At 43.5% G+C, this 117,655-nt stretch overlaps 1 protein-coding gene across 2 annotated transcripts; it reads right to left on the bottom strand.

Moving 5' to 3' along the window:
• Positions 1-39,308: 39,308 nt before the first annotated feature.
• Positions 39,309-89,901, bottom strand: LOC118388946 (protein CBFA2T2-like). 2 transcript variants are annotated; one of them, XM_035778574.2, is made up of 11 exons: positions 89,702-89,901; positions 51,899-52,051; positions 50,836-51,077; positions 49,742-49,831; positions 46,989-47,179; positions 46,335-46,588; positions 43,659-43,744; positions 42,746-42,953; positions 41,706-41,774; positions 41,280-41,470; positions 39,309-40,810 (listed from the first exon to the last, which is right to left on the bottom strand). In XM_035778574.2, exons 1-11 carry the CDS (start codon positions 89,727-89,729, stop codon positions 40,490-40,492), a joined length of 1,833 nt encoding a protein of 610 aa, XP_035634467.2. In that variant the 5' UTR covers positions 89,730-89,901; the 3' UTR covers positions 39,309-40,489. The 2 variants fall into 2 exon arrangements, with proteins under 2 accessions (XP_035634467.2, XP_052383220.1); XM_052527260.1 differs by lacking the exon at positions 89,702-89,901 and adding an exon at positions 73,002-73,471.
• Positions 89,902-117,655: the final 27,754 nt, after the last annotated feature.

Consider the following 117,655-nt stretch of genomic DNA (forward strand, 5'->3'; position numbering starts at 1 on the left):
TAAAAGATTTACGGAATGGAGCTAAGCACAGGCAAAACCCTAGAGGAAAACTTGGTTCAGTCTGCTTTCCACCATATACTGGGAGATTAATTCACCTTTCAGCAGGACAATAACCTAAAACACAAGGCCAAATCTACACTGGAGTTGCTTACCAAGAAGACATTGAATGTTCCTGAGTGGCCGAGTTACAGTTTTGACTTAAATCTACTGGAAAATCTATGGCAAGACCTGAAAATGATTGTCTAGCAATGATCAACATCCAATTTGACAGAGCTTGATGAATTTTGAAAATAATAATGGGTAAATGTTGCACAATTCAGGTGTGGAAAGCTCTTAGAGACTTACCCAGAAAGGCTCACAGCTGTTATTGCTGCCATGGGTAATTCTACAAAGTATTGACTCAGTGGTATGAATACTTATGGAAACAAGATATTTATGTATTTAATTTTCAATAAAATAATAAATGCAAACATTTCTAAAAACATATTTTCACTCTGTCATTATAGGGTATTGTGTATAAATGAGGTGAGAAAAATATATACAGTACCAGTAAAAAGTTTGGACACACCTACTCATTCAAAGGTTTTGCTTTATAGTGAAGACATCAAAACTATGAAATAGCACACATGGAATCATGTAGTAACCAAAAATGCGATTTTCCTTCACTCTGCGTTCCAACTCATCCCAAACCATCTCAAAAGTTGTGTGATTGTGGAGGCCAGATCATCTGATGCAGCACTCCATCACTCTCCTTCTTGGTCAAACAGCCCTTACACAGCTTGGAAATGTGTTTTGGGTCATTGTCCAGGGGCCTCATTTATAAAAATGTTCTTAGTTTTATACTTGAACCTAGTCTTTTGATAATTTCTGACAGTGTGCTTACGTTCGATTCATAAAATATACTGAGCATAAAAAACCTAGCTTACTCTGGTTCTGAGAAGCCCATTTGTAACTTGCGCACCTGTGATCGAAACATCTCAGATTAACTTAATATTGACGGCACCTGAACGTGCCTTACAATCAGCAATTTCCCCTTATAGAATGCTAGCACAAGTGAGGGTTTAGTCAGGAATAGCCCTGGCTCAAAAGAGAAAAGCAAACTTTTTGGAAGACGAGATCACGGCAATGGTAGGTGAGATTGAAGACAGGCAATGTAATAACATATTAACACATGTAATAAAGCATTCACTGACTATTGTCTGCATGTGGCCTAACCTTGCAATTATAAGCTTGCACTCTGTTTTGTAAACTCCCCTCTCCCTGTTCCACAGCAGATACTAACCGCACTGGTACCCCCACACAGGTGGCTGGCTACGATAACAACCACACACACCAGCACAGAGAACAAAGAACTCAGTTCTGCACCAATGAAGAAGGGACAGCGGGACCAGGCCCCTCTACCTACGTCATTCTATGTACAAATTCTGATGCACACTTTGTTTTCGGGGCGATTTTCACCTGTCTTTCTCTGGGTCAAGTGAATGAGCCCGTACACGCCTGAGCAATACTTTTCACTGTTAATAAACAGCCTTACTTATACTTTAATCCACCGTGTCCTGGTTCATGACCAAGTCCAGTTCCTCCATTCTTATCATCAACAGCAACAAGTATTATTCGGTGGACTAAATAGTAGGTTGACCAACAAAGCCAAACAGGTAGCTTGGGAATGTATCGCTACTGCAGTGAATGAGGTGGGGCAGCAAGACAGAACTGTGGCTTATGTGAAAAATAAATAGTATGACCTTTTATTCCACCTTTATTTTACCAGGTAGGCCAGTTGAGAACAAGTTCTCATTTACAACTGCGACCTGGCCAAGATAAAGCAAAGCATTATGACATGAACAGCAACACAGTTACACATGGCATAAACAAACGTACAGTCAATAGTAAAATATGTATAGTGTGTGCAAATTAAGGAGGTAAGGCAATAAATGGGCCAATAGTGGCGAAGTAATTACAATTTAGCGATTTACACTGGAGTGATATATGTGCAGATGAGGATGTGCAAGTAGAAATACTGGTGTACAAAAGAACAGAAAAACATAAACAAATATGGGGATGAGGTAGGTATTTGGTTGGATGGGCTATTTACAGATGGGCTGTGTACAGCTGCAGCGATTGGTGTATGCCAGCGCATACACTGACACATGCTCAGACGTCACAGTGAATGTTTTTCTTGAGTTTCTTCTATTTTGCTTTTTTTTTCATATTGTTTGATCCCAACTTTTACATCGTTTAGCAGTAACATCGGAAACGGTGAAGTCGGCAGGCGAAACCCCCACGGTTGCATCACTGGATCACGGTAAGTAATTAAGAGAATGTGAAACTTGGTTATCAGTAACTTAATATACAAGATATGTACTGATTTATTGTATTATTTTATTCACATAGAAACAGGGGAAGCTGTGTTGCAGCCCGTGTGCCAGGTGAGGGTGCCCCCTCCACCAAGGGATAAAGTGTGTGAGGCTCCCAAATCAGCAGGTGCCAGGAGTAAGGGGGAAGGTTTGGCCACAGGTGTCGAGGGTCCGTCTGCGTCTGTGCACCGGGATGAAGTCCGTGAGGCCCCGGTTCCCAAGCGTCGCAGACCCTGCAGGTGCCAGGAGTGAGGGGGAATGTTTGACCACAGGTGTCGAGGGTCCATCCACGTCTGCGTCCACAGTTCGCGTGTTGACCGCCTCAGTCCTGAAAACCCAGAACAACCAGAACGAGTTGAACACATTGGTTGGGCAGATTGTGACTGAACTCTGAAGAATACGCAGGGTTTTGATTAATTTGCAGAATGCAATTGGTGAACGTTTTCCACAACATGAATAAAAAAACCTATGCTTTGTATATTGTCTGGCATTCTGTTTCTTACCACCAATCTCTCTATGAGTTGCCAGCTCCTTCTCAATGCATCAGCTGGGGCAGGTGCTCCATTGGGTGGTGGGTTAGGAGGCTCTTGGGGGTCCATTCTATTCTCTGCATCCATTTCAATACCATGCCTCAGGTCTATGTTGTGGAGCACCCCACATGTCACATTTGATTAGGGAGGGAAACCATTCATTCTTAAAACTGGCCAACATTTTCTATATGGATTTGAAATTGCACACCCCAATGTTCTTGTCAAACAAACTTGCACTACTAATGGGCACTACAGTTACTGAGATGTCCCCTTGAAATCTGTTCGCATTTTGTTGCAATGCTAGTAGAAAGTGGGCCGCCCCATTATAGCTGATTATAAATCCAATATAATACATATATTATCACCTAATGTTGTGTTAAATACATAAATATAAAAAATATCTATGTGAACATTACAAGTTTTGAATTTATATTTGCTATTTATTGCTTGTAGGCCTCATTGACCTGAGCTCATACAACTAGTTTTTTGAGTTTAAAAAAGCATAATGTATGGATTATTTTGACTATAACAAATACTCAGATGAAACATATTGTGATATTTATAACAGACTACTTTGTGTCAACGTTTAACAAGGATATTTTTTTTGAAAACATTTCAAATCGTTAAATAGTGGCACAAAATAATATCTGTTATGTTCCTGGTTGTAACGGTCTGAGTGTAGTGGGTGAGGAGTCAGGCGCAGGAAGCAGAGAGTTCAGGGGAGTGCTATTCTTATGCACTGAGAAACGCTGAACATAAGCCAACCCTCACAAAAACACAGGGCGTACTGAACGAACAAATGCCACAAACAGGGGGCTAAACTGTCCAGGAAAAACCCACAAAATGGGAAAACACAAAACCTATAGACGTGCACACAAGTACACCAAACAGACGATCACAATAATTAATCCCGCACAAGGAACCCTGCGGGCCGGCTGACTAATAAAGCCTTACTACTTAACTCAAAACAGGTGCACTCAATTAACACATAAGGAGGGGGAGGAAATAATCAGTAGCAGCTAGTAGGCCGGTGACGACGACCGCCGAGCGCCACCCGAACAGGAAGGGGAGTGTCCTTCGGTCGGAGTCGTGACACTGGTCAAAACTGACCGGTATGATATAATTAGTAAAGAAAGGACATGGTCCCAAATCTACACATGAACACTTTACCATATTGCAAAATGTATGTCTGAACACATTAAAGAACAACAGTGACAATAATAGTATTACTAACAATAACAAAAACATTCAAGTGTTCACAATCTGTCAAACAATGGTGGTTCCATTTTGTGTGTTCTCATGCACATGTTGGATAATCCCTGGTGGTTGTTGCATGCGCCTTGCAAATATATGCTCTGCATTTTTGGCACATAATGCTCGTTTTGACATGTCTTGGTGCACACAGATTGCACCTCTTCCTTTTGTCTCTTCTGTCTCTGGCAGACATAAATCTAGCTTCTGGCCCTTGTATATCTCTCACCAATCCAGCCGAGGATGGTGTTCGAGGAAGGTGTTGGCGCCTTTGAATGAGAGGTGCCACCATGGCTTTCCCCAACTCTTCTAGGGGTAGTCTCCTCTTGAAGAATTTCCCCTGCTTCCAGCCTGGATTCACCTCCATCCACACCACAAAAGCGTTGTAGGCCGACACGTCTAGGATGTTGAAGAACACCACCATGGGCCAACGTGCCGTCATTCTCTTACAAGAGTATGTGCCAGTAACCCGCAAAAGTGCAACAATCAGTAAATAAAATAATGAGTACATACTAGTGATACTTCATGTCTTGCATAGTGTCATGACGTTGGCCTGGGGGTAGGTTTATGACAGTCATAAATACCCCCCCTTTCCCTCTCTCTACCCTACTGATGTTACATTGAAAACCCCTTGGTTAACATAGAGATTCTGGGAGCATCAGAAGGTGGGGGGAAATGAACTATATTCTGGTAATCCGACCAATTGAACATATGCAGTGGTACTTAATGAATATGATGTCAGTTCGGTTGTCATCTGAGACATTCTCATCAATGATAAGATGACATAAACTCAACAGTGTAAAGTCTACACATCAGAGTTATCGGATTCACATGGAATTGTTGTTCAATTTAAATGTTTGAATATGAAATTATTCGTGATGGGATGAAATGTGATTTTAGCTTCTAAAATGTGAGAATTGGGTTTTCATTAGTGAATTAGGCCCGACTCAGTGGCCCGCCCACGTGAAGAGACATAGGTTGTAAACTATGAAACACACCCCTTTTCTCCCTCCACTATATAAGCACTTGACGAAAATGTAACTTCCTGTTCCGAGGATGTGAGGACGACGGTCCGATGTCAGAATGGTTCAGATAATAACTACAAAACGAAGCCAACATCAGCGTGTGCTTTGGTTGTGAATGGTATGAACTTTGAACTCTTATTGACTACAGAAGTGATACCTCCTAGCCATTGAGTTAGCAATAGCAGCTGCAAACGAGGGTTAGGAAGGAACAGACAGAGTATCCCGTCTATCACACAACGGCGTTACTATAACGTATCCATTTAACCACCAGAGACATTCTTCAAAGGACAAAGGACAAAGGACTCGGTTTGGCAACACAGCCTTCCATCTACCACCAACCTACCGAAGCGCAGCTCAGAGTAAATATTTATTGCTTTTTCCTTTTCCAAATGGGCAGTAATTTAGAATGCATAAGATACTGTATTTACGATAGCACAGCTTCTTCCTTTGTTACTCAGTCTTCCCGCTCTTTCACTCAAACCCAGCCCCTTTTCTTTTGTGTAACAAGCTGTCATATCTGTTCCGCCTGCTAGGGACGTTTTCCTTTATGACGTAATTTGTAATCAAGTTATGATTAATTATGTGTATGTGTAATTCTGTGTGATTAGTTAGGTATTTAGTAAATAAATAATTAAACCCAATTTTGTATTGCTGATTCAACTTGTTAGCCAGGTTCGTGAAGATAACCAAGAATTTACAACTTTCAGACGAGACTGAATTAATATTGACTGCTATTGATGTAAAATATTGCTTGGTCTTTAAGAGTTTATTCGGAAGATAACAGCTCTATAAATATTATTTTGTGGTGCCCTGAGTCTCTAGTTAATTACATTTACATGATTAACTCAATCAGGTAATATTAATTACGGATAAATTATTTTATAGAATAGCATGTCATATCACTTAATCCGGCATAGCCAAATACCATACAATAGTAATGTTAAAAAAATTGCATCAAAGCGTTGTTTTAATTTATCACATCTAAAGTTAATATTTACATATTCAAATGAATAGAATTGACTCCATATTGTTCACAAGTTCAATGAGCATTTCACCGAACAACAACATGTTTTATTTTTATGGTGCAGCTAAAACAATCTGGTAATAGAAAATGATTTTATGGCATCAATTCGGGATATGGCGTATCTCGTTTGCCCTGGGGTCATCCTGATAACATTTTCAGCCGACAGCCGACCTCTCCTCTCAGGTAGGGATGAAGACCAGAAAAAATGTCACATTCTTTGACCAGAATGTAACAACCTCAGCAGGGCCCTCTTCCTCATCACTGGATTGTTCCAAATCGGTTGTCTTTTGATCTGGATCATATTCTGTGTTGTCTTCAACTTCTGACACTTCCTCCTCTAATGCATCTTCACTGTCAGTTACCTGGCCTCTCTCCTCCTCACCAGTGTCATGATCAGAGATATGATGAAGAGCCTAACATAGAGTATATAGTTTGGTCATTGTACTGCCACAGAATGAATTTTGAGCAAGGCCTCAAAGAAGCTTTATATACCAGAGCTGCGAGAAAAGTTCTATAAAGTTCTATAATGTTGTGAATGTTTGTGAGAATGCCAACTGGTGGTTCCCGTGGGGGTTGCCATGGAAGCCTAGAAGGGGAGTGAGGTGTGTGTGTGTATGCTCAAACACACATGCATGTGTGGGTCTGGGAGAGGAAGTGTATTCATCGGATGAATGGTCATGTGCCTGAACTTAATTTTATGCAATAATTGTAGTCTCACCCATTCATTTCTAATGACCAGTCATTTTTGACTGGGAACACCACAGGTGTACAAAAGTTAAATAATACACCCAAAATGTAATGAAAATGATCAAAATGTATTTTGTGTGTTCAGATGCCCTGTGTGGACAAAGTCATGGAACCGTATGACAATCAGATTAAATGAACTACACTTTTCAGAGAGAAAACTTGTAAATGGTTCCAATTCGACGGGAACACAACAGGAGGGTTAAGATCAAAATTGATCTTAAGTCCAATTTATAAATGAGGCCCCTGTTGAAAAACAAAAAGATAGTCCCACTAATGGCAAACCAGATGGGATGGTGTATCGCTGCAGAATGCTGTGGTAGCCATACTGGTTAACTGTACTTTTTGCTCCATCAGAACAGATACCAACACATCTTGACCACCAAAGTCCACTCGATAGCACACCATATAAGATACTTCTAGCCCCTTCTTATTATTGGTAACTGTTGCTTTTATACATGTCTTACTACTCGAAAGTCGTCTTTATTCTCGCTCAAAAAACTCCCGTGGCTTATTTTTCAAATTGTCATGTTTGGTTTCTAATTGTCTGTGCAAGAGTGAAGGTTTCCCACGAAAGAGTAACGGTTAATGTGATTGGATGTTAATTATTTGACTAGGCTACCTCTATTTGACATTGTGTTGTTATTTTGCTGAACACTAGATTGTTTAATTGCATTTTTGGCAGTGAAACGAGGCTACTCAGGCGAGAAAAAAACCTCACCCAAATGTATAGACCCGTTGGAAAATATAAATGTACTGTTTGAAAATGTGAAGAAAAAAAAATGTAAGCTAAATACATTGTGGGCGTATCCCCGACGGCATTGCGTGAGACAGCCTATAGGGAGGAGGTCAGGGACCTGACAGTGTGGTGCAAGGACAACAACCTCTCCCTCAATGTGATCAAGACTAAGGAGATGATTGTGGAATACAGGTGAAGGAGCACTGAGCACGTCCCCATTCTCATCAAGGGGGCTGTAGTGGAGCAGGTTGAGAGCTTCAAATTCCTTGGTGTCCACATCAACAACAAACTAGATTGGTCCAAACACACCAAGACAGTCGTGAAGAGGGCACAACAAACGCCTATTCCCCCTCAGGAAACTAAAAAGATGTGGCATGGGTCCTGAGATCCTCAAAAGGTTCTATAGCTGCAACATCGAGAGCATCCTGACCGGTTGCATCACTGCCTAGTATGGCAACTGCTCGGCCTCCGACTGCAAGGCACTTCAGAGGGTAGTGTGTACGGCCCAGTGCATCATTGGGGCAAAGCTGCCTGCCATCCAGGACCTCTACACCAGGCGGTGTCAGAGGAAGGCATATTACCTCAATTACCTCGACTAACCGGTGCCCCCGCACATTGACTGTACCGGTACCCTCTGTATATAGTCTCGCTATTGTTATTTTACTGCTGCTCTTGAATTATTTGTTACTTTAATTATATATATATTTTTAGATATTTTTCTTAACTTCTTTGGGGTAGGGGGCAGTATTGGGAATTTTGGATGAAAAGCGTGCCCAAATTAATCTGCCTGCTACTCAGCCATAAAAACTGGAATATGCATAAAATTAGTAGATTTGGATAGAAAACACTCTAAAAGTTGTCAAAGACCCCAGCCACCCCAGTCATAGACTGTTCTCTCTACTACCGCATGGCAAGCGGTACCGGAGTGCCAAGTCTAGGACAAAAAGGCTTCTCAACAATTTTTACCCCCGAGCCATAAGACTCCTGAACAGGTAACCAAATGGTTACCCGGACTATTTGCATTGTGTGCCACCGCAACTCATCAAGATGAATAAAACAAAGTATGTCATTGTTCTCTTTTAATACTTTTTTTTGCATGAGTTATCCCTTTTCTATGAATATTAAGCTACACATTTATTTGTTTTCAAATCTGGCAACATAATGGCACATCCACAGATGTAGCACACTAAAAACAGTTGCCTCGTGATTGAAATTTGGTTTGGAAATGAACCTACTCCAGAATCATACAGTATGCCACTTGAATGAATATGCAGTGGATAGCAAGGACATTAGATGTAGATGAGGGCCAGTCATGTGTTAGCACCTCCTGTTCCTCCCCGTCTGTGGCTGAGGCGCAGCATCCACCCACACACACACACACACACACACACACACACACACACACACACACACACACACACACACACACACACACACACACACACACACACACACACACACACACACACACACACACACACACACACGATGCGGCCACAATAATTAGGCGGCCTGTGAATAACACAACCGTCCTGAGGAAAGAGTGGTCTTAGTGTATGTGTCACACTGTTGCCACATTGACTCGGCTGTAAGAAATCTGGGACCATATTCCTAAAGTGTCTCAGAGTAGGAGTGCTGACTTAAGATCAGTTTTGTCTTTTAGAGCACAATTAACAACATTCCATGGACAGGGCGAAAAGTAGATGAGCTCTCATACATTTTTGTAAATGCAGGCCCCGAATCTCCGAAGTGGTTTTACTTCTAAATCGATTTCTTTACATTTAAATCCAGATACATACATTTGACATAGAATGGGAAGGGGTGCAAAGTTTGTTTTCAAGACAGAGGGAATACAACTTCAAAGGAATAGAAAATGAAGGACGAGAAGAACAAAGATAAAACAAATAAAGTGAAGTAGAAATAAAGACAGCTATAAAAAGTGACACGTGCAAACATAGGTGTGAACCACTAAAGGATATATGCCTCACCAGAATCAGAAAGAATCGTCTGAATAGGCCCTTCGTCTCTAGTATTCACTGTGTCCGTGTCCTACTAAATCATCTTGATTTATATCTCAACGATACACAGGGATTTATCGTATTCTCTCTTCTGCTCTACAGTTCTGCTCTACAGAAAGTGCTCGGTAACATAAATACCAATGCACCGTGGAATAATACATAATTAGGTTGTGAAAGATTCCAATATTCCAGTAGTCTACATATTGCTAGGTTCATTATTATTTTAAACCGTAGGCTTAATACATTGGGCTTGTGTTGCTTTAGTTAATAGGTTGTTATACAGTGTTCATTCTCTTGGGTATTGCAGATAAAACAGTGTTACAGATTAGAGTAACAATTTACTGCAATTCAACAGGTATAATGATGTATTACTAGTTACAATGGGGAGAACAAGTATTTGATACACTGCCGATTTTGCAAGTTTTCCTACTTACAAAGCATGTAGAGGTCTGTCATTTTTATCGTAGGTACACTTCAACTGTGGGAGGCCGAATCAAAAATCCAGAAAATCACATTGTATGATTTTTAAGTAATTAATTAGCATTTTATTGCATGACATAAGTATTTGATACATCATAAAAGCAGAACTTTATATTTGTTATAGAAACCTTTTTTTACAGAGATCATATGTTTCCTGTAGTTCTTGACCAGGTTTGCACACACTGCAGCATGCCTTTTGGCCCACTCCTCCATACAGACCTCCAGATCCTTCAGGTTTCGGGGCTGTCACTGGGCAATACGGACTTTCAGCTCCCTCCAAAGATTTTCTATTGGGTTCAGGTCTGGAGACTGGCTAGGCCACTCCAGGATCTTGAGATGCTTCTTACGGAGCCACTCCTTAGTTGCCCTGGCTGTGTGTTTCGGGTCGTTGTCATGCTAGAAGACCCAGCCAAAAACCCATCTTCAATGCTGAGGGAAGGAGGTTGTTGGCCAAGATCTCGCGATACATGGCCCCATCCATCCTCCCCTCAATACGGTGCTGTCGTCCTGTCCCCTTTGCAGAAAAGCACCCCCAAAGAATGATGTTTCCACCTCCATGCTTCACAGTTAGGATGGTGTTCTTGGAGTTGTACTCATCCTTCTTCTTCCTCCAAACACGGCTTGTGGAGTTTAGACCAAAAAGCTCTATTCTTGTCTCATCAGACCACATGACCTCCCATTCCTCCTCTGGATCATCCAGATAGTCATTGGCAAACTTCAGACGGGCCTGGACATGCGCTGGCTTGAGCAGGAAGACCTTGCGTGCGCTGCAGGATTTTAATCCATGACAGCGTAGTGTGTTACTAATGGTTTTCTTTGAGACTGTGGTCCCAGCTCTGTTCAGGTCATTGACCAGGTCCTGCCGTGTAGTTCTGGGCTGATCCCTCACCTTCCTCATGATCATTGATGCCCCACGAGGCGAGATCTTGCATGGAGCCCCAGACCGAGGGTGATTGACCGTCATCTTGAACTTCTTCCATTTTCTAATATTTGCGTCAACAGTTGTTGCCTTCTCACCAAGCTGCTTGCCTATTGTCCTGTAGCCCATCCCAGCCATGTGCAGGTCTACAATTTTATCCCTGATGTCCTTACACCCTCTCTGGTCTTGGCCATTGTGGAGAGGTTGGAGTCTGTTTGATTGAGTGTGTGGACAGGTGTCTTTTATACAGGTAACAAGTTCAAACAGGTGCAGTTAATACAGGTAATGAGTGGAGAACACTAAAGAAAAACTAACAGGTCTGTGAGAGCCGGAATTCTTACTGGTTGGTAGGTGATCAAATACTGCAATAAAATGCTAATGAATTACTTAAAAATCATACAATGTGATTTTCTGAATTTTTATTTTAGATTCCGTCTCTCACAGTTGAAGGGTACCTATGATAAAATTACAGACCTCTACATGCTTTGTAAGTAGGGAAACCTGCAAAATCGTCAGTGTGTCAAATACTTGTTCTCCCCACTGTATAAGCACATATGAGCCTTTTCAACTAACTCAACATGGCTGTTATAAAACAGAATAAAAATTATAACATACTTACAATGCGTTATAACTGCATTACAATGCATTATAAATGAAGTATTATGCAGATTGTTTAAAGTTAATGTACACAATAATTGGTTGTCTATAGAGGGGATTGTTGTCTGTAGAGCTATTGCCTATAGATGATTCAGTACAATAGGTACATCCATAGTGAGTCGTTTCTTAGAAAAGCATTGCATACTGTCCTTGCCGTTCGCTATCCGAAGTAGTAGGTGGGAGAAAAATACTGAACATTTATCATCAGACACACAGTGCTCCACTTGCTTTATTTTTCATTTGACTTCAAATTCCTTTCAGTTGTAAATTTAAAGCAAATGAACTCGTCAAGGCGTCACACTGTGAAAACCTATTTACACACACAACAGAGAGAGAGAGAGAGAGAGAGAGAGAGAGAGAGAGAGAGAGAGAGAGAGAGAGAGAGAGAGAGAGAGAGAGAGAGAGAGAGAGAGAGAGAGAGAGAGAGAGAAGCATTTCCTGTTGTGTGAATTGTTGTACATTGGATTTGTGGAGACATCCAGCATAGGATTCATAAACAAATCAAGGGACTTAACGTGTGCCAGGAAAACATCCCCACACCATTACACCACCGCCGCCAGCCTGTACTGTTGACACCAGGCAGGATGGGGCCATGGACTCATGCTGCTTCTGCCAAATCCTGACTCTTCCATCGAACCAGATTTTTTTTTCCCACTCCTCAATTATCCAGTGTTGGTGATCGCGTGCCCACTAGAGCCATTTCTACTTGTTTTTAGCTAATAGGAGTAGAACCCGGTGTGGTCGTCTGCTGCAATAGTCCATCTGTGACAAGGCCGGCAAGTTAAGCGTTCTGAGATGTCGTTCTTCACACCACTGTTTGCCTGTTTGTGGCCCGTCTGTTAGCTTGCACGATTTTTGCCATTGTCCTTCGACCTCTCTCATCAAAAAGCTGTTTTTGCCCACAGAACTGGATGTTTTTTGTTTATCGGCCCATTCTTGGTAGACACTGTTGTGCGTGAAAAGCTCAGGAGGCCGGCCATCTCTGAGATACTGGAAGCGGCGCGCCTGGCACTGGTTTGCCCATTCTAACGTTCAATCCAACAGTAACTAAATGCCTCAATCCCTGTCTGCCGGCTTTATATAGTAAGCCACGACCACGTGACTCACTGTCTGTTTTCGTGAACAAGGTGGTGTACCTAATAAACTGGCCACTGGGTGTAGGATACACATACTGTATATGTGTTCGGTATATGTATCTGCAGATGCATTTGTTAATAATTTACTTTTCAAATAGCCTGTCCTGCTGCAACGGTAAATCATTAATGTTACAATCTCTCTTACAGACTGACAAAAAGCACAAAGTTTGTTGGCAATTATCTACAGATGGTAGATGCTAGATGACTGTCACACCCTGACCTTAATATTCTTTGTTTTCTTTGTTATTTTGGTTAGGTCAGGGTGTGACATTAGTGATGTATATGTTTTTCTTGTCTAGGGGTTTTGTATGTTTATGGTGTCCCATCTAGATGTTTTTGTACGTCTATGGTTGCCTAGATTGGTTCTCAATTAGAGGCAGCTGTCTATCGTTGTCTCTGATTGGGAATCATATTTAGGCAGCCATATTCTGTGGGTATTTTGTGGGTGAATGTTCCTGTTTCCAGTGTTAGTGTTCACTTTACCAGGTGGCGAATCGCATCTCTGCATGTCTGGCAGACATATCAGTGTGGATGACGGATCACCACCTCAAGCTGAACCTCGGCAAGACGGAGCTGCTCTTCCTCCCGGGGAAGGACTGCCCGTTCCATGATCTCGCCATCACGGTTGACAACTCCATTGTGTCCTCCTCCCAGAGCGCTAAGAACCTTGGCGTGATCCTGGACAACACTCTGTCGTTCTCAACTAACATCAAGGCGGTGGCCCGTTCCTGTAGGTTCATGCTCTACAACATCCGCAGAGTACGACCCTGCCTCACACAGGAAGCGGCGCAGGTCCTAATCCAGGCACTTGTCATCTCCCGTCTGGATTACTGCAACTCGCTGTTGGCTGGGCTCCCTGCCTGTGCCATTAAACCCCTACAACTCATCCAGAACGCCGCAGCCCGTCTGGTGTTCAACCTTCCCAAGTTCTCTCACGTCACCCCGCTCCTCCGCTCTCTCCACTGGCTTCCAGTTGAAGCTCGCATCCGCTACAAGACCATGGTGCTTGCCTTGTGAGGGGAACGGCACCTCAATACCTCCAGGCTCTGATCAGGCCCTACACCCAAACAAGGGCACTGCGTTCATCCACCTCTGGCCTGCTCGCCTCCCTACCACTGAGGAAGTACAGTTCCCGCTCAGCCCAGTCAAAACTGTTCGCTGCTCTGGCCCCCCAATGGTGGAACAAACTCCCTCACGACGCCAGGGCAGCGGAGTCAATCACCACCTTCCGGAGACACCTGAAACCCCACCTCTTTAAGGAATACCTAGGATAGGATAAGTAATCCTTCTCACCCCCCCCCCCACCTAAAAGATTTAGATGCACTATTGTAAAGTTGCTGTTCCACTGGATGTCATAAGGTGAATGCACCCATTTGTAAGTCGCTCTGGATAAGAGCGTCTGCTAAATGACTTAAATGTAATGTAAATGTTTACGGGACTGTTTCGTCGTCGTTCATTTTTTGTGGGTTTGTTGTTTTTGTTCATTGTTTAAGTTTCCTATTAAATGTGGATAATCATCACGCTGCATTTTGGTCCTCCTCTCTTTCACACAAAGACAATCGTTACAATGACACAATAATGAATGGACTTATCCTGCTGGGTCACGCTCTGTTCATAACCGACATGTCCCAACTGTCAACATAAACGCCGCCGCTGCAGGAAGTGGAATCACCGCCTGCGTCTGCGAAAATGCCGCGAATTGAGCTAGAGCGGTGTTTGTCCAATCCTGAGACATCCTGAAAATCGGTCTTCTCAAATTGTCTGTAGCTTCCGAATGGTTTGACCCCTCTATGGAAAGATGAGTCTCTCACAAACACAATGGTGTTTTTGTTACGGTTTTCTTCCGTTGAAAGAGAGGAGGCCCAAAATGCAGCGTGGTTATCTTTATACACATCTTTAATAAAGATGATAACGAACAATACAAAAAACGTAAGGTGAAAAACCAAAACAGCCCTATCTGGTGCAAACAAACACAGAGACTGGAACAATCACCCACAAAACACTCAAAGATTATGGCTGCCTAAATATGGTTCCCAATCAGAGACAATGATAAACACCTGCCTCTGATTGAGAACCACTCTAGGCAACCATAGACTTACCTAGACTACTCTACTAAACACAACCCCATTAATCTACAAAAACCCCTAGACAAGACAAACACATAATCACCCATGTCACACCCTGGCCTGACCAAAATAATAAAGAAAACACAAAATACAGTTTTGCTCTATGACCCCCATAAGCGTCTTGGGACTCGTCTGAATTTGGTACCGCCGATCTGCCAACTTCTGTCTGTAGCATCCAAACCGTTTCGGCTACATGCTAAAAATGACCCGTCTGTGGAAATGTGAGACTTATTTTGCTATAGAATGCCCACAGGTCTCACAAGACTTGGCTGAAGGTCCCCAATACCATTTGAAAAAAATTATGGGGAGGTCTTGGAGCGGCAACATGTGAGGATGTACATTTCTGAGCTCCTCGCCAGAACGTTTTTGAACGTGTTTGTTCCAAAACATATGGGCAGATTGTCATTTTGATCAAAATACCACTCTAAAACGTGAGATTAAATTTTAAGGCTTACTGTCACGTTTTTGTCATTTTTGTTGACGATGTCAGGCACCAATCGCAGGAATCAGCCGAATGCTAACAGACCAACTAGCCTAGCCAAGGACCATGAGGCTACACCAACAGCTGGACAATGCACAGCCGAGGCGACTGGACAAGAAGCTGTTCTGCAGGCATTCATTGAAATGAAGCAGGAATTAATTGACAAACTGGACAATTAGCCAGAAATGCAGTCAGCAGAGCTACAAAACCAGGTTAGCCAGCTGAGAGAGGAGCTGAAAACTGCCACTGAACAAGCTAGATCCAACCATGAGACACTGGACATCCGCATGACCAGCCTGGAGACAGCAGCTAATGACTACTCTGACTCAATCACCATACTGGAAAAGAATGTTCTCCAAATTAAAAAGGAAATCAAGGAACTTAGATAGAAAAAAATCTACATTTGGATTCTACATTCCATCGTTTGAATTTATGCATGACGGGTGTGAGAGATAGACAGGAGGATGGCAAGTGCACTACAGAGTTAATCGCAGAGATGCTACAGCTGACACTCAGCCTGGACAAACCCCCGCTGCTAGACCGCGCACATCGCTCTCGTGATAAGAGGCCACTTCTACCAACAGAAAGAAGCAAGCCTCTGCACAGCAGCTGAGGCCAACCGGTGATATCCCGCTTAGAGACCAGACCTGAATCTACCCTGACTACACTCAGGCGGTTACCAAGCAGAGAGCTGCCTTCAGGGAGGCGAGGGCCATGCTCAGGGGCTGTGAGGGAATCCGTTATGGCCTGTGGTACCCTGCGGATTTGAAGATAACAACCCCAGATGGTGTTCTTTAAAAGCTTCTCAGAACTACCACTAAGGATTTAATTCTGAAGAATTTGACATGCAAGTGAAGATTGAAAATAACAGTAATTCCTTTCTCTCTTTCCAACTTTGGGTGAAATGCTAGCCTAACAAACCATGTGGCTATCTGGAGGCTAGTTTTGCTTGCCAGTTTAAGGACTGAACCGGTCCATCCAGCTGCATGGACCTTACTTTTGTTGATTTGTAAAACTCTTACGGATCTGCCCCTTTTTTTCTAAATGTTCGCCTAAAATGACATACCCAAATCTAACTGCCTGTAGCTCAGGCCCTGAAGCAAGGATATGCATATTCTTGGTACAATTTGAAAGGAAACACTTTGAAGTTTGTGGAAATGTGAACGGAATGTAGGAGAATATAACCCAATAGATCTGGTAAAAGATAATACAAAGAAGAAAAAAAACTTTTTTTTTGTACCACCATCTTTGAAATGCAAGAGAAAGGCCATAATGTATTATTCCAGCCCAGCTGCAATTTAGTTTTAGACAATCCAATGAACAATTGTATTTCTGTTAAAAATGTTGTATCAAGACTGCCCAAATGTGCCTAATTTGTTTTTAAATAACTTTTCATGTTCAAAACTGTGCACTCTCCTCAAACAATAACATGTTATTTATTTACTGTAATATATACTGTAAATTGGACAGTGCAGTTAGATTAACAAAAATGTAAGATTTCCAGCCAATATCAGATATGTCTATGTCGTGGGAAATGTTCTTGTTACTTACAACCTCATGCTAATCGTATTAGCCTATGTTAGCTCAACTGTCCCGTGGGTGGGACACCGATCCCGTAGTGGACTGGTTACCTGTGCTGCAAGGGACTATAACTCCACCTGGAGAAGATGGGTAACTAGCTGTAACGTTATGTGAATTTTTGCAGTAATCAGCATTTTTGTTTATGGCCCATGCTATTGTCAGGTTAGCTAGATAGCTAACATTTACGTTACAGATCGGAACTCTTTAGCTGACGTTACTTGTTGTCAATCTCAGCTAATTCTGACTAGAGAGGATCTGCACTATTCATGACGCTTAGACCAGAAGTGAAATAATACTTTCTTAATCTTGTTATTTTCCTTAGATGGCTACCTAGTAGAGTGTGTATTACACATTATGTACATCTAAGGATTTCACAATTTTGTTTAGCTCTCATTTTTTTGAGGCAACCATTAGTTTCCTTATAATTTAAAGCAAAGGATTTCCCAGTTTTGGTTTAATGCTAGTTTTTGCTTATGTTTGAGCTAGCCTTGTAGCTAACCCATGTTGTCAATCCATGGTAGAAGTGCAACGCAGCCATAGCTGTTATCTTTCTCCACCATAGTTTGTAGTTATACATCGAAGCTATCATTGGAGATCGTGGGATCTCTACTTTCATTGGTTTACTTCGCATTTGTAGTTCACCTCCGTTATCATGTAACTCAGTGTAGCCCGTAGACATCGGACATTTATAAAAGTCAGTACATGTCATACCAACTAAATCCACTACAGGGAATACAAGTTAATGGTATGATTATAGACCTGTATAGCCCTGCCATCTTAGCAATAAGGGGGGGTTTATCTAGGTGATTTGAAAGGGGCTATTGTGTATTGTGGCACATCACACTATGCACAAAAATCGGTTATTTTTAGTTTTGATTCATTTCCTTTTAATAGCATATCCTAAATTAATAAACACAATTGAAGTGTTACAAAACACCAAAGTAACAGGGTAACCACACTGAGATATTTACTCTCAGGTTGAGGTAATATAAGTTACATAAACATTTAAATTGAAAGGTTGTATATTATACTATATGGCAAGGAAGTTACTGATCACTGCATGTGTGATTTGTATATATACTGAAGAATATAAAATGAAGAATATAAAATTTTTGAAGAATATAAAATGTAACACTTTTTTGGTTGCTACATGATTCCATTTATGTTATTTCATAGTTTTGATGTCTTCAATGTTATTCTACAATGTAGAAAATAGTACAAATAAAGAAAAACCCTTGAATGAGTAGGTGTGTCCAATCTTCTTACTGGTACTGTATATATTTTGTGGTCCAACAGCTGTTATATGGAATAGTATCAATGTAGCTTGTTGCTTTATTTATGTTGTTACATTATGTTCTATCTGTATATCTTCTTTTAAAAACCAATAAAAACAATTGCAATAAAAAATTAATGGAAGTATAGTGCCTTTGGAAAGTATTCAGACCCCTTGACTTTTTCCACATTTTGTTACATTACAGCCTTATTCTAAAATGGATTACATTTTTCTTAATCCTCAGCAATCTACACACAACACCCCATTATCACAAAGCTAAAACATATTTTAAGAAATGTTTGTAAATGTATTAAAAACAAAAATACAGAAATACCTTATTTACATAAGTATTTAGACCCTTTGCTATGAGACTCAAAATTGAGCTCAGGTACATCCTGTTTCCATTGATCATCCTTGAGATGGTTCTACAACTTGATTGGATTCCAACTGTGGTAAATTCAATTGATTGGACTTTATTTGGAAAGGCACACACCTGTCTTTTTATGCATGTCAGAGCAAAAACCAAGCCATGAGGTCGAAGGAATTGTCCGTAGAACTCCGAGACAGGATTGTTTCGAGGCACAGATCTGGGGAAGGGTACAAAAAAACATTCTGCAGCATTGAAGGTCCCCAAGAACACAGTGGCCTCCATCATTCTTAAATGGAAGTTTTGCACCACCAAGTCTCTTCCTAGAGCTGGCCACCCAGCCAAACTGAGCAATCGGGGAAGAAGGGCATTGGTCAGGGAGACACAGAACCTGATAGTCACTCTGACAGAGCTCTAGAGTTCCTCTGTGGAGATGGGAGAACCTCCCTGAAGGACAACCATCTCTGCAGCACGCCACCAATCAAGCCTTTATGGTAGAGTGGCCAGACGGAAGCCATTCCTCAGTAAAATGCACATGACAGCCCGCTTGAAGTTTGCCCAAAGGCACCTAAAGACTCTCAGATCATGAGAAACAAGACTCTCTGGCCTGCTGAAACCAAGATTGAACTCTTTGGCCTGAATGCCAAGCGTCACGTCTGGAGGAAATCTGGCACCATCCCTACGGTGAAGTTTCGTGGTGGTAGCATCATGCTGTGGGGATATTTTTCAGCAGCAGAGACCGAGACTAGTCAGGATCGAGGCAAAGATGAACGGAGCAAAGTACAGAGAGATCCTTGATGAAAATCTGCTCCAGAGCACTCAGGACCTCAGACTGGGGTTAAGGTTCACCTTCCAACAGGACAATGACCCTAAGCACACAGCCAAGACAATGCAGGAGTGGCTTCGGGGATGTCTCTGAATGTCCTTGATTGGCCCAGCCAGATCCTGGACTTGAACTCAATCGAACATGTCTGGAGAGACTTGAAAATAGCTGTGCAGCAACGCTCTCCATCCAACCTGACAGAGCTTGAGAGGATCTGCAGAGAAGAATGGGAGAAACTCCCCAAATACAGGTGTGCCAAGCTTGTAGCAGCATACCCAAGAAGACTCACAAAGTACTGAGTAAAGGGTCTGAATACTTATGCAAATGTGATATTTCAATTTAAAAAATGTTTGACCTGTCTTTGCTTTGTCATTATGGGGATATTGTGTGTAGATTGATATATTTACTTTTCATACTTTAATGGGTCTTCAAATTCAAATAGCTAAATGTTCCTTGGTATGAACTTCTTAAAACAATTCCATATAGCTTAGTAGAACCCCCCAGTTATGGGTTCATAAACAACTGCAGTCATGTTGTGAACAGCATTGTGGCTATTGTTGCCTTTTGACTAGTAAAACAGGAATCTCTGAAGTAGTCCCAGGTGAAGCAGGCATGCGAGTGAGGGGCAACTGTGAATGTGCAATGAACTGTCTTAGCAAAGGAACACGGGTGCAATCTTTTTTTTCACGCGTCAGAGTACAGCACAGCATATCGCCCGGGAAAAAAATATTGTACTGCATTAAATTAGATTGAAATAGCATAGATACTTCGCCAGTGCAAAATATAATGTAAGCCCGCCTTTCTGTAAGACATTCCATTTGGAAAAAGCTCTGTCGGGTTGATTAGAAGCAAAAATGATGTTGAAAATGCTGAGTCACACTGGGTATGTTCCAAATGTCTCCCCTATTTCCTTCATAGTGTACCATTTTTGACCAGGGACAAATATATCTGGTAAAAAGGGCACAATGTAAGGGATAGGGTGCCTTTTGAGACTTTAACCACCGTGACCAATTCACCTGGAACCTGGTTGGACCAATGTGTGTTGTATTTTGCCGGGAAGGCTGATAACCCTTGAATTTTAGAATCCAAAAGTAAATCCCAATGTGATAGCTTATCCATATCCTGCCTTAGGCTACCATTAATTCCCTAGACTGGCTCCAAAAAGCTTTGGAGAACACACGCTGTCGAAATATGTCCCTTTGATCGTGTGTTGCACCAAAGCCTTATAATGTCAGGGGGGATTTAACATATTGAAATGATATGAAGCATAAATATAACATTAAAAGTTGGATAATGAATGTGTGGGGCTGGCTTTGTGTGCATTTACAAAACGTCCTTGGCCATAATCCACTGTTAAAGGGACTTGACTTTGATATAAGCACGACATACAGATGCCATAAGGGGTCATAATAGGTGACGTGTCAATACAACTGCATGACTTTCCTCATGATATGACGATGCTCATTTCAATCAGGATACCTCAGGTTATGATCGTTTCTTAAGATTAGCCTGACAACAAAAGCCAAAACATTGGTTTGTTCGTCCCATGTGACATGACGGTGTTAGATCATTTAACATACACAGTTTATTATGACAGCATTTGAATTGAGTAAGATCGTGACATTAAACATTTTCACAAAGGGCCGAATCCTTACTCTCACTCAAGTTAAATTTTCAATTGACATCAACATATGATTAAGTGAAAATTTGACTTACGTGGAAGTTGGGTGAATTTTTGTTGTTGTGTATAACTGGACTTTATTGTATGCATGGAGATTGTATGGAGCAGTGACCAAATCTAAAGTGACTGGTGTTGTGTGTTTCCCCACTCAGGATAACATCTTGCACAGATTCCCCCCTAAAATTCTGTAGGTTTAGTTTGTGCTGTTCTTTTGAATCTTTTTTTTTAGTTAGGCAAACAGATTTAAACAGATAAATTTGAACTTTTGTGTGTCAAATTTATATAACCTAAGGGTCGGTGATAAAATTACAGTTGAAGTATGTTATTTATTATGTAAAGATCCACCAATTCCAAGTATAATTCAGGCCAAAAAAGAGTATACCTTGGAATCTTTTTGGTGTCACTACCTACAGCAATTGCAGTCACTGATGTGGCCGGTATTTGCCGGTTTTCTGTGGACCTGTAGATTGGTTCGGTTGTTGTTGCACTACTGTCAGGCAACAAAACCCGTACAGATGCACACACAAACAATTAACGGTAAGTTAAGCAGTACATTTCAAACACAGATTCAACCACAAAGACCAAAGACCAATGCCTTGCAAAAAAAGGGGACCTATTGGTAGATGGGTAAACACAAAAGAAGCAGACATTGAATATCCCTTTGAGCATGGTGACGTTATTAATTACACTTTGGCGTCCTTCCTAACTCAGTTGCCGGAGAGGAAGGAAACCACTCAGGGATTTCACCATGAGGCCAAAGGTGAATTTAAAACAGTTATAGAGTTTAATTGCTTTGATAGGAGAAAACTGAGGATGGATCAACAACATTGTAGTTACTCACTATACTAACCTAAATGACAGAGTGGAAAGAAGGAAGCCTATACCGAATAAAAATATTCCAAAACAAGCATCCTGTTTGCAGCAAGGCACTAAAGTACAACTGAAACAATGTGGCAAAGAAATTAACTTGATGTTCTGACTACAAAGTCTGGGCAAATCCAACACAGGACATCACTGAGTACCACTCTTCATTTTTTCAAGCATTGGGGTGGCTGCATCATGTATTGGGTATGGTTGTCATCGGCAAGGACTAGGGAGTTTTTAGGATAAAAATAAATGGAATAGAGCTAAGCACAGGCAAAATCCTAGAGAAAACCTGGTTCAGTCTGCTTTCCAACAGACACTGGGAGACAAATTCACCTTTCAGTAGGACAATAACCAAAAACACAAGGCCAAATATACACTGGAGTTGCTTACCAAGATGACATTGAATATTCTTGAGTGGCCTAGTTAAAGTTTTGACTTAAACCGACTTGAAAATCTATAGAAAGATTTAAAAATGGCTGTCTAGCCACGATTAACAACCAACTTGACAGAGCTTGATGAATTTTTAAAAGAATAATGTACAAATATTGAACAATACAGGTGTTCAAACCTCTTAGATACTTACCCAGAAAGACTCACAGCTGTAATCACTGCCAAAGGTTATTCTAACATGTATTGACTCAGGGGTGTGAATACTTATATAAATGAGGTATTTCTGTATTTAATTTTCCACAAATGTATACGTTTTTTTTGTCATTATGGGGTATTGTGTGTAGAATCTTTTATATACTTAATCCATTTTGAATTCAGGCTGTAACACAACATAATGTGTCATAAGTCAAGGGGTATGAATACTTTCTGAAGGCACTGTAGCTAGCTAACTCCTTATACCCAATGTTGACGCCCTACATACTTATTTTTTATTATTACCTCAGACATATTTACAATTGAGGCAGATTAAGTAGAAATTGCAACCCGACCGACCGACCTACTGCAGCTAGCTAGCTACTGAAGCTAGCCAATGTAATCAAATCAATGCTTGTCTAAAGTTAAATAGATACAATAGCACAATGCCCGACAGTTTCAACAAACACAAGTAGGAACATTTTATAGGTAAGTCCATATTACCTTGATCGTTGGTATTAGCTACTCCTGGCCATATCTCCAATATTATTTGGACAGTTTCATCACAAAATCATACAGTCACGTGTCCCGCACTACCCAAGAGCAAGGGGTCAGAGCAGTGTGTGAATGAGACATGAGCTCCCCGAAATGCAACAAAATGCCAACCAGTGACAGTTGGTTCAGGTTCTTTCATTAATCTCTTGACTCTGCTTGTCAGCCTCTCTCTCTGTCTATATTGAGCTTTCACTAGCAAACCTAGCAACCATTCAACTGGGCAATCAGTTTCCCACACCAAATGTGTATTTTTGAACCTTTATTTAACTAGGCAAGTCAGTTAAGAACAAATTCTTATTTTCAATGACGGCCTACGAGCAGCAGTTTAACTGCCTTGTTCAGAGGCAGAACAACATATTTTTACCTTGTCAGCTCGGGGATTCGATCGAGCAACTTTTCAGTTACTGGTCCAGCACTCTAACCACTAGGCTACCTGCCACCCCACTTGACAGAGCCAATGAGCTCAGAACAGACGCAGCTTTATTTGCATCCCGTATTTCAGCCCCTTTTCAGACTTGATATGAACGTGCGCAGGTAGCCTACTTTTTGAAGGGATGTTTTTGACAATCAGATGCCATACTAAAAGGTAATACATTTTTACCTTTAAAATACGTCTTAACTTAGACCCATAAAAAAGTAGCCCCCCGAATGTCTCGAAATAATTCACACTGTGTAGGAGGTCACCTTGGACTAGGTGGAGATCCAGCTCTTCAGGCGACCTACCCTCCTGTTGGCTTTTGCTCCAACCTGATTCAGCTTATCAACCAGCTAATGATTAGTGATGGGTCGTTCGCAAATGAGTCGGCTCTAAGAGTCGGCTGTTGTAGGTGAACGTTGGGAGCCGGCTCGCATATCAGAAGAGCCAAATCTATTTATACAAATATTTTAAATGATTGCCACCGATTTCCAGCCATTTTCGATCGTGGTGGACAGAGGTTTTAGAAATTATAGCAATAATCTAAATTCAATGTACACAATTCCAAGCAGGAAAACCCTTTCAAAATCACTTATTCCACAACAGTACGAGAGCACACAGGCTTCAGTGCGGGAAATAGTCCAAAAAGCCACTGCAGTTTTCCTTACCACTGACTGCTGGACATCAAGGGTAACCACTTCTTACATGTCGGTTACATGTCACTTCATTGAATATTTTTCGATGTCTAGCTGTCTTCTGGACTGCTTTGAGTTCAGCGACAGACACACCTCAGAGAACTTGGCAGAGGAACTGTTGAGAGTGGCCAGAGAATGGCAAAGTAGATGGAAAAGTGGTCTTTTGTGTTAGCGACAATGCAGCTAACATAACCAAAGCCATGAAAATGTTCAAATGTACCCATCATCCATTTCTTGCCCACACAAACGACTTGATTGTAAGAGATGCTCTGAAGGTGATGAAGCCCACTGTGGACAAAGTGAAAGCAGCTGTGGAATACTTCTACAGAAGCACAGTAGGTGCTGAAAAACTTAAGTCTACACAACACCAGATGGGGATGCCTGAGCTGAGGCCTGAACAAGACTGCACTACAAGGTGAAATTCAACATTTTATATGTTGGAGCGGTTTCTTGAGTCAAAGGATACCATCATCTCTACCCTGGCCATTGTCAATGCACCTGTTGATGCTCTGACCCAAGAGGAAAGGGAGGTGGTGGAGGAGGTGGTGGAGGAGGTGTGTGCAGAGTCCTGGAACCCTTTGAGCAGGTCACTGTGGAGATCAGTGGAGAGAGGTACAGTAAGCAGTTATTACTACATCATTATTTAATACGGTATTATATATATGTATATGAGCAGTAGATGAGAATGTCGTATCAGTAGACAAAACATGAGGCCTGCTCGCCTCCCTACCACTGAGGAGTACTTCCGCTCAGCCCAGTCAAAACTTTCGCTGCTCTGGCTCCCCATTTAACACACCCCTCACGAAGACACCTGAAACCCCACCTCTTTAAGGAATACCTAGGATAGGATATAATCCTTCTCACCCCCCCTAAAAGATTTAGATGCTAATAAGTTACTGTTCTCTCTTTTCAGCTATGTGAAAAGCCTCAAAAATTATACTCATGTGTAAAGGTCTGCAGCGAATCACAGCCAGCCGCCAGAGAGAAGCAAATGTAACCACAGGACATGTGACAGAGTTGATGGACACCCTTTGTTCATCAATGGACAGAAAGTTCCACCGAATGGAATATAATCACGTGCTATCAGAAACCGCTACACTTGACCCCAGCTTTAAGAAGTGATGCCAGAGCGATTGATGAGGCTCTTCAAAGAATAACCTCAGCAGCAAAAGAGGGACAGCCCCAGCAGTCAGCTGGCTCAGGCACCAGGGCAACAGGAAGAAGAGGGAGCAGATGGAGCAGAAGCACCAGCAGTAGTGCCACAAACGTCTGCTGTTTGGATGCTGTTTGACGAGAGAGCAACTGGGGATGCAGCACGAAGGAATCCCTCAGCAGATGGCATACTGGAGGTCCGATCCTATTGGGAGGACTCATTCAGTGTTAAAGTGTTAAACAAATGTTTATATTTTATATTTGAGATTCTTCTTCTTTGCCTTGATGACAGCTTTGCACACTCTTGGCATTCTCTCAACCAGCTTCACCTGTATATGCGTGTGGTCAGCAAAGAAAGCAAATGGGTACAAGTGACAAATACTCATTGTAGTATGGCCAATATACTCACAGAGTTTGGATCATGTCTACAGAGGATAGCGGGGTGCGAATACTCTAGAAGCCTCAAACTCAACTCTGGACCTTGAAGGCAGTTCCCCTGCTTGTTTTACCGGTTACCCTCTAACCAGGGACTGATTTAGGTGGGTGCAATTCATTATCAGGTAGGACAGAAAACCTGCAGGCTCCGGACCTCATAGGGTAAGAGTTGAAGACCCCTGGTCTAGAGCATGTGGTGTAAATTTGAGTCTGTGCACATTTTCAATAGCACACACAGACACAGATGCAAGCCCTCGGCTACAGGGAGGAGAGAAAATGTATATGATTCTATGTGAAAGGTGCCAGTCAGTATAAATACAGGTATGTCAGCTGGGCATGAGGTGTTTTGTCGAGGTCAAAACGTCAACAAAGCTTTCTTAACACAGGATACGGAGCCGAAGGGATGATACACGTGCACACTTTGTATACATGGAGGCTGAAGACCTGACTCCATGTGTCTCATCGTTGAATGGCGGTCAGTGTGTGTATGTCAATTTCACCGTGTGTGTGTGTGTCTGTCACCAGGAAGGGGGCCCTCTCTGTTTGCCGTCTCCTATTTCCCACCTCCTACAGCACTGTGCTTCCTCCACAGTTCACCTCCAACGAGCTGATCGCTGTGTCTGTGAGGCTCGAATCTTTGTACAATGTTTGGACTCCTCAGTCCACGTTCGATTTTTCTCATAATACAGCTCACAGAGACAAGGGGAGAGAGAGAGAGAGCGAGAGAGAGAGAGCAAAAGAGAGAGAGCAAAAGAGAGAGAGAGAGAGAAAGTGGCAGAGAGATGAGAGGAAGTGTAAGTCACCCATACACCAACTACAATGAACAAACCAATCACTAATTAGGAATTGATGACTCATCATAGTGAGATGGGAAGTGAGTACTGAATGACTTCAACTACTTTGCATCACTGAGGTAGTTGTACAGTAGCATGAGGTGATAATAAAGACAGATGGAGACATTGGCCGCGTCCGAAATCTGTCTTGCCTTCCACCTACTTAAAATGCTTACTGTGTACGTACAGTATCATAGTACATACTATTTAGAATGTACTGTTTTGTAAAAAAAAAAGGAATGCAGTAAGCGAGAAATGTCATCATACTAAGCTCCTCCATATTCAGAATGCTTCATTTAATGCGCGATAGTGTTAACTCCCGCCATTCGTTCATTTTGGTACAGCGCGTCAATTTCTCATTATCAGCTGTTGTCCTAAAAGACGAGTCTCTTCCTCAATCATGTGCAGCAACTTCTACTAGATCAAATGCCAACATGTGTATGACATCCTGGCATTTAACTTAAAGCATACAACATTTTTCAAAATTTCCCATAGTATCATTTTTTTTCACGTTTTGAAAATGCCTACTATTTAGAATGCAAGTACGGGTATTTGGACATGGACATGTTCACCTCCTCCTCTCTATTGTACCTTGTTGTGCTTCTACCTCATTGTTCCCTTTTTTGCTTTGCTTTTCTGGCGCCCACTCCTGAAGGAGAGGTTTTATTGAAAGAACAAGGCAGGCCGGTCCAGTATATTACCATCCAGCAGTCTCTAATAATGGTCGCATTGTTGGACCATAGAAAGGGGAAGGAGAGAGAGGGTGAATAAGAGATCAGGGCATGACAGAAATGATAAGTGAGAGATGAGATAAAGACCACCCACATCCACACCCTCCTAGTAATAGTCTGACTGCAGGTGTCGCCTACTTCTCATTGCTGCTGACTTCTATTGTGGACCATTGCTGATCCTCTTCCTCTCCTCCTCCTGTGATTGGTCAAAGATAGACTCCATGGGGGCGTGCCCAGCCTGGTTCCTTTTGAAGTCCACAATCAGCTCTTTTATTTTCATGACGTTGAGGGAGAGGTGGTTTACCTGGCACCACACAGTCAAAGTGCCTACCTCCTCCCTGTAGGCCGTCTCATTGTTGTTGGTACCTACTACTGTCGTGTTGTCAGCGAACATGATGATGGAATAGGAACTGTGTGAGGCCATGTGTAACAGGGTTATATTGGTGATTCTCCTTAACACTTTATTGTTAAGCCAATGGGTTTTTGGTTTTAGTTTTGTCTTGCCTTCACCTACTCAACATGGCATCTTATTGGCTGGTTTGCGTAGCTTGCTTACGAGGGAGGATGTTTCAGTTAGAATCGTCCCAGTGAACAAGCACCAAACCAGCTGTAAGTTGTTGGTTGCAAAGCACTGTATGTCAAAAGTGATTTTTATACTCCCAAGTGATGATTTAAATGTACAATTGATATAAATTTGTTTGTAAATGTTATTTGAACATCACACATAAGATGCGTTTTCTGGTGCATATTTGTTATGCATTTTGTTGTAGAGAATTCCAGCTAATACTAGCAAGCAACTTACTGTGTCTGTTGGGGGGGTTTTGTACAGTGTGTCACGTGCAGAGTTGGATGGTGAGCTGCGCATTGCATGACGTGCAATTTTGTGCTGTTTCTATCAGGTACATTGTTCAAAATATTATATTTTATATTGTAATTGTTATATTATTTTGTTAACTACATTGCCCAGTGAACAAGCACCAAACCAGTGTGCATCACGTGCAGAGTTGGATGGTGAGCTGTGCATTGCATGACGTGCAAGTTTGTGCTGTTTCTATCAGAATAAAGCTCCATGATTGATTGTACACAACGTACTGTTACACATGCAGTCGTGGGTATACAGTGAGCACAGGAGGGGACTGAGGACGCACCCTTATGGGGCCCCCTTTCTTGGATCATTGTCGAGGATGTAATGTTGCCTACCTTCACCACCTGGCGGAGCCCCGTCAGGAAGTCCAGGACACAGTTGCATAAGGAGGAGTTCCTTCCCAGTGGCGTGATCTTTGTGGTGAGGCCAAGATTTAGGCCAAGATTTAGTTTATGAACAGCATCCTCACATATGCATTCCTTTTGTCCAGGTGGGTGAGGGCAGTGTGCAGTGCAATGGCAATTGTGTTGTCCGTGGATCTGTCAGGGCGGTAGGCGGATTGGAGAGGGTCGAGTGTGTCGGGGAGGAGGTAATGAGGTCTTTGACTAGCCTCTCGAAGCACTTCATGATGATGGAAGTGAGTGCTACAGGTCAGTAGTCATTCATGTGGTGATTATTAGTAAGGCTGTAGGGGTTGACACCAGAAATAGACCTGAATCTGCATATCAATTTATGTGGTGAGAAACCAATTTGTTTATAATTTATGAGGATTTATTTCACAAGCTGCATCCCTATAAACATTGATTGGTTTATAGTGGCCATCTTGTTTGAGCTACACTCCTGTAAGTGATAGACCATTTGAGTTTGAAATCCTTGTCCAAAGATGTTGTATACCAGGTTTTGTAAAGCATGTGGTTGTGGGAAAAGGGAAGTTTAACTGCTTTTCACAAAATAAAATAAAAATCTGAAAATCCATAATGGGGGAAGTTAGGTACTGTGGTAAATGTATTCCTTTCACATTTAAATCATTATATAGTTCATAAATTAGATGTTTTTACTGTTGTTCTAGCTAGTGTCTGTAGCTTAAACTGTTAAAGAGCTGTACCATTTTCAAAACCAACCACTAGGCTGCCATTGACAGCCATGTTGTTTTTGCCATCTCAAATAGTTATAATGCACAGTAATAATGTTTGGTGGCAGGACTTCTGTCATTATCAGACCTTCTGGGAAAACTATGTTTTTAAGTGAAATATTAGCTTTTGACAGGAAATTCAAAAGCGAACTTAAACTATGCACAAACAAGGCTTTTCAGCATAAGCAGCTTGACTACTGCTAGAGTACTGTAGTTTTATTGATCTACTGTACCTCAACAACAGATGTATTCATGTTTGATGGGTTCATTAGGATTGAAACCTTCTCTCAACCCATTAACCCCCTAGAGTCGATTGACCCACCATTGCATCAACCAAATGAACATAATAAAACAATTCCCCATCATAATCCTTCAGGTTAAGATATAAATAAATGTTATTTTCATTCCATTGGATGCGTCTCAATCCACCGCATCCGCTGATATCACACATCCGCATCAGCGGTAGAAGGTGGCAGAACTAGAGCGGTGTTTGTCAGACCATGAGACATCCCAAAACAATCAGTCCTCTAACGAAAACGTCTGTAGCGTCTGAACGGTTTAACAAACTATTATGACTACTCTGTGGAAAGGGGAGACTCTCACAAATACGCTGGTGGTCAATTGTCAGGGAACTCGTCTGAAGTTGGTGAAGTCGAAGTGCCAACTTCTGTTTGTAGGCTCCGAACCATTTGGGCGTCAAACTAATGTGACCCCACTGTGGAACAGGATGGTGTTCTACGTTTTGCACTATGACCCCCACAAGTGTCACAGGACATGTCTGAGAGGTAACCGGTACCGGTTTCAAAAATGTTATGGAAGTACGAAGGGAGTTTTGTGCCTACTCAAAAAGGGGTTAAATGTGTGTGCATTCAGAAAGTATTCAGACCCCTTGACCTTTTCCACATTCTGTTACATTACAGCCTTATTTTAAAATTGATTAAATGTTTGTTTTTCTCCTCAATCTAAACACAATACCCCATAATGACAAAGCGAAAACAGGTTTTTGGATAATAAAAAAACTGAAATACCTTATTTACGTAAGCATTCAGACCCTTTGCTATGGAGCTCAAAATTGAGCTCACGTGCATCCTGTCTCCATTGATCATCCTTGAGATGTTTCTACAACTTGATTGGAGTCCACCTGTAGTAAATTCAATTGATTGGACATGATTTGGAAAGGCACACACGCATCTATAGAAGGCCCCACAGTTGACTGTTGTCATGACGCTAGCCCTTTCAGTGAATTGGCTAGCAGAGATGTGAACAACACATCTCTGGGTGGGGCAGTTTTACGACTTTACAACCACATCGTAACTTCCTTGCAGAGACTCTTGTCTTCCTGACCATGTCGTATGGGAGAGAGAGGGTCACAGTAGAACAAAGGAACTCCCTCCAAGTTTTACTACATTCCAGAATTTGAGAATTGAACAATATTCCTATTTTGGAGAATGTGTAAACGGTCGGTGGAGAAGTCAGCTACGACCCGGTCCATTTTGCTTCATGTTTGTGACCTCATGAAAGACAATACAGCCACATTACCCAAACTCTTTTTATACAGGTTCCTCAGTTATGAGGCTTGCATCTAATTCTTGTATAAAATGAATAAGTAAAGATGAAACTTTTTGTGAATTTATGTAATGTGAATTTAACCTTTAAAATTAGAGAATTGGCAAACCATGTAAGGTTTAACTAAGTCAGTAGCCACGCCCAAGTGAATAGACATTGGTTGGAAATGATGAACCAACCCCATTTCCACTCTGTGATGAAAAGTCAACTCAGTTCCAAATAATGGGAGGACTTGTCCTCCACATTGAAAAGGGCTAATTTCAACTATACAGGCCAGGAAATGTGAGAGCTTGCTTCACACGTGAAATGGTATGAACTCTGAACTATTGGTCACCTAAAGAAGAAGTGCATACTAAACTAGCATATATCAGACTGCAGCTGAACATCTGTGCAAATCTAGTACGAGAACACTGACCGACACGGAATCATCTCCAGAGTGAGATGAACCTCTCACATGACTACCCGGAAGAATCTACAAAGGACAATGGTGACTGGGAAAACCAGAGCCTCACACCACCAGCTCAACTATCGAAGCCTAGTTGCTTCACGTAAATACAATGCATTACCTTTCTCCGAATGAGCGATCGTTAGTGGCATATGTATTTTTGTGAGAATAGCTTCCCATGTCCGATAGAGACCCATTCCTTAGTCTTCCTTCCAAACCACCCCCTCCCCTTTTCCTCTCTGACTCTATCGTGTTATAACCAAAAAGTTTTTGATTAGTCCACTAGGGATAGTATTTACTGTATAATGTTACTATCTTTTGTATATTCTGTAATTATTTAATTAGTTAAGTAAGTAATTGGGCCAATTGGTGTATGGAGGATTCATAGTAGAGGCTGGGTTCGTGCAGATAACCAAGACTTTTATGACGTTCAGATGAGACTGACGGGAGATAATAATAATAATGAATTAATAGAAGACTAATTGATCAGATATTAAAATATCTGAAGAGTTATACTCAGAAAATTATGGCTCTGTAAACCAACATTTTCCGTGGTGCCACTACATCCTAGTTAATTAATTTTACATGATTAGTTTAATCACGTAATAATAATTACAGAGAATTGATTTGATAAAATAACAGTCTTCACATTTAATGACAAGTTAGAGACACGACACAGTGCATGTCAGAGCAAAAACCAAGCCATGAGGTCAAAGGAATTGTCCGTAGAGCTCCGAGACAGGATTGTGTCAAGGCACGGATCTGGGGAAGGGTACCAAAAAATGTCTGCAGCATTGAAGGTTCCCAATGACACAGTGGACTCTATCATTCTTAAATGGAAGAAGTTTGGATCCACCAAGACTCCTAGATTCCTAGAGCTGGCCACCCAGCCAAACTGAGCAATCGGGGGAGAAAGGCCTTGGTCAGAGATGTGACCAAGAACCCGATGGTCACGCTGACACAAATCCAGAGTTCCTTAGTGGAGATGGGAGAACTAAGTGCAGTCAAATCTTGAAAAAGCTCAACATAATATACCTTCCAGAAGGACAACTATCTCTGCAGCACTCCACCAATCAGGCCTTTATGGTAGAGTGGCCAGACGGAAGCCACACCCCGCTTGGAGTTTACCAAAAGGCACCTAAAGGACTCTCAGACCATGAGGAACAAGATTCTCTGGTCTGATGAAACCAAGATTGAACTCTTTGGCCTGAATGCCAAGCCAAAGAGTTCAAGAGGAAACCTGGCACCATCCCTACGGTGAAGTATGGTGGTGGCAGCATCATGCTGTGAGGATGTTTTTCAGCGGCAGGGACTGGGAGGCTAGTCAGGATTGAGGGAAAGATGAACACAGCAAAGTACAGAGAGATCCTTGATGAAAACCTGCTCCAAAGCGCTCAGGACCTCATACTGGGGTTAAGGTTCACCTTCCAAAAGGATAATGACCCTAAGCACACAGCCAAGACAGGAGTGGCTTTGGGACAAGTCTCTGAATGTCCTTGAGTTGCCCAGCCAGAGCTCTGACTTGAACCCGATCGAACATCTCTGGAGAGACCTGAAAATAGCTGTGCAGCGACACTCCCCATCCAACCTGACAGAGCTTGAGAGGATCTGCAGAGAAGATAAGGTGTGCCAAGCTTGTAGCGTCATACCCAAGAAGACTTGATGCTATAATTGCTGACAAAGGTGCTTCAACAAAGTCTGAATACATAGGTAAATGTGATATAGCCAGTGAGAGCTAGGTGGGAGAGCAATTAAAACATTTTTATTCCATGTAGTATAGTTTCATTTTTTCCCCAATATTGAATATGGTCTTTAATCACCAGTGGTAAAGTAATTTGTGCAAAATAAGAATAAGATGTTTTATTGTCACGAACACTGGAAAGTTGCAGTGAAATGTGTTTGTTTTACAGGGTCAGCCGTAGTAGTATGGCGCCCCTGGAGGAAAGTAGGATTAATTGCCATGCTCAGGGGCACATCAACAAATTTTTCACCTTGTAACCAGTGAACTTTCGGTTACTGGCCCAACGCTCTAAACGCTAGACTACCTGCGTTCGTACAATAGTGTGCATTATAACAGAAATCTGTGTCCCTCCCCTATATTCACAGCGAGACCAAAGGTGGCATTCTCTGCTGGTTTAGGTAAAATAGTGGGACCCTTCAATACCACTGTGGTCTATACCCCAAAGTCATCACCAACACTATCCATGCCTACAGCCCAATTTCATGTACTGCTCACATACCAATCTACAAAATAAACCACACGTGTCCACAGAGGCCAGTGTAAGAATATGTCAAAGATAAATACACAGCGCAGAGACAGAGGACGAGAGGTCAAAAGGATGAGAAGTCAATGGAGTAATAACGATTAAGGGAAATAGTGTTTTTTATGTAACATGGAATTATTGATTAATGGTTCAGAAACCTGGAAGGGATATGTCTTCTGAAATAGGACACTTGTTATTTGGCCATTGGCTAGTTTTATTGCAAGGAATTCTAATTGGTCAACCACAGGCTAGGGCTGAGGCTAGGGCATAAAACTACTGGAGAGAACCACAAGAGAGAATCACTGAGGACAGGGGAGAATGACCATCTACCTCCCCGTATGATTTGTCCTCTTTGAATAAACCTATTTTCCTCCCCCTGATTTGCTTTGGAGTTTGTGTTATTGAAGAATAATGTAAATTGCCAACACCAGCTATAGGCAATGAGTCCAATATCACAAACAGGCTGCTCCAGTGTCTATGATAGACGTACAGTGCATCACTCTCTGTTTTTCATCTGATGCAGGTACATTATCGTCACAGCACCAGTGAGAGAAGTCTACCGGTTCAGATTCAGTGCCACGGACAACAGCTCATCGCAGTATGTGGTCGTACGCTTGTTCAAGAATGACCAGGGTATAATGAGGCCAGAACAGCACAATAATCACGGAAATGCTGAGATTGTATCCAATGGAATGACTAGAGCTGGAGGATGGAGACTTGGTCGACATGCACCTACCCTCTGAATATAACTGTGATAAATACAACATGTTCAGTGGTTTCCTGCTCTTCCCGATGCGATGGGGAACACCACAAACACTATGATATCTAAATCAGAATGATATCTGGACTCTGATAGTGTAACAATTCAAAAAACATGTATTTTGTATTATTTACCTTCAGTGTCGCATCTTATTGACGATATCCTTGATGCTAATCGTATTTCTGTCATTCTATCAATTAGATGGATGGTGAGTTTAGGAGGGGTTTTTGAGATGATCCGTTTCTCTTTTACTGTCCTATGTTCTTAGTTCCTGACAGGAAAGGCTGGTGTGCTCGTGACTGAGGTGGGAACCTGCCAGCGGGGCTTGTAACAGCCAACTTGTTTCCAGGGGGAGTGCACTTGTCCGAGCAGACGTCTTCAAACACTCACATAAAGGGAAGCTACAGTCTTAAAGGGATAGTTCACTTAAAAAACGTAAAAGGTACATGTGATAAAAGGACTTTGTACTTATCTTGGCTGTTGTTAATTGAAGAAATACAGTGGTGATCTCCAAACAGCAATATTATGAAGCTGGGCTGTAACATGCGCCACATGCGTTAAAGAGGAATTGCATCAATCAATCTCCAACTATCCCTCAGAGGTCAACGTTGTGCATTTTCATGCATGTGTTTACGCTATAGTACCGTACTATATTACTGTAAGTAATGAGGGATATCATTTTTCAACAAAAGCCAAATCATAATTGAAGACAATCGTCAGTATCTTCACACCATGATGTGAATTGCAGTTCATTACCTGAAACTGTGTTGAAATGGAATTGGCCCAAACCCTCTCGTGGGGATTTAATTATGTGGAAGTGTTGTACTACCACCTACTGGTGCATTATGGTATTACCATTAAGTTCCCCCACCACACCAGACAGCCATAGACTATGCTAGAAAACCCCACTAAGCCACAATCCCAATACCTACGAAAAACCCCAAGACAAAACACACCACATAAAAAAACCCATGTCACACCCTGGCCTGACCAAAATAATAAAGAAAACACAAAATACTAGACCAGGGCGTGACACAAACATGTCTTCAGCTAACATGTCTTCAGATTCTCATCACATAAGCATGGATCACCAAACCACATGAGTAACCTTTCTGGCTCTTGATGATTTGTGTAGCAGATGGGGGATCTGTTAAACTCACTCATCAGCCTGAAGTGTCTCTCCTTGCGTAGTTGCAGAAGCGGTGGGTTGCAATGCTTCAGTAGGGCAGTCTGCCTGTTTGCAAGGCAGAGGTCCTGAGTTCAAGTCTCAGGATGAACTGAATCAGGGGGAAGTGGTCCTTGTAAAACAAGCAGTGTGTTGTCCTTTACATGAACTTCCTGAACTTATCCCTACAGGTTTTTAGCTAAGTGAGCTAACACAGTTTTATGACACGCAGGAGGCCTGGTCCGAACCCAGTCAGTCACAAGACCAAGATTAACAGAGGGAGTGGAAATGCTATCCTCAGATGGGCTATGACAGGGTATTTCAACTAGATTCTTATGGGGGCCAAACTCCCTTCTAACGCAGCCTGTGATCATCATAGAGCACATCCATGCTCCAGAGTGTCTTAGCTTTCAGGAATGGGTTCATAATAGCTCATAGGGTTCATGGGTTCATAATAGCACATAGCCAAAAGGGTTCAAATGCTAGTGCCAAATTCATTGGAAGAAAATTAATTCAACATGCCACATTGGCTTCAGAAACCGGCCAGAAGTTTCTGTTTATCACAGTGAGCGTTTGATTCTATCTGTTCTCCTCTACCTTTCCTGGCTGGCAAAGTACCAGGATGTTGTCTCTGGTTTTGAATCGGAATTTAGAGAACTGAATTTGAAAGTTGAATATATGAAACTTTGGTCAACTTTAAATTATAGTTTGTAAACTTCCTACACAAACCATTAATGCAATATCTACCATATTGAAACTGAATATACAAATATTGAACTTGAATATTCAATTCGATTTTAAATATAATTTTCAATCTGAATTCAATGATGACATGTTTGCATTACAAATTCTAAAATATCAAATAAAAAATTCAATACACTATTATAAATGCTAAATTATAGATTTCAAATACAATTTATGTTGGTACTGAAATCTCTCAACACTATCCCTTCTCTCAGGGAATGCTCGAAACTACTTTTGGGGCTCGATTAAATCTGTATTGCGGAAGTTCTGTGTGTTAGCGCGATTTAAATGTAAAGATCATTTCCGATTGGACCGACATATGCAGTCAACGAGAACTTGGGAACATATGCCTTGAAATTTCAATCGCACTATAATGCGAGATCTTCAAAGCGCAATACGGTATGAATCGGGCCCTTGGTTTTTGCATTTGTCAACAAAACATAACCTTGGTAGTTATAGCTTGTTTCTTTTGAAAATAATAGTGCAAACTTTTAATATGAATACATGGTTAAGAATGGTGTGTGTGTGTGTGTGTGTGTGTGTGTGTGTGTGTGTGTGTGTGTGTGTGTGTGTGTGTGTGTGTTAGTTCTGCACTAAACTGTGACCGTGATCATATATACTGAATAAAAATATAAACGCAACATGCAATCATTTCACCGACATATTGAGTATTAGAGAGTTACAATTCATATAAGGAAATCTGTCAATTTAAATGAAATTCATTTGGCCCTAATCTATGGATTTCACATAATTTCACATAGCTGGGCAGGGGCGCATGCATAGGTCCACCCACTTGGAAGATTTTACCAAGTAGGGCTATATTCTGTATATCACCCCTACCTTGTCACAACACAACTGATTGGCTCAAATTAATTAAGGGAAGAAATTCCACAAATTAACAAGGCACACCTGTTAATTGAAATGCATTCCAGGTGACTACCGCATGAAGCTGGTTGAGAGAATGCCAAGAGTGTGCAAAGCTGTCAAGGCAAAGGGTGGCTATTTGAAGAATATCAAATACAAAATATATTTTGATTTGTTTAACACTTTTTCAGTTACTACATGATTCCATACAGTGGGGCAAAAAAGTATTTAGTCAGCCACCAATTGTGGAAGTTCTCCCGCTTAAAAAGATGAGAGGTCTGTAATATTCATCATAGGTACTCCTCAACTATGACAAACAAAATGAGAAAAAAATCCAGAAAAGTCACATTGTAGGATTTTTTATGAATGTATTTGCAAATTATGGTGGAAAATAAGTATTTGGTCAATAACAAAAGGTTCTCTCAATACTTTGTTATATACCCTTTGTTGGCAATGACAGAGGTCAAACGTTTTCTGTAAGTCTTCACAAGGTTTTCACACACTTGCTGGTATTTTGGCCCATTCCTCCATGCAGATCTCCTCTAGAGAAGTGATGTTTTGGAGCTGTTGCTGGGCAATACTCAACTCCCTCCAAAGAAATTCTATGGGGTTGAGCTCTGGAGACTGGCTTTGCCACTCAAAGACCTTGAAATGCTTCTTACGAAGCCACTCCTTCGTTGCCCGGGCGGTGTGTTTGGGATCATCGTCATTCTGAAAGACCCAGCCACGTTTCATCTTCAATGCCCTTGCTGATGGAAGGTTTTCACTCAAAATCTCACGATACATGGCCCCATTCATTCTTTTCTTTACACTGATCAGTCGTCCTGGTCCCTTTGCAGAAAAAACAGCACCAAAGCACGATGTTTCCATCCCCATGCTTCTCAGTAGGTATGGTGTTCTTTGGATGCAACTCAGCATTCTTTGTCCTCCAAACACGACGAGTTGAGTTTTTACCAAAAAGTTATATTTTGGTTTCATCTGACCATATGACATTCTCCCAAAACTTCTTCTGGATCATCCAAATGCTCTCTAGCAAACTTCAGACGGGCCTGGACATGTACTGGCTTAAGCAGGGGGACACGTCTGGCACTGCAGGATTTGAGTGCCTGTTGGTGTAGTGTGTTACTGATGGTAGGCTTTGTTACTTTGGTCCCAGCAGGTTAGTCACTAGGTCCCTGTGTGGTTCTGGGATTTTTGCTCACCGTTCTTGTGATCATTTTGACCCCACAGGGTGAGATCTTGCGTGGAGCCCCAGATTAAGGGAGATTTTGTTTACAATTTTGTTTCTGGTGTCCTTTGACAGCTCTTTGGTCTTGGCCATAGTGGAGTTTGGAGTGTGACTGTTTGAAGTTGTGGACAGGTGTCTGTTATACTGATAACAAGTTCAAACAGGTGTCATTAATACAGGTAACGAGTGGAGGACAGATGAGCCTCTTAAAAGGTCTGTGAGAGCCAGAAATCTTGCTTGTTTGTAGGTGACCAAATACTTACTTTCCACCATCATTTGCAGTGAAGTGTAACTATGATGAAAATTACAGACCTCTCATCTTTTTAAGTGGGAGAACTTGTAATTGGTGGCTGACTAAATACTTTTTTTGCCCCACTGTATGCGTTGTGTCTTCCCTATCATTTTACAATGTAGGAAATAGTAAAAAACAAAAAAATCCTTTAATGAGTAGGCGTTCTAAAACTTTTGACCGGAAGTGTATTTTTTACAGATATGTCATCCAACAATCAAAAACCACCAGAAGCATCGTCCATGGTAACAATAAAGAGATATCAAATTAAAAGAAATGGCCGTCTAAAATATTCAACTGAATCGAATCTGAAGACATCGGACACGGAATTGTACAACAGGTGACATGAAGCTTAAGCAGCAAGCAACTGTAGTAGATAACCGCAAACCTCTAGAAGTTTAGCATTCATCTGTACACCTTATACTACTTTCTATCGTACCGTCTTATTTATTGTGTTTATTGGGTGATAACGACAATAGACAACTATGCGCGTCATAGAACAAGACAAGAAACAGTGTTTCTGTATATTTATTCTGTGTACAACAATAGACAGTTACAGGCAAATTACACTTGTTTAGCAATTGGAAACTTTGGTGATGCATAACAGCTTGTGAATACCTGAACACTTTGTATTTTTTTTTATATTGCTCTGAAATTCGTAGTAATGTTTTAGTTTACAATATCCACCGACGGCACAACCGTTTTGACACACGTGTACGTGTACGCACACACACACAAAAAAAAAAAGAACCTGACGAGTAACTTGTGCGAGCAAGAAAAGTAGAACAGCTATACTGTACATACAAACAGGATTCCGGAGGTGATTTCGCTATCGTGTTATCTCCAAAAAAAAAAAAATAATTCCAGAGGGGGGAGAGGAACTCTAGAGCTGGTACTGTCACTCAGACCCATAACCCCCTTTTCTCTTAGCTTTATATACACACACACACACAACAGGAAACTTGGAAATATGCAGTGATTACTTCAACCATCACTTTCACCCTTGGGTATAAATGACCATTCCAAATCTCATACTCATACACCCCCCCCAGTCCTCTTAAAACAAAATGACAAAAACATTGTCTGAAGTCAGTCTTTAGTTGTCTCATATCTGTTTGGGATTGTTATTTTGGATGAAGTGAAACAAGTGTCCATCTGTGAGGTGGATTGTCTGTTTGTCCAACTGTTGAAGATGGATCCGCAGAGTCCCAAAGCAGAGGAGTCCGTCTTCTGCCCAACATTGCCAAAGCAACCCTTCCCTTCCCCACAGTTTCTCCCTGATGTCTTCTCACATGACCTGTGACATCAGGGACCTCATTTCCTCCCCCGTTCACTCAATGTCTGTGACATCACTTCTCTGTCTGACATCACTTCCTTGGCTAGATTAGGGGTTGGTGTCCAGAGCTGAGTGTCATCGTAAGTCTTCAAAGCAGCTTCCTTCCCTCGTCTCCTCTCCCTCACAACCCGCTGACCTAAAGTTATTTGTCAGGTGAAAGCCAAAGGATGGAACAATAGACACTAGCACCTTTCACCGGTTCGATAGGAACGGGAAACAAAGGAAGGAAGCCATTTTGGGGCGCCCGGTCCTAGTGTCCATTATGAACAGTCACGAACCACAGAACGGGAAGAAAAGGGAAATGGAGGCCAACTTGAGTGAGAGGCAGTATCACTACCACCCTCCATGGTCCTAGTCTTAGTGCCCGTTGCTCTCTGACACTGATGCAGGAGTGGACGGGGTGGAGGATCGAGAGGCAATCGACCCCTTGTCCCCCCCAGGGCTGGCAGCGGTTGGTACACTCTCCGGGGCCTTGACCCCTGTGGTAACGTCTGCAGCGGCTGCGGCCGCCCTGGCTGCGGTGATGGCGGACACAGGCTTGGGCTGGGCTTGCAGGCCAGGGCTGCAGATGAGGTGGTGGCGCTCCCAGTCCTTGTGTTGGCAGAAGGAGCCGCAGTAGCGCGCCGCATTGCAACCGCTGCACGTCTCGCTGGCCTTGCGCCCGCAGTTCCAGCAGCACTGCAGGGAGAGATAAAGGAGTTTAGTATAGAGATAAATAATACACTGAAACGCAGAGGGAGAGGAAGAGTGTACATACATACATACATACATACATACATACATACATACATACATACATACATACATACATACATACATTTATGGAGAATTGGACAAAGTAGACTGGGCAAGTAGTAGGTAAATACCTCATCTACACATCCTGCAGCTTAGACTGTTGCTCCTATGTGCTCACTATGACTCACTTCACAGATTGCGTGTACACTCTTAGAAAAAAAGGGTTCAGCTGTCCTCATAGGAAAACACTTTTTTGTTCCAGGCAGAACCCTTTTGGGTTCCTGGAACCAAAAGGGTTTCTTCGAAGGGTTCTCCCATGAGGACAGCCGAAAGAACCCTTAAAAAAGGTTCTAGATAGCAACTTTCTTTCTAAGAGTGTGTATAGTTATGCAGAGTAACATATGCTCCTAACCTCGCTGGAGTCCTCCTGCTCGTTGATGACCTGTATGGCGTCCTCGGTGGCCTTCCTCTTGGCCTCGGACAGAGTCTTCTCCATCTTGGCGCGCTCGGCCGTGATCATTTCAAAGGCCTTCTGCTCCGCCTCGGCCACAGCCTTCTGCACCTCGTCCATGGCCTGACGCTTCACTTCATTCACTGCCTCTTCTGCGCAGGAGAGGGGACACAGGGGGTGTCAGGTTTTAGACCATATTGTGGTTCTACGATAAGTAGTGGTTATAATAGATGGATGAGGGGACTCCTTAATATCAAAATGTTTTTCAATAATAATTTATTTTTAATGAGCGAGAGAAGAAGAGGGATAAAAAAAAGGGGAAAGAACACATAAAATGTTGAATGCCCACACACATGGGACATTGAACACTGCTGTACTAGCCCTTACCAGCTTTTCTCCAGATCTCATCCGGCACATAACCCGAGCCAGGACGCGGCACAAAATCTCTCTGGGATTCTGTGGCACAAAAAGACAAAAAAATAATAATAAAGTTAGCACCCGGCAGACTTGTGTGAAATAGCATCATCCGCTCTACTTACTTGGGATATACAATCCCCTCACTAACCACACCAATTCAACATTCCCCAGTTGGCCAAATTAACCGAATAGCCGGGCAGCTTGAAGAGGGAGTACATTGGCTAGGGCAGAGGAGCTGACAACCAAGCTGTAGCTACATTCTGTTTGTTATCACTCTCTTTATCCCCGTCTTCTCCCCCCTCTCTCTTTCTGCTCCTCTCAAACCAGACCCATGCCCAAGCTCTGTGGTGCCTGGGCTGGGTTTGGACTGTGTACACTGTGCCCAGACACACTGCTGGGCACACAGATGGTACTCGGGCCGGGCGGCAGGCAGCCAGCTCTGGGTCTTAAAGGACGACAGGCTGGCACTGCCAGGGCCTTCTGTGGCAGATCTGGACGGGGGCAGCGTTGGCACCTGTCTGGGGGCCATGGAGCAGCATGGGCCCCGGAGAGAGGAGCAGACGAGCACTGAGAGACAAACACTGCCAGCAAGACTGAGTGTGCGTTCCAAATGGCGCCTTATTCCTTACCAATATTATTCCTTACCAACGGAATATGATGACATTTGGAACGCAGGCTATATGTGTAGGTTTGAAATGTGTCAGTAGTGTGTTGATGGGTGTAGTTCTGTAGATGAACACCAGAGGGCGGTGGGGTCTGAGGTGACTGTGGGAGCTCAGTAGCTGGCAGGTTGTTTCAGCGGCTCACCATCAAGGGGACCACTCGTTTTTAATCCCTTACCAGGAATCCCACCTGAAAAGATACATTACATATAGATCTGTCGATCTGGTGTGTATCGATTCATTGGAAAAGGACCAACCCTAAGGTTATAGACATGAACTTAACTTTGCACCCATGGATTTGAGACAGCACGAGCTAGTGATAACGTAAAAAGACAGAGGACCACCCACCATTGGTGAGTCCCTCGGCCGTGTGGGGGCTGTGGGTCTTGGAGAAGGGGGCGGGCATGGTGGCAGCCCCACCCTTGCGGGGGTCCTCCTGCTCGCTGGAGCGCCGCCGCCAATAGTTGAGCTCCTCGCGATCTGACTCCTGGCAGCGGCGGAGCACGGCCACCGAGCGCCGCGTCTTCTCCACCATGTCCACGATGCAGTTCAACACCTGGAGGCGTGAGCGGCGGAAATAGAAAGAGGGGACCATTAGAGAGAGACAGAACTTTTAAAAATATATTTTTACAAAAAACAGTAGGAAGGCTGCAGTTCTGGCTCACCCAATTTTCCAAATGCCCAACCACAAAATACGTCCTATATCTACACTACTGCAGAAAATACGGCCAACCTCTGCAGATACTGTACATGTCAGCGGAGGCTGCTGAGGGGAGGACGGCTCATAACAATGTCCGGAACAGAGCGAAGGGTATGGCATCAAAACGCATGGAAACCGTGTATTTGATACCATTCTACTCCAGCCATTACAATGAGCCCATCCTCCACAATTAAGGTGGCACCAACCTCCTGTGGTACATGTCGTAATGTGGGGGTAAGTAAGAGCTATATATACACACAGTAGTGTTACTTGAGAGTAACTTGAGTCTCAATACACAGGAACTACCATTCCAGAATGATGCTTGTGAGATAAAAACTAATATAATTTCATTGGCTAGGACTCCTGCTTTGCGCAGTCAACCACTACTGGAGCGCATGGCTCTCGGATGTAGACAGCAGATGGCTTTAGCACCAGTCCACCACTGTGAAAGGGACACCCAGTCTGACATCGCCTTGATGGCTCCACCAGGCACTGAGAAGTGCTACGCCACTTATAGTTCCAGTGGTGGTGGCGGCGTCTACAGTCAGCAGTGGCACTTACATGATCCAGATGCCTCCACTCGTCTGCCCACTCTCGGTCTGTCAGCCTGTGGTCCACGGGCTCCTCGCGGTAGCCTCCGTTAGTGCCTGATTAGAAAAGACGAGACAATTGAAAGCTTAAAAAAAGGTGGTGTGATTTTTTAAAATATATTTTTTATAGAAAGGAACATTGGTCGTCATTAAAAATTAATGGCAGGAAGAGAGGCGGAGGGAAGGGGGTGAAAGTGGTGTCCATTAATCATATTAGTCAATACCACAATAAGGCAGTGACACAATGACATTTAGATGGTCTTATTTCACAACAACATTCCATGCCCGGAGCTTAGCGACAAGCCGTGCTTTAGTGTCTCGTTACCGTCGTCACCTCCTCATACACGAGAGAGATGAAGAGGAGGAGTGAAAGACAAAGAGAGGCCTACTCAAAAGAGTTAAGGACAGAAGTGAAAAAAAATAAAAAAGACAAAGAGTTAGAGACAACGACAAAAGCTATAGAGAGAGAAAGCTAGAGGAGATATCCTCTAGCAAAGAGAAGGGCAATACTGAGTATTAAAAAAAAAAACATTAGGAACACTTTCCATGAAAGACTGACCAGGTGAATGGTATGACTCCTTATTTATGTCACGTGTTCAATCCACTTCGCTTCAGTGTAGATGAAGGGCAGGAGCCAGGTTAAAGGAGGATGTTTAAGCCTTGAGACATGATTGTGTATGGGTGCCATTCAGAGGGGGAAAAAAAAAAATGGGCAAGACAAAAGATTTAAGTGCCTTTAGAACTAGGTATGGTAGTAGATGCCAGGCTTGGGTCAAGAACTGCAATGCTGGTGGGTTTTTTCACGCTCAACAGTTTCCTGTGTGTGTCAAGAATGGTCCACCACCCAAAGGACATCTAGCCAACTTGACACAACATGGGCCAGCATCCCTGTGGAACGGTTTCAACACCTTGTAGAGTCCATGCCCCAATGAATCGAGGCTGCTCTGAGGGCAAAAGCGGGTGCGATCCAATATTAGGAAGCAGGGGTGTAACTTTCACTCGGGACATGCTGAAATTGCATTTTTTGCCCCCACTAGTTTTATCATTGGAATGTCATACAACACAAGGCAACAGTGTGCTTCAGGACCAGGCGGACATCGCCGAGCGGTCGGGTAGGCTGTTTGGAGTGTTTATCCAACTGGATGAAAAAAAAAAAAAAAATGCCCCCCCCGCTTCTAAAACCAAAGTTACGCCCTTGTTAAGGTGTCCCTAGTATTTTGTACACTCAGTGTATATCAGAGTGAGAGACGTAAAAACAGAGTAAAAAAAAAAAAAAAAAAAGATTGAAAGAACAGAGATAGAGAGCGAGCGGTTGAAAGAGAGGGACAGGGGAAGAGAGAGATGTCTTTTGATGAGAACCAGACCACGGGCCCAGTCACGGCATGCAGCAGCGCTGGGACTCCTCCACATCTGGAGGTCAGCTGTCCGGGAAAAAATAAAAAATAAAAAAAACATCCCCCACCCCCCTCTCCTTCCCCATTTCTGCCCCTGCGGCTGGGTAACTATCGGGGAGTGGTGGGCATCCCCTCCCCGTGGTCTGGAACTAGCAGAATTCCAGCGCTGGAGCTGTAAAGGCTGCGTGGCGCAGGCCCACGTCTATACGCATCTGCCTCCTGGCTAAGCAGCGCTGACACCCACTCTGGTTTGGAGGAGCGCAGGGAAGGGATAACAGAGGCAAACATACAACACAGAATTCAAAGAGGCAAATACACACATGAACGGCAAAAAAGGACAAACACACACACACACACACTCTCTATCAACCCCACCCACCCTCCTCTCTCCTTCTCCACCCCCGGCTGCTGTTTCTCATCAGCGCTCCCCAGTTCAAAGCTCTCCGAGATGTAGCGGTGAACAGGCTGGATGGCTCACTGTACCTTGAGACGTACCGCTCGTAAACAACACCGGCCCCCGTGCTTCGACTCTCAGAAAGGTGTGCCTCGGCATGACCTACTCTCGTTTCCTTAGGGCACAGTGTGTGTTCCGCTGTTCGCCTCAGTTTACGGGAGTGCATGTCTACTTCGTTGAATATCTACATCCCATCTGGCCATTGACACTGACAGGGATCAGATGGCACGCAGATTTTACAACGAACTAGATAGAAATCTTCTCTCTCTCAAAAAAAAAAAAAAAAGGTACACTACTTCCCGGGTAGTTTGGCACACTCGAAGCACATGTGGGGTCCATCGATTTATGGTCTTCGGAGAATTTCTATGCCGTTTGCATGTCCACACACACACACACACACACAGACCACCCATTAGCAGCTTTCATATCGACCACACTAAAGGCTGTGGTGGTGAGTGAGTGAGAAAGAGTGCCGTTTGATGACGGAATCTCGGTGTTGCTCGAGTCGTCCCTTACGACTGTTGTGGAAAACAGCATTAGGGCCCAATGTGAGAGAACAAAGGGCGCGCCTACGTCTGTTAAAGTCGGGCAAAACCCTTGTGAGTTTGTATATACACGTCTGGGTTGCATTTGTTTGCGCGTGTGTGTGTCTCTCTCTCTCTCCAATTATTTTGTATGGATGGCCCCAGTGGGAATCAAACCCACAATCCCTTGACATTGCAAGCACCGTGCTTTACAGAACGAGCCCCCACATGACCACCGGTAGGTGTGTACAGTAGACATGCGTGGATGAATCTACCTGGTAGTCTAGGCCTGTCCTTGAGCTCGCGGAGCTCCAGTATCCGGTGGCTGCTCTCGCGGTGCAGTAGGTGGGGGGCGCTGATGTCCTCGAGGGCGTAGTGTTGCAGTGGGGGCGGCGTGGGATGCAGCTGAGCGCTGAGGGGCAGGGGGTGGGCCGGGCTGTGGCGGGGCGCAGGGCTGATGGTGCAGATGCGCTTGGTTGGTGGCTCCAGGGGGGCGGGCGGGCGCTCGTGGAAGCCATTCTCTTTGGCCCTGCAGGAAAGACGGAGGGGAGGAGAGGGAAGACATGAGAGAGTGGAAATGTGTACGTATGATACTGGGGAGGGCCGTCTTGTGTATCATCGTTTGGGGCTGCTTGCAAACTACACATGGATGTGTGTGTGTGTGTGTCTACAGTATATTTCTGTGTGTATATGACAGTCTGTCCCCTACCTGTTGGGACTGTGTCTCTCTTGGTGTGTGTGTACATTTTGTGTGTCTGTCTCCTACCTGTTAGGACTGTGTCTCTTGGTGTGTGTGTACATTTTGTGTGTCTGTCTCCTACCTGTTGGGACTGTGTCTCTCTTGGTGTGTGTACATTGTGTGTCTGTCTCCTACCTGTTGGGACTGTGTCTCTCTTGGTGTGTGTGTACATTGTGTGTCTGTCTCCTACCTGTTAGGGCTGTGTCTCTTGGTGGCCATGTCTCTCTCGCTGGGCTCCAGCAGCAGTTCTGAGGAGTCGGGGGGCGAGGCCAGTGTGGTGCTGAGCAGGAGGTGCTCGTGTTGGGACAGGTACTGGGCCGGGGTCTGCTTGGCTGCACGCGCACAGTGGAGCAACTCCCTCTGCAGCAGTGGCAGGTTGGCCTGGGGAGGGGAGGGGAGGTAGAGGGAGAAAGGGAGGCGAGTGTCATTTGAAAAAGCAAGAACGAGAGCGAGACACAGTAGCAGTATTCTTGCGATTTCTTGTAATGTTGTTTTCTCAAAGCCTTAGAAATCTAACTACAGGGATTGCGGCTGTCGAGGAAACGCCACGTAGACGCAGTGGCCCCATGGAGACGGTATAGATGCCATACTGTCGCCATAAGAGCTGGCTTCCATTTCTTAGTTGACAAAACTAGTTGGGAATATCTTCATTCTCTACACCTTTACTGACCCAACGTCTGATCTTGTGCAAATTCAAAAGTGAATTTCCTATTAAATCCAAGTGACATGTGCACAAAATACCAGTACGTCATTTAAAAAAAAAACAAACATGAACTTCATAAAGTGAAGTTTGAGTGAAAAAAAATGTGTTGACTTATTTGCATGTCGCGGTAAGGCCGTGAAGCCTCTGCGGAGACCTCGCGGAAATGCCATGGCAACGCGGCAGAGACATTAGGCAGACACGGTTCACTGAGGAGGCCCAGAGGGAGACAGACATACAGCAGATCTCTCCTTGAGAGGCCAGAGACTCACACACACCCCTCCCCCCTACAGGGGGAGAAAAATGTCCGCCGTCTCGATCTGTCTGCCTAGTGTAAGCCCCGTGACTGTTTCTGCAGCCCACCTTTCAGTAAATCACTGCAAAAACACAAACACATAGTCCATCGCTCGCTTTGGACGAACCACGACAAAAGAGAAGCAGAGAAGACTAGAGCAGTGTACATAGGAGAAAAATGGGGCTTCGTGTTGCGGTGTGTGTGTAGTCGAAGAAGGCCGAGTGGAATGAGAGCGTCTGTGGGGGTCAAACGAGAGACCGATTAAAAAAAAGAGGGAGAGAGAGAATGATACAGAAGCGGAGGACAAACATCACACGGTGCAATCAGAAGGCAGGCACCCTGGTAGGGGGTAAAGAGAGAGGGACAGGGGAAAGAGAGCAAAAGAGTGACGAGCAGAGGCAGAACAGAATGACCACCAAGCCTGATGAGAGGAGGCAGGCTCCCTCCGCCCTCTCTCCATTACTCCTTCCATTTCTTAATGAGCAACAGGCCCAAGTGTGCTTATAATTACACAGACTTCCTCGTTCCCCCGTTTGCCACTTAAGACCCTTACACACCCCCAGCCAGGGCCACCGCTACATCAGTCCGCCACATATGTTGTCTGTCAGTTAAGCGCCGTTCTCTTTTTCTGCGGGGCGGATGCGAAATTGGCGGCGCCGGGCAAGGACTGCTTTCCTTTAATGCGACACAGAGTCCATATGGCGCGCTGCTGAGCCCCATAAAAGGAGGGAGGGAATGGTTTACAGTCATGTTTCACACTTCCGAGCTCGGTCTCTTCCCTCGCTTTCTTTTTGAGCTATCCACTGCCACGGTGCTGGGGAGGGATGGAGGGAGGGGGAGAAGTTGGGGAGCCTCGTAAATTAAGAAAAAGGGAAACCAATATTTTTTCTCAGAAGGTCAGGGTTCTGAAAGGTGAAGGAAAAAGACCCATGGAAAAAGAGCTGATTTTCACCATCTGAAGAATGGAGCATTAACGCCGCACAATTTGACTGGTTGGAAGATTTATGTTTGGTTCTCATGAGGGTAGCTCTTAAAAAGTATTCCATTTCAGGCCCCCGTGTTGCCAATTTACTCAAAGGCCCAATTAAACTTGCGCAACCCCTGTTTCTCGTTTAGTCAACGCATAGAACTATATTGTTATTTGGGAATGACCGATAGGCAATAAATAAATAAAAATACAGTCACAACCCCAATTCTCTGTTTATACGACAACAGTCTTGCTGTTGAAAAATCAATTAGAGAAATTATTTTCATGTTTTCCTAGTTTTGTATTATGCTACCTACCGTCTACTTGCGGTTTCTCATTATTTATGGCCATATTTGCATTATTATTAGTTCAAGATTTCTGAGAGAAGTGTAATTAGAGTATTCTGTGCCAGAAGCTCCTCTACGCTTCATGAAAGGAATAGGGGCTTGCGTCTCAAACGGTACCCTATCGCCTATATAGTGCACTACTTTTAACTAGAGCGAGCATAGGTATCGCAGGAGGTTGGTGGGACACGGTTTCCATGTGTTTGATGCCATTCCATTTGCGCCGTTCCAGCCATTTTCATGAGCCGTGCTCCTCTCGGCAGCCTCCATTGAGATGGACAGATAAATCCATCAGTGGAGGCTGCTGAGGGGAGGATGGCATTTGGGACGCACACTCGCCGTTACCTTGAATGCAAAACATCTGCTTTTTCCAGTCCTGATTTCATTACTAATTAGATGCAGCCCTTGAGTCATTGTAAACCTCCCTCGAACATCAAACACCTTTTGAAGAGGACAAAGAGGAAAGCGGTCGTCCGCACAGCACAGGCCTGGATTCAGTTCATCAATATTTCTACCACATAGCGAGAGAACAAGACATAGGAAGGGATAGACAGAGAGAGAGAGAGAGGGAGGGGAAATGGAGTGTAACAGAAACAGAGAGAAGGGAGACAGCTCTATAGAAAGAGGTAGGTGCTACCTTGAGGAAGGGAATGACGAAGGGTCTCAGGGGGAAGTTGGTGGCCTCTTGGAGCCGCGAGTGGAACTCCTCGATGGTGACCGTTGAATTCTGGGACACAGGGGAGAGATCAGCCAATCACAGTTCCCCTCAAGGTTTAAAGTCTCCAACACTGAGCTTGACATTGTGCGCGTTTCAGATCAACCACGTTGCAGTCGTCAGCAACTGCAGACTGACTGATCTACAAATCATTTGGTGTCATAAATAGTCCAACTACAGTGGATCAGTCCATTTGTAGATCAGTCAAAATGGATGCGACTTTGAAATCGCTTCGATCACTGAGTGACCAGAGCAATAACTACAGAGCAGTTTCTCTTTCAACTGTCAATCAACCTGTCGACAGATGAAAGATTGTGCACAAATTATAGATAGGTATCAATATTTTGCAGACGGGGCCTGTCAAAACCCAATATTGTGGGTCCACTTAGGCCACATATAGCAAATATATGGGCATGTGCCTTCCAAAATAAAACAATCCTACATAAATAAAACATATTTTATACTCAACAAAAATATAAAATGCAACATATAGTGTTTCATAAGCTGAAAGAAAATATCCCAGAAATCACACACACACACACACACACACCTTATTTCTCTCAAATGTTGTGCATAGATTTGTTTACATCCAAATTTGTGAGTATTTCTCCTTTGCCAAGATAATCCATCCCCCTGACAGGTGTGGCATATCAAGAAGCTGATTAAACAGCACCATCACACCACTGGTTCACCTAGTGCTGGGGACAATAATAGGCCATTTCTGATTTCCTTATATGAACTGTAATTCAGTAAAAATCAGTGAAATTGTTGCATGCTGCGTTTATATTTTTGTTCAGATATAGATATAGATAGATATACACATACACATTTATATTGAAATATCTCATTCGATTAAATAAAATTCTCTTGAATAAACTGAATTGAGTTTATCCCGAGGGGAAATGATCATATCGCTTCTCAAATCAAATGCAACACATCAATACAGAACAACGCAAAGTGACAAGGTTCTCACGGCCGTCTCCATCCATTGTTCCTAAAACATATCAACCACTCACCACGAGGGCCAGCACCAGGTTGCGAACGCTCTCTCCGATTTCAGGCGAGATGTCGTTGCCGAACTGCTGCAGCGTCGTCAGGAAGCGTTTGAGCTTGCTGAGCTGCCTGGCGCCGCACGTGGCCGGGAGCTGCTGATTGGCCAGCGAGGAGGAAGAAGAGGAGCTAGGCCCGTTGCTGTAGCGCTGGGGCGGCGAGGGCACGGCGTTCAGCATGGGTGGGGAGTGGTGGATCCCATTGGTCACTGGGGGAGGGAAGAGGTGGGAGCGGGAGGGAGGGAGAAGAGCCAATTGAGAGGTCAAAGAAATGATCAGAGGAGTTGGACTGAATGGGTTGACACAATCTTTCATACTGGAATCCTCACATCTTTTATCATGTTGAAGATTTAATGCCATTAAGGCCGACAAAGAAATAAAGACATAAATATAGCAAAATCATGTACCACAATCCAATAATCCAGGGGTGTCAAAACTCATTCCACGGATGGCAGAGTGTCTGCGAGTTTTTGTTTTTTCGCCTTTCAATTAAGACCTAGACAACAAGGTGAGGGGAGTTCCTTACTAGTGACCTTAATTCATCAATCAAAAGTACAAGGGTGGAGCGGAAACCCGCAGACACCCGGCCCTCTGTGGAATGAGTTTTCCAACCCTTGGATTAGGGGATTGTGGTACATGATTTTGGTATATTTACATAAGTCTTCATTTCTTAGAGTTTGACACACGTGCCCTAATCAATTTATGGATCACACAGCTCAAATCTGCTGGTTGCTATTAAAGGGTTCCATTCATAACTTCCATTAAAGTCACAATTTTCACTTGATGTCACATGCAGTTACAATTCACCCCAAAGCGTGCAGGTCCTCGGAGGCTCCTCTAGGGGGAGCTAGCGGTGGTGGGCGCTGTCATGGTGGCTGAGAGACTATGGTCAAGTTGCCCCTAGAAGCTCATCTTGGGTCAGTTTTGTATTTCCCCCCCACTACTGTTTTAAGTTTGGGATTGGGGGAGGAGAACGTGATCTTAGATCTGTACCCAAGGGAAACTTCACCTCGGGAACGCGGGTACTCACGTGTGGTGGAGGAGAAGGAGGCTGGCCGGGGCCCGCTGGGGTTGATGGAGGGCAGGGGGGGCATGGTGGCACTGCTGCTGGGGGCTGGTTTGGAATGAGTCTTGACATCCACAGGAGAGCCGGGCATGGCAGGGGTCTTCTTCTCTCCACTGTCTGAAGGGGGAGAAAGAGGGGAGGCGTGGTCAATAGGTGCATGTGGGGAGTGGGTCGACGTGGTCGAGGCACACACACACCCAGCTCAGTTGGTAGAGCATGGCGCTTGCAACACTAGAGTTGTGGGTTCAATTCCCACGGGGAGGACCAGCATGAAAAAAGTAGTATGAAAATGTATGAACTCAGTACTGTAAGTCACTCTGGATAGGAGCGTCTGCTAAATGACAAAAGCATTTCATGTAAGTAGGTTTGAAGTCTAGTTTTGATCATCAGCCACTCAAGTTAAACACACACTATCCTAAGCCTCAGTGTGTGCATGCATGCGTGCTTTGAAAAGCAATCCAACATTTTCAGATCCAGCTCAATCTTCTCAATGTAGTCAATGTAGTCTCTTCAAGTGCCTGCCTTTGTCAGAGGAAAAAAAAAAAAACACGCAACAGAACTTCCCGCCTCCACACCCACCCCCTTTTGCCCCTACTAGAGAAACCCAGATGTCTCGAGGTCTAGCCTTGCGATCCTCCACCCCTCCATTGAGATCCATGGCAGAAGTGCTAATGAAGAAAAACCATTGTGTTCGTGGAGAAGAATGGCTTTTCATTGAGCCAGAGGGAGAGGGGGCAGAAGAGAGATGGGGAAAGAAGCAACAAAGGGGGTCCGGGAGCTATTTCACGCTTTACTAACAAGATCGCAAAAGCTTTTGAATGTTAAATGCATACTTCTCAATATGACACGGCCAATGAATGAAATGAATGGGACCACCAGATCAGGGGACGGGGAGAGAGAGAGAGAGAGAGAGAGCGAGCGAGCGAGCGAGAAAGATGGTAATAATCTTTGGATCAGAGGGCGTCTTTGTTGGGGCAGATCCCATGAAGGCTGCATCTTGTCTCCATTTGGAGTGGATCAGACGCTTCCAACTGCTTTTAGGACGGACGATTAATAGACAAGCGGGGTTTTTAAAGGGTCAAAGGTTGGGTGAAACGGCTCTTTTCAATGGAGTTCCGTGGCTTTAGGGTGGGACTATTGTGCTCTTTTGATGCTATGAACCGAGTGTCTGTCTCGTCATACAAAAACATATGAATGCAATCGCCGGTACTTCAGTGACGTTTAAGTGCGTATGCGATATCGCATTTCATACGCAAGCGCGTGCCACAGAAACGTGGGTAAGAACTTGGGTGAAAGCAAAAGACGGTAGGTACACTGTCGATGTGGCTCCAGTGTGGAGTTATTTGGCATGTGGAAATAAACAATAAGCCTCGCGACTCATTGGCTCGTAGACGGAACCCTCAGAAAAGGGGAAAGAAAAAGGTATATGCTTGCTTTGTAGTTACTTTTCTTTTTGAATTATCAAAGCCAGCACACAAGCGTGTACACACACACACACAACAGCGAGGGTTGACTTGAACTGTCAGGCTTGCAACCGCTGCACCCCACGATGTGACAGCTCCTTCTGCCCCTGAGCCCCACTTTGATTCTACCCTCCCTTTCTCCCGCTTCTTGTCCGCCTCGCTCTCTCCATCCATCCATCCCTCCACATCCCGTGGCCTGCCTGCTATCGCTCCACCTGTTCACTAGAGCAGGGGGCAGGAAGGAGGGCTATACACAGCCTTTTGGGCTTCCGTCTCACACACACACACACACTCCGTGCCAGCACGTCACAGGGAGCCGCATGGAGCACACTCACTCCCTGGTTCCAACGCTCCACACAATCCGTATGGTCAGGAAATGAGGATGACGTCTCAATAGCACAATCCGTTGGATGAATAACTTAATAATAACAATAATATCTGTGTCAACACATAGTATGCATTCTATTCTGAACTGATATGCAACCCAACCCTCCATTGCTTTCAAAATATTCATTTTTATTTCAGTTGATCCCTACCTCCATGTACTGGTACGCCGTGTGTAAAGCCATGTTACGGTTACTCTATTTATTCCCCCGTATTACTATTTCTCAATATATCTTTAAAAAAAAAAATCTTTATCTTAACTCTGCTTTGTGGGATTAGGACTCGTAAGTAAGCATTTCACTTTTAGTCTACACCTGTTGTTTACAAAACATGTGACAAAATACAATTTGATTTGTGCTTCGCTTCAGTACATCCGCCTCAAGGTCAGAAGACAACACTGTCAGGGTTCACACTCTTTTCAAGAAGTCATTTTCCCAGGATTTTTAAACAACATTTCTACCAGGACCTAAAAGGGAGACAGATTTCGGGAAACACTTTACTGTATTTACCTACTACTTACTAAAACTTAAAATGCTTAATATTTAGGACTTAAGTACGGGTATTCGGACATGGCCAGTACTTGAACGGGCCGTGTATTACGAGAACGCTTTCTTACGAAGCCAATTTTGTCGCATGATTTACTACAGTACCCCACACAGCTCTAGCATCACGCACTAGTCAAATCAAAACTTGGGAAACCTTGGCTATGACAAAGGTAAATCGGGAAGACATTGCACGGCGCCGTTACAGATCATTTAACGTAAACGTTTACATTAATGGGCCGGACGACTTCCATCCTACTGTCAGTCTGAAGGACACGTCAAGCAGCTGGCACGTCAGCCCAAACACACACACACACTATTAGGGTATAAAGAATATGGTTCAGCGTTAGCTCAAAAAGACACCTGTGTTTACCAGTCAATATTTGCCTTGTGCCAGAAGTTTGTCTCGCTGGCCTGAGTGCCACCTGTCACCATATCCCTGATATGGATGGAAGAAAAAACAAAAAAAGGGGAGAAAAAAAAGGACAACCATAGAGAGAACAAAGAAAACAAAAAGTAATGCTGTAGTGTACATAGAAATACAATCTAGAATGACTTGAGGCCCGTTCCAAAGCTTCTATTTTTATGGGAATGTGCAGTCCCTGAAGTTGTTTCAAAGAGCTGGTTTATTTATAAAAAATATAAAAAAATGTAAAAAAATTCATGCAAAAGGGTAATACAATAGATTAGAATAGACTGGAATAGATAGCTTTTAGGTTTACCTTCCCTACTCAGAACACTCCCAGACAGCCCTCGCAACATTATTGCTTGAGAAATTGCTCTTTGCCATTTAACAAAAAAAAGATTTGACTATTGTAATTGAAAATAAAAAAAATCACAGTAAGGTACTTAATTGTTACCATGAAATTATTTGATATTGAGATAACAGCTGCATTGGTCCTTTAATCTGCCTACTGTGTATTACTACTAATCATACTACATCCTGTTTAGTACAAACATATGCCATATGAAACAAATAAACATTACTACTCATCCATACTGAGAAGGCATCATCAAATACGGAATCGCACTTGTTTCCGCGCCAAATCGGTGATCTTTGTCGAGAATTGTTCCTCTATTCTGATTATCAACTGTCGAACACACGTGGGCGTGACAAGACAATAGTCTTCCTCAAGAGTGTGCAGCAAATTCTACTTGATGAAAAGCCGAAATGAGTAGGACATCTGGGCATTTAAAATACCCATTTATCGAAATATTACTTAGGCCGACTATAAAACTGAAGAAAAAATTGTGACCGTCAACAGCCCACTACGTAGGACGGAAGTACGCACATTTGGACACAGCCTACCTCTTAAATCGTTCATGTTATTTTCTTATTCTATACAGAGAGATATCTCCTGTGCACCAGGTGTCTCCAATCACCCACTCTAATAAGCAATCTAACAGCTGTGGAGAGTGTCACTCGGCTGGGGGTAGATAGGTTTTGAGAAACAGATGAAGCAGTGAACTGGAATGGCCGACATCCTCCTTGCTGTGGTCTATTCCCTCATGGCCCGTAAAAAAAGAGTCACTGCATTTAATAACTAGATCAAATGTGACGTGTGTGTGTCTTGAGGGTAATTGTGTTATATTTGAGTGGGTAATCAGATGACAAATGCAGATAAGAAGTTGAAGCATGTTTAGTTGATAAGAGTGACTGAGATAGGAGTGTGGTACAGAAATGTCAATTAGAAGTCATCCGATACAAAAGCTTTGAGTCTCATACTGGGATGAAGGAAAGGAAACAAGGATACAAGAAAGGAAATGCGGCATGCTATAGGGTCTCCAACCTCAACTCTGGACCTTAAAGCCAGTTTCACTGCATTAGTTTCATTGTTCCCCTCTAATCAGGGACTGATTTAGACCTGAGACACCAGGAGTGTACAATTAATTATCAAGTAGAACAGCAGGATCCTGACCTCGTAGGGGTCAGAGTTGAATACCCGTTATAGGGTGCCCCGAGTGGATTGAAAACATGCATTGGTGATGACATTTTACATCCTTATGTTATAAACTATACTAAACAAAAATAAAAAAGCAACATGCAACAAATAATGATTTTACTGAGTTAGTTCATATAAGGAAATCGGTTAATACAAATAAATTCATTAGGCCCTAATTTATGGGAATACAGATGTGCATCTGCTGGTCACAGAAACAAAAAAAAAAAAGGTAGGGCGTGGATCAGAAAACCGTCCCTATCTGGTGTGACCATTTGCCTCATGCAGAGCGACACATCTCCTTCGCATAGAGTTGATCAGGCTGTTGATTGTGGCCTGTGGAATGTTGTCCCACTCGTCTTCAATGGCTGTGCAAAGTTGCTGGATACCGGCGGGAACTGGAACACGCTGTCGTACACGTTGATTTAGAGCATCCCAAACATGTTCAATGGGTGACATGTCTGGTGAGCATGAAGAACGGGGACATTTTCAGCGTCCAGGAATCGTTTACAGATCCTTGCGACATGGGGCCATGCGTTATCATGCTGAAACATGAGGTGATGGCGGCGGATGAATGGCACGAAAATGGGCCTCAGGATCTTGACACGGCATCTCTGCGCATTCGAATTTCCATTGATATAATACAATACAATTGTGTTGGTTGTCCATAGCTTATGCCTGCCCATACCATAATCCCACAGCCACCATGGGGCACTCGGTTCCCAACATTGACATCAGCAAACCGCTAGCCCACACAATGCCACACACGTGGTCAGAGGTTGTGAGGCCGGTTGGACGTACTGCCAAATTCTCTAAAACGACATTGGAGGTGGCTTATGGTGAAAATGTAACTCTGGTGGACAATTCTGCAATCAGCATGCCAATTGCACGCTCCCTTAAAATTGGAGACATCTGTGGCATTGTGTTGTGAGACAAAACTGCATATTTTAGAGTGGCCTTTCATTTTCCCCAGTGCTATTTTCCCCAGCACAAGGTGCACCTGTATAATGATCATGCGGTTTAATCAGCTGCTTGATATGCCACACCTGTCAGGTGGATAAATTACCATGGCAATGGAGAAATAACAGATGTAAACACATTTGTGCACAACATTTGAGAGAAATGGAACATTTCTGGGATCTTTCATTTCAGCTCATGAAACCAAAACACTTGACATGTTGTGTTTATCTTTAGTTCATTGTACATTTCACCAAGACAAATCTAATTATTTATGTTCGGAATCGTTCTGTGGGGTCTTTGACGTATCATTATATTCCAAAAACTCAAGATTTTGTAACCTAATGTATTTCTTTTATTTTACCTTTATTTAACTCGGCAAGTCAGTTAAGAACAAATTCTTATTTTCAATGACGGCCTGGGAACAGTGGGTTAACTGCCTGTTCAGGGGCAGAACGACAGATTTGTACCTTGTCAGCTCGGGGATTTGAACTTGCAACCTTCCGGTTACTAGTCCAATGCTCGAACCACTAGGCTACCCTGCCGCCCCTAATACATCTGATAATAAGCACAGAGCTCTGTTGACATGTTTCTTGTAACAACTTTTGAGGATTTTAAATCGGCGTCTTCAAAAAGGTATTTCCGTGGGTCGCAAAAAAAGCTAAATTAGCATATGACATGAGCTGAATTAAACAGCAATGACATTAAAATGCCAGTGCTCCATTGACATTTCACAGAAATATGCTTCTTTTGTGAGAAAGAGAAAAAAAAAAAAGAGGTATTTAGAATGAATCATTAGTATACTAAAATGAAGATCCAGTTTACCTCTATATTGTTTTATGTCCTGCAGATTTGAGAAGAAAGATAATGAGTTGGGAAAAGTGAGCCTTAATTCTTGCACAGAATTTCTCTGGTCTCCATTGATTTAGTTATCCTAATTCTGACCATCCTACAAGGGTAAAAACTCCAATAACTTTTGAACAGATAAGAGACTAGGTTTGGACCATTGTTTTGTTTAATAGGATTTTGTTCATCATTAACATATTTTACCCATTGGTCAAGATATACATTTATGGCTCTACAACTCATAGCCATGTCTGACATGTATTGGGGTGCACAATCATAGCTTGATTTTAAAAAAATAATAGAAGAATCGTAAAACGAATTCAATTTTTTTTTTTTTTTGAAGACACAAGCAGCCAGTGCAGAGACTTTAAATCCGGTTAAATGTCTGCTCTCCATCTCGTCTTGGTCAGTACCCGTGCTGCAACATTCAGTGCACAACACATCAAGTCAAAACTCTGGGATACTTCCTGGCGTGTGGCCATTCCGACCCACACATAGCCAAACGTTATGTTGTAAATCAAGGACACCTGACAGACTATGTGACAGTCCCACAACGACGACACTAATGTCTCAAACAACAAACGGAAAAGAGCTTCTGCATTTTAGTAAATAGTCTAAATGACTCGCCTTTCGCTTCACAAGCGAGACACGTAGAGCGCTTCTAAATGACTAATTCTACTTGTGTTTTTAGAAAGATGCGTCTCCATCAAAAGGCCTCGGTAGTTCTGCGCTCTGAATGCTTAGAAATCCATATAAAAGAAATGACAAAACAAAAAAAAGGACCATTGCACCCACCTAACTACCACCCCCGCACTCCAACCGACAAAACTTCAGGAGATCGATATATACATAGAGAGAAAGAATGAAAAAGAGAGAGAAAGAGTTAGTCAAAACGAGGACAAGAAGAAGGCTGCCGGGCAAAGCCAAGGACACCAAAGGGTTTAAGCTGTCGGCCCCTTAGCACCACCACCGCTACCATTGCTGCCTCAATCCCCCCCGCCATATGGATCTAATCGGGCAAGAGGCTGGCCAGCTGGGACCCCCAACAGTCACCTGTGATGGAGAAAGAGGGGACAGAAGGGCCCCAGCTCCCCCAGCCAAGGGGAGAGACACAATACTGTGTTCCAAGGGAAGGAGGAGGGAGAGGGATAGAGGGAGGAGGGGTAAAGACACGAGGCACTGAATGCAGCGGGGTGAGAGTGGACTTAAGGCTGGAAACAAAGCCTGCACCTGGTCTCTGCCCGTCCACACGCACTGACAATACAGCTCACATCTGTTACCCTCTCTGCCTTTCTCTCTCTCGGTCTGTCACCCATACACACACACAAACACATGCGCAAAAAACACACAGCACAAACACACAAAAGCACACGCAAAATAACATAGACATTTCACACAAACACCTGCGGTCGGGCCGAGCCATCCTCGTGTCCTCAGCAGCTAAGCAACAGGTTTGAACAACTTCCCCCATGACAACTGGGTAAATAAAAGCTTAGGGCTTCCTCCTAAATCGGGGTTGTCTGTGTGTGTGTGTGTGTGGTGTCAGCTTTCTGATGTGTGGGAGGCATACGCTGATAGCTCCATTCAGCTCATTTGAAGAAAACTTTATTTATAGTCTTTGCCTCTCGGCAGCGACAACTCCGATCTGCCAATGGAACATTTTATTGTAACCTACCTAGTGTCCAATCAACCGGGGTTGTTAATTATTAATTTACTACCCATGGACAGGTAAATATAATCTAGAATATTCTGTGGGGCCTTTATCCAAGAAAGACTCAAATTAAGTCCTGCCAAAAATGTCAGATATCCAATCTGTATCCCAAATGGCTGCCTATTCCCTATATAGTGGAGCCCTATGGCCTCTGAGCAAAACTAGTACACTATTAAGGGAATAGGCAGCCATTTAGGATGTACCCCAAGTCTGTTGGGCAAGCAAATGTCAGGGAAAAGAAATTGGTCTACACGTTAGAGGCGCCACGGAGGGGAAAAGGCCTCAAACGGCCCGGCTGTGTGTTTGTCTTGGCTCGCCTTACATCTCCAGCCCGCAGCAAACTACATAGCTGGACCCAGGCCCCACGTCAACAGGGTACCTTTGTGTGTGTGTGTGTCTGTCCGAGTGAGTAAGTAACAGATGTGTCGTCAACGTGGGCCCATCGTGTTTCTCAGAGACGGAGAGATGGGAGAAAAGAGGGGGAGGCTGTGCCCCCCAAAAAAATCCAGGCTATAACCTCGCCTCTCAGCAGTAATTACAAAAACACAAACGGCTGTCCTGTCTGGTGCCTGTAAAAAAAATGACTGCGGGGATGGAATAGCACTTACTGGCACTGAACGACAGAGAAACAGCAGAGAGAGGAGAATGAAAAACGAGAGAGCAAAAGCATAGGACTGTACGGTGGACAAACTCCGGCTAGAAAAATGAAAAAAAAAGAAGGCGTGGCCCCATGACAAAAAAAAAGTGACATTGAATTCAAAAAGCAGGGAAGGAACGGGGCGATTGGGAGAGAGGACTCATAAATACTGTAGGACCAGAGGGAAGGGAACGGCTTCCACATGGAGATGAGATCAGAACTCTGGGTTTAAATGGCCCTCCACGTGTGTGACAGGGTGCATCCCAAGGCGCTGGTCAAAGTAGTGCACTATATAGGAAATACGGTGCCTCTACACCCCCCCCCTGGACACTACTCAATCCCAATTGTTAAGAATGGCTGTCACATTCTTCTAGTCCCAGAGACAATGGGGGCTTTGCCTTCATATTGTGCATTTCTGTTCCACACAGAAGATTGCTGCATTTGATGAATGTATGAATCCGAATGGCTTAGATCAACCTCTAGAAACCTGGTTAACGGATTTGATTGAATAAGGTCATTTTAAAATCTCTGTGGACTGCATCTTCATTTAACACAACAAGTAATAATAGGGAAGTCTTCTGATATTCTAGTATGTTGGTGACACTTGAAAAAGAGACACACACAGGCTCGGTTGTCACTTTTTGACTGGGAGTATCATCCATTTCAGAGTGGCACAACACACACACCTGTGTCACTGAGTGTCGCTGTGTTTCCGCGTGGGGTCAGTCACCACGTGAGTGGGAAACTCATACTAAATTCAGTTAACAGACCTGTGCAAAACAAGGGCTTGTCCCAAAAACCAAAAACCAAAAAAAAAAAAAAAAAAAAAAAAACACTGAATGAAGTGACATACCCTCAATTCCCATCCTTCATAAATCCCCATTCTACCCCCATTCCCACACCAGCAGCACTCCTTCTCATTGCCCAGTAGATTATCTGCTTATAGGGTTACAGCCCTTCTCACCTCTCCGTGCCAAATTGATTTGCTTGCAAACAATCATCCGAGTCCCCACCACCCTGATGTCTCTTTCAACTCCAGCTGCGCCCATGAAAAACGACCACCGACAATTACATGACACATTAAAAAAAAAAAAAAAAAGTTTAAAAACGGGAAAGCAGCGCGAGTAGTGTCGTCGTCCCTTCGGATTTCACCTCAACTTTCTGCCGCCACTGTTTGATTAACGATCCGGCTCGCAAAACACATCGATAAAAACTCCATTGACACTGCGCGCGGTCGTAAATCAGAGAGTGGTGCGTGCTTTTGAGTTCTTCTGTCTATGGAAGGGTCAGACAAAGCGGCTCCTATTCATTACGAACCGCCTGACATTCCACTTAACCTGCTGGCCTGGACGGCACTCGTTTTTTTTAGCATGTCGGACAGAGTCAGAGCAGAGGCAGCTCCGATGCAAAAACGTGTGACACTAGTCTACTACAGCAGGCACAGGCAGCGTTAGTCTGATTAATCAGCCTGTAAAAACCCTATTTGTTGGTATATACAGCCTGAAACGAATGACTACAAAACCCTGAAAAGTATCCTTACAAGCCAGAATGTTTAATAAAATGACATGTAAAGTAGCCGAGTTGAGTGTCCTCTAGTGTACCCATCGGACTGGAGCCCCGAAGTTACATGAAACGAAGTAATCAAAAACAACTTATTTCTGAACCCCCCCCCCCAAAAAAAATAGCCTGCAATGACACAGAACAATGTGTGTAATTGCTCAAGTCTGCACACACATCGTCGCCGCTCAACTCCATCGTAAATGGTGGAGCGGAGTTTCGTCGGCTACATTTAAACTTAAAGCGGCAATGTGGTTCGGAGGCTCCGTATAGAGGGTGTGATGCAGTTGTGAAGCTTCCAGAGGTCTGCGGAGGCCAAATCAAGTACCATACAGCATTTGTTTTTTGTATGTTGCATAGGCTCGGTATAGATCCACATTGACATGATTGGTTGGCGGAAGACGCGGTACGTTCTGTATAAACCTGCTCTGTGAAGTGATTGTGTGCAATAACTCAAATTGCCTTTTGCACTCACTTCCAAACTGCGCGATTTAAAAAATGTAAAAAAAAACGTTTGCAAAGGGTAAAGTCTAAAAAACTTGGTCCACTCTGTTCATAAGAGATTCTAGTTTGGGAACAAATGTTGAATCGACGATAAAATTTGCAGAATATAGGCCAAAATCCATCTCGAACCATCTTCTCCGACCGCCCGCCAGTAGGCTTCCTCTCACTACCATATTTGGTAGTGAGAGGAAACGCCAACCGGATGCTTCATATTTATAAATCTAGTGAAATATCTGTGTCTCTACTCTGCTCCCTGAAGTACAATAAGTATGTATGACCACGCTTCAAGCTTTACTCTGTTGTCTGTGCGGTTCGTCCTTCAGCTGCTCAAAATTTGAATAAAAAATATCCACAGGATAGTAATGTTAACATCACCTAGAGAGTCAGTAGGTAGCTTATATGGTTTGCTTTGGCACCAAGCTAAAGTTAGGCCTATCCAATATAAAACTATTTGGTTCTCTGATCAATAGCTATTGAACAAAGCATGCCATGACAATTAAAATATTCTGAATCGGGGGAGGATGGAGAACAATCCATACCTTAAAAAAAATATACATATTTAGATGTTTTTGAAGATTGAAAACTTGAATATACCATTTTCATTAATACATTCCTGTAGTTGTCTAAAATAAGAGTACGCCAGTAATCTGGCTTGTAGTGACCATTTACACGATTCTGCAGGCATTCGTTTCAGGATGTGTCTATACGCCAATTCATTGTGTATTACAGCCTGATTGAACAAACTAAGGCAGTGTTGCCCATAAAATTGTACACAAACTTTCGACAGGAACGAGAGAGGCTAGTAAAGGCAAGCGAGTTTGAGACCAGGTGCAAGGAGGGAGGACTAATATGAACAGCTCCACCAAGGCAAAGAGGAGGTCCAATCAAAGCCAGATGTTCAATACGCCACAGGCTGTGTTTAACGCATTCATAAGCCTTGGTTTTCACGACGCAGATTATGACGGTGGAATACTTGCACGTAGACACAGAGGGAAAACAACAGAAGACGAGTAATAAAAGTGAGTCAGACATGGGAAATGTTCAGAGTATACCCCCTGAACTCAACATTTTCAAAGTTCTTAAATGGTTGGGAGCAAGCCAGGAGAATGGCCCTAGAGTGGTGCGTGTGTAAAGCATTGCAGTGTAATGTTGGACTTATAACCTACTGTCTTGCATTGACGTGTAGCCTACAGGCCTATTCACATGCAATGTAGGCTTATATCCTTACCCAATGTATTTGCCAATTTACTTGATTCATGAAGTAGCTTTCAAGAGAGTCCACTAATAAGCCTAATATTCTCTCTGCAACTTCAACATGAAACCCGTGACCTAGGGAATGAGGATGGAGTGAATAAAAATACACACATGGAGACATAACTATTTCCACATTCGTGCAATGCCCCATTAATCATCAGCCAGCCATATGTGCCCATTTCCCAGGTGTGTGCCAGAGTAGGCCCATGTATGTACTAATCCACTGGGGTTGAGATATGGGTTAAGGCGTCCTCATACTACATTCTGTTTTGCTTCTAGCAGAACTCGGCTAGGCGTAACCGAACGTCTGTGCTCGCATACTCCCGGATAAGACCTTGGCATGCAAAATGAGAGAAACAATTACTGTCGTTTATCCCTCGAGACACCGTAGCAAAAAAAGCCACAGTACAGTTCAAATCAAATTGTATTTGTTACACGCGCCGAATACAGGTGTAGCCCTTACAGTGAAATGCTTACTTACTACAAGCCCTTAACCAAAAACGCTTTAAGAAGAAAAAAAATATATTAAAAAATAAAAAAAACAATTAAACAGCATCAGTAAAATAACAATAGCGAGGCTATATAAAGGGGATACCAGTACAGAGTCAATGTGCGGGGGCACCGGTTAGTCGAGGTAATATGTACATGTAGGTAGAGTTAACGTGACCACGCATGGATGATAAACAGAGAGTAACAGCAGTAAAAGAGGGATCTGGGCAGCCCTTTGATTAGCTGTTCAGGATTCTTATGGCTTGGGGGTAGAAGCTGTTAAGAAGCCTTTTGGACCAAGACTTGGTGCTCCGGTACCGCTTGCCGTGCGGTAGCAGAGAGAACAGTCTATGACTAGGGTGGCTGGAGTCTGACCATTTAAGGCCTTCCTCTGACACCACCTGTTACAGAGGTCCTGGATGGCGGGAAGCTTGGCCCCAGTGATGTACTAACCGTACGCACTACCCTCTGTAGTGCCTTGCTGTCGAAGGCCGAGCCGTTGCCATACCAGGCAGTGATGCAAACCGTCAGGATGCTCTCGATGGTGCAACTGTACCCATGCCAAATCTTTTCAAATCTCCTGAGGGGGGGGGGGGGATAGGCTTTGTAGTGCCCTCTTCACAACTGACTTAGTGTGTTTAGACCATGATAGTTTGTTGGTGATGTGGACCTCCTTTTCCGGTCACCTACAATTATCTCCGTTGTCTTAATCACGTTGAGGGAGAAGTTGTTATCCAGGCACCAAATGGCCAGGTCTCTGAACTCCTCCATATAGGCGGTCTCATCGTTGTTGGTGATCAGGCCTATCACTGTTGTGTCATCGGCAAACTTGATGAAGGTGTTGGAGTCATGCCTGGCCATGGAGTCATGAGTGAACAGGGAGTACAAGAGGGGACTGAGCACGCACCCCAAGGGGCCCCCGTGTTGAGGATCAGCATGGCGGATGTGTTGTTACCTATCCTTATCACCTGGGGGCGGCCTGTCAGGAAGTCCAGGATCCAGTTGCAGAGAGAGGTGTTTAGTCCCTGGGTCCCTATCTTTGTGATGAGCTTTGAGGGCACTATGGTGTTGAATGCTGAGCTGTAGTCAATGAATAGCACTCTCACATAGGTTTTCCTTTTGTCCAGGAGGGAAAGGGCAGTGTTGAGTGCAACAGAGACTGCATCAGCTGTGGATCTGTTGGGGCGGTATGCAAATTGGAGTGGGTCTAGGGTTTCTGGGATAATGGTGTTGATGTGAACCATGACCAGCCTTTCAAAGCACATAATGGCTACAGATGTGAGTGCTATGGGTCGGTAGTCATTTAGGCAGGTTACCTTAGTGTTCTAGGCAAAGGGGCCGTGGTGGTCGGTTTGAAACATGTTGCTGTTACAGACTCAGCCAGGGACCGTTTGAAAATGTCAGTGAGGACACTTGCCAGTTGGTCAGCGCATGCTCAGAGTACACGTCTGCCTTCTGAAAGTTGACCTGTTTAGAGGTCCTACTCACATCGGCCTGTTTGATGGTTTGTCGGAGGGCATAGCAGGGGACGACGACGACGATGTCATCAATGCACTTATTTGTGAAGCCAGTGACCAATGTGGTGTACTCCTCAATGTCAGAATATTTTTATTTAACTAGGCAAGTTAGTGAAGAACAAATTCTTATTTACAATGACAGCCTACCCCGGCCAAACCAGAACAATGCTGGGCCAATTGTACACCGCCCTATGAGACTCCCAATCACAGCCGGATGTGATGCAGCCTGGATTCAAACCAGGGACTGTAGTGACCTCTTGCACTAAGAAGCAGTGCCTTAGACCGCTGCGCTACTCGGGAGGCCGGAACATATTCCAGTCTGTGCTAGCAAAACAGTCCTGTAGCTTAGCGTCGGCTTCATCTGACCATTTTCTTATTGACCGAGTCACTGGTGCTTTCTGCTTTAGTTTTTGTTTGTACGCAGGAATCAGGAGGTTAGAATTATGGTCAGATTTGCCAAATGGAGGGCGAGGTAGAGCTTTGTACGTGTCTCTGTGTGTGGAGTAAAGGTGGTCTAGAGTTTTTTTCCCTCTGGTTGCACATGTAACATGCTGGTAGAAAATAGAATTTAAGTGCCCAGCCACTAGGAGCGCCGCCTCTGGATGAGCATTTTCCTGTTTACTTATGGCGCTATACAGCTCATTGAGTGAGGTCTTAGTGAGTGAGGTCATATCATGAGATTTTCTACCTCAGGCAAGCAACACCTTGAGACGTCCTTATATTTAGTGCACCAGCTGTTGTTGAGAAATATACATAGACCGCCACCCCTGGTCTTACCAGAGGCCACCGTTCTATCCCGCCAGCTGTATGTTATTCATGTCGTTCGTTCGTTCACGACTCGGTGAAACATAAGACATTAGTTTTTAATATTCCGTTGGTAGGATGTGATCGCAGTTCATCTATTTTTATTATCAATTGATTGTATTTTGGCTAATAGGACCGATGGTAAAGTTCGATTACCCTCTCGGCAACGGATCCTAACAAAGCACCCGGATCTTCGTCCACGATACCTCCGTCTCTTTCTCCTGCAGATGACGGTGATTGACGGCCGTGTCAGGCGTCTGAAGTAAATCCTTCCCATCTGACTCGTTGAAGAAAACTTTTTCTTCCAGTATGGGGTGAGTAATCACTGTCCTGACATCTAGAAGCTATTTCCGGTCATAACACAGTGGCAGAAACATTATGTGCAAAATAACTTACAAATAACTCGAAAAAACATACAAAATTGCACAATTGGTTACGGGGATCGTAAAACAGCAGCCATCTCCTTCGGCACCATTCTAGCGCAGTTCCTCAACATAGTCTGAATTCATTTAAGATAAATCAAGAAATGTGTCATTCATTTTCTCATTTTTGCCAGGGAGGCATTTGTCGCTTAATTTTACATCGGGCTAAGATGTTTGGTGCAAGCGAACTTCTACTTGCCTCAAGGAAAAATGTAGTGTGAACAAACATCTGAAGCAAAATCTCTGCCGAACTCCAAAACAAACTAAAAAATCACAAAATGTCATCATAATATACAGTATGTGCAAACAGGCGCGCCAAGTTGACTGGATAGCATGCGACAGGCTTTAAGTTGGTCCTAATGTTGGAGCTCCACTGCCTCTGCCAGAGAAAGAGATAAGGACAACAAAGGGACCAGCTGTGCTTAGAACAATGGAGAAAATTAGTGTGTGTGTGTGTGGGGGGGGGGTGCATATGCATTTGTGTGTTTCAGTGCAGTTGTGTTAGGGCTGTGAAGATACCAGCATCGCAATATTTTTTTTGATAGCAAAACATTTAAACACGAGGCAGATCAAACTCTTTGGTCCTTTCAAAACCTGCTGTATGCAAAATATTGTGTGCTATAGGCTTGATAAATAAATAAAATGTGACTCTGGGTGGCAACATAATGATGTTTTCCTAAAGTAGTTATATGCGCTGGTATCGTCCCGGCCCTGATTGTGTGTGTGGGTGTTCCACACAGTGTGTGCGCATGTTTTGGTGTGTGTGCACATGATTGTGCGTATCTAAAAGCGTGTCTGTGCGTTTCTACCTGGGTGTGTGGGGAGTGTACTACTGTTCTTCTATGCTCTATACTACCTACAGTCGGGGGCCCAGAGCGGGGGTGCGTCTCGCTTCTCTGTACAGTCAGTCGCAGGTCCATAACTCACGGCTTAGGAGAGGAAAATAGACAATAGGACAGAGAAGACCGCAGAGAGTTTGTTTGCTCGCCATAATTAATGACATACTTGGTAATGTGAAACAGAAACCTGGGAGTGGAACAGAGGCCGCTAGTGGCAGGAGCTATGGGAGAACATGCTCATTGGGATGGCTGGAATGGAATAAATGGAACAAAAATCAAGCACATCAAACAAATGGCGACCACATGTTTGACTCCGTTCCATTAATTCCATTCCAGCAGTTACAATGAACCCGTCCTCTTATAGGTCCGCCCACCAGCCTCCTTTGGAAGGGAGGCATGTGCTGACTTGAGAGGAAGAGTAGGAGGGAGGGAAGGAAGTGAGGAAGGTAAAGAGGGACAAGAGAAAGGAGAGGGATCAATAGGAAGGGAAAGAAGGAGGGGGAGAGAGAGAGAGAACCTTGAGGAGAGGATAGAGTGCAACAGTAAGAAAGAGAAAACGGGGCTACAGTAAGAAACATAGGAAAAAGAGAGCAGGGGTTCAACAAAAGGGGAGTGAGAGGAGAGTGGATAGTGTAGAGAGGGTGAGGGAGAAAAGGAGGGGAGGAGAGTGGATAGTGTAAGGGAGGAGGAGAGGGGGTGGAGAAAAGGAGGGGAGGAGAGTGAGGGAGAAAAAAGGAGGGAGGAGTGGATGGATAGTGGATAGTGAGGTTAAGGGAGAAAAGGAGGGGAGGAGAGTGGATAGTGTAGAGAGGGTGAGGGAGAAAAGGAGGGGAGGAGAGTGGATAGTGTAGAGAGGGTAAGGGAGAAAAGGAGGGGAGGAGAGTGGATAGTGTAGAGAGGGTGAGGGAGAAAAGGAGGGGAGGAGAGTGGATAGTGTAGAGAGGGTAAGGGAGAAAAGGAGGGGAGGAGAGTGGATAGTGTAGAGAGGGTGAGGGAGAAAAGGAGGGGAGGAGAGTGGATAGTGTAGAGAGGGTGAGGGAGAAAAGGAGGGGAGGAGAGTGGATAGTGTAGAGAGGGTGAGGGAGAAAAGGGGGGACAGAAGTGTTTGTGTTGGATGGTGGCTGTCGTACAGCCTGTGAGGTGGGCCTGAGCCAACACACACACACACTCTGTAGAGGTCACGGATGATAGATAGATCACAGAGAGAAAAAGAGAGAGAGAGCAAGAGAGAGAGAGCGAGGTATACCTCTGGTTGTCTGTGGGCCCTGAGCATGGTTCTGATTGAGGAAGAAAAAAAAAACACCAAACAATACAATCTCCTTTAAAAGGGATACTGCGTGATGTAGGTTGTTTATCTTTGTCTCTATGTGCAGTTTATTGAAGTTAGCCGAGCACAATTGCTGGAAGTATTTTACCTTTATGTAAAGAGAAGGCAAGAGCAAGAGGGTTAACTAGGTATAATATAATAATATATGCCATTTAGCAGACGCTTTTATCCGACTTACAGTTCTGATTGAGGAAGAAAAAAACATGTGTTTATACATTCTGCGTGATGTAGGTTGTTTATCTTTGTCTCTATGTGCAGTTTATTGAAGTTAGCCGAGCACAATTGCTGGAAGTATTTTACCTTTATGTAAATAGGCAAGTCAGTCAAGACGACCTAGGAACAGTGGGTTAACTGCCATGTTCAGGGGCAGAATGACAGATTTTTACCTTGGCAGCTCTGGGATTTGATCTTGCAACCTTCCGGTTACTAGTCCAACGCTCTAACCACTAGGCTACCTGCCGTCCCATAAAGTATTCTGATACAGTGGCCAGCTCCTCTCAAAAGCAGGGGACTAGACAGATACATTGCGTCCGACTTGGTACGTAGATAAACAACCAAAATCTCCCTTTAACACAGCTTCTATCTACGAATCAACCTCTCACTTACACACACCGTGACAAAACAGTGTATCCCTTGAAAGCAACTCCCTACACACACAGAACCTAATATATACAAATCACACACATACTTTCTCTTCCACACAAACACAGAGAGGAGCAGGTTGAGAACTTCAAGTTCCTTGGTGTCCACATCACCAACAACTATCAAGGTCCAAAACACACTAAGACAGTTGTGAAGAAGGCACTACAAAGCCTATTCCCCCTCAGGAGACTGAAAAGATTTGGCATGGGACCTCAGATCCTCAAAAGGTTCTACAGCTGCACCATCGAGAGCATCCTGATGGGTTGCATCACTGCCTGGTATGGCAACTGCTCAGCCTCCGACCGCAAGGGCACTACAGAGTGTAGTGCGTACGGCCAGTACATCACTGGGGCCAAGCTTCCCACCATCCAGGACCTCTACACCAGGCGGTGTCAGGGGAAGGCCCTAAAAATTGCCAAATACTCCAGCCACCCTAGTCATAGACTTCTCTCTGCTACCGCACGGCAAGCGGTACCGGAGCGCCAAGTCTAGGTCCAAAATACAGCTTCTACCCCCAAAGCAAAGAAACTTCTGAACAGCTAATCAAAGGGCTGCTCAGACCACGCTTTTATGCTGCTGCTACTCTGTTTATCTATTCATGGTCACTTTAACTCTACCTACATGTACATATTACATCAATTACCTCGACTAACCTGTGCCCCGCACACTGACTCTGTACTGGTACCCCCTGTATATAGCCTCGCTGTTGCTATTGTTATTTTACTGCTGCTGGTTAATTATTTGCAACTTCTTTTACATTTTACTTGTCTATTTTTTACTTAACACATTTGTCTGCTTAACTTCTTAAATCATTGTTGGTTAAGGGCTTGTAAGTAGGCATTTCACTGTAAGGTCTACTACACCTGAGAAATACAATTTGATTTGTATTCCCTACACACAGAACCTAAAAATAAAATAAAAATCACACATGTACTTTCTATTACACACATACAACACTCAAAGGACCACTGACACCAAGGGCCGTTTCTCAGGGGCTAAACATGTCTCCCCCCCAGACGGGAAACATATCTGGTCAAACCAGTACAGTGAACAAAGGCCTGCGGTTCTGGGTCACTGGGCTAGGGCACAAGGCATTACCCTGAGCAGTCTCCACCAGAGCCATAGGCTCCAAGCCAGACCTATGACACTTCTCAAAAGAAGGGGGCCCTCATAGGACCTCAATGGAAAACTGGTTGGGCGGGGGGCATTCACACACACTCATGAACGTACACGCTCGTACACTTACACAAGCAGTCATAAATTACCCACAGGCAATATCCCCCCCCCCACACACACTCTCTCTCATGCACACACACACACACTAACTCCTCATATACATAGACATTTTGCTCTAAAATTGACATTTGGAGAGAGCAAATTGCTGTGATTGGGGCCTCTTCGGAGCACAAGATGACAGGTCATCGTCATCCCCACCTCTCCTCTTCCTCCCCAGACACACCTCACCCCTCTACCTCCCCAGGCTAGATATCACAGGCCTAATCACTGGAACTATTCAAGAGCTTCCTGCTCCGCAATGTTTGAAGCAGCTGCTTGGAACTTTGTGTGTGTGTGTGTGTGTGTGTGTGTGTGTGTGTGTGTGTGTACACCAAAGAGAGCAATGGAAAGAGGGAGGGGAAAATAAATGTAGCATTGTAAGGATTTAATGCTGAGTGGACAAAGGTTAATGGTGTCGATGACTTCATGAAAGTCTGATCTTTCTCATTCATCTCAGCAATTAATCACTAATAATTGGTATAGACTAGGTATAAATTTATACTTCATAGGTAAGAGAATGCAGGTGGATGAGTGTCTGAATGGATTTTTCAAAACTGTATTGTAAATCATAAGATCCTAATATTTCTATATAAACCAAATGGCTCGACTTTGAAACTGTTTAAAATTCATGTGGAGATGGAAGAAAGTGGGGGCCCATATCACACACACACCTCCTGCTGCTGCTGTCAGGGGTGTGACAATGTCCAGCCGGCCCCCAGACTCGAGACTTCATGGTTTGAGCCTGCCCAGTCCTATCTCCCTACAGGCGTGGAGTCCTGCTCTACTTGGCTGAGACTTGCCAGGTCCCCTCTCTGTCTGTCTCTCCTTCCATTCCTCCCTCTCCATCCACTCCACCCCAGCAAACACAAATACACAGAGACGAGTCCATACACTGTACCAATAGGACTAGCCTTCCCCTTCATTGTTTTACCTCAAAACATGCCCAGACATCACCCTTTGATGCAGCAGAGCTCTTCTTGAAAAATATATAGCTTGCCCTACACTATAATACATGTACTAGGTATGTACTTGAGTTGCTAACGATTTTAATTAATTATTAGCTATGGAAAAGTGTGAGCCTTGCACACAGTGTCAGCAACAAGAGTATTCTCTGGGCCATGGCTCTCCAACCCTGTTCCTGGAGAGCTACCGTCCTGTAGGTTCACTCCAACCCGGATCTAGTGCACCCGATTCTAATAATTAGCTGGTTGATAAAATGAATCAAGTTAGTTACAACTGTGGTTGGATTGAACACCTACAGGAGGGTAGCTCTCTGGGAACAGGGCTGGAGTGCCCTACTCTGGATAGTACTCTTCATTAACAACGTGTTGCCAGGTACATGTTTAAGGATAAGGAAAGCATGAAAGATCGCAATATCCTTAAGTCGTCACCGACTCGTCATAGTCACCCAAGCCTCACCTCAACATAAGCGTTCATTTGGTTTACCTCTAAAAAGCATGGAATAGCCCGGCAGTACAGCCCACAAGCAAATTATCACTTGTCACTCAAAACAACAACAAAAAATCTAAAAACAAGACTACCATCCGCCTGGGAAAATACGTGAACGACCAAGGCAACCTCCGATTAGTAAGTAGTCCTGCGTTTACAGTGTCCGTTCCAATTCAAAACCAGACCCAATGCCATAACAAACAGTCATTTGCAACACTGAGCTGACAATTGGTCTCAAACGGCAGTAGTTTCCTGGTGCTATGCTAACTCTTAGCCATGTGCATCCCTCTCTTCCCTTGGCAGACAATACTAAAGAGATGAGAAGATAAGAAAAGGGGGATGATGCACCATCTGTACAGAGGCTAATTGGGGTAGACAAAGCACACACACTCTCCTTCGCTCAATCACACCCTGAACACGCCGACGCGCATACAGAGACAGATTTAAATACCACAACAATAGAAAATGCACTTGGCGCACACGAGAAAGTGAAGGAATACGTTTTTACCTCCACCCTAGCAGAGTCGGCTCTTGTCGGTCCTAATTCAGCTGGGGTGCCTTTTGCTTTCTTATCTTTGTCTTCTCTCCCTCTCCACGCCTTCATATGTCAGGCATGTGTTTGCGTTCCCACATATGTGAGCCCCAGTGTGGCCGAGTCCAAAGCCAAAGAAACACAGATGGCTCCCAGATGGAAGAGGATATCCAGGCAGTCCAGCACTGTGCGTTCTCGCTCTATCTTGCTCTGTTCGTTCTCTCTCGCTCTGTGCCTGTTCTCTTGCTCTCGCTTTGTCACTGCTCTCTCTCTCTGTCACACACACTGTGTGTTCGCGCTCTACCTCTCTCTCTGCTGTGTGAACCTCTCTCTTTCTCTTTCTTTCTCTCTCTCTCTCTCTCTCTCTCCCTCCGCCTGTCTGTCTCTCTGACTCCTCCCCCCTTTTCCCACAGACTCTCTCCTCTTTTTCCAGGCACAGTCTGCTGGGCTGATGTCACCGACAAGGCCACGTCCCCCCTATTTAATGTATTTACCGACGGACCTCGTGATTAACATAACTAATTGTACTGGCACCTTCAGGCTAAACAAAGGCTGTGACAAGTAAGGGGGGCATTACTTTCCTCTATACCCCCCTTCAAGAGTGGGGCTCTCACAATGTTTTATACCCCCTCTGTGGCCCTTTTTCTTTCTTTGGCTCTCTTTTTGTTTCACCACCTTAATGCAGTCTGGTAGGCCATTGAATCCAGTGTGTGGACACTTGAGGGGAGATGAATGCAACCTCTTGTCCTCAAGCTTCACTGAGTTAAATTTAAGCCAGCAACTGATTTATCGACAGTACAAGAGAGAAAGGCAGATACAAATCGTAGAAAGTGGATGGTTTTGCTTTTCACCAACATTTTTTGGGGGGAATGAAACCTCTAAAAATAGAATTATAATGCAGATTTTTAGATTGTCAAGACTGAGTTCCTTCTAATTCTGTGGTGAGTCAATGATTAGGCTCTATAATTGACAACTGGCAAACCACGTACACATAATCAAGGCATTTCAAGGCTCCAGACAGGAGTACTCTAAATAGCACACAAGTGCTCGAACAAACAAACAAACAAACAGCAGTCCAAGACAAACACTAACAGTTCATTAAGACGTGATATAACCCGTCCTTGTACACACACACACACACACACACACACACACACACACACACACACACACACACACACACACACACACACACACACACACACACACACACACACACACACACACACACACACACACACACACACACACACACAGACACACACAGAGATCCTAATTGCCTCCCAGGGTTCAGCTGATACTGCAGGTTAAAACGAGGCAACTAAGCCAAGAGCAGACACACACACGCACAGCACAGCTTTATTTGATATCCTTGGACTGATACATTTAGAGAGTGCATCTGGCCAAGGGAGAGAGGGCCAGGTGGCCGTGGCAGAGGGAACAGGAGGTGCAGCACTGACTGCGGGTGCTCTGCAGATGATAAACCCAAACCCAGCCCTACAGGTCAGTGTGTCCATGCTAGCTAGCCCTTAATTCAGATAACACACACCAACCAACCATTCTTACTTAGCCTTTAGCTTTCTCTGCCACGCATACCGTCTGAACTGTCTATGTATTTGGCCATAATCGATCCCATAGAGGGAGAAAGCAAAGCATACACTTATGTAGTCATTTTTTAAGGGGGAAAGTCAATATGGAATTGCTTTAGCTCCTTCATGCAGTCTCCCACAGCTGTTAACCATTGTGCTAGGCTATGCGGCCGAGACTGAGAAAAAAGGAAAACGAAAAGGGGACGTTGCTAGCTGCCCACAAAATGAGACACCCCAGTGAACCTCGAGCATCTGTTTCTGTTCACACGCTCTCTCTCTCTCTCTCTCTCCGAACATCTACTTTTAGAAAAATAAACAGAGTGCTTAAACGACAGCACCGGCACTCTCCTGTAGTCCAGAGGTGGGAGGAACGAGGAGTTTGGATGTTTGGAGGGTCTAAAGGGTAGAGGGAGAAATATATAATCATTACCTCACCCACTCACTAATTACGCCTTGTGATGGATAGCTTGTTGTGTGAGTGAGGGGAATAGGAGGAGGATTGTGGCCTCCACAATGAGCTCATACAATACAGCTACGGGTCGAATGGATACAGATGTGTAGGGCCAATACCTTGACCATTTGGAGCGTGTGTGCCTGTGTGTGTGTGTCTCACCTGCTTCGTAAAGCAAAAGGTGTAGACTAACAGTGAAGTGAGTTGCTTACTTCACAACAATGCAGAGAGAAACCAATAGAAATAATATAAAAATAATAACACAAGGAATAAATACACAATGAGTAACGATAACTTGGCTGTATACACGGGGTACCAGTACCGAGTCGATGTGAGGGGATACGAGGTCATTGAGGTAGATATGTACACATAGGTAGGGATACTGTGACTAGGCAACAGGATAGATAAACAGTAGCAGCAGCGTATGTGATGAGTCAAATGAGTTAGTGCAAAAAGGGTCAATGCAGATAGTCCGGGTCGCTATTGGTTAACTATTTAACTAACTAGCAGTCTTATGGTGGTATAAGCTGTTCAGGGTCCTGTTGGTTCCAGACTTGGTGGATTGGTACCGCTTGCTGTGCAGTAGCAGAGAGAACAGTATGACTTGGGTGTCTGGAGTTTTGACCATTTTTAGGTCCTTTCTCTGACACCACCTGGTATAGAGATCCTGGATGGCAGGGAGCTTGGCCCCAGTGATGTACCGGGTCGTATGCACTACCCTCTATTAGAGGTCGACGATTATGATTTTTCAACGCCGATACCAATTATTGGAGGACCAAAAAAAGCCGATACCGATTAATCGGCCGATTTGTAATAATGACAATTACAACAATACTGAATTAACACTTATTTTAACTTAATATAATACATAAATAAAACGCTATTAGCGCGCCCCCCTCTAACTAGCTAGCCATTTCACATCGGTTACACCAGCCTAATCTCGGGAGTTGATAGGCTTGAAGTCATAAACAGCTGCTGGCAAACGCACAAAAGTGCTGTTTGAATGAATGCTTACGAGCCTGCTGCTGCCTACCATCGCTCAGTCAGACTGCTTTCTCAAATCATAGACTTAGTTATAACATGATAACACACACAAATACGAGCCTTTTTGTCATTAATATGGCCGAATCCGGAAACTATCATCTCGAAAACAAGACGTTTATTCTTTCAGTGAAATACGGAACCGTTTTATCTAACGGGTGGCATCCATAAGTCTAAATATTCCTGTTACATTGCACAACCTTCAATGTTATGTCATAATTACGTAAAATTATGGCAAATTAGGCGGCCCAAACTGTTGCATATACTATGACTCTGCGTGCAATGAATGCAAGAGAAGTGACACAATTTCACTTGGTTAATATTGCCTGCTAACCTGGATTTATTTTAGCTAAATATGCAGGTTTAAAAATATATACTTCTGTGTATTGATTTTAAGAAAGGCATTGATGTTTATGGTTAGGTACATATTGGAGCAATGATACGCACCGCATCGATTATATGCAACGCAGGACAAACTAGATAAACTAGTAATATCATCAACCATGTAGTTAACTAGTGATTATGATTGATTGTTTTTTATAAGATAAGTTTAATGCTAGCTAGCAACTTACGTTGGCTTACTGCATTTGCGTAACAGGCAGTCTCATTGTGGAGTGCAATGTAATCAGGTGGTTAGAGCATTGGATGAGTTAACTGTAAGGTTTGCAAGATTGAATCCCCCGAGCTGACAAGGTAAAAAAATCTGTTGTTCTGCCCCTGAACAAGGCAGTTAACCCACTGTTCCTAGGCCGTCATTGAACATAAGAATGTGTTATTAACTGACTTGCCTAGTTAAACAAAGATTAAATAAAGGTGTAAAAAATAAAAAATATTTTTAAAAATCGTCCAAAAATATCGATTTCCGACTGTTATGAAAACTTGAAATCGGCCCTAATTAATCGGCCATTCCGATTAATCGGTCGCCCTCTACCCTCTATAGCGCCTTGCGTTCGGATGCTAAGCAGTTGCCTTACCAAGCAGTGATGCAGCCAGTCAAGATGCTCTCAGTGGTGCAGCTGTATAACTCTTTTAGGATCTGAGGGTCCATGCTGACTCTTTTCAGCCTCCTAAGGGGGAACAGGCGTTGTCGTGCCTTCTTCGCGACTGTGTTGGTGTGTGCGGACAATGTTAATTCCTAAGTGATGTGGACACCGAGGAACTTGAAGCTCTAGACCCGCTCCACTACAGCCCCATCAATGTGGATGGGGGTGCGAAAGGCCCTCCGTTTCCTGGAATCCACAATCGGCTCCTTTATCTTGTTGAGGGAGAGGTTATTGTCCTGGCACCACACAGCCAGGTCACTGACCTCCTCCCTAATAGGCTTTCTCATCGTCATCGGTGGTCAGGCCAACCACCGTTGTTTCGTCAGCAAAATTAATGATGGTGTGTGAGTCATGCTTGGCCACGCAGTCGTGTGTGAACAGGGAGTACAGGAGGGTACTAAGCACTCACCCCTGAGGGGCCTGTGTTGTTGCCTACCCTCACCATCTGGAGGTGGTCCATCAAGAAGTGCAGGATCCAGTTTCAGAGGGAGGTGTTCAGTCCTAGGGTCCTGAGCTTAGTGATGAGGGTACTATGGTGTTGAACACTGAGCTATAGTCAATGAACAGCATTATCACGTACAGTAGATGTTCCTCTTGTCCAGGTGGGAGAGGGAAAAGGGGACATTGTGGTCACACCTCGATAAGTGATAATATTTTGGGGGACACAATATCAGTGAAAATGACACAATTCCCTTCACTATTGAGCAGAGACTAGGGATTAACACTGGTTCCCGGGACACTCCCCGGACCACTCTACATTTCCTGATATTTTTGATGACAAAACCCGGGAAATTAGCCTACAACATTTCCCCCAATGTTGCACTAATGCAATAACACAAAATACACAAGATGCGCAGCAGCAGATTGTAAAAGCATGGCGTACAACTTCTACTTGCAAGCTTCATAAGTTAATGATCCATTTCAAGCAATTTGTACAGACCTATGCTAGTAATTGTTGCCACATTGCTGGTGAACTTACAAAGTCAACAGTTAATAATATTATTGATCCCCATAAAAAAAAAAAATTGCTGCATATTTATTATGGTAATCATCTCTCCCTACAATTTGATGTTCGCGCTGCATCCGATCCGATAGCTGTATTGCAAATCAGCAATCTGTTCGCTAGCTCACCTAACCTGTGTTAATTGACAGTCCAATCAGACGGCCGAGTGTGCATTTCACTAGCCAATCTGTTGCAGGTTATTTTGCAAAGGCAAAGCTGTGACTACTGTCTCTGGCTGCATGTAGTCATCTAGGTCGACTCTGTGCCACAAAATGACTGACAAAATATGACAAAAAACCTGTCCAGACAATTACAAGTCATCAGTCTCAAGTCAAAGTCAAGTCCTGAGTCTTGAGTCTCCAAGTCCAAGTTAATTTCTGTCAAGGTGAGTCTCAAGTCATCAAACATGAGTCCACAACTCTGCTATTTTCCTATCATCCCAATCCCTAGTCGTGACTCCCGTCTTGCATGAAAATTCCTAACTTTATTCTGTAATCCATAGGTTGCATTATCAAAGCACGTTTCGACTATGCATTTAAAAAATACAGCTAAAACATTTCCCCCGCCTCTCTGCGCTGTCTTGTATTGCTGCCCATATGAGAGCTTGGGTAGAGAATGTGAGATCAACAAATGGGATGCAATTAGATATGGATTATTTTATTTTATGAGCTGATGAGATATTCTGTCATTTTTTTAGGTTATTTAGCAAGTTTAGCAACTTTGGTCATTTTACTTTTGTTTGACTGCCGTTACAAAAGTTTGTAAGATTCGACGACTCTGTGGCCTACTCGGGTTGCGTCCTGAGCGCGCTCGGTGTCGAGATGCCCTAGGCCTACCAGTAAAATGCACGGAATTAATTGAGGAACATAACGCTCAGAATTTGTGAACGGCCTGTTTCGAAATTCACAACAATGTCATTGGCGATTAAAGTTACTCTATCATTACTAAATATCCCTTTCATCTGCTGTTAAATCTTTACATAGTGAAGCAGCCAAGACAGCAATGTGGCCCAGTGCCCCTCTCATTTTGGGAGAACCCTGGCATAGTGACCATATCTTGGATTTAAATGTTTTAAATGGGCACTTACATTTTTTTTGCGGTATTATATGAATATCCTAGCGGAAAATATGAATCGCTAGCAGAGACAATCAATACCCCATCATGACCATAGTCACATTACCCAAATGTACTTATCGGGGATGAAATATGTTGTGTGGTTCAGTGTCATTCAGTGAAAGACACAAACAGTTATGCTCCCCTCTTGGAGCGAACCCAAAAGTCTTTACACACAATTTACACTCGCATCACCTTGTGCTAGGAAAACACAGCCAACCCCGGTCAGCTGAGGTGACTACTGAAAGGTGTCATTATCATCACAAAAGGTGGCCACGTAGCCTCATGAATGGCTCAAAGAGGGAGGGGGGGGGCTGAAGAACCTTGCTTCTTAAATGGGCAATTATCTCTAGGATTTTAACATGCCCCCAAGGGCTACAAAGCTGGGGCTAGCCCAACAGCACTTTGGGCCTGCTCTTATCAGTGCGAGAGAAAGCTACCAAGCAGCACAACGCAACAGGATCCCCAGGAGCCCCATTGTGCTAAGGCGACACACGAATGATCTGAATGCAATCAACGGCTAATGTATTAGCATTAGTGCTACGTATGGTTTACATCTGTGACGGCTTCAGTCAAGTGTCGTGCTGTATTAGCATACGAAGCCATTCAAGAACATTTTTAGAAAACAAAAGTTTGAGAAGCATGCAGGGGGGAGGCAGCAGCAATTACTTAAATTACATTGGTGATAATGGCGTCATGAACGTTAATGCTTAGTAAACATGCTAATGACAGAGAGACAGACAAACAAGGTAGCCTACTCGGGAATTAAACAAACAAGGCAGCTTGAGTGTTTGCAAATGCATTTTCTATAAACCACGCGACTTAAATTATTCATTAACTTCATTTGCAATGCTGCGCAAACATGCTAACGCTAGCCAAATTGAGATCCGTGCAGGAAGTCAACAACACTGGGATGCTGCAAAGTGTCTTTTTCTTTCAGCCGTAAATGACCTATCCCCCTCCCCCACGCATTGTTTTAAGTAGACACCTGTGAGTATTTGTGTGTGTGTGTGCTATTGTGTACGTCTGTTGGAGGCCACGCTTGTCTTTCGTCATTCACAGGCTATGAGAGCCAGCCAAAACAGCTTGCTCCTTGGCTTCACTCCCACTCACCATATCTCAGCCCACAGGAGTTCCTTTGGAATCAATGAAAGCACAATGCACCTGAATCCCTGCGTCTCACTCTCTCTCCTCTGCTTTTCCGCAGTCCCGTTTGATCTTTTAATGCCATATCTTCCATTACATCTGCTGTAGGGACAACTTGACGGGAGACATAATCACTTTCTCCATGTCTGGTACGCGGTCATTAGCAGTGAAGGAAAAACATGCAAAATAAATAAGATGCTTGGCAGTGGTATGGTCACACGCTAAATCTCGGGGACTATTTTATTTCGCTGCATACTCAGCACAATAATATGGTATAAAATCAGAACAGGCCATGTGAAGTCCTATGGGTGTTCTCTTCTTGGCCTCGTCTCCTCCCTCTTTTGCAGCAACTCAATTCAAAGCTATCGATTCACTCAAAGGCTCGTTCACATATCATCCTGGGGATATTAAAAACAAATGGGTGGGGGGGGGTGGGGGGGGGCGCTCATAGCGAAAACACAAGAAAACCCATTGACTGCTACTTTACCCCCCCCCCTCCATTACCCCCAAGCCCCACCTTACCCCCCCCCCCCCCCACCATGAGCTATTGTACCCTCCTTTTCAGACACTCCTATATCACCAATAACAAATGGGTCCCTTTTTTTCTCTCTCTCACCCCCCCTTCTTGTTCCCTCTCTCTCCTTCTCTCCCTTGCTCTCGATGAAAGGCAGGCATTGAGCCGGCAGTGGCATTCCAAAACCTCAGCCCACGGCTCCAGAGTGTCTGGCTATTCAACACTGCTGGGAGCGATTAGTTTAAGTAAGGCCTGACCCGCCTACTCACCCATGGAAAACCGTCAGATCTCTTGTTACACTTTGGTTGGAGAAGGGAGGACTGTGCTTTCGAGTGCCTGTGTGTGCAACTGTGCATGTGGTGTGTTAATGTGCGAGTGTGTGTGTGTGTGGTTGTGAGAGAGAGCGCGTGTGTGTGTGCACACACGCTAAGAATTTATGAGAGGTGGGTCACACGCTCACTTGGCTGCATCTTCCCTAAGTTTCCACAGAGGAAGGCCAAGTGTGGGACAGACGCCAAACCTTTTCTCCAATAACTCTGTTAAACGATATTCAATAACCACCTTCTCCTTTTCTCTCAAGTTAAACCGTGCACCAGATAAACCAATCGGGCTATCCGTGGCTGACTCCATATATAGCTAAAGCCTTACATGCCCTTACTTACAGTATTCTAATCATTAAAGTGTACAAGGCAGCGAGAGATCTCTTGAAGTTTGGCCTGCTCTGCCAACCGTACCAAATTCTCAGCACATAAACAACTGCTTGGAAGCAAAAAATGCCAGACTGACAGTCGGAGTGCAATGTGCATGCTTTCTATGGCGATACTGTTGCTTTCATTCATACAGTATGCAGGCATAAAGCCTTTTTTCTATAGTATAGCCTAGTAACATATACAATACGCATACTGCGTTCTTAGTTTCTTAAAGTCTACACCTACAGTGTTATAAGTCATTTGAAGTCTACGGTTAACATGAGCACAGTGCATTAATGTACTTAACAGCCACCTTGTAAAACAATGGTGACTTTGCTACTGCTTTTTATAGGGAACAGACATTTTGCAATGGGCACGTCTGACATGGCAGTAGGGCAAGTAAAAAAAAAAAAAAGCACGAACCACATTCCCCTTAATATTAAATGGTTTTAACCTGAGCTTCATTCTAAGATGGTGGTTTGTCGTCCATTGTGCTTGCAGGAAGGACCTTGACAATAGTGCCACTTTCAGCCCTACAAAGAACTTTATTGTTCCTGTCATGTCAGAGACGAAACAATAGACAGGTGAAATGAAACGTACGTCAACACGGGGGCCCGGGAAAGAGAAAGTCCTCATCTTTTGGATTCAAAGGCGTGCTTTGACATCACCAGCCAAAGACCTCTCATCTCATTGGGGTGTTCGGTTACTGTGTGTGTGTGTGTGTAGATATTTTGTATGTGTGTGTGTGTGTTTCTTCCTCCACCTGCAGTTGATCCCATAATAACCTTCTAGTTATCCCCCGGGCTGGAGCAGCTGTGTTGTGCTCTTGCCTGGCGACGGCCACACCTGCGTAGTGTGTTATGCAGGTGGCTCATCTGGAGGGTTACATTGGTAACACCTGGCCAAGCAGAGATAGAGCCTGCGGGGGGGGATTTGTGAAGGGCTCAATTACAGCTTGGCTAGATAAGGACTCTGGGGTATAGCCCAAACACACACGCATACACACACACACACAGACATGCCTTTGCCTTACTCAAGGTTCAGTCGCAGGGATGTTTAGGCTTATCGAAGGTGCGCTCCCCTCCAAGGTGTGTGTGTGTGTGTGTGTGTCTGTGTGTTAAAGAGAGCGAGAGAGAACCAAACACCCCAGACTGAGGATGATGAGCCCATCTGCCTCGGCTTTGTGACTATGGGAGGAAAACTAACAAAAAACACTACGAGAGGAAAGAGACATAAACATCACGTACACTACATGACCAAAAGTATGTGGACACCTGCTCGTCGAACATCTCATTCTAAAATCATGGGCATTAATATGGAGTTGGTCCCCCCTTTGCTGCTATAACAGCCTCCACTCTTCTGGGAAGGCTTTCCACTAGATGTTGAAACATTGCTGCGGGGACTTGCTTTCATTCAGCCACAAGAGCATTAGTGATGTCGGGCACTGATGTTGGGCGATTAGGCTGGGCTTGCAGGGTTGAGGTCAGGGCTCTGTGCAGGACAAGTTCTTCCACACTGACAGTTCTTCTCGACAAACAATTTCTGCATGGACCTCGCTTTGTGCACGGAGGCATTGTCATGCTGAAACAGGAAAGGGCCTTCCCCAAACTGTTGCCACAAAGTTGGAAGCTCAGAATCGTCTAGAATGTCATTGTATGCTGTAGCGTTAAGATTTCCCTTTACTGGAACTAAGGGGCCTACCTCGAACCATGAAAACAGACCCAGACCATTAATCCTCCTTCACCAAACTTTACAGTTGGCACTATGCATGTTTTTCTGGCATCTGCCAACACCAGATTTGTCCGTCGGACTGCTAGATGGTGAAGCATGATTCATCCCTCCAGAGAACGCGTTTCCACTGCTCCAGAGTCCAATGGTGTCGAGCTTTACACCACTCCAGCCAACACTTGGCATTGAGCATGGTGAGTTTAGGCTTGTGTGTGGCTGCTCGGGCCATGGAAACCCATTTCATGAACCTCCCGACAAAAAGTTATTGTGCTGAAATTGCTTCCAGAGGCAGTTTGGAACTCGGTAGTGAGTGTTGGAACCGAGGAAACAATTTGTACGCACTACGTGCTTCAACACTCGGGGCACCCGTTCTGTGAGCTTGTGGTCTACCACTTCACGGCTGAGCCGTTAATGCTCCTAGACATTTCCAGTTCACAATAACAGCACTTACAGTTGACCGGGGCAGCTCTAGCAGGGCAGACATTTGATGAACTGACTTGTTGGAAAGGTGGCATCCTATGACAGCGCCACGTTGAAAGTCGCTGAGCTCTTCAGTAAGGCCATTCTACTGCCCATGTTTGTCTATAGAGATTGTATGGCTGTATACTCGATTTTATACACATGTCAGAAATGGGTGTGGCTGAAATAACCAAATCCACTCATTTGAAGGGGTGTCCACATACTTTTGTATATATAGTATAGGTCTGAATAGATCACATTCCAACAAGAGCAAGTTGGTCTGGTAAATTGGAGATACGTGAATAACGGAACAACAGTAGGGTTTCCTTTCACAACAACAGTATTCATAAAGCATCTCAGAGTATAAGTGCTGATCTAGGATCAGGTATCCCCTGTCCATAAGACCTGATCTACAAAAAGAGTCAACAGAGACTGTGCTTTCTCAAAAAGCTGGGATCTTTTAATATTGACTGTACTATACTGACTCTGTTTTTACAAATCTTTCATTGAGAGTATTTTAACTTTTTGTATTGTTTGTTGGTTTGGCAATGCCACTGTCAGCCAGAGAAATATGCTGAGAAGGATTATCACCAAGGCAAGCAAGGTACCTGGAGTCAAACAGACAGGCCTGGATGAGATCTTTAAGGTCAGAACCCCACTTCAAGGATCACAAAATAATTTTAGACCCAAGCCACCCCCTGTACCCGGACGTGCTACCTGTCCCAGACCTGCTGTTTTCAACTCTCTGGAGACAGCAGGCGTGGTAGAGATACTCTTAATGATCGGCTATGAAAAGCCAACTGACATTTACTCCTGAGGTGCTGACTTGCTGCACCCTCGACAACAACTGTGATTATTATTATTTGACCATGCTGGTCATTTATGAACATTTGAACATCTTGGCCAAGTTTTGTTATAATCTCCACCCGGCACAGTCAAAAGAGGACTGGCCACCCCTCATTCCTCTCTAGGTTTCTTCCTAGGTTTTGGCCTTTCTAGGGAGTTTTTCCTAGCCACCATGCTTCTACACCTGCATTGCTTGCTGTTTGGGGTTTTAGGCTGGTTTTCTGTACAGCACTTTGAGATATCAGCTGATGTACGAAGGGCTATATAAATACATTTGATTTGATTTGTACCCGGACTTTGAACTACTCCCCTCTGGGCGCAGGTATAGGGCACACCTCGGCAGGAAAAATAAAACTAGACAATCATTTGTGCCAGGTGTGATATCCATCCTAAATAGCTTGGGCCAATGTTCCTATCGACCCAGTAAGGCCAGCAGGCTAGTCTCATGTTATTGGTATGTAACTGTTATGAAAGTTGTATTGTCAATTTGTTTTGTATTTAAACGCCACTTTAAAAGTGTATGTGACACTGCAACAAAATTTCCCCGCGGGGACAAAGTCAGTAAAATAAGAACTGCATTCAGTATGATCTAAAAGACTGATCCTGGATCAGGACTTTATGATTACAGACCTGGAACAGACCTCCATCCCTGAGCGGCTCTGAAGCTCAGCGGGACTGGAAACAGAGCAGAGATGGATGGGGTGCAGTTTGATGAGATAGTATGAGGAGTCATAAAGCACTCGTACAACAGAGACACATGGGAAGAGTTGTAAGGGAGACTTTTCCTGAATCTTTCATCAACCGCCTTCATGACGCAAGCCTTGATTTAGGTCAGCCGGTTAGCCAGAAAAGGTTAGCATGAGCTCTAAAGCACATAACAAGACAGACTTGGACAGTGTTACGCATTCTTTGTCATGAGCTGATGTTTTCTTTTACAGCCAATGATGTGTCGCGTCAATATTCCCGATTATGACAATGTAAAGAATGCTTTGCGAGAGAAGGTTCGCAGCAACGTTCAAACTTGAGTTTCTCATTTGAAAACCAGTCCATATTGTACTATCAGTCTTCAATGGGAAACTCATACAAGCATGGATTTGAACTCTCCTCTGGGTGCTGACAAGCCCACTGCAGCTGAGCCCCAACCCCATTGACCAGGAGAGAGAGTAAGCGAGAGGGGTAGAATATCCCCGAAAGCCGTGGAGAATAGGGGGAACCAATCCGAACTAGGCTTTGTCTGGGCTGGAAGAGGGAAGAACGGGTATTAAAAAAGCATAATGTGGTGATAAGTTCCTTTCAGTTCCTTTTTTACACTGTGAACGCTCTAATTTACTACTGGGTGACTAGTACTTTTGTTCTCGGTCAATGTCCTCCTCTCAAAGTAGGAGACTAAATAAATGCCCGCATATAATAAGGCCCCCACGTCCCACCAGTCAAATATAATAAGGCCCCCACGTCCCACCAGTCAAATGCCCGAAAATACAGCTGGGTAGAAAGGATACATGCATTTCCAATGACGGTTTTGAAAGAAACACTTTTCACAGCAGGACACAAAGGTCTTATCCATTTTGGGGAACTTTTCAAAAGCACCTAAGAAATATGCTAAACATATTCCGAATCCCCTAGCTGGTTTCAAACACATGAATGTGTCATATAATACCAATGTGTAACGCGGCTACAGTGACACTACCTACATTATGAGGCTAGTTAGTAAAACAAAATGAAAGTGTTAACAGCTCTGCGAAGAGAGCCCTGTAGTCAACTCAACGCCATAACAAAAAGCCCCTGAGAAGTAATCATCTTAAGACGGTCTGCTGAAAAACAAACCAAGGGTTTAACATGGAGAGGGGAGCAGAGGAGCAGAGAGAGGAGAGGAGCGGAGCACGCCCCAGCGCAGGCCCACTAATAGGTCTCGTCTCCTGTAGACTGGCATTCCAGAGGACTGTTATTGGCGGGCGATCCGAAGAGCAGGGCCCACATCTGGATCCAATCCTCCCACCCGGTCCGTGCAGCGCACAGCAACAAGAAACAGCTGTGCGAACCTGGCGTCAATTAGCTTCACATTCTCCTGACAGTTAATCCGTTCCTCTCCCCTTTTTTTTTCTTCCTCCCTCCCTCACTCTCTCTTTCTGTCTCTCTCTCCTTCACTTTAGGTTGCCTCACAGGCTGAAGTAACAGAGGTTTGTGAAATAGGGAGCAGTCAATAAGGAGCATGGATGGACGGCGACTATCTCATGAAAACACGCAACACGAGGGTCTGTCAAGGGAGAACCATTGAGTCAGTGAGTCGTGTTTAGCCTTGTGGAAGAGATTTAGGGTAGATGTCATGGCTATCAAAACATGGGTGAACTTCAAAATGGATGTGAGGGAATAGATTGATTTATTTTGGGTAAAAGGTTTGTTTTCATTTAGACTTTTTGGAGTTGGTATTTAGTAGTTTAGTATAGATTATGAACCTCATTACTGAATAGAAGACTTTGGAACAGAATAATTGATGAGGTTATGGAATAGCGAGGCACCCTGATATTACTCAACACTAAGCATGAAAGTGTGCTCAAGTTGTTTCCACTCATAACAACACTTCACAAATGTCTAAGAATGATCTGCCTGTGCACACACATTGAACAAAATGTCATCGCCCATCAGTGATGAGTCAAACCTCAAGCCCAATTCAATTCCACCCCGCTCAAATCATCCGCGTTTCTGAATCAAACATAGATTCATCCTCTGATAGTTAATGGGAGCCAGACTTAGAGCAAACCTCCTCCAATCTGATGGGCCTGACGACGGAGCTGGATGAGCCCCCAGCCAGCGCAATACCGTGGGGCCCAGTAAAGCATTAACAGGTGTTACTGGTGGAAAAGACCCACTCGGAGACCAGAGAGAGCAGCACATGAGAGGAAATGAGGATGCTGGGCTGACTCACTCCCCGCTACAGGCACCTCTCTCTCCACAGCGCCAGGGAAATTGTCCCACACGACAACACAAAGGGGCCAGATCTGGCAACCCGGATGAGCCACTCGAGCCAAACTCAATTAGGAGCCTAATGCAAACCTGCAGGGCTTTGTAATTTATTTCCCTTTTAAAAGTCAGGGGATTGGAATCTGACTCGCTCACACACACACACACACACACACACACACACACACACACACACACACACACACACACACACACACACACACACACACACACACACACACACACACACACACACACACACACACACACACACACACAAAAGAAAAGCGAGAAAGAAAGAAGGAAAAAGGGGGAAATTGTAGGAGCGTCCAACTTGGCCACATGTTTTCAAGTGGATTTAATTTAATCAAGAGACAAAACAGCAACAATTTGGGGGAATGATTGAGAAAGAACATGAGTGATGGTGTACTACTCAGCGACGGTGTACTCCCAGCAAAGACAACGAAGGTCACCACTCTCCCATCCATACTCTAAAACTGTTCATTTCGTACAAAAAACAACAACAACTACGTACTAACTAGATGTAATTTAACATGTATCCCGGTCAACGTTTTGGACCAAAATCCCCGAACACTAAGAACCATAAAAGGATTACAGGTCTAACATGGCTGCCAGAGGAGCTCTGCTGCTCCCTGCTGGTTACTGTAACAAAAAATATGATCATCATTATCATCATCATTACTGTCTTGTCTTTGTCAGGCCATCGTTTGTTATTCTGACGTTAGGGGAAAAAGGGAGACGAATTGGTGGCCCCCGGGGTCAAACAATGATACAGTTGTGCCCTGAGGCTCTGGATAGAACTGGCGACCCCACTTGCATTGCATGACTGTGCCTTTGTCCCACAGGCTAAGTAGACAAGTGGGAGTTCTCTATTGGCAGTCTTTCGACCGCCTGGTGTTATTGTCTTGAAAAGCTGTAAACTCCAGATGGTGCAAAACTTTGCCTGGTGGATTAATTCCAAATCCTCCAATGAAAAGGCACATTTAGAGTGGCGGCCCTGCTATTGAATCAAATTGGAGCATAATAGCAGGATAGTATGAGCTATACGAGGGCAAAGCTCACAACAGAAGGATATGCATGTTATAATGGCCTAAAGTTAGGCTACAAAAATGTCATTATCTAACCATGACATGAATGAAAACGGTTGATTATGTTTACTTACGATGAAAGTTATGAGGTAATAAAACAATGTATTAGTGAAATAATGAGACACATTTGCATTGACACCAAATGTGTGAATATTTAGGTAAATGTTGGTCCCATTGAACGTGTCTGCATACTCAACATCATAACATTACATTAGGCTGCAAAACACCCTGGACTGTTTCCGCATTGTTCCTGAGTGTGAGAGACCCAGGTGTAGGTGACGCAGGTTTATGTGATTTTTGAACTTTTCCTGTTGAAAAGTGATATCCCAAGTATAAATATAGTAAAGTTCGCACACTAAAGGGTAAAAAAAAATATGTTTTTCGTGTTTTTGAGAGACAACTGTAAACCTCAAGGAGTAGAGCATTAGATGAGTTGGTTTGATGGGAAGTTGTGATGTCATCGGCCTCCCTCTTGCTTGAGGAACAATAGATAACAAAAGAGGAAAGCCCCCCTTGACTTACCTGGACCCCCTAACTACCTATTGAGATGTGCCTTTTGTTAAATGAGGTGAAAATGAGTCTGACTGCCACTTTAAATTAGCAGAGACGGAAGAGGAAGCCAGACACCCCACTCCCCTGTTTATTTTCCCTTTTCTCCTGGTTAGTGCATTGCCTTTAATTTACGTAGACCAAACCCAGCTGCTATTGCATTGGTGTCTATGGGAGACAGACCCAGTTAAGTAGACCGGAACTGAACAATTATAATCAATGGTAAACGACCTAAGTAATATATCTTCATTTATCCACCATCTTTGATTTTTAGCGCATCTGATCCACACACATTGTCATAGGATAATATACAAATAATCCAAATAATAATACCCCAAAACGCCCACAAACACGTGTTGCGTGTATTTTACAACACCAAAACATATACCACCCCACAGCATTAGCCGACATAGATACTAGTTTAGTTAGGCTACTTACATTGAAAAGCGCCCGGAATCCCGACCATGCTCTTCGCACTTTGAATGACAGTGTGCACGTTTCAAGGCACAGCCAACTGTAATTAAAATGATATATGCTCGTCGATTGATATCTCGCATTGACTTGTTGTTTCTCAATGAAGATAAAAGCCCGCTGTGATTCGTAACACTGCATCAGGTATCACGGGGCATAGGCTGCTACTGTAGCAAGATTGCGCTGAATATTTGAGTGGGCGGGACTATTTGTAATCCTTTCGCCAAAAAGCAAATACACTGCTGCGTTATTACACCGTCGTAACAGCAGGGAAATACGAACACCAGTGTTTTGGAAATGATTAACGCGAGTCACGACAGAATAGACCACCACTTGCTCACATATCCACGGTTTAGACCAAATGTTTTTTTGTTGCTTTGGAGCCATTTCTTTTAAATCAAGATATCCATTAGGTTTTTGGCAAAGGAAAAAGGTCATATGTCATTAGGCTACTTGTCAACATTTTATCCATGATGAGAATGTTTAGATTGATTCGGTGCTGTATTTTGGTCATGTTGTGGGCTAATTTGAGCATAGATGCACGCCATCACATGTGCTAATCAATACATTAATATTTACGGGAAAAATTAGAAAAATCTATGAACTCATTACTGTAAGTCGTTCTGGATAAGAGCATCTACAAATGACTAAAATGTAAAATATTTGATAATAATAATAATGTATATTCAACAGAGATGGCCGTAGGCCTAAAACACATACACTTCCAATATTTATTTGAGGCATCCTCGTGCCATGTATAGAGTGTTGCTTTCTTGCCTTTCTACAACACAACAACCTATTGAAGGCAAGGAATGATTGGCATTGGACCCCATCCAGGCCCTCATATGTTGTTTCTCTAGCAAACACGATATTTAATTTGGTTGCTGAGAGCTAGCCTTCCAACCCCCATCCCCCCTCATTCCCTCCCCCAGCCACGCAAACACATGCCACATGCTCCTGCCTCCTCCCCCATCCACCACCCCTGCAAGGCTGCCACCTGCTCTAGGGAGCATGATGCACAGCTGCTGAGTTACAATAACAAATGAACGCCCACCATGACCCGGTCCAATACCTGCTACTACAGGCTGCAGCCCATCAACCCCACCAGGGACCTTCACCTATCGGAGGGTGGCTTGAAGAGGGAGCAAGAGAGCTTGTCATCCTTTGGGTCTGCTCTTGTCTGCTTTCTCAACTGATCTGTAAGAGAGTGTGTTTGGACAAGGAGTGAGAGAGGGGGAGGGAGATATTATTGTCTTATGAGTTTACTTTGACAATGTAAAAAAAAGTGCTTTAACTTCCCATGTCAATAAAGTTTATTGAATTGCATTGACAGAGAGGGAGAGGTTGTCACCTTTGAGTCTGCACTCAACTGCATCTACAGCATCTTCAAACATTTTTTTTTAATTTTACCTTTATTTAACTAGGCAAGTCAGTTAAGAACATATTCTTATTTTCAATGACGGCCTGGGAACAGTGGGTTAACTGCCTGTTCAGGGGCAGAACGACAGATTTGTACCTTGTCAGCTCGGGGGTTTGAACTCGCAACCTTCCGGTTACCTTCCGGTTACAAGTCCAACGCTCTAACCACTAGGCTACGCTGCCGCCCCGGCAGAGGTGGGAACAGGCATTTTGCATGTAATCCCCTATATCTTCATCATCTCCATCCACATAGTTTACTATTCTAGGGAACAGATGAATAGGGAATGGATTAAGAAAATATATGATGGAAGAAGTTCAAGGTTGGGTTTGATAGGTCAAAGTCTCACACCATGGCAGAATTATATATATATACAGTAGCATATACAGTACCAGTCAAAAGTTTGGACACACCTACTCATTCAAGGGTTTTTCTTTATTTTTACTATTTTCTACATTGTGGAATAATAGTGATGACATCAAAACGATGAAATAACATATGGAATCATGTTGTAACCAAAAAAGTGTTGAATAAATAAAAAAGGGGATATCTGTCTTGGTCTGACGAGTCCAAATTTGAGGTATTTGGTTCCAACTGCCGTGTCTGTGAGATGCAGAGTAGGTGAATCGATGATCTCGTCATGTGTGGTTCCCACCGTGAATCATGGAGGAGGTGTGATGTTGTGGGGGTGCTTTGCTGGTGACACTGCCAGTGATTTATTTAACCAGCATGGTAACCACAGTATTTTGCAGTGATACGCAGTATACTATCATTTATTTTTCAACAGGACAATGACCAAAACACACCTCCAGGCTGTGTAAGGGAAATTTGACCAAGAAGGAGAGTGATGGTGCTGCATCAGATGACCTGGCCTCCACAATCACCCGACCTCAACCCAATGGAGTTGGTTTGGGATGAGTTGGACCGCAGAGCAAAGGAAAAGCAGCCAACAAGTGCTCAGCATATGTGAGAACTCTTTCAAGACTGTTGGAAAAGCATTCCTCGTGAAGCTGGTTGAGAGAATTCCAATTCCGATTTATTTAACACTTTTTTTGGTTACTACATGATTCCATATGTTATTTCATAGTTTTTATGTCTTCACTATTATTATTATTATGTAGAAAATAGTAAAAAATAAAGAAAAATCCTTGAATGGGTAGGTGTGTCCAAACTTTTGACTGGTACTGTGTATATATATATATATATATATATATATATATATATATATGCCATTTAGCATACACTTTTATCCATTTTACCTTTGTGTGGTCCAGGAAAGTGTTGACAAGTGATAACCTTCAGAGTAACTAAACAGTACCTAAAACCACTAGTAAATCAACTCAGTAACACGTTCACAAAAGATAAAGTCAAAGACTGGGGAGTCAGACGGCCGGGATTTGCCGTCATTATTTCCCTGTGCGTGACAGCTGGCCCCGGCGTCTTTGTCACTGCTCCCTTAATCACACACCAGCAGGTCTGCTGCAGCCTGCCACTGAGCTGTGGGTAACCTGACAGATCGCACACCCTGCCACACTTCCTGCTCCTACTGACTGTCCGGCCCTTGTCCGGTGATTCTTAACCTGACCCGGGGCCGAATTTGGGTCAGGTGGGGTTAGGGCCAAGGCCATGGTTTGGGGGGCCAGCAAGACGGGTCGCGGTTCTCTTGGTCGCTGTGGTCGTCATTCATCAACTCTGTGCCTGCTGTCCACTTGTTTCCCCCACCTCTTTTTTTTTGTCCTCCGCATGTTGATCCCACACAGCGGCACGCGTATCAGCTGAGCTCAGGAAACGGTCGTGTCAGAGGGGTCATGCGGCAGACGCCGTGTTAATTCTCTAGAATTAGCACAGCCATCACCCTCAACGCTCGCACACACACAGACACGCACACCATCAGTCTTGACACACACATGTACACCACCACCCCTCAAACCGCACGCACGCGCACACACACACACACACACACAAAACCTCAATACACACATGCTCCAAATCCCGCTAGTACTACCCCATCAATCAAATATGAGACAGTAGAGAGGGCATCCATATCATGCGTGGGGTTAAGCGTAGGGGGGAGAGCAGGGGAGGAACCCCAGACAGACAGACAGACAGACAGACAGACAGACAGACAGACAGACAGACAGACAGACAGACAGACAGACAGTGTGGATTACAACATCCATGGGCCAGATGGAGAGAGAGAGATAGCCCATTATGTAGATCCTCCCTCTGTCCTCATGCATCTATACCTTTACATTATTCAGGAAGAAAAGGGTGACAATAAATAATGAGCGCAACGAATGCCGAGGGGACAATAGAGGACAGAGCTATAGGGCAGAAGGCGCACAGGTCTCAGGTGCAGCCTCCCTGACCTCAAACTCTCCCTTGACCCCTCATTGCCATCCAAAGTCTCACTCATGGCTCGAGTCGCCTCTGTCTGTGGTACTGTATATTCCAGGTGGGGGATGCATATTGGTTCATGGATGGAGTGAGTCGCCCTAACTTATTAAAACGCATTGCAATGTAAAGTACTATATGCACACTGCATTCATCTGAAACCAACACACACACACACACACACACACACACACACACACACACACACACACACACACACACACACACACACATACACACACACACACACACACACAAGGCTAACAGTCAGGGCCCTGGGCCACGTAACCTTGTCTCAATCAGGGTGGCAGAGCCCAACCTCCACCCCCCCCCCCCCTTGACAAGCTGCTGGGGGTAGCAGGCCAGGCTGCCAGCCGTCCACTCAGACAGACACACTGGCCCATATGGCAGCAGCTCTGCAGATCTGGAGAGGGGGAAGGGGGTCGAGATGGAGAGGGGAGTTTAAATTAATCAGCAGACCATCCCCAACTGTCCACCACTCCACCACCACCGTCTTCAGGGAGTTGAGACCGTCTTCAGGGAGTTGAGGCCGTCTTCAGGGAGTTGAGACATGGTTTAGATTGTGGCTGATTGTAGTTACGTGTCTGTTTTTTTGAGGGGAGGATTGTGTTTGTATTTGTGAATGCATATGTTATGTTTGTATATGCACACACACACACACACACACACACACAATACACACATATAGTGACTTCAGAAAGTATTCACACCCAGTATTCACACCATACTTTTTACACATTTTGTTATAACAGCCTGAATTAAAAATTAATTAAATGGGGATTTTGTGTCACTGACCAACACCAATACCCCATAATGTCAAAGTGGAATTATGCTATTTTATTAATTCATTTAAAATGAAGAGCTGAAATGTCTTGAGTCATTAAGTATTCAACCCCTTCATTATGGCAAGCCTAAGTCAATTTAGGAGTAAAAATGTGCTTCATAAGTGGCATGGACTCTGTGTGCAATAATAGTGTTTAACACAATTGTTGAACGACTACCTCATCTCTGTAACCCGCACATACAATTATTTGTAAGACCCCTTAGTCGAGCCGTGAAAATCAAACACAGATTCAACCACAAAGATCAGGGAGGTTTTATAATGCCTCGCAAAGATGGTCACCTATTGGCAGATTTAAAAAAATCAAGAAAAAACAGCAGACATTGAATATCCCTTTGAGCATGTTGAAGTTAATAATAACATTTTAGATGGTGTATCAACCCACCTAGTCACTACAACGATACAGACATCCTTCCTAACTCAGTTGCCAGAGAGGAATGAAACCTCTCAGGGATTTCACCATGAGACCATGGGTGACAGTTACAGAGTTTTAATGGCTGTGATAGGAGGAAACTGGATCAACAACATTGTAGTTACTCCACAATGCTAACCTAAATGACAGACCAGTTCCTATTCATTACTCACAACCCTGCGTGTTGGAGATTTTCGAGGGTTGGGTCCACTTCTCTACTCTCGCTAATCTCTCTCTTCTACCCTTTTCTTTGGACGGACCAGGAGGCAGCAACAGTAACAGTGGCTTGACCGCGGCTGGCGCTGCCTTTCTGGTCCAGCAGCAAAAGCTGGTAACGCCTGAAGGTCTGGAAGAACCCCAGACAGCATCACCCCCCCCAGACAGCATCACCACCAGAACCAGAGACGAGGACAAAGGACCAAAGAGACCAACCTACGAGTCGCGGTCTTCCAGGTGTGTTTTCCCGTTCTGAGGTTTGTCCTTCCTTCCTCTGCAGGACCGGAGCAGACTCAAAAACCAACACAGGTTTTCCCGGTCCCAGCCCCAACACCAGCACCAATCCTGGACACAGCACCGACCAATCTCAACTGCTACCTTCATCCAGCAACTGCCAGCTACCGCTTCCCCTCCCCAACACAAAGACACAAACACACAGTCAACAACTCTACCTGACCAACCATAGCTGACTGACTAACAAATTGAAGGATTAATGATTGTTACATGATATTTGATTGAATTAATATATTTTTTGTTTTTGGTAATTGTTTTTTTTTGTGATTTTATTTTTGTTGATTTGATTAACTTAAGTTAGATTATCGCTTATTTATTGTTAGAATGTTTTTGGGGGAATATTATCAACATTTTATTTGAAATTTGACCACTTAACGATTTTTGAAATATCCCAATAAATTGACCTAAATGAATATAAGGAAGCCTATACAGAATAAATATATTCTAAAACATGCATCCTGTTTGCAATAAAACATTAAAACCACGAAGAAATGAAATTAATGGCCCGAATACAAAGCGTTATGTTTGGGGCAAATCTAACACAACACATCCATGTGTACGTACCACTTTTTCATATTTTCAAGCATGGTGATGGCTGCATCATATTATGGGTATTTTTTTATTTTACCTTTATTTAACTAGGCAAGTCAGTTAAGAACAAATTCTTATTTTCAATGACGGCCTAGTGGGTTAACTGCCTGTTCAGGGGCAGAACGACAGATTTGTACCTTGTCAGCTCGGGTAGTAACCTTTCGGTTACTAGTCCAACGCTCTAACCACTAGGCTTCCCTGCCCCATGCTTGTCATTGGCAAGGACTAGGGAGATTTTGGGGGAATAAAAATAAATGGAATAGAGCTAAGCACAGGCAAAATCCTAGAGGAAAACGTGGTTCGGTCTGCTTTCCAACACACTGGGAGACAAATTCACCTTTCAGCAGGACAATAACCTAAAACACAAGGCCAAATATACACTGGAATTGGTTACCAAGATGACATTGTATGTTCATGAGTGGCCTTTGTACAGTCTTGACTTATATCAGCTTGAAAATCTATGGCAAGATTTGAAAATGGCTGTCTAGCAATGACAGCCTACTTGACAGAGCTTGAATATTTCTTTTAAGAATAATGTGCAAATATTGTACAATCCAAGTGATTCTAACATGTGTTCTCAGGGGGTTGAATAGTATTTAATGAAGATATATGAGTGTTTTATTTTTCCTTCATTTTTTACAAATGTTTGAATTTTTATTCCACTTTGACATTACAGATTATTTTCTGTAGATCGTTGACAAAAATGACAATTAAATCCATTTGAATCCCACTCTGTTACACAACAAAATGTGGAAAAAGTCAAGGGTTGTGAATACCTTCTGAAGGTACTGTACACACACACACACACACACACACACACACACACACACACACACACACACACACACACACACACACACACACACACACACACACACACACACACACACACACACACACACACACACAAATCAGAATCATCTGCATCTATGCAAAAATCCTGAAGATGATTGTGTGCTTATATATATAGCTGCGTGTGCTCACTTTGGTGTATACCTGTGTGCAAATGCATTAGTGTGTGCTGGCTCCATTGTAAATGTTTGGAACTCCACGAGAGTGTGTGCGTGGGTTATTTTGGGTTTGTGTGGATCTATACGGTTAACCCTCAAGTGTGTGTTTGTAACTACGCTCATGGGCCTTTGTTGAGTCTTATATGAACCCATGGTGTTCCATTCATTGTAGCTTTTAAGAATATTAAATTGTATCCTTTAGAATGGCTTGGGGTGGCCACCTGCCGTACAAATTACTAAAGGAGCAACAGCATGACAGATGTATGAAGACTAGGTCATATGGTCAAAGATTTTTTCATAATTGTGCCCATTGTTATGTGTGCCACTCAAATCAAGCAGCGTTGTCCGCATAGATATAACCTCTGATACCGAAAGTGTTAAACATGAATAAATCATAAATGCTAATGTCATTCTTGTTGCAGTGACTTGGAAGCATTCATTTTAATAACAGTGCTTGTGTCTGTGACTATCATTTCCGTCAGCGTATTTTGACCTCGGTCAAGGCCTTTCAAACTTACAGTGTTTTAACACATATCAGAGTGGTAGCATTACATTATATTGTCAGACCTGGGAATGTTATTCTGGGAACCAACTTTAAACACACCACTTACTCAATTGAACAATCAATCAATGTCTGTTTGTCTGTCTTGCTATCTATCTAGACATCTTTAACAGATTCATTTAAGTAACCTTTGGATGTCAGCCTAAGTATACATGTCTGTGTTTGGATTTCATGTGTGTGTGTGTGTGTGTGGGGGGGTATTGAAAGTATATTGAAATGGACATCTGTCTGGAAATGCTGTACTCAAGACACTATTGAGGTAAACACTTAATCCTATGGTGCATGGGGTGGGGGTTGGGGTACAAAGGGTGCTGGTGGCATTTATGTGGCTTGGCTTTGTATCATATGAATATGTTACACCATAACAAAGCTAGGGATAGATGGCATTGAACATGAGTTCACACAGACAACAGGGCCCGTATTTATAAATCGTCTCAGTGTAGGAGTGCTGATCTAGGATCAGGTCCCCCAGTCCATATAATGTAATTCATTATGATCTAAAAGGATAAACTGATCCTAGATCCGACTCCAGACTACACATGCCCCCCAGTGGTGGGACTTCGATTTCCGCTTATGAGTGACTTCCCTTTTTCCACATATCCTCTAATCTTTCTCCCATTTCAGTCTTAAATAAAGTATTGTAGTTACAGTATACAGTAGCAGTATTGAAAAGTATTAAAGTATTGTAAAGTATTATAGTTAATAGCTGAGGTCAGAGGTCATCCCACATTGCTACATTATCCCAATCATGTAACTAGATTTCGGAAACCGGTATGTTTGTGTCACATTTAGCTTTTCCTGTTTTTCATGTACTGCTCCGTATTGCTCCGGGGTGAAGTTTCCCTTAGGTACAGGTCTAGGATCAGCTTCCTCTCCCCCAATCCTAACCATTAGTTGGGAGACTTCACCCTACACTCTTCTGTATCGGCATTTCTTATGTGTCACATTAGTGTCACCCCAGGATGAGCAGACATAACATTCTTATGTGAAGAGACCTGAAAGTTCACAAGAAGTCACTTGCAATAGATAGGTTTGACCACTAGAGGGTAACAAAGGTTTGGGAACCAAAGAAAGATGATCGAACAGCTCCATTTACAACTTCTTCTTAGTTTCTTACTTACTTTTCATTTTTGGTATTTGCAACATAACAGTATAAACCCTCCAAAAACTATTATTAGTACAAGCACACCTGAATAGAAAATATTAGAAATGTATTCCACACACACGTTGTATTGCAGTTCGTGTCCCTTGGGGCCAACTCTTTCCTCTGTGCATCATCACGTGTTAAAGGTAGAATACATACATTTGGAAGGGACTCCATTAGTGTACTTCCTCCTTGTATCCTTGTCAGGGGAGTTGCAGTACAAAAAAGACATAACCTAGAGAGAGAGAGGGCCATGCATACAGGTTGAGGGCCACTCATTCTAAATAGGGGTACAGTAACTGCTGTGCTGCCTTGTAGCAGATACAGTGCAGCAGTGCATTCACAGCTAACCTACATAGCTTGACAGACTCCGACAAGCTCCTTTCTCGCAACTGTCTGGTTGCATTCCAAATAGACTTGGGGTGACGATGTCTCATAGTGATTTCTTTGAAGGTCTATGTCCCTAGAGTTGGAACATGTGTGATAGCAGTGCAGCTATGGTAGCTTTCTGTGTGTTATCACTCTTTCTTTCTTTCATTCATTCATTTTTTCTTTCATTCATTCATTTTTTCCAATAAAAATATTACCCCATGACAAACAATGTCAGTATACAACAAGTAATTGCTCACTTATACCGTTTAACCATATATATCATTGGAAACTTCCACATAGACACCGAGAGCCTTAAACATGAATAAATAATAAATACTAAAGTCAATCTTGTTGCAGTGACTTGGAAGCCTTCACTTTAAAAATGGTACTTGTGTCTGACTATCATATCAGTCAATATATTGAACCTCGCACAAGGCCTTTGAAATAACACATTATTTTTTACACCGTTTTAACACTTAAATCAAAGCTGCAGCAATACATTATATTGGCAGTCTTGGGAATGTTATTCTGGGATCCAACTTTAAACACACTTCGACTTACTGTCTATCCACCCCTGCCTGCCTGCCTGCCTGCCTGCCTGCCTGCCTGTCTGTCTGTCTGTCTGTCTGTCTGTCTGTCTGTCTGTCTGTCTGTCTGTCTGTCTGTCTGTCTGTCTGTCTGTCTGTCCTGCCTGCTTAATTTAAGTTACTTTTGGACATCAGACTACGGGTCTGTCTGTCTGTCTGTCGGGCTCACCTTGTCTGGTCTGTCTGTCTGTCTGTCTGTCTGTCTGTCTGCCTGCCTGTCTGTCTGTCTTTCTTAATTTAAGTTACTTTTGTATATCAGACTACGGGTCGGTCGGGCTCACTTGGGGTGACAGTGTTTCATAGTGATTTCTGAAGGTCTATGTCCCTAGTTGGAAAATGTGTGAAAGTAGTGCAGCAGTGGTAGCTGTCTGTGTGTTATATGACTCTCTTTCCTCCTTCTATCCCAGGGCTCTCCAACACCGTTCCTGGAGAGCTACCCTCCAGTAGGTTTTCAACCTGCTAATTATTAGAATCTTTTTAAAATGTTTATTTAACACACACACACACACAGCTAGAATATGGGTCTAAAAATATTTATAGATACAGGCCCAGAATTCACGCATTAACCCCACAGGAGCCTTTTTCTTACATGGCCACTAAACTTAATGGGGACTTATTGGACAACTTCGCTTGACCATACCTGTATGAAATATAATAGTATGCCCAAAGACATTAAGTTGTTCCTGGTGATATAATACAACAAAATGCGCCAAATATGTAAAGATGATAGATTATTGATAGAATTGTGGTAAGAATGTGCCCAAATCACTGATTTCTGAAGATGTTATGATCAATAACTTTCCATATTTAAATCTTCAAATATGTGAAATTGTAACAAAGACACAGGAAGCAGGTGAAGTCGGCGAGTTTAAGATGAACAAACACAGAGCGAGTACAAGAACGAGCATAGCGTCCGAACACACAGAAACAATACTGCCTGGTGGGTGATACAATGGAATGGCCCCACAAACCCGGGGGCTCGGCTTCCAGCAGAGCGGGAGATTACTGGTGGAGAGCCAATGGTGATCACCTCGTACGGAACACTGGAGCCTCACTGCAGTGGTGGTCCGCCTGCTCCTTCTTGGGGCGCCTCACGTGGGCAGCGTTCCAAACCATGGAAAACAGAAAGGAAAACGGCGCCCACTGCTGCTCATGCTCCCAGGTGATATTTGTTTACAACAATGTTTTGACCCTGAGGTCTTCATCAGGCATCCATATATACACACAGGGGGAGTACTCAATGACATCACTTCCTGTATATATTCAATTAGGATTTTTTTTAAATATACAAGACAATAAAATTGGTTTCAAGTCAAACACCTCGTTAAGGCCAAGAGGAGACAGTGTGTTGAACCTGTGGATCCATAAATATTCCCTTTGAAGACGTTGCCTCTCAATGTTCCCTCCCCTGCATGACATCTTGACCACTTCTATTCCAATGTATCTCAGAGAACTAATAGGAAGTCCAGCTTGTACAAAATGAGCAACAACCAGATTTGTTGTCCCACCTGTCCATATATTGCTGCGTTGCTCACTGATCTGTGTCTTAAGGCTTCTACGGCTTTTCCCTATTGAAGATAGACCACAAGGACATTTCAACATGTAATTTTCCTTTGAAGGCTCTCCATACTCATGACGTTAATTGGGGGCCATGGTCAGAGACAATGTCCTCTGGGAAGCCATAGTGCAGGAAGAGCTGCTGGAACAGTGCTTCAGCAACCTGGAGAGCGGTAAGGGAGACCAGAAAGCGGGATAAAAACAACATTTTGAGAATCTGTCCAAAACAACCACAATAGCAGTGTAACCATCAGAAGAGGGGAGATCAGTGCTGAAATCAATGGACAGATGAGAACAAGGCCGCTGAGGTACGGGAAGGATTTTCCCTGCTGGAGCATGTCGAGGAGATTTGGTTTAGGCACAACAGAGCAGGAGTTGACATAGCAAACGACATCCTGCGCCAAGGTGGGCCACCAGTACTTAGCAGAGGTGGATTGAATGGTGCGGGTGATACCTAGGTGTCCAACTTATAGGGGCCACCCTTAAGGAGAGATGAGACGTTGGACCTGAAGATCTTAATGAAGCGGTGGTAGAAGATGGCTAACCCCAAAAAACGTTGTAGTCCCTTTATGGTGGTTGGGACTGGCCATGAGCTGATTGCCTCAACCTTCCTGTCATCCATAACCTCTCCCTGCGGGCTGATCCGGTATCCCAGGAAGGAGACAGAGGACTGATGGAACTGACACGTCTCGCTGCGTTGACGTACAGGTGGTTCTCCAGGAGATGTTCCAGGACTTCCTGGACGTGGGAGATGTGATCCTCAAAGGTGGCCGAGTAGATCAGGATGTCGTCGATATACAAGACCACCTGACGCCCAAGCATGTCGCGGAACGCCTCGGATTTAGAATGCTAGCTAACTGTAAATCGCCATTTTGGCATTGTTGCGTCACTGACAGGAGAGAAATGTTTGGAACTCACCAATGTAACCTGGAAAACATTATCTGCCGACAACACAAATACCAACTTTGGAGGACTGAATAGGCTGGGGAGGGTCAATGTCCATACCAAAGTTTAAAATGCTCTGCAGTGGGAGGTGATTGGCTTAGAACAGCCAGAACAGCTTTGGATATGATGTTGAGTACCTGCTCACAAATATATATGGATATTTTCATATTTTCACCATCAGAGTAGAAAGATTGAAGAGCTTTTGTGATTTTGTTGGCCAGGACTACCTTAACATTTTAGGGCACAGCAATGTTCACTGGCTGTTCATGCTCCCTGCTCTAGAAAGAGAGCTGAAAATGCATGTGCCATTGACATCCTTTTTTCTTTCTGAAGACAAATGGCCTGTTGTCCTGCGAACAGTGTTCGAAGATCCGCTGACTGAACATTGGCTGGCCTTTTTCCATAGAAACCTGACCGTATTCAGTGACACGATCAAGATGTCTGGAGGCCAGGACCACTGTGCTGTGGAGTCCGCTGCAATTCTGAGAAACGTCGAGGCAAAATTGACTGCAAGACGTTATTACAACTTCATTCCAATTTTGGTCAGAGGACTTCTGAGGGAGCTAGAGGAAAATGTAGCCATGTCTAAAGAGAGCTTTCTCAAAACATCCCAATAATTATTCACTATGGCTGTGAACTACTTGCAAGCATGGGGAAAGCACACAGATAATCTAAAAGATTTACATTGTCTCCTTTTAAAAAGGCAACCTCGGCGTGAAGAGATCCAGAAGGCAGCAGGCAGGCACGATGCAGGAAAAATGCCCCAATGTGACCATCAATGAGGATGCATTGTGTGACGAGGTTGCTGGCCTGCAAGAGTTCCTAAAGGGGGGATCGCTTGACGAATGGAAAACATCTGAGACACCGCTTAGTCAGAGATGGAGCACGGTGGTTACCCACTTCAAAGAGAATTACATCCCACACACTAACCTGGCTAGATTAGCATCTGTTGTCGTGTACTTACCTGGAAGTAATGCACCAGTCGAGAGAGTGTTCTCCCAAATGAATGATATATGGACGGCAGCAAGAAATAGGTTCACTGGTCCTACCATCAAGGTCATGCTTATTGTGAAGACAACATTCAACCTCCCTTGCAAAGAGTTCATTGAGAAGCTGGCCAAAGACAGAGCAATCCTGAAGAAAACACATTCTTCTGAGAAATATACAGATTAGGTTGGTATAAGTATATTATGTAGTTACCAATCTCATCATCTTATTTCTTTATTATGTTGTTAAGTATTTCACATATACTATTGTGTTTTTTCAATTATTCTCATGTTTTCTTCTGCTCTTATTCTACCCAGACTACCAGGACCACTGAATGGCTGTTCAGATCGGACAGTTCTGTCTTGTCTGTCGTGTTTCTGTAATATAGTTGTTTTCTCCGTCTATCACAGTGTGCCTGTTAGACTAAATACATGAGACCGGAATTGTCCCCATTTTTTCCCCCATAGATAATAACATTGGATATTTTAATGATATATTGACCGCCGAACTGGAAATGTCCCCGGTTTCCATTTCAGAAATCTGGTCACCTTATGTTTGACGAGATGATAACTCATTCACCATCTGATTCGATGACCGGAGTTCGAATAGCAGACAGCATCATTAATTTATGACATCTCATTCTAACCAATAATGGAGTGTGCTCATTATAAATGAATTGTGATTTAGTTTCGGTATCAGACTTACCTTTTCTTATGATTTTGTTTGCAGAGCGTACAGGCTGGCTGTTTATCGCCAGTTTACCCTATTGGCAGAAGGGAGAATAGGTCAAGACATAGGTCTAATACCTGCGCCTTATGTAAAAATACTATTATTAGGTGGACGCTCGTGGGTGATTGTCTATGTTGATTGCTGGTGTCAGCACAGTTCTCATTAGCTTCACGGTCGTTATTTCGTTTATTGTTTTTGTATAGTGTGTTTCAGTGTTCAGTGTTTTCTTTCTTAAAATTCACGATGAACACCTACCACGCCGCATTTTGGTCCTCCGATCCTTCTCGCCTCTCCTCTTCAGATGAAGAGGAGGACGTCCGTGACAGTAGGTTTGGCCACAATAACAACAGGTTGAAGCGTAACCAGATAAACTTGATTTGAAGATAACAACTTTTAACGAGCAATAACCGCCGAGTCACTGTGGTCAGAGTAATGACTTCAACTAGCTTTGGCTGCCATCTATTGGATAGGAATGGTAACTACACTGGACAGCTGGTTGGCAGAGTCAAAGGAGAATTTGATAATATATGCAGACGCCTTTATTCAAAGCGAACTGGGAACATCGTAGTGGAAACAGAACCCCAAATATAAGCTTGTTTCACTTCAACGTTTGTAAACAAAGAAAATGTAAATAAACACAATATAGCCTCAAAACATGGTCAAAACTATAATTTTGATATCATGGATGGTCAGTTCTCACATCTATAACTGTCTGTGAATTTGAGTGTGGTTACATTTAGGGCTGTGTGAAATGGCCTCAAAGTAATATCTCTATATTTTTCAGCGGCTTGGATGATTCACGATAAATATCTCGATTTTTCTTGTTTTTCTGTAAAGAAATTTAAAAAAGACCAAATGTTCTTATTAAAATAAAGAAAATATACCAGGCCTTAAGGCCTATTTGTGCAAACTTGCCAGGCTGTCATCATTGTATGCAAATCAAATAAAAAATGAAGAATGAAAAAATGTATCCCTAAGAAGATTTTGCACAATAATAAACCAAATTATAAAAATTCTGTCAAACAAAATACCTTCCTTTACTTTGTACTTTACAAGTTGCTGGCGGGGACACAAGCCTGTCTACTGACTCTGGCTTGAGGCATGCCCTGTGACAATGTTCCCACTAGAGGTCAACCGATTATGATTTTTCAATGCCGATACCGATTATTGGAGGACCCAAAAAAGCCGATACCGATTAATCGGGCCAATTTAAAAAATACACAATTACAATTACAATTAATTATGACAATTACAACAATACTGAATGAACACTTATTTTAACTTAATATTTAACTTAATATAATACATCAATAATATAAATTTAGCCTCAAATAAATAATGAAACATGTTTAAATAATGCAAAAACTAAGTGTTAGAGAAGAAAGTAAAAGTGCAATATGTGCCATGTAAAAAAGCTAACGTTTAAGTTCCTTGCTCAGAACATGAGAACATATGAAAGCTGGTGGTTTCTTTTGACATGAGTCTTCAACATTCCCAGGTAAGAGGTTTTAGGTTGTAGTTATTTTAGGAATTATAGGACTATTTCTCTCTATATGATTTGTATTTCATATACCTTTGACTATTGGATGATCTTATAGGCACTTTAGTATTGCCAGTGTAACAGTATAGCTTCCTTCCCTCTCCTCGCTCCTACCTGGGCTCGAACCAGGAACACATCGACAACAGCCAAGCAGCGTTACCCAGGCAGAGCAAGGGGAACAACCACTCCAAGTCTCCGCTAACTAGCTAGCCATTTCACATCGGTTACACCGATAAACAGCGCAATGCTTGAAGAATTGCGAAGAGCTGCTGGCAAACGCACGAAAGTGCTGTTTGAATGAATGCTTACGAGCCTGCTGCTGCCTATCATCGCTCAGTCAAACTGCACTATCAAATATCATAAAAATACATTTAAAAATCGCCCAAATCGGTGTCCAAAAATACCTCTTTCCGATTGTTATGAAAACTTGAAATTGGCCCTAATTAATCGTCCATTCCGATTAATCGGTCGACCTCTAGTTCCCACCTGTGCTAAAGACCCTATTCGAAGGGGCACTTGTAGCAGGAATGCACAGGTACTTTTTTTTAGCAATATTACTCAGTCTTGGGAAGTTGGCCTAATGGAGCCTCCACCACTCAAGTGGGTCTTTGTCTGGGTCTGTGGGCCAGACAGCACTGTCTTCTTGAAGAAGCTTGCAAGTGTTTTCGTGCCTTTCTTAGGCACAGGTTTACTTTCTTCTTGGCGCACAGTTGTGCCAGGGTGACGTGTGCTTTCCTCAGCTAGCAGACTTCAGCTCCAAAACAGCTCTTTGCTTGATGCTCTCAATCTTGTCATCTGCTATATATGTTGTCCTGAACCGGGGATCCACCAGCGAGGCCATTTCGAGGAGTTCAACTGAGGCAGGAGCTTCGTACTTGTTGTTAAGATACTGTAGTGTGGCACTCTTGATTTTCTTTGTGAGCGTGCCCTCACCTTCCTCTGGCTGCAGGAGGCTGCTGTTGAACAGGTTTAGCACAGGCTTGAGGTAGGAGATGCTATCGTAGTTCTCCCCAGACAGAGTGTCAGTGAATTCCTTGTAGTGGGCCTATGGCATTGTTCACCGACTCCAACACTTCAATATCCTGATAGTTGGGCACCAGGTGCCTGCTTTTCTTCTCTGAGCCCAGGACCCGGGCTATGGCCTTTTCTTGTTCCAGGATTCGTTCTATCATCTTCTGTCTTGACCCCCACCTGGTTGTGGACTTTGTGATGAGCTGGTGAGTGGGTAGACTGAGCTCAGCCTGTGCTACAGACAAGTATCTCCTCTTCCTCCAGCTGAAGGAAAAGGTGCTGATCACCTTCTTGCACAACCCAACGGCACAGTCAACTCGTGGGTCTTTCACACCATTCTCTGAAAATAATGAAGAAAGAAAGGATTCTAAGAATGGCAGCATTTTCAATAATGTGACAAGAACAGCATTCAGTTGACCTGTCAAACCAACACCACCCCCCTCCCACACGTCTATTGTTAAGGAATGTTTGACCGCTAGCTGTTTGAATATGTAATTTATATAATCATTTTGATTGAAAATGTATTACATTTAGTTAATTTGTTATAATTAATAGAGCCTGTGGTTATGTGCTATTGGATTGTCAGAATGACACAACTACTAACACATCAGCCTATAGCTGGCCTGAACATAACTTTTTTGAATGCACTTTAATTATCCAACGTCACACTTACCGATGGCGCCCAAAGTGATCAAAGCACTGCAGGCGGGTCCAGTTGTTCAAGTGCAATGCTTTTATCATGTTGCTCCCGTTGTCAGTTGTCATGCACATCTGTCGGTCTTCGCTCATCTTCTGCGATGCCAGTCCTTGAGACCCTGGGCTATTACTTCACCCGTATGATCATCGGCGAAGTAAGACGTCTGGAGACGGACATTTTGCCATTTCCAGGCTTCATTTATGTAGTGGACTGTCAAACTTAGGTATGGCTCTGACGTTCTGCTTGACCATAGATTGGCTATGGTGGAAAAATAAGAAACACTAGCCAGCTTCTGTGAGACTCTTTCGCGGGTAGCAGTGTATAATCGTGGCAGGGCTTCTTCCGTGAAATACTTGCGGCTTGGCAGCTGATATTTGTGGTCAACTGTAACTAGCATATTTTTTAAGCTTGGCTTTTCTACTGTAAAAAATTGGGACCATATCTTTCACTATGTAATAGGTCACTGCATCCGTTATCTCCTTCCACCTCAAACTTTTCTTGTCATAAGGGATTACGTTTGAAAAGGAGGCGGCTATGGTAGTTTATCTTATAGCAGACGTTTTGGGAAGGGACTGGAATCGGCATTGCGTAGTCTCATGCATTTCTCCCATTCCACCGCGTGTTTCAGTTGCAGGTGATGGAAGAGGTTGGTTGTGCCGCTGCTTTTCGTAGCAATTGCCTTTCGACACATTTTGCACAGGGCATTCGTTTGCTTAACATTGGACCTCTTAACCTCTTGATTCTAGCCATCCCGGATCCGGGATCGTGAATACAGCCTCAAGCTCATTACCATAACGCAATGTTAACTATTCATGAAAATCGCAAATGAAATGAAATAAATATATTTGCTCTCAAGCTTAGCATTTTGTTAAGAACACTGTCATCTCAGATTTTCAAAATATGCTTTTGAACCATAGCTAAACAAGCATTTGTGTAAGAGTATTGATAGCCTAGCATAGCATTTAGCCTAGCATTCAGAATGCAACATTTTCACAAAAACAAGAAAAGCATTCAAATAAAATAATTTACCTTTGAAGAACTTCAGATGTTTTCAATGAGGAGACTCTCAGTTAGATAGCAAATGTTCAGTTTTTACAAAAATATTATTTGTGTAGACAAATCGCTCCGTTTTCTTCATCACGTTTGGGTAACTTTTTTTCTCCAAATTAACTCCATAATATCGACAGAAACATGGCAAACGTTGTTTAGAATCAATCCTCAAGGTGTTTTTCACATATCTATCGATGATAAATCCTTCATGGCAGTTGACTTTCTCCTCTGAAGAAATGGAACGCGCATGGACCAAGAGATTACGCAATAATTTCGACGCAGGACACCGGGCGGACACCTGGTAAATGTAGTCTCTTATGGTCAATCTTCCAATGATATGCCTACAAATACGTCACAATGCTGCAGACACCTTGGGGAAACGACAGAAAGGGCAGGCTCATTCCTGGCGCATTCACAGCCATATAAGGAGACATTGGAACACAGCGCCTTCAGAATCTGGGGCATTTCCTGTATGACATTTCAACTTGGCTTCGCGTGTAGCATTAGTTCTGGGGCACTCACAAATAATATCTTTGCAGTTTTGGAAACGTCAGAGTTTTTTCTTTCCAAAGCTGTCAATTACATGCATAGTCGAGCATCTTTTCGTGTTAAAATATCTTGTTTAAAACGGGAACGTTTTTTATCCAAAAATTAAAAGAGCGCCCCCTATCTCGAAGAACTTAAACCGGAAACACTTCCATATTACTGAAAAAACATTGCTGCCCTTTTTGGGGATTATTTCATCCTCACGAGAGGCTGAGCTGGCTTCCTCACTTTCCATTTTGGCAGAACTCTTACCGCCACTAGACTTCTCCGCCGTGGTTACAATTTGTGAAAGGCTGTCTAGGGTTGTGATTAGTGGATAACCTCTTTGCACGTGTTGTCACGCAATTGGGACATGATTCGACATTGGGCTGACAGAGAAGAGACCGTGAGATGCTGTATTTGTGAAATGTCACAACATTATAACAGAACCTCTATGCTATGCAATCTGGTTTCAGAGCTGGTCATGGGTGTACCTCAGCCACGCTCAAGGTTCTAAACGATATCTTAACCACCATTGAGAAGAAACAATACTGTGCAGCCCTATTCATTGACCTGGCCAAGGCTTTCGACTCTCACCACATCCCCCATCGGAAGATTCAACAGCCTTGGTTTCTCAAATGATTGCCTCGCCTGGTTCACCAACTACTTCTCCAACAGAGTTCAGTGTGTCAAATCTGAGGGCCTGTTATCCGGGCCTCTGGCAGTCTCTATGGGGGTGCCACAGGGTTCAATTCTTGGGCCGCCTCTCTTCTCTGTATATATCAATGATGTCGCTCTTGCTGCGGGTGAGTCTCTGATCCACCTCTACGCAGACGACACCATTCTGTATACTTCTGGCCCTTCTTTGGACACTGAGTTAACAACCCTCCAGACGAGCTTCATTGCCATTACCAGTCTCCTTCCGTGGCCTCCAACTGCTCTTAAATACAAGTAAAACTAAATGCATGCGCTTCAACTGATCGCTGCCTGCACCTGCCCGCACGTCCAGCATCACTACTTTGGACGGTTCTGACTTAGAATATGTGGACAACTACAAATACCTAGGTGTCTGGTTAGACTGTAAACCCTCCTTCCAGACTCACATAAAACATCTCCAATCCAAAGTTACATCTAGAATTGGCTTCCTATTTTGCAACAAAGCATCCTTCACTCATGCTGCCGAAACATATCCTCGTAAAACTGACCATCTTACCAATCCTCGACTTTGGCGATCTCATTTACAAAATAGCCTCCAACACCATACTCAACAAATTGGATGCAGTCTATGTCACCAAAGCCCCATATACTACCCACCACTGCGACCTGTACGCTCTCGTTGGCTGGCCTTCGCTTCATACTCGTCGCCAAACCCACTAAGGCCTTCCGTGGCCTCCTTACAAGACCCTACTAGGTAAAGTCCCGCCTTATCTCTGCTCGCTGGTCACCCATAGCTGCACCCACCCGTAGCACGCGTTCCAGCAGGTATATCTCACTTGTCACCCCCAAAGCCAATTCCTCCTTTGGCCGCCTCTCCTTCCAGTTCTCTGCTGCCAATGACTGGAACGAAATACAAAAATCTTTGAAACTGGAAACACTCACTAGCTTTAAGCACCAACTGTCAGAGCAGCTCATATTACTGCACCTGTACATAGCCCATCTATAATTTACCCCAAACAATTACCTCTTCCCTACTGTATTTATTTAGCTCCTTCGCACCCCGGTATTTCTACTTTGCACACTCATTTACTGTCAAATCTACCATTCCAGTGTTTTAATTGCTATATTGTATTTACTTCGCCACCATGGCCTATTTATTGCCTTTACCTCCCTTATCTCACCTCATTTGCTCATATTGTATGTAGACTTATTTTTCTACTGTATTATTGACTGTATTTGTTTTACTACATGTGTAACTCTGTGTTGTTGTATGTGTCGAACTGCTTTGCTTTATCTTGGCCAGGTTGCAGTTAAATAAAGGTGAAATAAAACATAAAAAAAATTTAAAACAGAACCTTGATTCTTGGCGATACAGGCATTTTCCATATTGTGCTAAAACAAACTCAAATATATCACCCAGCCCTAGTTACATTTCTCCAGCTCCATCCCTCAGCTTTTTACCGGAAGAGGAGCAGGAAGGACACTTTGTTATTGTTTCTACTGCTGATTGCCACTAAGTTAAGTTACAGATTAAATACACACCAAAATATGTTACAGATACTCTAAAAATGTCACATCACTCAGACAGTTAGTGAATACACAGCATGTAGCCATGCAAACAATCAATCAATCGTATTTTACAAAAGCCCTTTTTACATCAAAATAATAACCACAGTGGTTATAGAGGGTGTCACAGTTCAACACCTCAGGATCAAATGTCAGTTGGCATTTCATAGCTGCGCATTCATAGATCGAGACAGCAGGTCCGGGAGAGAAGGAGAGAGTCGAAACAGCAGGTCTGGGACAAGGTTGAACGTCCATTGAAACGGGTAAAAGAAAATCAGTGGAAAAACAATTCCACTCCGATTCCCTTTATGGATGTGTGTATCTTTGAATTTGCTGTTGAACGGCCTGCTCCTTCTCCAATTTCGGGAAACACCATCCCGCTCCCCCAAAGTGACCGCCACTCTCTCTCTTTGGGCACTCAGGAGAGTCCGCTGGGATGGTCCTAGAGACAGATTTAAGTTACACAAATAATTTTAGGTCATTTCTCTCTATATGTCTACATTTGACATAATATAATGCACTTACCATTAGCACCGCGGTCAACGATGACATGTAGGAGCTCAGAAAGGAAACACCATGTCTTCTCCTCCTTGAGGGGTTTCACCACAAACGCCCTGGAAGCCTTGGAGAACTGTTGCCTGAAACGCAGCACTCCCTCTTTTGTTGTAGCCTGCTGTCTGTCCATTGAATAATTGTGGTCCAAGGCAGCCACTTGGAGTTTGCGATCATCCTCAGCTGGCCAAACTTGTTCCTCTTGGCCACGTATTTAGTGTACAGGGCATGTACACTCTCGAGTTCTACTCTACAATTGGTTGTAGTTATTCACATAGGGATGGGTGGGGTGGGGTGGGGTGAGTGTGTTAATTTGTGATGTGGTGAACTGCGATGATCCACTTTTCTTTTAGCACCTGGACACTCCCACCGGCAGTGGCGGCACAGTAATGCCCTCACCCATGGCAGTACCTGACATGCAGGGAATAAATGAGACCCCTGATTCACTGACTTCATAATCATATAGTTCTGATTTTATATATATGACAGTACCTCTGGCTTCCCGATGAACACCAGCTGTTTCCTCACACCTTTGGCAATGTGCCACAGGTCATACTCATGCCAGGTATCAGCATGTGAGCCCCTCAAATGCACCCTCACACTTGGATGCCTGTCAGTGGCCAGGGTTTCAATACTGCATCCATGGGACTGTTGGTGTGGGGAGAACAAGTATTTGATACACTGCCGATTTTGCAGGTTTTCCTACTTACAAAGCATGTAGAGGTCTGTAATTTTTTTTTATCATTGGGTACACTTCAACTGTGAGAGACGGAATCTAAAAAAAAAATCCAGAAAATCACATTGTATGATTTTTAAGCAATTAATTGGCCTCCGTGTGCTGTGTCCACGTGTAGTTATCCTCTGGCACAATGTAGATGCACTGTTGGTTTGCGAACTGTCGCAGTGACATGGACACCAGGCTTAGGAGGTGACATGTTTCCACAGTAAGGAAGCCACCAGTAAGGAAGAACGCTGATGGCAACAACAGATTCCTCGCAAACAACTTCCCCACTCTGGTCTGGGACTCCCACTTCCTCCTGTGGCCCACGACACACTGTCTCCATGGTGATGGCAAAACCATTTCTTTTCGGGGATGAACTGATGACACCAGCTCGACATCATGGCTCATGGCAGACATTGAACAACTCCTTCAGCTTGCTATAATAGACTATGTATTTCGGATCTTGCACACACTCTTCGATAGCATATTTTGGCTCGCACTGTGATGACTGTGATTCTGAGCTCTCGGGTTCATACAGCAAGTTCTGGTCTTCACTCTCACTCTCACTCTCCGTCAGCTCCATCTGTGGCGTATAGGGGCAGGCCTCTGTTGTATACTGATGGTCGTGAGCACAATCTAGCTGGGCCCCGAGCTCTTTATTGATGGTCCCGGTGGACCTCTCCTCCACTGCAGCACAGGAACACTCTGGCACCCAGGGGTTAGTTTGGCATGCGGTACTAACCGTTCTTTCCTGTTGGTAGAAAACAATTTAGGCATCTATTAGGCTATAGGTCTATTCAAGAATCACTGCATATACTGTATATTGCCAATTGTATATACAGGGATGACCTATTGTGTCTTGAAATAAACAATAGCCTTAGAAATAACATGGATTTGCTTGTGCCTCCTCCTGTACAGTCTCCTCCAGGATGAAAACATTCTCAGGGATGAAGATGTCACCCTGAAAAGAAACAAACGTTTTGTTAAGTCAACTGAACCCAAATATAATCAGTTGGCGTTAACAAGATACCTGTCTTGTATGCTATGGCAACACACAGCCAGTACAGGGACACTTATTTTTCAGCAAACAAAACATTCAAAAACCAAAACTGTCAACAAAATGTACCACAGTACTTGACCATATGAGGTGGAAGCTAGCTACAGTAGCTACCTAATAACAGGGCTACACAGAGAAACTGTGTTGCAAATTAAGCTGCATTTGAGTTACTTTCTAACGTTAGTTGCTGGAGGGTGTTACACAAAACACTTCAGACGCATTTAGCTAGTTACCTTCAACTAGAGTTGCGACAAGGTCGTCCAGTGTCTAACGCCAGCCTAGTCAACAGCAGTCATGACTCATGAACGGTTAACGTTACCTCAGGCTCCATTGACTCCTCCTTTCAGTTCGGCTTTTGCTTGACTCCGAAACCAAAGTCCGCGATGTTGACGATGGTCGGTTGGTAACCCCTACATCATAACCTTCGAAATGTAAAATTGAGGGGGAAGCAGAGAGCTTCAAAGTAGGCCTATGACTCCTTTCCAGTCGGAAACTCCCAGCTGCCTCACCGAAAGTGCCTTTCATCTCGAAGTCTTCCTCCGCGAAGTGCTGGCTGCAGATCCTGCTAGCTCGAGCTGACACGTCCTTCCTCTTCGGGACATGGAGCCACTTCTTCAAAAGTTGTGGGTCCTTGGGCAGCCGATGGTAGCTTACCGAGGGATTTCTTTAGAGCCAATTCCTACAGCCTGGTGCTATACAGTTTCGTATTTGAATTACCTCTTGTTGTTGCCACCTTCGATGTCCGCACCTAACCTCACTCACATCGATTCACTCTCTGCACAAAAACTCAATACCACAGACAATTAGCTGATTCTTACCAGTGATGCAATGGCGTGAGTCATTACTATGACAATTTAAAATGGCGCTGACCATAGCTCAAATTAAACTTGTTAATGATCAAAATACTAAATATAGAGATGTTTTTATGTTAAATGCACATGTTTAGTATTAGTGCCCTTTTACATGGAATTCCATGGCTAAGCTTCCAACATTCTAATGTCAATTGCACACTATGGGCAACTTTTAAACAATAGTTTTAGCTGGTGCTTTTAATGTTAGTTATATTATATATAATTTGAATGGTAATTCCATGACCTTTCAGAACCACTTGTAAAATGAAGTTAGATATGTAGCAGGGTTTCCCATTTAAAGACATTTATACAGATCATTCTGCTATCATTCTGCTATAGGTACATTCTGAAAATGTGTCTGATGGATAGCTGTGAATCTAAGCCTTCCAATGCTAAAAAGGGTATAAGTGAGAAATACATTCTTGTATAATGACATTGTTTGTGAATGGGATGGAGGGATGAAAAGAGTGATACTGATAACACACACAAAGCTACCATTGCTGTACTGCTATCACACATTTTCCAACTCTAGGGACATACACCTTCAAAAAGATCACTATGAAACATCACCCCAAGTGAGTCTGACAGCCCAAATTTGGGGGTCTGGCTCGTGGACTATATGTAGGGTACCACTTTTGACCAGAGCTCTATAGGGCCCTGGTCAAAAGTAGTGCACTCAATAAGGAATAGGGTGCCATTTGGGACAGGCCCTCTGTCTGTCCGATCTACTAAGAGCTCACTCTTCTCACCCCTCCGGGATTTACTGTTTGTCTGTGTCAGGCTCTTTGGAATAGTTGGCAGATAGGGTTGGTATTGATTCAGTTTTCAGAGCCCCATACTACCTCCTCATTTACAGTATGGTGTTAACTCGTTTTGAGGAAGGGCCATATGCTAAGAGCCCAAGAAGCGGTCAATATAGCCTGCATCCCAAATGTAATTCCTTATATAGGGAGTGCACTACTTTTCACCAGGGCTAATTGGGGTCCAATGGTGAATAGGGTGCTGCTTCTGCCTTTCACAAATACTGTCTAGGACTAGTGACTAGTGAGTCTTCTATAAACAGTTTATAGGTTATTGATGATCCTATTACACTGGCAATTTTAATCGGAAAGTGGACTTACTTGCCATTTCTCAGCACTTTAATAAATTAGGCGTATGCTTCACTTAGTTCCTTTATGTGTCTTTTCCCATGCCAAAAAGAAAATGGATACATATCATGTCACTTCTTAACCTTTTGAGGTGAAAAACTGTAGTGGACTAATAGGCTATGTAAACTAATGATATAAAGTTGCCCTCTGTAAGCATGGTGATGGGCAAATTAAATATCATCACTAAAATGTGATTGTATTGTAATATATTTCTGCTAAAGGTATTGGGATATTTAGATCAACACCAATCCCTATTAGGTACAATGCAACACCATACACATCATTTTGTTTCATAAAAGTCTAATGAACGAGTTATAACATGATATCAATCGTTTATTTGAGAAAACATCTAACCCAAATCATGGGAAAATAGGGTGAGGTCAAAGATAACATTTCACCCATCAAAAACAGAAATAGGTAGGCTACTGAATTGCAGCATTGTTCTGATATCATTATTGTTACAAACTATTATACAAACAATACATTGATTCATGGTAACTCATGATGTCTGTTCATAGAATGATTTATAAGACTTTATAATGGTCTTACTGTGAATTATGAAAGTCCAGCACACAAAAAAAAGATTTTCATTCACAAAAAGCACTGGAGTAAAGTACTTTAGTAAAAATACTTTAAAGTAATTTTTTGGGCTATCTGTACTTTACTATTTATATTTTTTACTACTAAATAATTTACTTTTAACTCCATACATTTTCCCTAACACCCAAAAGTACTGGTTACATGTTGAATGCTTAGCAGGACAGAAATGGTCCAATTAACACACTTACAGTTGAAGTCGGAAGTTTACATACATTTGGGATGGAGTCATTAAAACAATTTTTTTCAACCACTCTACAAATTTCTTGTTAACAAATTGTAGTTTTGGCAAGTCGGTTAGGACATCTACTTTGTGCATGACACAAGTCATTTTTCCTACAATTGTTTACAGACAGATTATTTCACTTACAATTCACTATATCATAGCGGGTCAGAAGATTACATATCCTAAGTTGACGGTGCCTTTAAACAGCTTGGAAAATTCCAGAAAATTATGTCATAACTTTAGGAGCTTCTGATACGCTAATTGACTTAATTTGAGTCAATTGGAGGTGTACCTGTGGATGTATTTCAAGGCCTACCTTCAAACTCAGTGCCTCTTTGCTTGACATCAAGGGAAAATCAAGTCAGCAAAGACCTCAGAAAAAAAATGGTAGACCCCCACAAGTCTGGTTCATCCTTTTGGAGCAATTTCCAAATGCCTGAAGGTACCACGTTTATCTATACAAACAACAATATGCAAGCATAAACACTATGGGCCCACGCAGCAGTCATACCACTCAGGAAGGAGATGCGTTCTGTCTCCTAGAGATGAACATACTTTGGTGCGAAAAGTGCAAATCAATCCCAGAGCAACAGCAAAGGACCTTGTGAAGATGCTGGAGGAAAAGTATCTATATCCACAGTAAAATGAGTCCTATATCGACATAACCTGAAAGGCCGCACAGCAAGGAAGAAGCCACTGCTTCAAAACCACCATAAAAAAGCCAGACTACGGTTTGCAACAGCACATGGGGACAAATATTGTACTTTTTGGAGAAATGTCCTCCGGTCTGATGAAACAAAAATAGAACTGTTTGGCCATAATGATCATCGTAATGTTTGGAGGAAAAAGGGGGAGGCTTGCAAGCCGAAGAACACCATCCCATCCTTGAAGCACGCGGGTGGCAGCATCATGTTGTGGGGGTGCTTTGCTGCAGGAGGGACTGGTGCACTTCACAAAATAGATGGCATCACGAGGCAGGAAAATAATGTGGATATGTTGAAGCAACATCTCAAGACATCAGTTAAAGCTTGGTCACAAATGGGTCTTCCAAATTGACAATGACCACAAGCATACTTCCAAAGTTGTGGCAAAATGGCTTAAGGACAACAAAGTCAAGGTATTGGAGTGGCCATCACAAAGCCCTGACCTCAAACCTGAAAAGGTGACTGCGAGCAAGGCCTACAAACCTGACTCAGTTACACCAGCTCTGTCAGGAGGAATGGGCCAAAATTCACCCAATTTATTGTGGGGAGCTTGTGGAAGGCTACCTGAAACATTTGGCCCAAGTTAAACAATTTAAAGGCAATGCTACCAAATACTAATTAGGTGTATGTATACTTCTGACCCACTGGAAATGTGATGAATGAAATAAAAAAGCTGAAATAAATCATTCTCTCTACTATTATTCTGACATTTCACAATCTAAAAATAAAGTGGTGATCCTAACTGACCTAAGACAGGGACTATTTACTAGGATTAAATGTCAGGAATTGTGAAAAACTGAGTTTAATGTATTTGGCTAAGGTGTATATAAACTTCCGACTTCAACTGTATCCCTGGTAATCCTGATTGTCGGGCTCACTAAACAAACATGCTTTGTTTATAAATGCTGTCTGATTGTTGGAGTGTGCCACTGGTTATCTA

Source organism: Oncorhynchus keta, chromosome 10, assembly GCF_023373465.1.
Source record: "Oncorhynchus keta strain PuntledgeMale-10-30-2019 chromosome 10, Oket_V2, whole genome shotgun sequence".
Taxonomy (NCBI): Eukaryota; Metazoa; Chordata; class Actinopteri; order Salmoniformes; family Salmonidae; genus Oncorhynchus; species Oncorhynchus keta.

Bases quoted from the DNA above. Each gene is read 5' to 3' on its own strand.
- LOC118388946 (XM_035778574.2), bottom strand. From the start codon at position 89,729: ATGGTCGGGATTCCGGGCGCTTTTCAAT. The intron at 43,745-46,334 runs GTAGATTCATCC...TTTTCTAATCAG, and splicing joins GGACAGGCCTAGACTACCAG to GCACTAACGGAGGCTACCGC. The intron at 41,775-42,745 runs GTGGGTGGTCCT...TTTGTGCCACAG, and splicing joins GGCCGAGGGACTCACCAATG to AATCCCAGAGAGATTTTGTG.